Genomic DNA, 126,100 nt, shown 5'->3' with positions numbered 1-126,100 from the left:
AGGCCCAGCGGCCATGGCTCACGGGCCCAGCCGCTCCGCGGCACGTGGGATCCTCCCGGACCGGGGCACGAACCCTTGTCCCCTGCATCGGCAGGCGGACTCTCAACCACTGCGCCACCAGGGAAGCCCCCTGTCTGTAGACTTTTTGATGATGGCCATTCTGACTGCTGTGAGGTGATACCTCATTGCAGTTTTGATTTGCGTTTCTCTAATGATGAGTGATGTTGAGCATTTTTTCATGTGCCTGTTGGATATCCTTTGGCTTCTTTGGAGAAATGTCTATTTAGAACTTCTGCCCATTTTTTAATTGGGTTGTTTATTATTATTTTTGCAATTGAGCTGTATGAGCTCTTGATTTATCAATATTTTGGAAATTAATCCATTGTTGGTTACATCATTTGCAAATGATGATATTTGCAAATATTTCTCACATTCTGTAGGTTGTTTTTTTTTGTTCATGGTTTCCTTTGCTGTGCAAAAGCTTTTAAGTTTAATTAGGTCCCATTTGTTTGTTTTTGTTTTCATTACTCTAGCAGGTGGATCCAAAAAGATACTCTGCTCTTTATGTCCTCTATAAAGTATTCAGTCTTACATTTAGGTCTTTAATCTATTTTGAGTTTATTTTTGTATATGGTGTTAGAGAATGTTGTAATTTCATTCGTTTACATGTAGCTGTCCAGTTTTCCCAGCACCATTTATTGAAGCAGCTGTCTTTTCTCCATTGTATGCTCTTGCCTCCTTTGTCATAGATTAGGTGACCATATGTGTGTGGGTTTATCTCTGGGCTTTCTATCCTGTTCCATTGATCTGTATTTCTGTTTTTGTGCCAGTACCATACTGTCTTGATTACTGTAGCTTGGTAGTATAGTCTGAAGTCAGGGAGCCTGATTCCTCCAGCTCCGTTTTTCTTAAGATTGCTTTGGCTATTCAGGGTCTTTTGTGTCTCCATACAAGCTAAACATTTTTTGTTCTAGTTCTGTGAAAAATGCCATTGGTAATTTGATAGAGACTGCACTGAATCTGTAGATTTCCTTGGACAGTATAGTCATTTTGACAATACTGACAATGTTGACTCTTCCAATCCAAGAACATAGTATATCTTTCCATCTGTTTATGTCGTCTTTGATTTCTTTCATCAGCATCTCACAGTTTTCGGAGTACAGGTCTATTTCCTCCTTAGGTAGGTTTATTCCTAGGTATTTCATTCACTTGGATGCCATGGTAAGTGGGATTGTTTCCTTAATTTCTCCTTCTGATCTTCTGTTTTAAGTGTATAGAAATGCAACAGATTTCTGTGTATTAATTTTGTATCTGCAACTTTACTGAATTCATTGATGAACTCTAGTAGTTTTCTGGTTGCATCTTTAGGATTTTCTATGTGTAGTATCATGTCATCTGCAAACAGTGACAGATTTACTTCTTTTCCAATTTGGATTCCCTTTCTTTCTTTTTCTTCTCTGATTGCCGTGGCTAGGACTTCCAAAACTATGTTGAGAAAAAGTGGTGAGAGTGGACGTCCTTGTCTTGTTCCTGATCTTAGAGGAAATGCTTTCAGCTTTTCACTGTTGACTGTGATGTTTGCTGTGGGTTTGTCATATATGGCCTTTATGATGTTGAGGTAGGTTCCCTCTAAGCCCACTTTCTGGAGAGTTGTTATCATCAATGGGTGTTGAAACTTGTCAAAAGCTTTTTCTGCATCTATTGAAATGATCATATGGTTTTTATTCTTCAGTTTGTTGTGGTGTATCATCCTGAGTTGTGGATAGTGAAAAATCCTGCAGCCTTGGGATAAATCCCACTTGATCATGGTGTATGATCCTTTTAATGTGTTGTTGGATTCCGTTTGCTAGTATTTTGTTGAGTATTTCTGCATCTATGTTCATCAGTGATATTCACCTGTAATTTTCTCTTTTTGTGGTATCTTTGTCTGGTTTTGGTATCAGGGTGATGGTGGCGTCATAGAATGAGTTTGAGAGTGTTCCTTCATCTGCAATTTTTGGAAGAGTTTCTGAAGGATACATGTTAGCTCTTCTCTAAATATCCGATAGAATTTGGCTGTGAAGCCATCTGGGCATGGACTTTTGTTTGGAGTTTTTTAATCAGTTTCAATTTCAGTACTTGTGATTGGTCTGTTCATATTTTCTATTTCTTCCTGATTCAGTCTTCAGAGATTGTACCTAAGAATTTGTCCATTTCTTCTAGGTTGTCCATTTTATTGGCACATAGTTGCCTGTAGTAGTCTCTTATGATCCTTTGTATTTCTGTGGTGTCCATTGTAACTTCTCCCTTTTCATGTCTAATTTTATTGATTTGAGCCCTCTCCCTCTTTTTCTTGATGAGCCTGGCTAAAGGTTTATCAATTTTATCTTCTCAAAGAACCAGCTTTTTAGTTTCATTCATCTTTTCTGTTGTTTTCTTAGTCTCTGTGTCATTTATTTCTAGTCCGATCTTTATGATTTCTTTCCTTCTACTAACGTTAGGTTTTGTTTGTTCTTTCTCTAGGTGCTTTAGGTGTAAGGTTAGGTTGTTTAAGATTTTTCCTCTTTCCTGAGGTAAGGCTGTATTGCTATAAACTTCCCTCTTAGAACCGCGTTTGCTGTGTCTCAGGTTTTGGATCACTGTGTTTTCATTGTCATTTGTCTCCAGGTATTTCTTGATTTCCTCTTTGATTTCTGCAGTGATCCATTGGTAGTTTAGTAATATATTGTTTAGCCTCCATGTGTTTGTGTTCTTTAGTTTTTTTCTTGTAGTAGATTTCTAATGTCATAGTGTTGTGGTCGGAAAAGATGCTTGATATGATTTCAATTTTCTTAAATTTACTGAGGCTCGCTTTGTGGCCCAGCATGTGATCAATCCTGGAGAATGTTCTGTGCGCACTTGAGAAGAAAGTGTGTTCTGCTTTCAGATGGAAGTTCTGTAAACATCAGTTAAGTACATCTGGTCTAATGTGTCATTTAAGGCCTATGTTTCCTTATTTTCTGTCTGGATGATCTGCCCATTGATGAAAGGGGGTGTTAAAGTCCCCCACTGTCATTGTGTTACTGTCAGTTTCTCCTTTTATGGCTGTTAGCATTTGCCTTATATATTAAGGTGCTCCTGTGCTGTGTGCATATATATTTACAGTTGTTATGTCGTCTTCTTGGATTGATCCCTTGATCATTATGTAGTGTCCTTCCTTGTCTCTGGTAACATTCTTTGTTTTAAAGTCTATTTTATCTGATATGAGTATTGCTCCTCCACCTTTCTTTTGATTTCCATTTGCATGCAATGCCTTTTTCCATCCCCTCACTCTCAGTCTGTATGTGTCCCTAGACCTGAAGTGGGTCTCTTGTAGGCAGCATATATACGGTCTTGTTTTTGTATCCATTTAGCCAATCTATTTCTTTTGGTTGAAGCATTTAATCTGTTTACTTTTAAGGTGATAATCAATATATATGTTCTTAGTGCCATTTTGTTAATTGTTGTGGCTTTGTTTTTGGAGGTGTTTTTTCTTCCCTTCCTCTTTTGTTCTCTTGTGATTTGATGACAAACTTTAGTGCTGTGTTTGGATTTCTTTTTCTTTTTTTGAGTGTATCTATTATAGATTTTAGGTTTGCAGTTACCATGAGGTTTTGATATAGCGGTCTGTAGATAAACAGGGTTATTTTAAGTTGCTGGTCTTTCAATTTCAGATGTATTTCCAGTATCCTGTATTTGTGGTCTCCTCTTGTCACGACTGCTAGTTTTGATATATTTGTGTGTGGATGATTTCCTACCTGTACTGTATGTTTGCCTTTACCAGTGAACTTTTCCATTCATAGTTTTCTTGTTTCTAGCTGTGTCCTTTTCTTTTATGCCTAGAGAACTTCCTTCAGCATTTGTTGCAAAGCTGGTCTGGTGGTCCTGAATTCTCCTAGCTTTGGCTTGTCTGTAAATCTTTCGATTTCTCTGTTTAATCTGAATGAGAGCCTTGCTGGTAGAGTATTCTTGGTTTAGGTTCTTCCCTTTCATCACTTTAAATGTATCATGCCACTCCTTTCTGGTATGCAGCGTTTCTGCTGAGAAATCAGCTGATAACTGATAATCTTATAGGAATTCCCTTGTATGTTACTTGTTGCTTTTACCTTGTTGCTTTTAATATTTTTACTTTTGTCTTTAATTTTTGTCAATTTGATGACTATGTGTCTCAACGTGTTTTCCTCCTTGGGCTTATCCTGCCTGGGACTCTCTGCGCTTCCTGGACTTGGATGACTGTTTCCTTTCCCATGTTAGAGAATTTTTCATCTATTATCACTTCAAATATTTTCTCAGGTCCTCTCTCTCTTCTCCTGGGACCCCTAAATGCAAATGTTGGTACATTTAACGTTGTCCCAGAGGTGTCTTAAACTGTCCTCTTTTTCATTCTTTTTTCTTTATTCTGTTCTGCAGCACTGATTTCCACCATTCTGTCTTCCAGCTCACTTATCCATTCTTCTGCCTCAGTTATTTGCTATTGATTCCTTCTAGTGTATTTTTCATTTCAGTTTTTGTACTGTTCGTCTGTTTTTTAGTTCTTCTAGGTCTTTGCCATACATTTCTTGTATCTTCTCCATCTGTGCCTCCATTCTTTTTCCGAGATCTTGCATCATCTTTACTGTCATTTCTTTGACTTCTTTTTCAGGTAGATGGCCTGCTTCATCTAGTTGTTCTTCTGGGGTTTTAGCTTGTTCCTTCAGCTGGGACATATTTCTCTGCCATCTCATTTTGTCTAATTTTCTGTGATGGTGGTTTCTGTTCTGCAGGCTGTAGGGTTGTAGTTCTTGCTTCTGCTGTCTGCCCCATGGTGGAGGAGTTTGTCTAAGGCTTCTGCAGGCTTCCTGGTACCTCCATTTGTATTTAATGTATTATGTTAAGGCTTAAATGTGCCATTTTACTTTTTGTTTTCCGCTTGTCTTTTGTTCTAATTTTTCCTCCCTTCACGCAGTTTAAATTAGAGTTCTTTTGTTAGAGTTCTATTTGGGCATCTGTACAGACTTTTAGTGGATGCTCCAGGCACTGCAGTCTGCACACACGTAACTTCTCAAAATCTACTGGTGACAAGTTTTACCAGTTTGGAAACGTTACTTTCTTTTACCCTCCCATATCTATAATATAGTTATTTTATTTCACTTATATGCATTGGAAACCATAAAACTTATATAATTTTTGCTTCAACCATCAAATATAATTTAGAAAACTTTGAGAGGAGAAAGAAAACCCATTATATTTACCCATATTTTTGCTCTTTCCTTGTTCGTTCTTCCTTTCTGATGTCCCAAGTTTCCATATTTTAGTGCTTCCTTTTTGTTTAGAGAATTTTACTTTAGCCATACTTCTAAGGTAGGTCTCCTGGTGAAAACTTTTCAATTTTACTTCATATGAGAATGTCTTGATTTCCCCCCCCCACCTTTTTTTTTTTTTTTTGCGGTATGTGGGCCTCTCGCTGTTGTGGCCTCTCCCGTTGCGGAGCACAGGCTCTGGACGCGCAGGCTCAGCGGCCATGGCTCACGGGCCCAGCTGCTCTGCAGCATGTGGGATCTTCCTGGACCGGGGCACGAACCCGTGTCCCCTGCATCAGCAGGCGGACCCTCAATCACTGTGCCACCAGGGAAGCCCTCCCCTCCATTTCTGAAGGGTATTCATGGGATATAGAATTCTGGATTGACAGTTCTTTCAGCCCATGAAAAATGTGCCACGTACTTCTGGGGCCCTGTTTCTGAGGAACTTGCTGCCATTCTGATTGTTTTGAACCTGGAGGTAATGTGTCATTTCCCTCTGGCTACTTTTGAGATTCTTTGCTTACGGCTTTAGTTTTGACTATTACGACTTGGTGTGGATTTCTTTGGTTTTATCTCATTTGGGGTTCACTCAGCATTTTGAATCGGAACCTTTATGCTGCTTTGCCAAATTCAGGAAACTGTCAGCCCTTTTCCTAGGAATATTTTTTTCAGCTCCCCCCTCTCGTTCCATGAGTATATTTTATGAAAACCGTGGGGAAGAAAGTCAAAGGAATGAATTTCAGAGGAACTCTAGATATTCCTATATTCTAGATACAGCAAGTAACGAGGTAGGAGAATTCTGGAGCCTGGGGCTTTGGGGCTCCCCCTACCCACACTGCACAGCTGAGCTCCACCAAACTCCCTCCATGCCTCGCTCTTTCCTCAGTGCCTGGATGTCACCGTTAGTGGTTCCCAAACAAGTTTCCGTTCACCCCCTCTCTCAGTAAATGGTGTCACTTAGTTCAGGCCCAAATAATGACAACTAACTATAAGAAGGCATCCTGAGTCCTCTCCTTCTCACACCATGCCCACTCTAGCATTGACCTTCAGTTCCAGAATCTTAGCACAACAAATAAAATAAAACCACAGCTTCCTTGGTCTGACCCCAGAAATTGATTGGAAAAACATGTCCAATTAAAAAAATAGATATCCCTAGGAGATTTGGAAGGACAGACAGGCAAGCCTAGTTTACCCTGGTTCGTATGGAAACGAGCACAGCGCCCCTGCTCGATGCTTTCATCCCCTTGGTGTCCTTGCAGCATTTGTCGCTACGCCCTGGGGCCAACTGACTGGAAAGTGTGTAGCCTTAACTTCCTGCGTGCTCTTCCGTTTGTTATAAAAGCAATTTAAAAACCCCACCGGGGGCTCCCCTGGTGGCGCAGCGGTTGAGGGTCCGCCTGCCGATGCAGGGGACACGGGTTCGTGCCCCGGTCCGGGCCCGTGAGCCGTGGTTGCTGAGCCTGCACGTCCGGAGCCTGTGCTCCATAACGGGAGAGGCCCGCGTACCGCAAAAAAACCCCCAAAACCCTACCAGTAAGCCCTACCACTAAACCTTGAAAGAATTCTTAGTGAAAATGAAAGCTCTCAGTTTCTACTCCACAGGTCACTAATGACACTTCCTTTTCTCCATCTGCTCCGTGCTTCCAGGGAAGGACACACAATGATTCTAACCCTGGGTGAGACCTGAAAATCTCTCCCCACTGCAGTGAACACCGTTTGCACAGATTCAGCCCCAGCAGCACAGAAATGTTTCCACTATCCACTCATCAAGTTACATATACACCAACCTCGACAGTTAACAGACATTTCTTTAAAATTCTCTAATATTTTTCTTAGCCATCCGATGATGCACCATGCAAAGCAGAAAGCCAACCTTTAAAACTGAGTTTCAATATTTTATTAAAATAGCATATTTAACCACTGTTAACCAAGAATATGTTAGCTTCCCACCCCCACCAGGTGCAGCACAACACAGTAGTGATTGATTTCAAATATCCTGCATTGTGATAACCAACAGAAACATTTCAAAGTCAAGTCTGCAACTAAAAACTAGACCTTGGAAAAATCCTGAATTAGAAGAAACATAAAGCCCTCAAACAGAATTTTATCTGCCCGAGAATTAATGCGGTGCGCCCCCCACCTACCTGACAACACTGCTGGGCTGCTTTTTCTCCTCTGTGCATAGTATAACGTCTCGTTTATTAGTACCCACTTTATAAATAAATCGGCATTTAATCACCCCATTTAATGTTCCTTTTCAGCTTCACAAAGAAACCAGTAAATAAAACTGTCGATGACAGTCACGACATAGGCTCTCACGGCAAGGTAAAAAATTTGAAAATACGCAGAGATGCATCAATGCTATTTTACATAAAAAGATTTAAAAAGTGCAAGGCAAAATCTGCAGTTCTTTTAGGGGAGTTTTTAGGCACATCCATTTCTTAAAGCAAGCTTCAGAGTGAATTCCAGTTTGTTCTTCATGATACCTGTTTAAGTCTTTCTTTAAAAAAAAGAAAAATACATCTCCTCAAGTGTGAAACAGGGCATCTCCCGTCCCGAAAGGCGAGGTTTTCAGGTATGGCGCGTCCGTCCTTTTTTTATTCTTGCGGGCTTTGGTTTGGGGATGTACTGATTATTCGCCTGGTACTCGAGTTCTTTCCGGAAGTAGTGAATTGCTTTGTTTAACCCTTCCTCCAGCGGGACCTATTTAAAGAGAGAGCGAGAATGAGGGGCGCGGCCGGGTCCCCCGAAACTGTCTGCGCCTGTGCTGTGCACCCTGACAGGCTACACTTGAAGGAGCTGCAGCCCCAGAGACCCACACTTCCTCCTGCAGGTTGGGACTCTGTTCCAGTTTGAATCAGTCACAAAAGGCACCCTTAAAATAATGCCCACACGCGCCCTTCCTCTCAGAGGAGGAAGATGCGTGGAAGCATCCGTATCCAATCCACATGCCTGATTCTCTGGGTGACACTTACTCTCTGTACTTTCACCCCTGCGGACCCTCATAATTTAGAGCTGCCCTGCAGCAAACAGGAAACGGAAACCGAATCAGCTGCCCATGTCCTCTCTGCGGACATGACCTCTAGACTGAGACCTGTAGGAAAGGAATGCACCAGCCACGCCCAGCCTCGGGGCGGGGGGGAGGAGGAACTGTCTGCCTGGGGGACAGGCAGCCCGAGCCTGGCGAGGCCACACCACCTAGCCTGATGGACTCCAAGGGCAACAGAAAGGAGGGGAGGCCCACCGTTACCCTTCAGCCTCTCACACTCCCACCCTGCTCCACCTGCGTAGGAACTGGGGTGCATGGGCTCGCCCACATCATGGGCATCGTGGCCGGCCCTGCACAGCCATGACACCCTGGCTGAGTGAACAGAGGCAAGGCAGGGCTACCTGGGGCCAAGCCATTCCCTGTTAACAGAGAACAAGGGCCACAGGCTACAAGCACCATGTGGCCCTGGAGAGAACACTGCTGGGGCCACTCCACGTGGCAGCGCCCCCAGGGAACACAGTGCAGGGGTGGAGCCACCCCCCCCCACTTACCACTGGCTCCCACCCCAGCATCAGCTTTGCTTTCTTGATGTCTGGTTTCCTTTTCTGGGGGTCATCCTGGGCTTCAGAGAGAAACTGAATTTCACTCCCGCTGCCTGTGTTGTTGAAAAAAGGTGAGAATCAGGAACCACTGGGATGCGACTCTCCACATAGATCGCAGGCCCGGCCCACCATCGCAGGTATACAGGTGCAGATGGAGTGCTGTGTCCTAAGTCACCTCACCCCCCCCCCCCGGAATGTGCTGCTGGCCCACCAGCGCAGGTACACAGGTGCAGATGGAGTGCTGTGTCCCAAGTCAGCTCCCCGCCCCCGGGGAATGTGCTGCTGGCCACACAGCACTTGGCAAGGGCAGGACACCAGCCTGCGCCACCCCAAGGGGAAGGAGAGGGCAGGCCCAACGCATACCATCCCCCGCAGCAGCACAGCCGCGTGCCCACTGCCACCGGGGGGGGCTGTGACCCTGATGCCCCGACGAGCCCCCCTCCGGTGTTCATGCCCTGCCTTCAGCCCGTCTAACGGGCAGAGTGCCAGGGAGTGACCGTCGGCCAGCCCAGGCTGACACCTTACGAGGCCCTGCCACCTACGCCCTGCCAGAGCCACCCTGCTGGACAAACCTCAAGCAGAAGGACAGAAGCCCGGCTGCTCCAGCTTCCTAGGACCAACAGATCGAAGCCAGCCCAGTAACCACTGGCCAGGCCTGCAGAGGGAGCCCCCAGCCCTGGTCCCAGAATCTGGAGCGAATAAAACAGCTGCCGCCTGAAGCCAGGGGTCTGGGTCGATGTGTTACACAGCCATCCACCCAGGCTCCGGACAAGCTTCCCAACCTCCACGTGAGCACGAGCGCCTGAGGAGTCGCCAAACGCGGATTCTGACCCGGGAGACGCGGGCAGGGTGTGTGACTCTGCATTTCTAACAAGTGCCTGATGGGGATGAAGATGCTGTGGTTTTCATCTCAGCAGGACCATCCCCTGTCCTGGCCGACTGTCCGGGCTGGACAGGGGCAGAAAGGACAACTGCAGAGAATCCAGCCTGCTAGGTGCAGGGTCTAGACAGGCCCCCATCACGCTCGCCTGGCCTAGCCAACCCCACTCCCGTCTGGTTGTGTCTGCACACTGATTTCTTGATCAAACCTGGGAAGCAGACACCCCCCAACCCGAGCCCCAGGAACCTGACCGTGTGACCAAGGGTTCGCCCGTGGACACTGGCAGCCCCCAGCTGGCTGAAGACGCGGACTTCTCAGGGCTTAAGAGCACGCCCTCTCGGGGGCCACACCCAGTGTCCACACTGCCTGCAACACCCCGTGGCCAGGTTGGCCAGAACTGCACATGGGACCTAAAACTCGCCACCGGATTCCACCAGAATCACACAAGCCCCAGTGTCGCTCTCCCACTCCCTGAAATCCTGTGCTCGGCCCAGCTGGCATCCGGAACCAGACAGTGGTCACCTGGGCAGAACTGCCGGCCCCAATCACGTCTCGAGCACAGAGGTCAGACGTACCATTTCTGCTCCACACAGACCTTGTTACAAGGGTGAACAAAGCTGGGCCCCTCCCCGCACCCCTTCACCTTTCCGTCACTTAGAATCACAAAACGGTGAGGCCCTCCTGATCAAGTTCTGCTTTTCATCCAATTCGATTAGCGTGTCTTAATTACCCACCGTCCAGGCGGGGCGTTATTAACCGACAGGGTAAGCGCGGTCGGTCACACGTAGGAAGGCCTCTGTCCTACTTACCAACGAGGTTTTTAATTAGCTCAGCGAATTCCAGGATCGTATGTTCTTCCGGGTTCCCCTAAGGAAGAAAGGTCTCTGGTTAGAGGTGTAAACGCAACGGCGACTCCACGCCCTCCCGCGCCACATGCGCGCCGTCCCCGACGCCGGGGGGCGGGGGCAGGGTCAGCAGACGCCCGCCTGTGTAGCGGCGCATCAGGGCGCTGCGTCCCCTGGCCCAGGCACGGGACGGTTTCCAGACGCAAGGGTACTGTAGGCTCGGTGTCGCTCTACAGGAAAGCCTGGTTCTGCGAGCTCAGCTCTCCCAGGACACTCTTGCCCCTGGGGGCGCCGTGCTCACCCCCTCGGTGATGAAGACGCGTGAGCCTGGACAGGAGTCCCAACAGACGCGAAACGCGCTCGCAGGGGGGCCCTGGGCAGCCGGTGCGAGAGACAGGATGTGGCTCTACGGCGGGCTTACTTTGGGCGCCCCTCCTCCTCTTCCTGCCATGGTACCTTCCAGCAGCCACAGCCCCTCCCCTCCCCGAGCCTGCTCGTCCCGTCCCGTGAGAGCGCACCATGAAGTCTGGCAACCGTACGTCCCACCACTCTTCATCCCCAAGCTCCTGGTTTCGTCTGAGACCAAAGGTAAAAGAGGCAGGAAGGGACCCTAGGCCTAATTATGAGCACCCCGGGGCTACCGGCAGACACGCCCCTGAAACAAGACAGGTTTCTACAGGAGTCAGACACTCCAGCACGGCCCTGTGCAAAGAGGCGAGAACGACGCGGCACTAAAGCGGGGAGTGGCTGCTTGGGGCGACCACTAAGACGCACACTTGGAAGGGCGAGAAGTGAAAACACAGGGTAAGGGCGGTGAAGGCTCAAGATGAAGTGAGGATTCACGAGACACGGCTTATGCTGTTTAACCCCCTGTTCCTTTGAAAATGCATGAAAACAGCGCTGGCTGGGTGCTTGCGGCCGCCGGGACCCATAAATTGGTCAAAGGTCCCACAGGGAGTGACCTCTCCTTTGCTGTTGGTAGGAACTCCCGCCCAACCCAGGAGAAATGAACGTTCCAGAGCGTGCTTCAGACTGCCGGTCATGAAGAAAAGTACAAGGAACGGTTTGCAAGTGAAGTGCTTTCAAGAAATTAGCAGGCACGCCCACACCTGTGAGCTTAGCCCCTCCTAGGGAGGGGAGGTGGCCGAGGAGACCGAGGTGGTGAGAGGGGAGGGGCTCCCCCACTGAGCGGGGCGGGGGGTGGGCTCGGGTCAGCTGCCATCGGCAGAAGTGGGCCGTCTAGAATGACGGGCAGTCTACACTGGACACCTCGCATTTTAAACGGGGTGGAATGAAACCATTCAGGAGACAGTGACCAAAAGGGTCCGAGGGCTCTAGCCCAACCTGATCCCTGGAAGAGCTGGAGAGGAGACTGGGGAAGTCCTGGGGAAGCTGTCACATCACAGGGGAATAGACCAGCTCTGGCGGGGGGGGGGGGGGCGGGTGCCCATGGAGAAGGCAGGACAGTGGGCGGGCACACACAGGATGAGGTTTTACCTCTAAACAGAAGGAAAAACGTTCTGCCAGGGAGAACCGGCCGAAGACAGGACAAACTGCTCTGCAGAGAAACACCTCCTCCAGCGCCAAGAGTGAGCGAGGCCGGATCAGAGATCAGGCCGGTTCTGCTCCCTCCCGGGAGTGTCTGCGCTGCAGGAAGTGCGGGAGGAAGCGGCACGAAGGGGGTCTGGGCGCTCGCAGACGTGACAGTGAGGGAAACTGGCTTAGCCACTCCATCTTCTACAGCCCCGGAAAGCAAGCCTTATCGAGCCCAACTGCACATTCAGTGATGGACAAAGGACACCCAGAACGTCACCTCCAGCCACTGAAGGCTTCACGCATTTCTAGACCTGGCCCTTCCGGTGGGTGGAGCGGGGTTAGTTTATCACGTGGCTCAGCCACGTGTCCCAGATCTTCTTTGTGGACTCGTTTTGCTCTATTCCGTGGATCTTCCTCTAGTGTTGGGCAAGCGACACACAGGCACGTGCCCTAAGCGTGCTGCCGGCGAATGAGCCAGGCAGGAAGCCGCCTGCTGGGGAGGGAGGGGGCAGAGGGAGGGACTCACCAGGTTGACGGGGCTGCTGACGTTGCTGTTCATGAGTGCCACGAGGCCGTTCACCAGGTCGCTGGAAGAGAGGGGAGGCTGCTCAGGTGCCCGCCGAGGCCCGCAGGTGCCGAGCATCGGCCACAAGCCGGCCACCTCCCGGAAGGAAACCAAAACCCCCACGGGAGACTGGACGTCAAAATAAAACCCTGCACCTAGAGGGCGCAGAGGATGCTCCAGTGTTTGCAGATGGGATGATGTGGCGTCTGGGATCTGCCTTCTGTGGGAGGGTGGAGGCAGATGGCTGAGCAGGAGATAGGGCTGAGTTCCCTACTTTGTATATTTCTGAAGTCCTTCGGCAATTAAAAAATGAAAATAAAGTAGGCACACACCCCAAAAAAGATGGCGTTTATGCAAGTTTCTGAGGAAAGTCCATGTTTAACGGGAACGCAGGTAGTCGGCCCGTATGGAAAAGCAGATGGTTTTTTTAAAAATAAGGTCTCCTGCAATGGAAGAACTCCAGCATGTAAGTCTCCTACTGGCAACTCACAGAGAAAGCCAGGCAGCCCTGAGTGTTGAACCAGCTCCCTGGACCTCCGGCCCCTCACCTCCCCCCAGGAACCCCCGCACCCGGATGGGACGGGCGGCGGCATCTGGGTGTTGCAGACGGATGGTGAGCGAGTGGGCCGTGAGGGTGACGGTCAAGAGGCAAATTTTCCGCTTACCAAGGTTTGGTTCTTATTTTCAGAAGCGTTAAAGGGTGGTTCTGTCAAAAAAAAGTGACTTCATAAAAATGACACCTGGCTGCTACGCGAGCGTTTTACTAAAAGTCATAAGTCACTTTCACCAGCTGTGTCTCACGAGGCTGTGAGGGTTCTTTCTGCTCCGGGGATGCAAATGCGGCCGCCTGGAACCCTCTTCCCTCCTCCACCATAACCAGCAAGGAGCAGGTTACTGTGCCAAACTTCCAAAAGAAAACCTCAGGTTTTCCTTTCCTTTTCACTGAGAAACAATCTGGGGGTGGGGGTGGGGTTATTTAGCAAACAAATGATTTTCTGGGTTTTTGCTTACAACCAATGGGCATTTTATAGGAACACGCCTAAAGTCCGCTCTGCTCTCACGGATCAAGCACAGATGCAAAGAACCGCTGACTTAAGATGATTCCTCGCTTCTAGAAACTGGCAAAAATCCCTTCATCACTATAGCCGTTAACGACTACATCCCAACACAACCTCTGACAGCACACGTCTCTGCATATTTGGAAAAGACGTTAAAATGTGCCATTCAGTAGCATCCACAAACATTTTTAATGGGGGGGGTCCATATTAAGCTGGAAGGTGACGGACACTTATGTAATCATCCTGGGGGGGAGGGGCATGCATCTTTCATGCAAAAAAACTGGCAACTTTTAAGGCCAAAAGTGCACAGATCACATCCATTTAACCTGAAGCTCTTTAAAAGTGTCATTCTGACAAAGTGACTTTTTAAGACAACACAGCATGCCTCCGTGATGGGGTGAGGACGTAACCTGGCCACGAGAGCACCAAGCACGGTTATGCCAGGATGTCAGCACACACGCCACCCAGAGACCGCAACGGTCACCCAGAAACGGTGCAACGCTACCGCAGAAACGGTGCAACGCTACCGCAGGGCAACCGTGGATTTTGGAAATGGGTAATTTAGTTCAGTAAGTACAGATCCGAACATTGTGCATTTTTAACTGTGAAGTAAAAGAGCCTCAGTTTCTACAAAATAGCTTGTTTAAAACAGCCCAGCGTTGGCAAGTTAACTCTCTGGGCCAAGCCTCGAACAATGGAGCGCGAAAGCCGGGAAAGCGCCTTCCCTGAGTCTGGTGACGTCGGGGAGCCTCAGCACGTCAGAGCCCACTACCTCGAGATGTGAGACCAGACGGCGCGGCCTCACGGAGAGAGGGTTTGCCCGAAGGGCCCCCAACACCACTTCTAGTGACTCCACTGAGGTCCCTTCCAGGCTGCACCCTGGCACCTGGGTGGGTGACGGGGCGCGTGGACCGTGCAGGCCGGCCAGCGAGGCACGTCCTGTCGGGGATGGAATGCAGCCCACGCATCACTCGATGCTTAAAGGATTTTAATCACCAGCAAAAAGCAAGCACCTGAGAGGCTACTTTAAATGAATTCTGTATCTGATGCCTTTGAAATAGTAAGAACGGGTTGAAACTGATGCCCATTTCACTGCACGGTCTCTGGAATACTCCACGAGGTGGTAAGGCTGGAGGAGGCTGGGGGCCTTGATGAGGCCATTGGAGGAGATTCAACGCGACTAAGACGTCAAGACCCCCCCCACACCTCGAGAAAGGGCGCACACGGGGGCCGGGTGAGGGCAGGCGGGGTGGACACGTGTCACGATGAGAAGATGGTACCCGAGCGCAGGATCCCAGGAGCACGGTCCCCACACAGACATGGGCCGCAATTGCTTCCTTGCAGTGCACGGCTCCCGAGTGAAGCGCTCTGACATGAGAACAGGCCGGCTAGCTCCTGGCTGAATCCCTTCTTAGACTATTTGGGCAACAAAGTGGGCCAGTGACGTGATGGTCCCAGGCTTTTGCCTTGCTGGGCAAGATACTAACCGATGGAGAGAGAAAAACCACTGTTCATTTTAAGACACTTACTCAGCTTTCTTTTGGGCTAAATGTGAAAATCCACAAACACTTGCAGGAAAAAAAAAATTACAGTGGTTGTGTTTAATTTTTTTTTTTCTTTTAAACCAGGCAAAAATTGGTGTGTTGCTCGGGCCGAGGTGGGGTGGGAGCCCCCCAAGACCTGCCACCACTTCGCCCGACAGCATCCCTGGGGTGGCCGCAGGCCCCAGGGACAGCATTTTCTGATGGACAGGCACTCCAGGGTATTTGTACTGAAAAGTGCAAGTATACGGTCCCAAAACACACAACTAGATTTTCCAATGATTCAGGACACCACAGACCTATGCAGAATTCACCACTGTGCCACGTGGGACGTATTCTGGTAGATGTAACTGCTCATATGATAACTCTTCTCTCAGAACCAAACCGCACTTTAAAACTTGCCACCAACCGAACTGGCCGACGACAGACTAGACTGAGGAGGGCTACCAAGAGATCAGTGAATGTGACCCTGTGAGACCGTTCAACCAAGATCTTAAAATACCTTTATCTACATTTAGTTCGGGCACAAAATTTGTCAGCATTAGGCCACCTGACCTTCTTAATGATGACAACCTTGTCCACCCCAGAAGGCACATCTAAAGGGTCTGATTTCGGCATCTGCAGGTGTGCTGCAAGCCTGAGGCCGTCGCCTCACTGGCCTGAACTGGAGGCCCTGGGTGACCCTCGGGGCCGGCAGCTTGGCCGACAAGACACTAGGTGGCAGCAGGAGACCAGCACATCCGACCTCTATTGGCAGAGAACCGGGATAGGGGGGCGCCCACGGGATGAGCAGAACTAACCGTCAACCCAGCTGCTTCACCGGAATGAAAACAGCAAAACGAACAAGTGACCCAGATGGGACTGGACGGCCCTCGCCCGCCTGGGGGTCTTACCTGACGTACTGGAAGGCCCTTGTCTGCGACCCGGATCCGTACACCTGCGGGGAGACCACACGGAGGGTCCCGGAACCGCGGACTGCACGGGAGCCTTCAACCACCAGGGGCGTAGCCTGACCTCAGCCCTGACAACCCCAGGGTCCAGCTGCGCCAGGCCCTCCACCAGGCCCGGGGCCTCACCCAGGGGCACCCTGAGGCGCCCTGTGGACAGAGACGCCCCCGGGCACAGTCATGGGCCAAGAGCACGGCGGGAGAGGCCTCTGCAGGCAGGCCCTGAGCCCGAGGCACCAGAGTGTCTGCAGCTCAGGGAGCAGGGTGACCTGGGCCCCGTGCAGGGTCACGGCTCCCGTGTGTTCCCTCCACGCACCGCCCCCTCCCTCCCTCCCTCCCTCCAAGGGCAGCGGGGACTTCTGACTTCAGGGCAGCCCCCCCACCACGCCCACCCGCCACCCACCGTGAGCGGCTCCCCCTGCAGCGCCTGCAGGATGAAGTTGCTGACCACCCGGCCGTCGTTCATGTGCATTCGGGGTCCGAAAGTGTTGAAGATCCTGGCCACGCGCACCTCCACGCCTTCCTGCAACACAGAAGAGGGTGAGCCCGGCGCCCCACAGGTACCTCTGCTCTTCCTTCCAGACACAGGTGCTTTTCCGTCCTGATGAGATGCTCTGTTCTCTGTAATCAAATCTGGAGGCTGCAAGTTACACCAAACTCACGTGAGCCCCGATTCCCACCACCTTGAGGCCCACAGCATGAAACGTGCTGCAGAAACCTGAGAGACAGTTAAACAGTGCAAGGGGTTAATGATGGGTGTACATTTTCCCCCAGTAAATAAATTCTACTTTCTTAACTAGGACCGTGCTATGCATCTCTTTCACATAATATTTTGTATAAATTTATCACTCAACAGAGATGTAAATGTTAGTGAATGTTTAATAGCTGATTTGAAGAAAAACAAGAGAGCACTTTGTCCTGGGAAAGGAGGGGCAGGTGAGGGTTCCGAAAAGGCTACACTGTACCTACTACATTCCCCAGTCTGTTCTGCTGGAAAACTCATCCGTTCAGTGAAAAACCAAAGGCAATCTGGCACCTGACACAGGCTACGTACAGCTAAACAGCCCGGGAAGACGCCAACGTACATTGTTCACAAAAATGGGCGTTCCAGACCTTCCCAGACTTGCCCTCTTGTACTTTTAATGTTTCTATTGTTATTACAATAAACATCTCTTACTTTTGTAATTGGGGAAAGCATATTTTCAAACATGTAGTCAAGGAAAGTATATTTTATTAAACCCCGAAAGCCTTCTGCAAACTATCCTGCTTAATTATCAATTTCACAGACTGCTTTGTCAGTGATAAAAAGTTAAATGTTTCCATCACACTCTGAATCAGCGGACTCTTACAGCAATCCATCACCCATCAGGCAACAGACGCGCATCTCCGGGTGTCAGAGGGCTGGTGGGGTGGGCTGTGAGCCCCAGGGCTCAGTGGCCAGGCCGTGCCGTCGGTCTCTCCTCACCGGGAGAGCGGGAGCGGGCGGGGCTCACGTACAAGTCAGCCTCAGCACAGGCCCGGTGATGACAGCTTAGCTGCTGCCGGGGTCCTGCTAGTCGGTACAGTTCTTTCCTGACTCTACGTACCGGAGGCGGGGCAGGCTGGGAACCTGAGGGACCCGTAGCTGATGGGGCTGATTTAGCACAGAATTTCTCCACTGTAAGTACGGCGAGTGGACGGCCATGGGCTGCGGCATCCCTAGGGCCCCAGCAGGCCTCCCAGTGGCTGGAGGTGCCAGCCGCCTCCGCCCCCAGCGGCCTCATCTAGGCCTCCACGTGTGCCAGCGTGCAGTGGCTGGCAGGTGTGGACCCAGCGCAGTTAGCTTTCAGAAACTGGAGCTGCCACATTTCTGCCAAGCCCCAGCAATGCACCATCAAGCCTTCCCAAGGGCATTCAGACTCCTAGGCCTACGATGTGAGCTGTAATTCCAGGTCCGGGCATAAACCAACCCTGCTCTCTACTGAACTGACCAGGGAGCATTTCAGCGACGGGGGGTGGGGCAGGGACGAGCAGAGATGCTGCTCTCACTAGAAAACAGCTCTCACTAGAAAACAGCTCCCAAGTGTCCGCCTGCATTTACTTGTCAAGATGAGAAAATCCAAAGTGGGTGAAGGTGGCTTTATTCCAAGAGAGGAAAAGCTCAGCACATTCACAGCGGTCAGGCCATGTGCCGGCAGGGCGCTTGGGGGGCTGTGCTTTGCTCCCTCCCCCGCCCCCAGGAACGCTGGGCTCTGCACACGTGAACTGCAGCACAGAGGGACCTGGCTGTGTGACCTGTCCGCCTGGGTCCGGGGCCTCAGGGGACGGGCAGCTCCTCCCGACTATCAGGTGCGCTGACGCGTGCTTCCCAGGAGCCCCAGCTCTCAAACTCGTTCACACCCTCTCCGCTGTGCCAGGCCTGCCCTGAGGGAGGCGCCCAGGACACGTTCGCCTGCAGGGAGCAGGACACACAGGGCGGGAAGCCCCCAGAGACGGCAGGCCCCCAGGAGAAGGACATGCCATCCCTAAAGGAAGGGGGTCACACAGCCCCGAAGGCTGAACCACACGATTCCCCCCGGCCTCTCATAAACATACCTTCGTGGGGTCCGCTCCCCGCCTGGGGATGAGACCGAGGCCATTACAACAGGCAGAGCTCAGCTGCTGAGTAAGATGCCCGAAGGTGCGGGAAGTGTCCGTTCACGCTGGGTGGCGGCAGAGGGAGGCCACACAGGTTTGGGGACGGGGGATGCCTGCCTGGTAACTGCCCTCAACGGTCCCGCCAGACCCTTAACATTCAGACCAGAGTGGTCACTAGGCCCAGGCCACGCCCAGGCTCAGCGCACGGCCAGCGGGGAGGGGGCACCAGAAACAGGCCTGCACTGGGGGTTCCAGGCCATGGGCTTGATCAGCCCCTTGGGGTGAACCCCGCTCACTGGACATTTGACGTCCTTCAGCCGGTTGCTGAACACTTTGTTAACTAAGGTATAATACGCATCCCAGGCATTTAATTTTAAGCATTCCGATGCCAGAAAATAAAACAAAACCACACCCTCAAGGCCCTGGACTAGACGGTTTCTGAGTTTCCTGTCTTTCTGCTCTGCGGTCTGTGTTTTTAGGAACGGCGGCCTGGTTCGCAGACCCAGCCCCGTGGGGGAGGCTCAGACGCAGGCGGGGCCGTGAGCTCCGAAGCGCACAAGCGCCGCCCGCAGCCTTCTGGACAAGTCTGCACGTTTACAAAACCACCACGTCCAAGGGCATGGACCAGCCCAATGTAACTTCTTCTCTGACAAGTTCAAAGTGTTCCTGAAAGATGCGATGCCCTTTGATCCCGACTGCCAGCTCAATCCACCCCCTGGAAGAAGAGTCCAGGGAGCCCCTCTTTACGTAAGAAACGTGCCCTGCAATGTACCTGTGATAGATTTTCCTGGGAAATCAAATTCTATTTTGAATACATTTTAGGATATTTAATTCACTACAACAAACCCAGAAGAGAATCCTTTAAAATCTTTTATAAAATGTGTCTTCATCCCTGGATTTATCTTGTTTATATTCTCTATCCTTATATATTAGATTTATTCAGAGAAAGATATATCCACATACCATCTACGGTCTTTTCAATAAAATGATGATTTATACTTAAGAGGGGACATGCCTTTATGTATTAAAAAAAAATTAAATTAACTAAAAATACACCAAAGGCATTCTATTCCACCTGGTTCATCATTTTACTGGCCATTATTTTTTCATTTGCCTCCAGATAGCAAAAACTAACACCCAAAGTTTTGAAGCAGGAGAGCTGGAATACTGAACATCAGTTGCTTTGCTGTTTGAACTCCAAAGATGGTCTGATCTGCCCCAGACCGGGCTGTGCCCACAGGGGCCAGCCCAGCGTGGCAGGAGGGGCTCTGACTCACCCCTGCCGCAGCTAATATAAAATCCCAAGTGAAAGAACTGCTCTATTTTTCCCTTCCGTTTATCTCTGAATGGGACCGTGGGTGGTAATATTTTTTCCTTCTTGCTTATCTGTGTTTTCTTATTTTCTATCCTGGCAAAGCAACCTGCAGTACGAGAATCCCGACACCCCTCAACTGTGTGGTGTCTGCCCTGTGGACAGAGAGAGAAGATGCCCATGGCTCCCTCCCCTCAGCACGGCTCGGACAAACGAGGGACAGCAAGCACAGGTACACCGTGTAGACCCAGCCGCGGTCACAGTCTCGGACCACAGCTCTCCCTGGAAGGGAGCACAGCACGTGTAACATGAATAACAAGGCATGCGAGCTTTGAAGCTCACGCTGGGCCTTCTTCAAGGCCACTCAGAACCAGGCGAGACCACAGGGACCTCCACCCAGGCCCAGGCGCCCAGCCCTGCTGTCCTGCATCAGCCCACTGGCCTTGCAGCCACCAGAACCAGAGAGGACGCCGCCAGCCACAGGGCCAGAGGCACGGTCACTCCTGGACCTAAGGGCCAGCCAGCAGGAGTGCATGAGGGACTGTGGGGAGAGCAGGACCCACACCTGCCTCCAAGGCCACAGGGGCAGGCCTTCCACGGTGCATTTCCAGATGCCCGACGGGATTCGTGGGGCAGGTGTGCTGAGCAGAACCCACAGGTTACACAGTGCTGCTGGCCTAGACCCGAGCTTCTCAAAAGGTGCTGAGCCTGTATCCGAAAGCAACCCTCGGACGTGACACTGTGACAGGGAGCAGTCTGTGCACTGTCCCCCGTGAGAAGCCCACTGTCACCCTAACCACCAGGTGACTTTTGCACACAGGTGACATCATCTGCTGGGGTCCCTGGTGGGAAGCCCAGGCAGACGGCCCCCGCAGCAGAGGCCTTCTGCAGCAGGCGACACCCTCCCGACGGCCACAGCCGGCCAGCCGCACACAGGGCTCCTAGAGGATACATTATGGGGAGCACCATCTATGCGTGCCTCTCCCAGACCTGTGTGAGCAGAAATGCCAACGCTGACATTCCCCAGGTGTGGAGGGAGCTGTGATCCTGCGCTCACGAGCTGGACGGCACTTACGGATCCCGGGTCAGCACATGCGCAGTGGAACCCACACCCTGGGTCCTGGCATCCAGTCAGTGCTCAATAAATGTTGGCCACACTGTTACTAAACACCATAGTTATCATGAGCTCATACCTTAGGTAATATGAATACTTACAACATTATTAAGTTATACTGCTCATCACTTAGTAAGAACTAAAAGTTCAATAAAAAATGTCCTACTTGCCCGCCAGCTTTAACTACACAAAAACTCACTAAGAAATACACCCACAGACTGAGAGCAGACAGCCGAGAACCCTACTGATTTCTGTCCCCTCACACACTCGAGTTAGTTTTCTTAGGCACCAACATACACAGAGGCTGTTCTGTGTACCTGGGAGACCATCTCATTCAACTTTTAGGTCAAGATATTCCCGGCTCCAAAATGATATAGTTTGTCTTTTCTAGAACTGATTAAAATAAATGGATACTACAAGCCAACTGCCCAAAGTGGCTTAGAAAACAACCAGTTCTGCTCCTGGCCGAGAGCTAAGGCAGAGAAACCTAAACACCAATACCTACCTCAGCACAGGGTTATTCTGTGGTCGTCATACTGGTATTTCATTAAAAACGTAAGAGAAAAAAGTCTCTGCCAGCTGCCCTCCAAAAAACAAACAAGGCGCTCAGTGCCCCCAGCCCAGCCATGAGCTCTCAGCACTGGGTGCCCAGGCAGGGTCCCCCATCACACAGAACCCGTGGCCAGCTGACCTCCGAGCTGGCCGGCAGGAGGAACCCTCGGCCTGAGAGGGCTGCTCCAGGATATGGACGCTTGCTCGTCTCTGAGTCCCAGAGTGTGGCCACCACGCCTCTGTCAGCAGCCTGTCGTGGAACCACCCCCGTCCACGGTTATTCATTTACACATCCCTCCAAGGGCGTGTCTGTGAGGGTCCCAGAGCCGGTCAAGCACAGTGGATGGCCTGGCTGGGCCCCATCTGGACGTCTGACTGGCCCCTGCACAGCCCTCAGGCAGGCAGGACAGGGCCCTGTGACCGATGGGTCACGTCTCCGGAGCAGACAGTGGGGAGCTCTCAGCTGTCGGCTCCACCTGCCCCAGCGTGGGGGTGAGCGAATCTGTAACCTGGAGAGATCCACAGGCAGGCGCCAAACGGGGGCAACGCCCACCCCCGGGCAGGGCCGGTCACGGCGCTTCATTCCAGCACAGGCCTGTCTACACCGCCAGCCCCGCAGCGGGTTGCATACCTGCTTCATGTAGGCATAGCACATGGTCTCGGCGACGCGCTTGCCTTCGTCGTAGCAGGCTCGGGGTCCTATGGGATTCACGTGGCCCCAGTAATCCTCGGTTTGAGGGTGGACTTCAGGGTCTGCGGGGGGGGGGGGAACAAGAAGGAAGTGCTGTCAGAGTCTCCCTTTGTTCACGTTCATACACTTTACGAACAGTGGATACTGATGGTGCAAAAGGGAGCTTGTGAAAGACCAAGGTGAACATCTCACCTGGAGAGATACCTATCAGAGGAGCACCTTCAGCGCCCCTCGGTCCACCTCTAGTCTAGCAGGACACGCTATTCTGACCGCTCGTATCAGTGATGACAGTCTTTACAGGAAAAAAATTAATTAAAAGAGCAAAGTCTCTCGATTTTAAGTCTCCCCCCTCCTGTAAACTGTTCTTAACTTTTAGATTACTATACAGACTAAATTAAACATCTATGTGAAAAGACATACGGTCCAATTTCACGTTTATAAAATATAGAATTTTATAAAGCATGGATTTATTGAAAACATTTTAAGAGCCTCTCTCTGGAACAGAATGGCTTTCACCTATGCTGTCACCAGAACCACCTGACAGCCTCAGGTGACACACCTGAGGACCTGGTCGGCCCTGGTCCTCTAAGCAGGAGAATGCAATGCAAAGAGCTCTTTCCCCAGCACGCACTGTATACGTCCCAACGCCTGCTTTTTTGGTGTGTAAATCAGTCACACTTTAAGATGTACCAGAGGAATGGACTATCTAAAGACACCTAGTCACAGATTATTATTTTTAAAAATATTATCTTGACTTTTTTTTTGGCTGCGTTGGGTCTTCGTTGCTGTGCGTGGGCTTTCTCTAGTTGCGGCGAGCGGGGGCTACTCTTCCTTGCAGTGCACGGGCTTCTCATTGCAGTGGCTTCTCTTGTTGCAGAGCACGGGCTCTAGGCACACGGGCTTCAGTAGTTGTGGCACGTGAGCTCAGTAGTTGTGGCTCATGGGCTCTAGAGCACAGGCTCAGTAGTTGTGGCTCACGGGCTTAGTTGCTCTGCAGAGTGTGGGATCTTCCCGGACCAGGGCTGGAACCCCCGTCCCCTGCATTGGCAGGCAGATTCCTAACCACTGCACCACCAGGGAAGTTCCTAGTTACAAATTCTTTTTTTTTTTTTTTTTAACACAAGTGCATTTTTGGAATCAATTAATACCTGATTTATCCGGTACAGCAGGAATTTTACACAACTATGCTATAAAATGCATAAATCTTTGCCAAGAAACCTGGATAAGGTTCACCAGCCCCAAGTTACAATTCCTTTCTGCTTATGTCAGAGCTGAAGCTCGTGGGCATGACGGGACGTGAGCCGGGACAGGACAGGACCCAGACTTCTGCAGCTGCCGCTGTGCTTAAAGTTCCCTGAGAAGCAGAACAGCTCAGAGACAAATAGGCCCCGAGAGAAGAAAACCAGTGACGGGACTTCATGTGGATGTGCTGGTGACGCGAGACCTCTTCAGGGATTTCTGCCAAGGGCTGGGCAAGCTGGACTCCCAGAGGGAGACCCTGAACGTGGCAAAGGACCAGAAAGAGAAGGGTGGGCACTCCGGGCGGACAAGCCCGAGGTTCACGACACACAAAACCACCTTGCTACGACAGAAGCGAGGGTGCAGAGGGACACCTCGTCTGGACCCTGTGTCCCCTGTTCAGCATCGGGGAGGCCGGCAGACCAGGCACGGAACCCACAGGAGGTGGGTGCCTGCAGACCGGGGCTGGCGGGGCCTCCGTGAGTTACCCCGACGTCACAAGCCCTGAAGACCGCGAGCTGCCGTCAGAGATGCAATGCTGAGTCGGGGGGGGGGGGGGGGGGGGCGGGGGAAAGACGTCAGGGGCCTGGATGGGTGCCGCCAGCGCTCTGAGGCGGCGACAAGGACGCAGCCCCGACAGCGTCGGCACCGATGCTGCTGGGACATGTGACAATGGGCCACCCAGTGCCACTCGGGGACCCGCTGGGCCTCTGCAGAGGCTGGAAGCAGGGAGCAGGGGGACGGGGAATAAAGGTCCCCCTGCGTGCCCCACTCCCAGAACCGAGGGGGAGCAGGTGGGAGGGGGTGGTGGGTGCTCTGCCTTCCCACGGGGGTGGCAAAGAGCAGAACTGCATCAGTAGAACTGCTGCCTCTATAGGTTTTTTCCAGCTGGTTCCCTTATTATTATTTTTTATTTTTATTTTTTAAAAGGCATCTCTTCCCACATTGCCTTCTCACTTCCTTTCCGCGACAGTAACGCAAGGAGAAAATCGCATCGCAGTAGCATCTGGCTTCTGCCGCGTCAACTAAGCATTTCTCCAGAACCCTGCGCCCAGCAGGCGGGGCTGAGCTGGAAGCCCCATGAGTGGACACGTGGTCCTCAGCCCTCTCCGGACGCTCACTTCCTCAAGGCCTGTGGAGGGCAAAGCAGGCGCCTGCGTTTTCTGGCTCCACCTACTTAAGACTCTTCCAGAACCCATCCTCCTACGGGTGAGGCAACCGGCACACGTCTCCCCAGCGAGCAGGCTCTGAAGCCGACCCCTGAGCTCCCGGCGGGGTTGGGGGACCCTGCTCTCACTGGAGCAAATGCTCCAGCTAAACTGGCAGAGTCCCCAAGGATCTGACTTCTGGGGCACCTGTGGAGCAGACACTTTTGTGGATTGGTAAGTGGCGGGTGCTCTCGGGCAAAGTGACACGACACTGTCCTCAGGGGGTGGTCCTTCAGCAGGAGAGAAAGGCTCGCCCCAGCCGGAGGAGGGAGCCCCTTGCTGCCATCTGCTGGAGAGCAAGAGCCAGCCGGGCCTTCCTGGAAATGGAGTCCAGACTCACTGGTCCCTTCTGCGCCCAAGATGGGATGCAACCATCCAGGGCGCCGGAGCGACACCCACTCACCTCCGTACACCTCCGAGGTGGAGGCCAGGAGCAGACGGGCTCCGACTCGCTTTGCCAGCCCTGCAGAGAGACAGGACACCGTCACCTTCGGGGAACAGGGAAAACACGTGTGCACACGCTCATTTCTGTAGCCAATTTAAGCATTTTTTAGTGTTAACTATATCTGATCACCCGTTCACCTTCAGTTACCCACTCTTATTGCATCTACTTTGGAACCAAAATTAAAATAGTAAGGAAAGCACGAATGGACCTCCAGAAGCACAGTATTTAGCTGGACACTTGTAACTATAAGCAGGGCCAAATGCAGAGTCTGGGTTTATTCTAAGTCATGACTTGAGGAGTTTCATAAAGATTCCTTTGCCCGAACGTACCACCCAGTATTTCGTCAGGTAACTCCGCCCCACCCCCGCAGGGAGAAGGCAAGGCCCCTCGAACCTTAGCGCCCCCCTCACTGTCCCCCTCAATGGCCGGCCTCCTGCCCCCACTCCCCACACGCCCCAGGCATCTCCAACTGCCCCCGAGCCCATCTCCTGTCCGGGCACCTCCGCCCCGCACCCTCCCTCCCTCCTTTGAAGTCCAGCTTCCAGAGCATCTTTTCCAGAGCAACTGGCCACATCCTCGTCCTGCTCTGAACCGTTCCCGGGTTCACACCCCTCCATGCAGAACAGACTAGAGCATCGTCACCTGCAGTGCTCAGGTAAGTCCTCCAGATGCTCTCACAGTCCCAACACAGCAGGCCCTGCCACAGGGAAACCCACTGCCTGCACTCAACCCCCTGCTTCCCAAACAACTCCCCCACGGAGCCTCTGTGCACAGACGCCACAGGGCCGGCCGTGCCACTCGCCAGGCACTGCTCAGGGCAGAGGGCCAACTCGGGCTGTCAGGTGCACCGGAGGGAGAGCTCAGGGCGCACGCCAGCTGTGGGCATCCCGGGGGTGTCGGGGGGCGAGACAGAAGGGTCCCAGCGTGAGTGCATAGGAGCATCTGGCGGGGAGCCCTGAGGATGCACAGCAAGAACAGAGAAGAGTGCTGGTGAAGGTGCAGACGCCACGACGAGCTCGAGGACAACGGCAAAGGGGCTGCAGCTGAAGTGGAATCTGCAGGCTCACGGCACTGCAGGCCCATCTCCCGTGTTCCCACCCCACAGGCGCCGGCCACACGGACCCCGCCAGACCCACTGCTGCACAGAGACAGTGGGAGTCCCGAAGGATCCGGAGATCTTTTTTTTTTTTTTAATTAAACTTCCAATGTGAGAAAAGCGTAGATTCAAATGCAGTTGTTACAAGTAATCCAGACAGATGCCCTTCGCCCGGTTTCCCAACGGTAACAATGCGTAAGAGCAGCACATCATCACAGCCAGGATACTGACAGGGATACAGTCACAGAACACCCCTCACCACGAGGCCCCCTCCTGCGGCGAGGCCGGTGTTTGCACTGAAACTGGACAAGGTTTCACCAAGACGCAGCCACGCTCAGGGCCGGCAGGGGGTGACGCCGCAGAGGGAGGGCCCCCCAGGCTCAGAGGACCCGCTCCAAGTGCGGAAGAGCTAGTGACACTGCACCCAGCTCAGAAAACCGAGTCCCACTGGGTCTCCTTCCAGCCTGGCCATTGTCCCCCTGCAGCCTTTGTCCACGTCGCCCCTGGAAGACCCTTCCCCACACCCCCTTCAGTCCTCCAGGCCGCCTTCACTCGTGCTTCCAGCCCCAGCCCGAGCCTCCGCCCTGGAGCTCTAAGGGCACTTCAGGGCGCCTGCTCTGGGAACCTGTCCGTCCCCCATGGTCGCCAAGCCCCTGAGTGTAATCCTCATCTGAGCGCCCCCAGTGGACGGGACGGGTGGGAGGCAAGTCGTCTTTCTAAAGAACTCCGTGCACACGAGGCTGTTCCCGCACTGCGGCTGGCTCTGTGGAGGAGGGGCTGGGCGGCTGGAGAGGGGGGGCAGGCGCTTGCAGTGCCAAGAACGGGGCATCTCCACCAGGCGCACCTGTGAGCACAATCGGGCTCTGTCCGTCCGCAGGCCGCCGCCGCCTCTGGATCAGAGGAATCACCCTTCCCTTCCTGCACAGCCCGCTGCCCCGAGGGCTTAGTGTAAGAGACGGAGCTCGCATCCCACCGCCCTTCACGTCTGTCTCCCAGCTTCGCTCCAACTAAAACGCAGCGGAACCTGTCGTAAATGTTCCTTATTAAATCCACTTTTTACTTGATATTTAAACAAGTGGTTCCTCTCTTCCACTTTGCACTTAACCCAAACCCCTGGTTTTCTAAACCTGTGGGAACTGAAGCCCACGTGTACACGGCCCAGACTCTGGGCCTCAGGCCAGCTGTCTGTGGACTTGCACGTGCGGCACCTGGGACGGTGCTCACGCCCTCACCTCCCACTTCCAGGGCGAGTCCTGCGGTCAGTCCAGAGCCAAGAGCTCAGTCTCCACCACCCCATGAGGGGCGCTCTCCCCATCCCCCCGGGGGCAGCACCCGAACTGCGTGGGCTCAGTCCACCCGCCCCGTCTCGGATCAGAGCCGCCGAGGCTCACATGCCACGAGTCCCGGGAAGCGCAGGAGGGGAGGGCGGCCGCTCGGGGCCAGGGGATGTCACTACCGCCCCCATGACAAGTTCCGATGGCAAAGCAAGTCACACCGAGGGCCCGGACGGAGACGGGGGGTGGGGGGCGCCGGCCGAAGACCAAGCTCAAACTGGAACACAACAGTCAGTGACCGACGCTGGACCGAGACACCCCGACAGCAGATGCAAGATGAGGGGGCCACAACTCACCCAGCATGTTGAGCGTCCCGATGGTGTTGGTCTTCAGCGTCTTGATGGGGTTGTACATGTAGCTGGGCGGCGAGGCTGGAGACGCCAGGTGGTAGATCTGGTCCACTGTGGGGGCAAAACCACACCTGTTACGTCCACGGAAAACACTGACCGACTGAACTCCTAAGAATCAGACCGTGTAGTCACGTTTCCTTCTTCTTACAAACTAGTTTATGTGTACGATGGGAAGAACTTTAAACAAAAATAGAAAGTCTCATTAATCTGGAACAGAAACGTGCCGGCCCCTGACGTGGCCTGTTCTCCTCTAATCAGAAACGGTCTGATTACCAAGCTGATTGCTTTCTGAGACGATCTGTCCCAGATAAAGCACTCAAATCAGAAGGCAGACTGATTCTTCAGACAGAGTTAAGCATGAATATTTAATAAACAACATTTAAAATTTATAAAACAAAGCTAACACGAAGTGCACAAAAGTCTGGGAGAAGAGGGCCTTTTGCTCTGTTTTTATTTGTCCTGCTATTATAAACAACAGACCCAGAGGTGACAGTCAGAGGGTGGTTTTTAAGGCCACGAATGGTGAAATGTTTGGATTCTGCACGACTCCCCTGGTGCACACGTAACCGCTCTAATGTCATCGCCTGCGACCCTCACTCCCCAGGGTCAGGCGACCCCTGCCCCACAGCAGAGGCCGGCACAGCCGTGTCCCCTGGGGGAGCCGTCCCTGCAGACACAGTGTCTGTGATGCCACCCACTGCGCTACAGTCAAGGAAAACCACCCCCGCTGAGGCCAGCCGGGGGACGGGGTCCGAGACACCACTGCCAGTGGGACCCTCCCTCCCACACGGCTCGGCCCCGACATGAGCGCCTGCAGGGACCCTGCCCCTCCACCCTTTGTCCCCTTGCCCCCGCATCCTCTTCCCAGCCAGGACCACTGCTGTCCTTTGAGGTCAGGGCACCTCAGGAGCCAGGTTTCAGAGATGATGGGTGGAACAGGCAAACTTGGAAAAAAAAAAAAGTCCACATGATGAATTCTGCAGAGACCAGCCCCCAACCAAACACTGCCCAACCTCCCCACATCACACACCCTTGGCCCCCTGAAAGTCTTCTGTCACCCCCGGGGTGGCGTGGGCATCACTGCAGTACCATCCAGGACCCGGGGCTGTTTCCCGACACATCCACCCCAGGGTGAGCAGTGGACGATGCTTTCTCATCCTCAGACTAGGAGAGGCTAGTATTCCAGGCAGGGGGCTTGGTCTCCACTCAACTCACCCCAACGATCACGGTCTTTCAAGCCTTAGGGTGCCTGGGGGACAGAGGACACGTGAGCCACCAGGACCTGGATGGTTCTGTGCACACGGCATCTTTGGGAAGGGGTTCTAGGTGAAGACAGACTCATGGTATAACCTGGTAACTACAGTTTTTCCTACACCAGGACCATACACCACAGGAGGCAAGAATACATGTGCAAGGCTGCAGGTCCCGTCTTCTGGGTGTTTACTGACGTGGCTTCTTGCTTTGCTAAGAGCTTTCCAGCAAACTCCTGATGGGATTTTTATTTTTTTAAGTCTTTTTATTTTAAAAACAATACTCTGCAACATCATCTCCAACAAAATCTCAACAGCCTTTTTTTTGCAGAAACAGAAAAAAATTCATCCTAAAATTCATATGGAATCTCAAGAGTCTAAATAATCAAAACAATTTTGAAAAAAAAAGTTGGACTCCCATTTCCTGATTTCAAAACATAGTACAAAGCTACAGTAACAAAACAGTGTGTTACTGGCATCAAGACATAAAGACCAATGGAACAGAATAGACAGCCCACAAACCCTTCTGTGTATGATCACACAATCTCTGACAAGGGTGCTGAACCCACTCAATGGAGAAAGGACAGTCTCTAGCAAATGATGTTAGGAAAACTAGATATCCACATGCAAAAGAATAAGACTGGACCCTTATCTTACACCACACACAAAAATCAACTCAAAATGGATTAAGTACCTAAGTATAAGACCTAAAGTAATAAAACTCCTAGAAGAAAACATAGTGGGAAAGCTGCATGACACTGAATTTGGCAAAGATTTCTTGGATGTGACACCAAAAGCAAAGGCAACAAACGCAAAAACAGACAAATGAGACTACATCAAACTTAACTTTTCTGCCAAGATCAAAGGGCACAATCAACAAAGCAAAAAGGCAACCTATAGAATGGGAGAAAATACTTGCAAATCACACATGTGATAAGCTAATATCCAGAATATATGAAGAACTCCTACAAATGAACAAAAAATAAATAACAAATTTTAAAATGGCAAAGCACTAAACATACAGTTCTCCAAAGATGATATACAAATGGCCAACAAGCGTATGAAAAAATGCTCAATGTCACTTATCAGAAACATGCAAATCAAAACCACAATGGGTATTACCTCACACCCATCAGATGACTACTTCAAAAAAACAAAACAGGAACAGAACGTAACAAACGTTGTTGTCAAGGATGTGGAGAAGTTGGAACCCTTGTATGCTGCCGGTGGGAATGTAAGTGCTGCAGCCACTGTGGAAGACAATATGACATTTCCTCAAAATGTTAAAAATAGAATTAATATATGATAAGACATTTTGCTTCTGGGTATACAGCCAAAGGAATTAAAAAGCAGAGTCTCAAAGAGATATTTGCACACCCATGTTCACGACAGCATCATTCACGACAGCCAAGACATGGAAGCCGCCCAAGTGTTCACAGGCAGATGGACCAATAAACAACATGAGGTAAATCCAAACAGTGGAATATTATCGTCTTAAAGTGGAAGAAAATTCTGACACGTTACAAGACAGATGAACTTTAAGGACATTACTCCAAGTGAAATAAGCCGGTCACGAGACAAATGCTCTAGGACTCTATTAGGCACACGAGGTCCCTAGAGCCGTCAGGTTCACAGACAGCGAGTACCGACAGTTCGCCGGGGCTGGGGGACGGGCTTACTGTTTGGTGGGTACAGGGTTTCAGTTCTGCAGGATGAAAAAGTTCTGGGGCTCTAGTTCACAACAACGTACTTCACACTGCTGGTTGGTGCACTTAAACATGGTGACGAAGGTAAAAACAGAAAAAGAGGCTTAGGAGCGGTGAAAGCAAACGCAGAAAGGGGATCAGTGCCTTTACCAAAGCGGAGGTGGAGATGAGTAGTTCTGGTGTGTGCATTTGTCCCCACTTTCTACCCCCGACCCTGCCAGCCGGTAGAGGATTCTCCTCAGTCCTCACTCTGCAATCAGAGCCCCCCAGGGAAGCTTCTGAATGAAAGGTGCCCAGACCCCTGGCATCCTGCCGCAGACGCTCCAGGCGGGGAGACCCTGGACCTTTACTTACATGTGTATTATTTATGTATTTTGTAAAACCACGTTTTAAAACTACTGGGTTGATTTAAAAACGGAACCCATGCTGTTCAAAGAATAATCCTTTTTCAAGAAACTAAAAAAACACAAAACCTTTTAAAATGGTTTACAGTCTGTCCATATGGGAATTCATTGAAGGGGTTGATCTAATTAAGAGGAAAATCCTGTGACTGCTTTCTGACCCCCAGAAGTTTTTCGGAGCTGACACACAGATGTAAAAAAACCCAAACAAACAGAAGTTCTATGCAAATTGTAAATTAACAAGATAGTTCTCACAGAATCCCGTCAACCTCAGCTGACAGCTATCTTTTCCAGCTGACAGCTCTGTAGGTAAGGGGCTGGATCAGTTCCCACCCACCTGCTAAAAGGCCCAGGGGCTGCAGGGCGTCCCAGCAGCCAGGGACACCTCGTCACTCCCCACCACTGCCGAGCAAGTGGGGCTGCGCTGGGCTCCAGATGGGCCTGCAGAGCGAGGGCCACGGCGTGGAGCCTGCCCAGCACCCCCCCCCCCCCGGGTTCACAGACCCCCGGCAGGGCTGCAGACGGCGTCAGTCAAGGCGTGTGGGCTGTGACCTCCTGGCACAAAGGATTCACCACTGGTTTCACACTTGAGGCGACAACACATACAGTGGGGAAAAAAAGGAAACGGCATCAAAGACAGAGGAAGAAGGGCAACTTCAGAGAGCGCAGTTCAAACACGAGCAACCTCGCGTGCACCCTCACCCCCGCCAGTGCGATCCGGGTCAGGACCTCACGCGGTCGCCGCTCGCGGCCCAGACCTCGGGGTCCCAATCCCTCCTCCTGACTCAGCGAGGGCTCCACACGCGTCCTTCCTCACGCTTTATCCGCACACGGCCCCGCTCTCTGCAGGACGGCAGCCTAGAGCACGTGCAAATGTAGACTCCCGGGCAGACCCAGGAAACCTGCAACTGGAAACAGCCCCTGCACGGCAAGGCTGACGTGAGAGCAGTGCTCAGTGGGGTCGGCCAGTGTCGAGGGGGGCTGCACACTGGGGGCTTATTTCAGCCGAAGGCCGTTCCATCTGGTGTGTCGTGTTTTCCATCATTTGACAGCTTAGCCCAGCGGCTGTCCCCACCCACCGCAGCTGGAAGGACCAAGACACTCCCTGTAAGACCATTCCTTACATTGATTTAAGCAGCGCCTCTTTCCTACGAGGCTGTCCTGCCTACAACAGTAAGGACAGCAGCTCCAGTGCCCGTCCCAGGAGGACACAGCGCCAGTCCCTGACAGAGTCTTCTGGAAGGAATTACGACGAGGAGAGAGGGGCAACTTCAGAACAAGCGTAGACGATCAGCCACAAGAGGTGCTCGGAAACTACGAAGAAACTTAACAGAGCAGCAGGTGAGCCCTCCAGCCCAGGAGAAGAGCCCTCAGAGCCTGCCAGCTGCAAGCACGAACTGCACCAACAATGAGCGGGACGTTCAAGCATCCCAGCTGCGGGACGAAGGACGGCACGGCCGTTCGTGCTGGCCGTCGGCCGCCAAGTGACCCTCCGGAGGCCCTGTCCCAGTTACAAGGCTGAGTGCAGGAGCCACAGCTGGGAAGAGAGGAACCTCGAGAAATGAGCCTGAAAGAGCGCAAATTAATGAGACTAACCAGTAAAGCAAACACGTGTTCTCCGTTTTCACATAATTTCCTTAAATAGGTTCAAAGCAGCATCCTGGCAGGTCTCGGCGTGTAATTTTTATGTTGGGGAGAGGATGGGCCCAGGGTGGGGTGGCCGCAGCACGCTGGCCCCCGTGAATTCTGATACAGAAGGATCACCAGGATACAGAAAGCAGAAAATCAAGATTCAGAGCAATATAGAAAATGCTACTTTCTCTACCCACAGGGGAGAATTATGAGTACCTAGATGTGTTAACTGGGCCACATAAAGAGACTACAGATGGGGCTTCCCTGGTGGCGCAGTGGCTGAGAGTCCGCCTGCCGATGCAGGGGACGTGGGTTCGTGCCCCGGTCCGGGAAGATCCCACATGCCGCGGAGCGGCTGGGCCCATGAGCCATGGCCGCTGAGCCTGCGCGTCCGGAGCCTGTGCTCCGCAACGGGAGAGGCCGCAACAGTGAGAGGCCCGCGTACCACAAAGAAAAAAAAAAAAAACTGCAGATGAACAAAGAAATGCTAAGAGCAGTTTCCTGAAGGTGAGTTGGGACCTGGGAAGACTGGAGACGGAGGCAAGAGAAAGACCTTTTACGGAATATCTTTTTAATTAAAAAAAAATTGAACCATATAATTATACTGCCTATTAAGCATATGTTTAATCTAAAAAAGATCACATTTAAAGAAATGATTGGATGCTAGTGAGAACAGAGTATTTCTGGGTATTCCTCCTCTAAAATTCTCTTCTTTTTTTTGTTTTCCAAATTTTCTGTAGCATGCATGTATTACTTTTATCATCAGGAAACAATTGTCTTTTGAAATGAGAGAAAAAAATTAAGATTCTCTTCCATGTTATTCTTTTTCAAATACATAAACACGAAACCCAGTTCTTTCATTTAGTTCACAATATTTTTAAATTTCTGAGATTTCTTCTTTGACTTGTGTTATTTAGAAGTATGTTGTTTAATCTCCAAATACTTTGTGGTTTTCCATCTATCTTTCTGTTATTGATTTCTAGTTTAATTCCACTGTGATCTGAAAGTACATTTATATAATTTCTACTCAACTGTTTTCCACTCTAGTAACAAACGTAAAAGGCTGTCAAGGTGTCCTTTCTGGGCCAGAATGTGGTCAGTCTTGGTAGGTGCTCCGTGTAGCTTGAGAAGAATGTGTTCTCTGTTGTTGGACGAACTAGTCTGTACATGTCCATCACATGCCGCTGATCAACGGTGTCGCGAGCATGTCCTCACTGATCTTCTGCCTGCGGGACCCGTCCATTCTGGCGGGCGTGTCGAAGTCCCCAGCTATGACGGTGGTTCATCCCCTCCTCCGTTCATTCCATCAGTTCTGAGCTCTGTGAAGCGCACACACAGGCAGGACCGTGACGTCCTCCTGGAGAACTGACCCTAGTCAGGATGCGCTGGCTTTACCGTGGTAGCTTGCCTCGCTCTGCGCTCTAGTTGGTCTGAAGTGAAGACAGCTGTCTTCTGATCCGTGTCAGCACGCTTCACCTCTCTCCGTCCCTTCCATCTATCTGTATCTTTATATACAGTGTAGGTTTCCTGCAGAAAACAGTTGGGTCCTGTTGTTTTTTAACCTCTATGACGATCTGTTTTTCAACTGGTGTATTTAGAGCATTCATATTTAAAGTGATTATCAATAGACTTGGATTAATATCTACTATATTTCTAGCTATTTTCTACTCATTTCCTTGTTCTTGTCTTCCACTCTTCTGCCCTCTCTCATTTTATCTGAGCATTGCAGATGATTGCGTTTTCTCTCATCTTTTGGCATATCAATTATACCTTTCAAAAAATCCCTTTAGTGGTTTTCCTATAATTTACCATATACGACTGACCTACAGGCAATGAGGTGCCTCATATAACAGAGTATTCCCAACTCCTCCTCTATCTCTGGTGACACTGCTGTCATTCTTTCATTTATCATGAGCAGTAATCACCCAAGAGCTGCTACTATTATTCTGAACTGTTACCTGTTAGATTAAGAAAAGTGGACATTTTAATTTTGCCATCACTTACTCCTCCTCTAAAATTCCTTCTTTCTTTACGCAGATCCGAGTTTCAGACCTGCATCACCTACCTTCTCTAAAGGACTTCTTGGAACACTTCCTGCAAAGCAGGTCTACAGGGGACAGATTCCTCAAAGTCTTTATTTCTCCTTCACACTCGAAGGATAAGTTCACAGGATGGTGAATTCTAGGTTGGCGGGTTTTTTCCTTCAATTACTTAAATATCTCCCTCCACTCTTCTCTGCACGGCTCCTGAAGGTAAGTCTGTGTGATCGCCATCCTTGTTCTTCTGTGGGTGAGGCGTGACCCGTAGCCGTCTCAGCTTCCTTCAAGGTTTTCTGTTCATCAGTAATTCTCTACAAGTTGAATGCATAGATTTTGGGGGCATATCCTGCCTAGTGTTCTCCAAGCTCCCTCGGCCTCTGGTGTAGTCCGTGTCACTAACTTTGGAAGATTCTCAGCCATCCTTACGTCACACGTTTCTCCCGTTCCCGCCTTTCTTCTCCTTTGGGAATCTCCCTGTGTGTGCGTTACACCTTCTGTAATCTGCCCCCACTTCTTGGATATTCTGCTCTAGATTTTTTTTTTTTTTTTTTTTTTCGGTACACGGGCCTCTCGCTGTTGTGGCCTCTCCCGTTGCAGAGCACAGGCTCCGGACGCGCAGGCTCAGCGGCCATGGCTCACGGGCCCAGCCACTCCGCGGCACGTGGGATCTTCCCAGACCGGGGCATGAACCCGTGTCCCCTGCATCGGCAGGCGGACTCTCAACCACTGCGCCACCAGGGAAGCCCCAGGCTCTGGATTTTTATGCTTTTTTCTCTTTGTTCTCGACTTTGGGCAGTTTTCACTGACACACCTTCAAGCTCCCTGTCCTTCTCCTCGGCTGAGACAAGCCCATCGAAGGCCCTCTTCATTTCTCGCACAATGCTTTCTATTTTGGGCATTTCCCTTTGATTCTGAGAGTTTCCACCTCTCAGCTTCCATTACCCACCTATCCCTGCAGTCTGCTTTTCCCACCAGCATCCTTTGCACGTTGACCATAGTTACTGAAACGGCCCTCGTGGTAACTCCAAGTCTCTGCCACGTCCGACCGGGTCTGATGTTTGCTCCGCCTCTGCAGACTGTGTTCGTGCCCTGGAACACGCCTGCAGTTCTTCGCTGAAAGGCACACATGCTGCACCAGGGGTGGGAGATAACGGGCCTCCGGCACGAGGTTCGAGCTCACTGGCTGGACGCAGGCTGCACTTGCTGCCCTGAAGCCCTCGGGGTCAGAGGCTGTACCTCCACCCCGTGCCCCTGCTTGGTGTCCCCAGCTGTCCCCGAGTTTCCCTAGAGACCCCTCCTTACCGGGGCCTGGGCCCATGCTTCCTCTGCTTCTTGTCACCCTCGGGGTCTCCACTGAAGGCCGGGGAGCCCCCCGGTCCCAGGCCCGCGTCTCCTCTTTGTCGGTCAGGCCCTGGGGGAAGTCCCCCTGACAGGCCTTTGGGGGAAAACAGGGTGCTCTGGGCAGATTTCAGGAAGGCTCGTTTCCCCTCCCCCTGCTGGAAAGCTGACCGTCACTGAGAACCTCGTGGGGCTCCTGGAGGTGAAGCTCACTACAGGGCCCCCAACCCCCAGAACCAGGGCCCGGACTCAAGGCCCATCCACGCTGTCCCTGCCCGCGGGCAGCTCCCACCCGCCCGCAGCTGCTTCCACCCCAGTCAGGGTTCTGTGTCCACCACCATCTCCAGCTCCCAGGTGGCCGTTTGCCCCGCGACCTCCGCCCCCTGCTGGGGCCGAGAAGGGCCGCGGGTCATCCGCTTGCTCATCCTCCCCGTTTTGAGGACGGGAGGGACTGTTCCGGGGTCCCGACAGGTCAGAACAGAGACCTGAAGTCCATCCAGCCCCCCGTGAAAACGAAGACGGCTCCTCCCCACTACGCGGTGCTCCGTGCTCCCTTCTGCTCTGAGAGCCCAGTCACTGCCCGCTCTCCTGTGCTTCCCCGGGGCCCCCTCCCCAGACAGACGCCCGCCCGTGTCCACGGAGCCGTCCTGGACCGCAGCTCAGCGATCACCACCGTCCCGATGGCCTGGCGTCCACCCCACAGACTACACACACCCTCTACCCGACCCCGGCTTCTCAGAAACCTCCCAGTGTCCTGAATGGGTGGGTGGGAAGAATAGGTAAATTTACCCCTTCCAGAGCCAGTTCGCAGGATGGGTTCAACATCTGAAACTTAAACGCTGTGGTGGGCAAAATCCAGAGTTCTTTTAAAGCAACATGAAATCCGATTAACTTATCTCAATAATTACTTACGATTCCTTCCAAAGCAACGATGTTCTCCCCCAAACATCTAACCCAGACAACACAGAGGCCTCCGTCGTAAGCCCCGTGACAACAATGCTTCCTGTCTGATCGTTTCATAATTAATTACACGAGGGGGCCCCTGGGGTCACAGTGCCATCTCAGCCCCGACGTGAGTTACCGCGCCCACAGCTAATCTTCCACATCGACCACCACGTCCTGAGCCCAGACAATGGTCACTTTCCCATTGGAAATACGGAAAGAGAATAAACCATGATGGCTACACTTTGAAAATAACAAGAGGAGGAAGCGTGTGCTTAGCGAAGCTCTGCTGGGATGCTGCCAGGTCAGGTGACACCTCTGCTGCCATGTTAAAACCCACACCTGTCAGCCCGGGAAACAAACAGACCAACACAATCCCGCAAAACACTTGCCAAAGCAGAAAGACATTCCTGCTGTGCTGTAAATATCAGATCCACTAAGGCTGCTTCTATTAGGAAAAGGCACCCAGAGAGTAAACACCGGGTGTTTGTACTTTGTTACACGCTCTCACCACGCAAAGCAGGGGGGCGGGGAGTGAGTAATTCATGCCATCGAGCTAAGTTCAGCTGTGACTGGGACCTCAGTGGGTAGGACGGATCACCACCTTTGAAAAGCACAACTGTCCCCGAACCATGGCCCTTCCACGCGAGGGGCTCAGAGTCCGGCGGGCATTGTGGGACAGAGCGAGGAGGCCGGGACAGGCAGGAGCAATCTGGCACTTGGAAGAAGCCCGCGCACTACAGGGGGCGGGGGAGTGAGGGGCAGGGAGAGTGGTGTGTGCGTGTGCGCGCGCGCCCTCTACGTGGAGTCCAGCGCCAGAAGCGGCAGAAGCGGCCTAGAACAGCTGTGGCGTCAGAGCTCAAAGCACACAGCTGAGCTGCCTCTGCGGCTCAGTTTGGTCGTCTACCTAAAAGGCAAAAGCCAGGAGGGGCCGGCGGTTTACTAAACAGGCACCAGAGGAGTTAACATCCTTACGATGAAGAACTGCTTGGATTTCCTCTGGGAATTAGCATGTTAGAAAATATGTACACCAAACCATGGGTTTTCTACCAAATTAACAAACTATTTTTGTTAGTAGTTTTTCAAGGTAGCGCTCAAGGCTACTAACAGACACCACCGAGCAACGAAGGAGACGTCTCAGTGATTAGCACAACTCACGTCTGGGCTCTCTACCAAGGACGTAAAGCTCGAAGATATTTATAATGAAGCACTGGAGCCTGTAAATACGGGGAAATTCACATAAGCTGCGGCGTAGGCACCAGAGCACAGCTCAGTCAGTACACGAGCTCTGCAAGGCTCCTTTCATGCGTGGGGAGGAGGCCCATGATGCGGGGCCGTGGGAAAAGCAGCGCCAGCCACCCCTGCAGTGTGTGTGCGGCCCCACCAGCCCCACCGCTGGGCAGCCGCCTGGCTCCAGGCTGCACGCGCCACGTGCAGGCGGGTGTAGCCTCCCACCTCAGGGCTGCAGCCAGAGCCAGTGAGGATGCACGTGAGGTGCATGTCTTTTGGGGACCACCATGCAACCCACCACCGCCCCCCAAACCTGATTCCTTTAGGGTGGCAGAGTTACCGGAGGGCTCTGAACTCTGACACGGAGCGTTTCGGTATGAGCCCAGCATCCTCCATCAGCCAGCTGCCTGGAGGCTAGAAGTGACTCCCCCCAGCCGGCAGGCATCAGACTGTGAGGCCACCGGGACCGGGGGGCCCTGATCGAGCCCCCCCAACAGCCCTAGAGGCTCGAATGCGGGGCTGCCACGTGACAGCGAATCCAGACTCCCCCGTCCTGGCTGTTCTCCATCACAGGGGCCAGGGCGCCTGGGACGCGGTGAGACCATTTCCAAAACAAGACAGGGCCTCCGCATGGCCGAGGCAGCCGGCGTCCCGGGGCCGCCGCCCCGTCGAGCCTGCCCACCTGCCCGCCTGGCACCAACCGGCACGGGGCGGCCCTCGCTCACCTTCGATGTACAGAGGCTCCACCACGTCGTGGTTGATGAGCTCGAAGTTCTCGTGGCCGATCCAGTGCTCCACGTTCCTCTTCCTGCCCGTGAAGAAGTTGTCCACCACGGTCACCTCGTGCCCGTCCATCATGAGCTTGTCTGTGAGGTGGGAACCCACGAAGCCCGCGCCTCCGGTGACCTGCGTGCGGACAGCAGGGGAGGGTGCGGTGAGCACCCGTGCGAGCGAGGGGTCCCGGTGCGGCCTCCACTGAACACAGGAGGGGGCGGGAAGGGGGACCGGGAAGGTTTCAAAGCGCATCTCTTCTCACTCCAGAGCAGGGAGTCGAACCTTCCGGAACTTCTAAGCAGCCTGCAAATCTAAACTGCCGCCACTAGACAACACAGGAGAATAGTAGTCACGAGTTTCAAAATCTGACGTTATTAAAAGGTCCCTGTTTCACAGTGCATCATGGGATACTGAGCATCACCTACGTGGCTCTAATACTTTTAGAATCACTTTCTAAACAAATGATCAGCAACATGCATCTATCAGTGAACTACCAAAAACAAAGGATGTGATACTGAAGCTGGACTCAAAAACCTCATGAAGGGGAGGGAGGGAGACGCAAGAGGGAAGAGATAGAGGGATATATGTATAGCTGATTCACTTTGTTATAAAGCAGAAACTAACACACCATTGTAAAGCAATTATGCTCCAATAAAGATGTTAAAAACTAAAAAGAAATTTTTTAAAAACTAAAATAAAATGGGGAAATGATGAGTAAAACAGAAAAAAAAACCTCCTGAAGAACTAGTATCTTCCAAATTGTTTATAAGAACAAATTAAGCCATAGACACTGTGTGCAGACCAAGGCCCCGAATGATTAAGTTCCACTCTTTGGTTTCCTAGTGTCGGCAACCCAGCCAAACAGAAGTAAGGCAGCTCGGGGGCGGGGGGGGGGGCCCACGAGGGGAAGATCACCACTCACGTGCTTCTAAAACTTAAACCCACCAAATGTGTAAAGGCAGTTATGACTGGAAAAAATTTAAACTAATAAAAAGACTTTATTCAAATTAAATAGTGTCAGTGGAGGGGTCTAGATAAAGCGTATTTTGTTTTTGGAGGATAGGAGGGAAAAGAAGAAACCCAGAAGACAGACGTGGGATGGGAAACCACATTCTCTGCCTTTCCTGCTCTCCCCTCCCCTCTGCCTTCTGCTCCTTCAAAATTCACATTCACGTCACCCTCCTGTTCCAAACAGAAAGAATTAACAGTAGAGAAAACACCCACTCCTTTTAACCTAAAGAAAAAGCACCTTAACATCTAGGTCTATGGTTTTAAAACATTTAATCTGCCATAAAGTCCTCTGTTCACATAAAATCTGACATGTAATTCCCATGTTTATTGCAGGCAGGAGCAGAGCAGCCTGGGGGAGAAAAGGCAGATTGGGGGAGGGGGTGGGTAAGACCAGCCCAAGAAGAGTCATCCGTCCACCACCACCGAGAGATGTGTGAGCTCGGATGGAAACACAAATACAAACACTTAGAACATGCATGGCTGAGAAGCCCTGATGCCCGACGGTTTCCTATCAGCTGCGTCCATTCTTTATCGGGGCCTCATTTGCTAAACCCCTCTGCTTTAGGGATGCGAACTGACATCTGGGGGGGTGGAGTTTGGGGCCAAGATCCCCAGATCACCAGAATGACGCAATCAGCCCAGTCGTCCTAATTTCATATTCTCTCCGCCACCTGTCGACTCGTCTGGTGTGTGTTTTATCTTAGCGCTCTTACGCTTTACCTGTACACCTGAAGGATGATTTGAAAAAATAATTTTCTGGAAAAATAACTGGATTTCCAATCTGGCTCACCACTGGTGATTACCTCACGGGGCAAGATTCCATTTTATCTCACCTTTGTTTTATTGCGTTTTCCCAGTTTTTAAATCAGAAAAATTACATCTTTTTTTCCTTACAAATTTTATTTTGTATGTCTCAAATTGTGGACGTTATATGAATATTTCTGCAAAAAAAATACATCTTTTCAGAAGAAATTTAACCCCTCTTAATGTAGCTCTATTATCTATATGCAAACGTTTCCTAAAATAAGATGTTCTGTAGCTTGCTAACTTTATCTCTGCACCTAAAATAACTGGTGAGGCCTGGAGCCAGCAGAAACGCAGGGCATTAAATCATACACGATGGCTGCCAACACTTCACTAGTCTCTGGTGACAAAATTGCTGGAAGCACCTAAGCCTTTCTTAAAATAGATTAAAAAAATTTTTTTTTCTTGAATAATTCCTTTCTATCTAAAATACTTAAGATTTATGTAACCTAGCTGGGTGGTTATAAAATGTTTCTCGGGCTTCCCTGGTGGCGCAGTGGTTAAGAAGCTGCCTGCCTATGCAGGGGACACGGGTTCGAGCCCTGGTCTGGGAAGATCCCACATGCCGCAGAGCAACTGAGCCCGTGCACCACAACTACTGAGCCTGCGCTCTAGAGCCCGCGAGCCACAACTACTGAGCCCACGTGCCACAACTACTGAAGCCTGCGCGCCTAGAGCCCAAGCTCCGCAACAAGAGAAGCCACCGCAATGAGAAGCCCGCGCACCGCAATGAACAGTTGCCCCCGCTCGCCGCAACTAGACAAAGCCTGCACACAGCAATGAAGACCCAACGCAGCCAAAAATGAAAAGATAAGCAAATAAATTTTAAAAAATTAAAAAAATAAAACCAAAATAAAATAAAATGTTTCTCCTAATCAATTTCACCCCTTTAGGAAAGCATTTCAAAAAGAAACAAAACGGGCAGAAGCTTAGCACTCAGGCAGCCTCCTCAGGAAAATAACCACTGAACGCAGGCCTTTGAGTAACAGGGAGCGGACGGTGGGAAGAGAACAGACCAGGCCGCGCACAGCTTTGCTTGGCTCTGCAGTCCGTGACCTCTGCCCCGTGTGCTGCTTGTTCTTGTCGGGGCCAACAGGCAGCTGGCGGGTCCAGCTCAGGGCAGCACACAATCTCATGCCGCCCCGTCCATCAGCAAAAAAAAAAAGAAAAAAGGATGTCTTTCAGAACAAAACTCTTCTCTGTGCGAAGGCGTCAACAATTACTGAAGAGGCTTTAAGTTGCAGCAACCATATGCCAGCCTTGGGCCCCAAATGACTCGGGATGTGACTTAACCTATGAGGCGGCAGATGAGTCAGACACTGGGCTCGTGGACTGTGGTTATGCGTGAAGCGAAAAGAATTCGACAGTGCCCAGCATCACAGGAAAACCATCCCACGTGGAAATGACAAGAACTCTAGCAAGGCCGTGCAGGGTTTGTACATCTGCGCACAGCTTCAGATTTTCTGATCACTCTGACGTGTGGCCGCAGGGAGATTAGGAAAATCAGCTTTTCTTTTCACTGATGTATTTCTCAATTCATGCCTAAATACTTTGGGTGATGGAAATCACCCAAAAGATGGGTGTACAACTGGCTTTAGCGTCTACTCAGGGTGAGGCTTAGTAGCCACCCCAAAAGGCAAGAGACTTCCTGTAACTTCTAGAAGAAAAGGGAGATTTTGGGGGGGAAACAGTTTAACAGATTCACAAGTGTTATTCTGGTGTTTGGGACGCACGATCCTACACTGGACATGATGGCCAAGAACAGACACCTCTGGGTCCTAACCACTGATACGCCAAGGTCACAGATATACCAGGAGCGCCACAGACCTGGTGAAACGGGACAACCACAACAGGAGAAAATTAATTCAAAAGCCAATATTTAAGTGTCTGGATTTTGTCCTAAGGGCATACAGCAGATACGGAAACATGTATCCATGAAAATCTGCCAAAATTTAATAAGAACCGTGAGAGTCTGGACACGTGAGCCCCGGCTCACTCTGTCCTTCCACCCTCCACCCAGTGCAGAGCCGGTGAGAGTGTCAGGTGTGGCCAAAAATAGGGGCTCCCAGTGAAAGACGTAGCATCTCCCTAGGAAGGGCAGGGCCCCCGCATTCCACATTTCTCGTCCCCTTCGGCCTGGACTCCTGACCCCCGAGCCTGCTGGTCGAGCGCTCCCTTCCCCCAACCAGCTCCCACCCCCGACTCGGAGCAGAAGCTCCGCCCCAGGCATGGAAGTCTGTAATTGATGAGGCGCTACTGATCTCCCTAAAGGAACTGACTTTACTTGGAAGAGACAGTGGGGAAATTCAAGCATAAGGGAGATCAGGGTGGCAAGCAGTCAGGAGGAGGCTGGCAGCTCTATGATAACAGCTGGTTTAGAAGACGGAACCGGGGAGAGACCCAAGAGCCTTCCCGGGTCAGAACAAACCTCCAAGACTGGGCTCAGATCTCCCTCTGCAAAGGGGCCAGAATTTAATTAGGTAAAAGGGAGGAGCAATTTATAATGCAAAGCCCTGACGAAGGACAGATCACCCCACCGGCCAGTTATCAGAGCCTACCACACAAGGCCGACAGCTCAACAGAGCGATCGGGGAAGGAGACCGTGACAAGGGCCCTGCTGGAGCCACCGCCCTCCAGGTGACCGTGTCCACTCCCGAGGCTGCAGCCTCTGAGCAGCGGCCACCAGGCCTTCGCACTCCAGGGGAAACAGACGTCACCAAAGTAGACCAGCCAGGCCACCGAACAGATAAATAAGCAAACCAAAATAAAACAGGCCTCGGGGAAGGGGGCAGTCAGGATCCAGAGCTGCTGCAATGAACTACCCAGAATGTCTAGTTTTCTACCAAAAATGTCGAGACGTGCAAAGCAACAGTTGCATGTGACTCACGCACAGGAAAGCAACCCGGCAACAAAACTGCCTGCGGGACCCAGGTGACGGATTCGACAGTCTCCAAAGCAGCCACCACAAATACACTCAAAGAGCTGGAGGAAACCAGACTAAGGAAGGAAGAGACAAAAAGAGAAGTTAGAAGACAGACAGATGGGAATTCTACGCTGACAAGCACAGAAACCAAAAAGAAACGTGGGCCAGAGAGATTCGACAATCTTCTGGATCTGGAGAAGCACAAATCGGCCAACTTGACGCTGGACCAAAGGGGCTCATGCTCCGTGAAAAACAGAGAGAAAGGGCTTCCCTGGTGGCACAGTGGTTGAGAGTCCGCCTGCCAATGCAGGGGACACGGGTTTGAGCCCTGGTCCGGGAAGATCCCACATGCTGTGGAGCAACTAAGCCCGTGAGCCACAACTACTGAGCCTGTGCGCCTAGAGCCTGCGAGCCACAACGAAGAGAAGCCACCACAGTGAGAAGCCCACACACTGCAATGAAGAGCAGCCCCCGCTCGCCACAGCTAGAGAAAGCCCGCATGCAGCAACGAAGACCCAACGCAGCCAAAACTAAATAATTAAAAAAAAAAAAAAACAGAAAATGAGGAGAGTGAATAGAGCCTCTGGCAAACATGAGACGCCAATAACCACCCCAACATGTAACGGGAAAAAGGAAGAAAGAGGAACAGAGAAATGCTCAAGGAAATAATGGCTGAAACTCCCCAAGCTGACGAAACACAGTAACCTACACTTCAAGAAGCTCCACTAACTCCACGTAGGAAAATGTAAACACAGGTAGACGCACGCAGACACGTCACACTAAAAATGATGAAAACCAGAGACAAAGATGAAGTCTGAAAGCAGGTGCACTGGGTTGAACACTGTCCTGCAAAATGTATGTCCTTCTGGGAACCTCAGAACGTGACCTTATTTGGAAGCGGGGCTACTGCAGGTGTAATTAGTTCAGGTGAGGTCAGAGTGGATCAGGGTGGACCGTGAGTCCAGCGTGAGACATGGGGAGAGGAGCGCTTGGTGATGGAGGCAAAGGCTGGGGTGATGCCCCACAAGGCAGGGCTTCAGGGACTACTGGCCGCAACAGAGTGCAGAGAAAGGCTGGGAACGACTCCAGACAGAGCACAGCCCTGCCGACAACTTGGATTTACACTTCCAGCGTCCAGAGCTGGGAGCTCCTGTTGTTCTGAGCTACGGGGTTGGTGTAATTATTACAGCAGCCGCAGGAAACCGAACAACAGGAAAAGAGAATGACCCCTGAAGCGCAGGGAACCCCAGTGTGACTCACAGCTGACGTTTCATAACAAATGATGGAGAAGGCAGTAGAGAGACACTACAGCCGAGAATCTACAGACACCAAAGGTAACTTAGAGAGATAAAAAACAGAGAGGTAAGAAGTGAGAGAATTCATTGCTATCAGACCTGCCATACAAGAAATACTGAAGTCTTCAGGCACAAGGCAGACGATACTGGGGGGTGGGGGGAGAATAAAGTAATTGAGTAACTATAAAAGGCAATATCATTGCATTTTTTCCCCTTTTCCTCTTAACTGCTTTAAATTTAAAGACCAAACTACTTAGCACAACAATGTGGACACATTTAAAGCCAAAGAACTATACACTTAACAATGATTAATAAATTTTATGTTATATACATTTTACCACAACAAAAAAGAAAAAGCCGCTTGAACAAAATAATATATATAATTATATTATTTATCCTTTTAAAATACAGAAATATATTTGGCAACAATAGTGCAAAGAAGGTAGGTGAGAGCTAAGTTGTTTGCAGTAAGGAAATGACACCAAAGTTAACTCAAACCCACAGGAACAAATGAAGGTTGATAAAAACGTTATAAAAAGGTTAATGTAACAAATTCCATAAATATATCCTTTCTCTGCTTTATTCACTCAGCTTATTTAAAAGATAAACTTGTATAAAGTAATAATCGTAACAGTGTGTTGGGTTTGTAACATGGATAGAAGTAATACACAGAACTAATGTGGGGGGCATTTCTACACCTCACTGGACCACGGTATAAACCTGGAGCAGAGTCATGAGTTAGGGCATATGTGGTGAGCACTAGAGCAACCAGGAACAAAACAAATTTTTGGAATACAGTTAAAAAAAAAAAACTAAAGGAATTCGAATGTTATACAAGAGAAGATTTACTTAATGCAAAAGAAAACAGTAATGGAGAACAGAGGAACAAAGATGTGAGGCAAACAGAAAACAAAATGAAGTGGCAGAAATAAAAATCAACTATGTCGAAAATAACATTAAATGTGAATGGATTAAACAATTACTCAAAAGGCAGAACACTAGAAAAAATAAGATCCAACCACACACTGTCTAAGGAGGACACTGTCGACTCGAAGATATAACGCGCTGAATGTGAAAATATAAAACACAGCATAGAAACAACAATAAGAAAGACGGAGTGGCTACAATGCTATCAGACAAACTTTAAAACAAAAAATGTTCACAGATAAAGAGGGGGCATTTTATAAGGATAAAAGGGTCGATCCATCAGGTGGATATAACAGTTACAAACATTTATGCACCTACAACAGAGACCCAAAATACATGAAGTGAAGTTGAAAGAATCAGAGGGGGAAACAGAATTCAACAACAAAAACGGCAAACATCAATACCTCATCCTCGATACTGGACAGAGCTATGCAGCAGATTAACAAGCGAATAAAGCACTTGAAAAGCACGATAAGCCACCTGGACCGAACAGACACCTACGGAGCACTCCACTCAGCAGCAGCATGGGACACAGTCCTTTTAGGAGCACATGAAGTATTCTCCAGGAGAGACTATGCCCTAGGCCATAAAACAAGCCTCAACAAATTTAAAAGGATCCAGATCGCACAAGGTATGTTCTCTGATACAAGGGAATGAAATTAGGTATCAGTAACAAAGATATCTGAGAAATTCACAAGTATGTAGGAATGAAATGACACACTCCCAAGTAACTAATGGATCAAAGAATAAATTATAAAGGAAATTAGAAAAGACTTTGAAATGAATGACAATGAAGAAACAGCATTCCCAAAACTTAGGACATGCAGCTAAAGCAGTGAAATTCCTAGAAAGATACAAACTACCAAAAGTAACTCAAGAAGAAACAGAAAACTGCATAGGTTTGTAACAAGAAATTGAATTAAGCCTAAGTGCAGATGGCTTCTCTGGTGAACTTCACCAAACATTTAAAGAAGACTTACAGTAGGACCTTCAAACAACTCAGGGGTCAGGGGTGCCAAACAACCACACGGTGGGAAATCCAAGATAACTTTACAGTCAGTCCTCCACATCTGTGGTTCCACATCTGCAGATTCAACCAACCACAGATCGTGTAGTATGGACTGCAGTGTGTCTTTTTTTTAAATAAATTTATGTATTTATTTATTTTTCTTGGTTGCACTGGGTCTTCGTCACTGTGTGTTGGCTTTCTCTAGTTGTGGCGAGCAGGGGCTACTCTTCATTGCAGTGCACAGGCTTCTCATTGGGTGGCTTCTCTTGTTGTGGAGCACGGGCTCCAGGTGTGTGGGCTTCAGCAGCTGTGGCACGTGGGCTCAGCAGTTGTGTCTTGTGGCCTCTAGAGTGCAGGCTCAGTAGTTGCGGTGCACGGGCTTAGTTGCTCCATGGCATGTGGGATCTTCCCAGACCAGGGCTCGAACCCGTGTCCCCTGCATTGGCAGGTGGACTCTTAACCACTGCACCACCAGGAAAGTCCCTGTAGTGTGTCTTTACTGAAAAAAATCCACATATAAGTGCACTGGCACCGTTCAAACCCATGTTGTTCAAGGGTCAACTGTAATGCCAGATCTTCAAAGTCTTCCCAAAGAGTAGAAGAGGAAAAAACACTGCCCCACTTATCTTACGAGGCCATTATTACTCTGATACAAAAACCAGAAGAAGACCTCATAAGAAAGGTAAATTCTAGACCAGTATCTCTTATAAACATAGGCATAAAAATCCTCAACAAAATATTAGCAAATCAAATCCAGCAATATACAAAAAAGGATTATACACGGTAATCAGCTAGGATTTATCACAGGTATGCAAGGTTGGTTGCAAAATGAACAAACTAGGAAGAGAAGGGAACTTCCTCAACCTGATGAAAGGCATCTCTGAAAACCCACAGTTAACACGCCCTTGATGGTGAAAGGCTGAAACCTTTCCCCTGAGATCAGGAACAAGACAAGGACGTCTGCTCCTCCCACTTTTATTCAACACTGTATCAGAGGTTCCAGCCAAGACAATTAGGCAAGAAGGTGAAATACAAAGCATCCACATTGAAAAGGCAAAACCTAAACCACCTATAATTACAGACAACACGACCTGCATGAAAATCCTACGGAATCCACTGAAAACTATTAGACCCGACCAACAAGTTGAGCAGGTTGCAGGACATTAAGACAAAAATCAATTGTGTTTCTAATTACCAAGAGAATATGCAATATAAAAATGAAACTGGCAAAACTCGATTTATACTAGCATCAAAAAGGATAAGACACTTTAGAATAAATTTAACAAAGAAAAGTACAAAATTTGCATTCTGAAAACTACAAAAAAAAAAGTTAAAAGAAACTACTGAAGACCTAAATAAATGGAAAGACACTCCATGTTCAAGAACCAGAAGACAATACTGTTAAGATGGCAATACTGCTGCCCAAACTGACCTACAGAGTCCATGTGTCTCTGTAAGAACCTCAGCTGGCTTCTTTGGAGAAACTGACGGGCTGGTCTTAACATTCACAAGGAACTGTAATGGGTCCAGAACAGTCAAAATGATCTTGAAGAACCAAGGTGGAGGACCCACAATTCCCAGTTTCAAAACTTACTGCAAAGCTACAGTAATCAAGGCAGTGTGGTCCTGGCACAAGGATAGGCATATAGATCGACAGACAGAACTGAGAGTCCAGAAATAAACATTCACACTTATGGTCAGTTCATTTTTGACAAGGGTGGCAAGACAATTCAACAGGCCACGATTAGTCTTGTCAGCCAACAGTGCTGGACCACTAGGCAGCCGCATGCAAAAGGACGGGAGACCCTTATCCAAATCCACGTATAAAAATGAACACAAAATGGATCAGAGACCTAAATGTAAGATACTAAAGCTGTAAAAGTCTTAGAAAAAAACATGGCAAATCCTTGTGACCCTGGATTAGGCTATAACTCCTTCCTCTTTTTTTTTTAAATAAATTTATTTATTTTTGGCTGTTTTGGGTCTTCATTGCTGCCTGCGGGCTTTCTCTAGTTGTGGCGAGTGGGGGCTACTCTGTTGCGGTGCACGGGCTTCTCATTGCGGTGCCTTCTCTTGTTGTAGAGCACGGGCTCTAGGTGCGTGGGCTTCAGGAGCGGTGGCACGCGGGCTCAGTAGTTATGGCTCACGGACTCCAGAGCACAGGCTCAGTAGTTGTGGTGCACGGGCTTCTCGTTGCGGTGGCTTCTCTTGTTGCGGAGCACGGGCTCTAGGTGCGCGGGCTTCAGTAGCTGTGGCGCACAGGCTTAGTTGCTCCGCGGCATGTGGGTTCTTCCCGGACCAGGGCTCGAACCCATGTCCCCTGCATCGGCAGGTGGATTCTTAACCACTGCACCACCAGGGGAGACCCTAGGCTATGACTTCTTAAATGTGACACCAAAGCACAAGGAACAAAAGAAAAAATAAGCTTCACTGATATTTAACTCTTCAAAGAATACCATCAAGAAAGCAAAAAGACAACCCACAGAATGGGAAAAAATACTTGCAAATCAAGTATCTGATAAGAAACTTAGATCTGGGATAAAGAACTCGATAATGAAAAGAAAAAGAACCCAACTTTAAAATGGGCTAAGTGTCTGAGTAGACATTTCTCCATGGAAGATACAGAAATGGCCAATAAGCCCATGAAAAGATGCTCAACATCGTCAGCCATCAGGAAACTCAAATCAGAACCACAACGAGTGCGCACTTCACACCTACGAGCAGGGCTACGCACAAAGACCTATCATGACAAGTGTTGACAAGGACGTAGAGAAATCGGACTCCTCACACACTGCTGCGTGTCATGGGATGTGAAACGGTGCAGCCAATGTGGGAAACAGTCTGGCAGTCCCTCCAAAGTTTAAAGAGCTGCCACATGGCTCTCAGGATAAACGGACAATAAAGTGTGTCCTATCCATACAACGGAATATTACCTGGTAATGAAAAGATGTGAAGTACAGATAAGTGCTGCAACAGGAATAAATCTTACAAACATGCTAGCTGGTCACAAAAGGCCAAACAGTGCATTACTGCACCTGTATGAACACCCAGAATTGGCTCACGTCCACAGACAGAAAGTCAATTCCTGGTTGCCGAGGGGTGGAGGGGCTGCGGAAATGGGGAGTGACTGCTCACAGGCTCAGGGCTTCTTTGGGGACGAAACGTTCTGAAATCGATGATGGTTGCACAACCCTGTGAATGTACTAAAAACGACTGAATTGTACACTTTAGGGGGTGAGTTGCACAGTACATGAACTATATCTCAACAAAGCTGGCACTCCTACAAAATGCAAAGGGCCGATCTCCTTGGACACACTCTGCTGCACGGCCCGCACATGGGGTTCTTTCACCGGTGAATTTGTGTTCCCGTTTAACAAGCAGACACTAGCCGAGGAAGCCCCCAGTGTATTTATCAAGGTGGCGTGTGAACCAGCAAAGGGTTTAAAAACCACCGCTCCGGAAAGTCTCACATTTCCTCAGAAAGTTACACACAGGGTCACCATACGACCTGGTAATTCCTCTCCTAGGTGTACATATACCCAAAAGGAGAGGAAACCTATGTCCACAAAACCTTGTACCCACCCGTTATGTTCACAACAGCATTATTCACAATAACCTCAAAGGAGAAACAACCAACCCCAAACGCCCAGCAACTGATAACTGGATAACCGAAGTGTGGTACCACCACACAATGGAACATTATTCAGCTCTAAAAAGGAATGAGGTCCAGATTTGTCTACAGCACAGACGAACCTTGGAAACGTTGACGTTTAAGAGAAAGACCACACATTGTATCATTTGAAATGCCCCAAACAGGCAAATCCAGAGACGGAAAGTCGTTCTCGTGGTTGCCAGGAGCTGGGGGGCAGTGGGGTGGGATGGGAAATGACTGCTGATGGCTATGGGGTTTCTTTGGGTGATAAAATGTTCTGGCATTAGGATGTGGAGCTGGTGCAGGACTTTGTGAACGAACCATAAACCACTGTATACGCTGAACTGTATACACTGTACCGGTGACTTTTATGCATTGTGAATTACACTTCCATTTAAAAAGCAAATTCCTCGATTACAAATATGAATCAGATGTGTAAACTTACCAAAATTCTTTTACGGTCCTTCTCTGATAAAAATTTTACAGGCGGGTATTTCTGGGTGAAGCTGTATAACATAAAGAGATTATAAAAGAAAGAGTCAAACATCTCATGTGAATACTTTCTCTACTTGCCACCAAAACAAATGCCGGATTTGAGAACTGTTACTATCTGCTCCCCTCTCTTCTCCGAAAGAGGGCTGCGGCAACCAAGCAAGCACTGGTTAACCCTGAGCTCATGATCAACCTGCTTCTTGTTTACGATCACACAGGTGTGACATGCGATGCTGTCCCTGGACAGGGAAAACGTCAGGGAGTACCAGCCACCGGCAGCCAGGGCTGAACACAAAACACGGGAGATGCCGTGCCCAGGCCTGGGAGGAAGATATCGGCTGTGTGGGGTCACAGACCCAGCCCTGCCGACTGTACCCCCAGGAGGAAAAGAAGGTGTTAGGTAAGACTCTTCCCCTCTTCGGGCGGTTTCACAATTCCAGCCTCCCCTACCCAGCTGGGGGCCCTGGACAAAGCGACTGGGCATCAGCCCTTTCTGCCCACCATGGTCCGTCTGAACCTGTCTGGGGTCTCACCTTATCTTTCAATGCCTCTTGCCCCCATCAAGGTGCCACCAGTCCCCAACCCACACGGATGTTCCAGGACTGGGGCAGCATAAAAGACATATAAAGTTTCAAAAGAGAGTTGATAAATATAGACATGAAATATCCACTCTTAAAGTGCTTCGGTCAGAAACAAAAGGGCTTTTTAAAAAATGTGGAGAAAGTAGCTCTGGAGTTATTACTTTAACTGCAGATGTGCTGGGCGGGGGCCCTGTCTCCATCCGCTCCACACCCGCAGCCAGGACGTGGAACGCATCTCCTCAGTGGCTGAGCTGAACGGCGCAGGACAGGTGCTCAGACAGAAGACCTTGAAGCAGGTGCTTCTCGTCTCCTGACGGAGTGAAGCTCGCTGACAACAGAGCTGGGCGGGTTGGCAGTGCACGTGATCCCCCCGAAGGAGCTTCCAGACTCTCAAAAGGTCAAGTTCGCCATGCAGACGCCAAACACAGGCAGGCAGCTGGGAGACGCCCAGGGGATGGTGAGAATGCCAGCCTTCCCGTGTCAGTTCTGTGACCCCGTCCACACCCCTGGGGCAAGACCCCCAGGCGCTCTGGGCACCTCGGGTTTCCTGCTCCCTCGAGCCAGAGGGCTGCCCGCAAGCCGTCCTGGGACCCGGCCACCACAGCAAGCGCTTGATGAAGCGGGGCCGGGGAGGATGACAAAGCAAGCCCCAGCACTGGCCGGGGCAGCCCTCCCACCTGCCCGGTACACCCCGTTCTCCGAGGGCCCGACACCCCTGCTCCAGCCTCAGTCTGAGCTCCCAGCATCCACGGGCCCAGCTGACTCAGCTCCATCCCACTCTCCCCGCGCTGCCCACCAGCCGCTTCTCCTCCAGGCCGTCCTGACGCCTCCCTTCCCTCACCCACCCACGGAGTGTTCATCCCCTCCAGGCTGAAGGGTTTTAGAGAGAGTCACAGGGAGGGGGGGCCAGGGCTGCACCCTGGGAATGAAGTGGGTGGAGGGAACACAGGACAAGACTTGTGCATCCAGGAAGAGGTGGCCAATTTGTCCACTGAAACCGATTTTCATCCAAGTGGTGAGCTTGGAACAGTGCCTGCATGAAAGCTTAACATGAAACCAGATATGCTATTTACACCAGGCAGGAAGAGCAAACTGTTTTCTTATAGGAAATATCCTTAAAAGAAATAAAACTGAAGCAGACAGAGCCGCCTGACACAGTCACTGGTGCAGGATGACTAAGAAAACTGCTCTAAACAGTGTGTGCTAAGAAGCGCTTGATCTAAGAAACGCAACGCTGGCTGCTTTCGTGCCCCGTTTTTCTCTGACGTGTAACAACCAAGTTTCAGATTCCACGTGGGCGATCATGTTACTGAACGTTTAAAAACGATCTCACGGCCCTCGTTCCTCGCTTTGAGGACTCAGGGCACAAAGCTCTAGGCGGGAGCCAGGGTCCTCCTGGGTGTGCACCCCCAGGCTGTGGTGACAGTCGGGTGACCGAGCTGGCCATGCGAGGGGGTGGTGGCTCAGCCCCGAGCCCCAAGCTGGGTGAACAGGGCAAGGGCGAGGTGTGGGCTTCTCTAAGGCCAGGGCCCCTTTAAAATCCTACCCAGGTGTCGTTCACCCACGTATTCGTGTGTTAGGCACCTTTTCTGGAGCACCTGTTCCAGGCCACGCCCTGCGCTGGGGACAGAGCAGCCATGGGGCAGGGTCGGGAGGCCGCCCACCTGAAGCCTGCATTTCTGAGTGAGAAGCGGCAGGAAGGCAGAACGAAGCGTGAATTCAGTAACGGACCTTTCCTTACCCCCCAGATGGAGCCTACAGTCACTAGTTATCCCATTCCACACTCTAACCTTCCTCTTTGTTAGGAGAGCCTAGGTACTTTTACTTAGAATTTTAATTAGCATTATTACCTGCTATCTATTCAAAGAATGTTTAAAGATGTGGAGATGGAATGAAACAGCATGCAATCCAACTATTAGGAACTGGAGCGTGAGGTCAGGAGGACCGAAAGACCACAGAGTCACAACACTGTCAATCCACTGTACGTCAATAAAAAAAGAAAGAAAGAAAGAAAAGAAATCAAACTTGCCTGTACATTAGAATGACTTGGGGAGATGTGCGAACTCCCAAAGCCCAGCCTGCATGCTAGGCCAATGAGAGCATCATTGCAGGGGTGGGGCCCAGCTGTCAGTACTCTAAAAACAAAACACGGCAGAGTCCACGACCCAGGCTGCTCGGACGGCACCGAGCCCTGTGCCTCCCTGTGTAAATTGGTGCCGACCTGTCAACTGTGTCCTTAGCTCTTGGCGCCCCTCTGCCCCCAAGTGGCGATCATGTATCTCCTCCCAGTGACATTCTCACGCCGCCGGGGTCGGGGTGGCTGTGTGAACATTCCTATCACACAAAGTCAGGAGGACTGAAACTAGACCGAGCTCCTCCAACTTCCACAAGGTCACGTCCGCACCTGACCTTCTGACTCGCCCAGTAACCAGGGCCCAGCTGTCACCTGACTGGCTCGCCCACTGGAGGGACAGAACCCTTCCAGGCTGAGTCACGGCAAAGCAGCCCCGCGGGGCGGGCACTCACCCTCAGTGCCCAGCTTACTGGGAACTCTCACGGTTTCACAGGAATGAGTTACCAGAAAACTATTTCAGATTACAGTCATACGTGTGCGTCTCTCCCGAGTTAAAAGGAACAACAACATCACAGAAGTATCAAAGGGAGTTTGTATAATTCTCATAATTCAAGAGATCCTGTGTGCAAAGCCACTGCCTTAGAAGAGTTACCTAAATGATTCACGTTCTTTTCGTAAGAAAGTTAATGCTATTCTCTAAAGAAAATAATCACTGGTGGGCAGATTTTTTCTTTCTTTTTCAGCCAAGGTAAAACTTGTGGTGGGTTACTTCTTACTGTAAACTATTTATTTTTTAAACAGCTTCAATTAACAGTCCTCAAATTACAGCAGTCCTATGGAAGGCAGGATTTCTGGTTCCCATCCAATGAAATGTTACAGGCAGTGTCATTTCAGCACCGGATAGTGGCAAGAAAGAGAAAAGCACAAATAACAGCCTTCTATTAGTGATGGAATCAGTTAAAAAAACAAGTAACAACGTTTGCTCCAGGTAAGAGTTAAAATTGATAGCTTGGTGACCGCACATAACCATCAGCTGAGGGCAAGAGGAGAGTGAACGAGCACAGTTAGTCTGATGAATTTTCTCCATCCTCCTTTCTCCTTGATCATTTAATGAAAGCACCGAGATCAAAAAAAATTGCTCTCCATTTCTACCTTCTTATTCTAGACTTGATAACGGGCTCACACAAGGCTAAGCACATCGTCCAAACACATCCCAGGGGGAAAAAACATATACAAACTTTAATGAATGAATGTCTTCCTTTTTCTTTTTTAAAGCTCTTAAGACCCAACTGTTACTCCAGACACTTGGGAGTTTTCTCCACACCCTCAAGGGAGAGGTCCCCGTGTCCGAGGCCAAGACACAGATGGAGCCCAGACAGAGCATGAGCAGGACCCAGGACCTTCCTCTGGAAACCGATTCAAGTAAGAGTGTCCACGACCTAATACCATTCTTCCCTCCCAGCCACTTCGCCTGGACTCAGTTCTGGAAGCTTCCCGATGTATTGGCAGTATGGGGACAAAAGCAAACAAATGACTGAATGGGACGGATCACAGGCTCCCCACCCCTAACGTCCCATGGTGCTTCCAAGTGGCCCTGGGTTCCAGGCCCAACAAATGGCATTCCTACTTCGGAATCCTCTGAGATGGTCAGCAGGTGCTAGGAACCATCTGACCGCCTGCTGGAGCCAAAAGAGGGCACGAGTTTGCAGGAACTGAGAAATCCGCAGGGCTTGGGAAAGGAAGGTTTCAACACCCCTAGATCCTTCCTTCTACCAACATTCAGACTATTTGGGAATTTTACTGGCGGGGGGACCAATGACACTGATGTGGACATGTGTCTGCATCGTCACAGGTTGCAGAAATCAAACTGACAGAGGGCCTTAGAGGAAAGGCTTTCCCACAGGATCTGGGGTCGGGCTTCAGGAACACTCCTGAAAAAAATCAATTAACTTTGTGTCTCCACACAACTAGGGCACCTACCAGGCACCGCTGGGGGACCACGGACACCTAAGGGGGCGGGAGGAACCCCCAGCGACTGGCTTGTGGGATCTCAGTTCCCAGGCCAGAGGCTGGGCCCAAGCTCCTGGGGTGGGAGCTCCAAGTCCAAACCCCTGGACTAACAGAACCTCAGACCCCAGGAACATCAATCGGAACGAGGCCTGCCGGAGGATCTCATCTCAGCACCAAGACCCAGCTCTGTCCAACTGCCTGCAAACTCCAGTGCTGGACAGACACCTCAGGCCAAACAACCAGTAAGACAGGAATACAGCCCCACCCATCAAAAAAAAAAAAGAAAAAATGAAGTGACAAAAAAATACGTCACAGACGAAGAAGCAAGGTAAAATCCTACAAGACCAAATAAATGAAGACAAAATAGGCAACCTACCTGAAAAAGAATTCAGAGTAATGATAGTAAAGATGATCCAAAATCTCAGAAACAGAATGAGGAAAATACAAGAAACATTTTACAAGGATCTAGAAGAACTAAAGAGCAAACAAACAGTGATGAACAACACAATAACTGAAATTAAAAATACTCTAGGGCTTCCCTGGTGGCGCAGTGGTTGAGAGTCTGCCTGCCGATGCAGGGGACGGGGGTTCACACCCCGATCTGGGAGGATCCCACATGCCACGGAGCAGCTGGGCCCGTGAGCCATGGCCACTGAGCCTACGCGTCCAGAGCCTGTGCTCCACAGCGGGAGGGGCCACAACAGTGAGAGGCCCGCATACCAGGAAAAAAAAAAATACTCTAGAAGAAATCAATAGCAGAATAACTGAGGCAGAAGAACGGATAAGTGAGCTGGAAGATAAAATAGTGGAAATAACTACCGTAGAGCAGAATAAAGACAAAAGAATGAAAAGAATTCAGGACAGTCTCAGAGACCTCTAGGACAATATTAAACGCACCAACATCCGAATTACAGGGGTCCCAGAAGAAGAAGAGAAAAGGAAAGGGTCTGAGAAAATATCTGAAGAGATTATAGTTGAAAACTTCCCTAACATGGGAAAGGAAATAGTCACCCAAGTCCAGGAAGGACAGAGAGTCCCACACAGGACAAACCCAAAGAGAAACACGCCAAGACACATAGTAATCAAACTATCAACAGTTAAACACAAAGCAAAAATATTAAAAGCAGCAAGGGAAAAGCAATAACATACAAGGGAATCTCCATAAGGTTAACAGCTGATCTTTCAGCAGAAACTCTGCAAGCCAAAAGGGAGGGGCAGGACATATTTAAAGTGATGAAAGGGAAAAACCTACAACCAAGGTTACTCTACCCAGCAAGGATGCCATTCAGATTTTCAAGAGAAACTAAAACCTTTACAGACAAGGAAAAGTTAAGAGACTTCAGCACCACCAAACCAGCTTTACAACAAATGCTAAAGGAACTTCTCTACACAGGAAACAAAAGAGAAGTAAAAGACCTACAAAACCAAAACAATGAAGAAAATGGTAATAGGAACATACATATCAATAATTACCTTTAATGTAAATGGATTAAATGCTCCAACCAAAAGACACAGACTGGCTAAATGGATACAAAAATAAGACCCGTATATATGCTGTTTACAAGAGACCCACTTCAGACCTAGGGACACATACAGACTGAAAGTGAGGGGATGGAAAAAGATATTCCATGCAAATGGAAATCAAAAGAAAGCTGGAGTAGCAATACTCATATCAGACAAAATAGACTTTAAAATAAAGACTATTACAAGAGACAAAGAAGGACACTACATAATGTTCAAGGAATCAATCCAGGAAGATATAACAATTGTAAATATTTATGCACCCAACACAGAAGCACCTCAATACATAAGGCAAATGTTAACAGCCATAAAAGGGGAAATCAACACTAACACAATCATAGTAGGGGACTTTAACACCCCACTTTCACCAATGGACAGATCATCCAAAATGAAAATAAATAAGGAAATACAAGCTTCAATTAATTGATATTTATAGGACATTCCATCCAAAAACAACAGAATACACTTTCTTCTCAAGTGCTCATGAAACATTCCCCAGGACAGACCATATCTTGGGTCACAAATCAAGCCTTGGTAAATTTAAGAAAACTGAAATCGTATCAAGTATCTTTTCTGACCACAATGCTATGAGGCTAGATATCAATTACAGGAAAAAGAACTGTAAAAAATGCAAACACATGGAGGCTAAACATTACGCTACTAAATAACCAAGAAATCACTGAGGAGGAAATCAAAAAAATACCTAGAGACAAATGACAATGAAAACATGATGATGCAAAACCTATGGGATGCAGCAAAAGCAGTTCTAACAGGGAAGTTTATAGCAAACAATCCTACCACAAGAAATAAGAAAAATCTCAAATAAACAACCTAACCTTACACCTAAAGCAATTAAGAAAGAAAAACAAAAAAAAACCAAAAAAGTTAGAAGGAAAGAAATCAAAGATCAGATCAGAAATAAATGAAAAAGAAATGAGGGAAATAGCAAAGATCAATAAAAACTAAAAGCTGGTTCTCTGAGAAGATAAACAAAATTGATAAACCATTAGCCAGACTCATCAAGAAAAAAAGGGAGAAAACTCAAATCAATAGAATTAGAAATGAAAAAGGAGAAGTAACAACTGACACTGCAGAAATACCAAGGATCATGAGAGATTACTACAAGCAACTATATGCTGATAAAATGGACAACCTGGAAGAAATGCACAAATTCTTAGAAAAACACAACCTCCTGAGACAGAACCAGGAAGAAATACAAAATACAAACAGACCAATCACAGCACTGAAACAGAAACTGTGATTAAAAATCTGCCAACAAACAAAAGTCCAGGAACAGATGGCTTCACAGGCGAATTCTATCAAACATTTAGAGAAAAGCTAACACCTATCCTTCTCAAACTCTTCCAAAATATTGCAGAGGGAGGAACACTCCCAAACTCATTCTACGAGGCCACCATCACTCTGATACCCAAACCAGACAAAGATGTCAGAAAGAAAACTACAGGCCAATATCACTGATGAATATAGATGCAAAAATCCTCAACAAAATACTAGCAAACAGAATTTAACAGCACATTAAAAGGATCATACACCATGATCAAGTGGGGTTTATCCCAGGAATGCAAGGATTCTTTAATATACGCAAATCAATGTGTTACACCATATTAACAAATTGAAGGATAAAAACCATATGATCATCTCAACAGATGCAGAAAAAGCTTGACAAAATCCAACACTCATTTATGATAAAACTCTCCAGAAAGTGGGCATAGAGGGAACTTACCTCAACATAATAAAGGCCATATATGACAAACCCACAGCCAACATCATCCTCAATGGTGAAAAACTGAAACCATTTCCTCTAAGATCAGGAACAATGCAAGGCTGTCCACTCTCACCACTCTTATTCAACATAGTTTTGGAAGTTTTAGCCACAGCACTCAGAGAAGAAAAGGAAATAAAAGGAATACAAATCGGAAAAGAAGTAAAACTGTCACTGTTTGCAGATGACATCATACTATACACAGAGAATCCTAAAGATGCTACCAGAAAAGTACTAGAGCTAATCAATGAATTTGGTAAAGTAGCAGGATACAAAATTAATGCACAGAAATCTCTTGCATTCCTATACACTAATGATGAAAAATCTGAAAGAGAAATGAAGGAAGCACTCTTATTTACCACTGCAACAAAAAGAATAAAATATCTAGGAATAAACCTACCTAAGGAGACAAAAGACCTGTATTCAGAAAACTATAAGACACTGGTGAAAGAAATTAAAGATGATACCAACAGAGGGAGAGATATACCATGTTCTTGGATTGGAAGAATCAACATTGTGAGAATGACTCTACTACCCAAAGCAGTCTACAGATTCAATGCAATCCCTATCAAACTACCACTGGCATTTTTCACAGAACTAGAACAAAAAATTTCGCAATTTGTATGGAAACACAAAAGACCCCGAATAGCCAAAGCAATCCTGAGAAAGAAAAATGGAGCTGGAAGAATCAGTCTCCCAGAATTCAGACTATACTACAAAGCTACAGTAATCAAGACAGTATGGTACTGGCACAAAAACAAATACAGCTCAATGGAACAGGACAGAAAGGCCGGAGATAAACTCATGCACATATGGTCACCTTATCTTTGATAAAGGAGGCAAGAGTATATAACAGAGAAAAGACAGACACTTCAACAAATGGTGCTGAGAAAACTGGACAGCTACATGCAAAAGAATGAAATTAGAACAATTCCTAACACCATACACAAAAATAAACTCAAAATGGATTAAAGACCTAAATGTAAGGCCAGACACTATAAAACTCTTAGAGGAAAACATAGGCAGAACACTCTATGACATAAATAACAGCAAGATCTTTTTTGATCCACCTCCTAGAGTAATGTAAATAAAAACAACAATAAACAAATGGGACCTAATGAAACTTAAAAGCTTTTGCACAGGGGCTTCCCTGGTGGCGCAGTGATTGAGAGTCCGCCTGCCGATGCAGGGGACACAGGTTCGTGCCCCGGTCCAGGAAGATCCCACATGCCGCAGAGCGGCTAGGCCCGTGAGCCATGGCTGCTGAGCCTGTGTGTCCGGAGCCTGTGCTCTGCAACGGGAGAGGCCACGACAGTGAGAGGCCCGTGTACTGCAAAAAAAAAAAAAAAAACCCAATCCAAAAATGGGCAGAAGACCTAAATAGACATTTCTCCAAAGAAGACATACAGATTGCCAACACACACATGAAAGGATGCTCAACATCACTAATCATTAGAGAAATGCAAATCAAAAGTACAGTGTGGTATCACCTCACACCTGTCAGAATGGCCATCATCAAAAAATCTACAAATAATAAATGCGGGAGAGAGTGTGGAGAAAAGGGAACCCTCCTGCACTGTTGATGAGAATGTAAATTGATACAGCCACTATAGAGAACAGTATGGAGGTTCCTTAAAAAACTAAAAATAGAACTACCATGTGACCCAGCAATCCCAATACGGAGCACATACCCTGAGAAAACCATCAAAGAGTCACATACCACAATGTTCACTGCAGCACTATTTACAGTAGCCAAGACATGCAAGCAACTGTCCATCAACAGATGAATGGATAAAGATGTGGCACGTATATACGATGGAATATTATTCAGCCATAAAAAGAAACGAAATTGAGTTATTTGTAGTGAGGTGGATGGACCTAGAGTCTGTCACACAGAGTGAAGTAAGTCAGAAAGAGAAAAACAAATACCGTACACTAACACATATATATGGAATCTAAAAAAAAATGGTTCTGATGAATCTAGGGGCAGGACAGGAATAAAGGACAAAGGCAAGGGGAAGGGTAAGCTGGGACGAAGTGAGAGAGTGGCATGGACATATATATACTACCAAATGTGAAACAGATAGCTAGTGGGAAGCAGCCGCATAGCACAGGGAGGTCAGCTCAGTGCTTTGCGACCACCTAGAAGGGATGGGGATGGGGATGGGGATGGTGGCAGGGAGATGCAAGAGGGAGGAGATATGGGGATATACGTATGCATGTAGCTAATTCACTCTGTTATACAGCAAAAACACAACATTGTAAAGCAATTATACTCCAATAAAGATGTTAAAAAAATCATTTAAATATTTTTTTTTTCTGGAGAGAGCCCATAGCTTTCATCAGAAATACTTTTTAATGAGCAAAGGAAAAAAAGATTTAAAAACACTGCATCCGAATTTTATAGTAAAAATTGACGTTCTCGTGGAAAAGTCCCTGTCTTGAAAGTGCCTTGTATCTTTGAAATTACAGAGTTAATTACTCAGGTGAGATGAACTGACATTAGATATTGACCTTCTAAGGTCAGCAAGATATAAGTATTTTCTTAGACAAAAGAAAAAGTACACATACCTTTTTTCCAAATCTCTGATTTTCTCTCTTAGTGGTTCAACGATCTAAAACGAAAATAACCAGTATCAGTTTTCAAGCAGAAACCCAGTCCTCCACCACGTTCACCCACTCTGATGTTCCAGAGGGACAGGACGTGATGTGAAACAGATTTTAATTCCTTCTACGATTCACCTCCAACTTGAGGTTAAGTAAGACCCCGTGACTCACAATCCTAGAATCGAGATACTGAACTGCGTGTTGGAATCTCTCGCTCCAGAGATGCCTAAGCCCTCAGGACATTCACCTTTTTCCTTCCCGACCTCACGGGCAAAGTCAAAGGGGGTTCAGGCTCGTGAAAACAGGTGGTCACCACCCCCACTTCTCTTCAGGTGAGAGAGAGGACGCCCGGGGGCTGCCCCCGGTGTGCCGCCTGCCATCAGCACAGCGCCCGCGTCGCAGGCCGTGCGTCCACTGCATTCGCGGGCCAGGGCCGGGGCTGCACAGGACGGCCGGTATGTGGCTCCAAGTCACCGTGAGCAGCTCCCAGTGCTCCCGCAGCCCAGATTACAACAGTCTGTCTGCACCGACGCTGGACTAAAACACGAGCAATTATTTTAACCAGAAGGTGTGACGTGGGCTAGAGTTGCCGGCTTTCAGTGAGGCAGGCCGCAGCCTCCCCTCCGCTCGTGCGCCCGCCCTGCTCTGTGTGTCCCCGGGTCCTCGCAAACGAGCCGGGCCGTGTTTCCTGCTGGCACCTGCTCAGGTGAGTGGAGGGTGGCCCCTGCCCCCATCCCTGGTGAAGGTCCTCACTGCCGTTCCTCTAAGGAAGCCTGGAAAGGCTCCCCTGAAAAGTCACGTAAGAGCTTAAATCCATCTTGCCTGGAGGGCAGATCTAACACACTGCACCTTAACAAATGGACAAATGCCCACACAGGTGCGGCCACAGCCTAACAAAGTCCTTCTTAAATGAGGGAATGATTTCCTGCGAGACGGTTTCAGAATCACAGGTCAGCATCAAGCAGCCACGATAAAGATACCAGCGCAAGCAAAGGGACTGAAGTGGACCAATGAGCAGGAAAAGGAGGGGCAAAGTCTGGAAAAGAGACTAACCTCTTCAATCCTGCTTTCAATCTTGAGTTCACCATTTTCCTGGATGGACCTGTTGAGTAGAAAACTACAAAACTGAGACCAGGAAGACTTTGTGACTCCCAGGTGTATTTCTGAACAAACCACCGCAACACAGGCCAAAGGGTGCACGTCGCCCCCTCCTCCCCAGGAACCCATCCCGGGCACCAACCCCCCAGGATGGCGGGGGAGGAGGGGGCTGGGGGTAGCCCCTCAGCGCCGTACCCCAGGCTCACCACCACCTGACGGGGCGCTTCTGTTAAACTAAGACCATCTCACTTTCACATTCCACCCAACACGGGATTGTAAATTAGAGGCAGGAAGCGTGTCTATAGGGAGTACAAGTTTCTCTGCTGGGCTTTCCTGGGATTTAATGCAAAATGGAGTTTTTCCAAGTGCAAAGACAGAGCTCCTTTAATGGGGCCTGAGCAGCCCTCCAGCCACACACAGGGGCCTCTGTCAGGAGACACACACCAGCCCCGGCGGGAGGAACTGGGTCAACACGGCCCCAGCCGCCCTGCAAACCCCACTGGACGTGAAGAGCCCGGTGGGGGCAGAGCGACCCTCCCCGGCTGCCCGCAGCTGCGCTGACTTCCCAAGCCTGCTGCCGCCGCAGTGCGACTGCCACTCTTTGACAGTCACACCAAGAAGTACAAAGTGGAGGGGGTTTTTCTTTAAATGTAAAACTGTACTCACGGCACCAAATCTGTTTTTACAATAATGCTTATGACTTTCGCTGATTTTTTTTTTTTTTTTTTTTTTTTAAGAATACTGACACAAGGATTTGACTCTTACAAGTGTCCCTCATGCTCTGCTGAGCAACACAAATAATGCTCACTCAGGCCAGAAGGTCCCCGGGCCCTCCCTCCCCTGGGACGGACAGTGGGCTCAAGCATCCACTGGTCTGCTCCTGGGGGTGAGGGCAGCCTCGGTTTCCCTAAGAGGCTTTGGAAAGGTGCCCCTGAGTGCTTTGCTCAAGCCGCCCAGAAATGCCATTTACATTTCAGGAGCCTGAAAGCTCAGGTCCGCCCTCTTCTGTCTACAAGGCCAGGAAGGCCGGAGGCGGGCACCAAGGAGCCGCCACGGCTGCCTCGAGATTCACCGTCACATCTGAGCTGGACTTGGGTCAGCGTGATAACCAGCTGCGTCCTCCGGAACACCCCAGGACAGAAGACGCGCTGGACGTGTGAACACCAAGCTCAGTTCCGCTTTTACATCGTCCTCAATCAGCCCATGACGTCACGGTGTACATGCAACAATGAAATGTATCCTCTCAACCCAAACGTAACAGCCGAGTTATTAAAAACAATTACCTCATGTTAACCAAGTTGCCCCAAATAGCTGTAAGAGAAAGAGAAAGGAGCAGTCAATATTTAAGTTCACAACATTCAAGGACTCCAACTAATACAATATTAACTTTTAACCAATATCTTAAAGTTGCCTATGAAAACTATAGCTCACGAAGACAATAAAATGCACACTTTCAAAATAATAAGTCCTGGGACTTCCCTGGCGGTCCAGCGGTCAGGACTCCGTGCTTCCACTGCAGGGGGTGCAGGTTCGATCCCTGGTCGGGGCACTAAGACCCTGCATGCTGTAATACATACATACGTACCTACATAAATAAAATAGTAAGTGCGACTAAACATCAGCGAAAAGGTGGCCCTATACACCCCTGACGCTGGCATAACCTTCTGGGGCCTGGAGTGCCACGGTGCACGTGCTTTGATACGCAGTACGTCCCCAGCCTTTGAGGAAGAGCCGGTCACGGGAATCAAAGACCTGCAAGAATCAAAGAGATCCCAGGGCCCAGTCCAACCCCTCCCCTCCAACGTCGATGAGACCGAGACTCAGAGAAGTAGAGGATGGCCTGACCCTGTGGCCGTCCTCTCTCTCAGCCCTCACCCAGCTCCCCTACATCACAGCCTCGTCTGCTGGGCCACCTCCCTGACGGCAGACAGCTGAGTAACCGCGTCTAAACCAGTCCGGCTGCCGCAGTGGATTTCACCAGGGGTGACTTTACAGACACACTAGACCACGACACGCACTTGAAGTTACTGACCAGAGTGTACCTCACAGAGACGCCCACAGAGAACGGTGTCGCTAAGGCTCTGTCCACATGCCGACACGGCCCCACGTGAGCACTCCCCCAGGGATGCGCCCCTCCCGAGGCCAGGAGCACTCGGGTGCTGCCAGACGCTGGGGAAGGCAGGGAGCAAACACACACACACCCTGGAGTCCGGGGCCGGCAGTCCTGGGAGCTTGGGAAGGCCCTGAGGTGAGGGGCGACACTAGGCATGTTCTCACTGCACCTGCTGATACCCAGCAGGGGGGCTGATGAACGTTCACTGCAGAGTTCTCAGTGTCCAAAATCATGCTCCTTGCAAGAGAGCCCCGTTGTGAACAAGGGGCATGATGAAACCATAGAAGCACAGCCCTCTTCCAATACAAGAGGAAACTATGATCGAAAAGATAATAAGTAGAAAGTGGCAAGTAAGCAAGAAATGGGAGAAATTAAAATGGAGCTGTACTATATTCGTTACTCATTATAAAACAAATGTTTATGCCTTTGGACCATGGGATCCTACTTTTGAGGATTATCCTCAGGAAATAAGTATACACACAAGAAAGCGGCCTTCACAAGTCACAGCCTTATTTATAATTAAGAGTAAACCAAAATACATTACAGTTGGGGAACTATTATATAAATTATGATATAGCCATTCACGTGATGAAATCATAAAGTCATTAAATATGACTGTAACAATTATCAAAAAAGATAAGCGATAACAGGTGTTGGTGAGGGTGCGGAGAAAAGGGAACCCTGGTTCACTCACTGTTGGTGGGAATGTAAACTGGTGCAGCCGCTACGGAAAACGGTGCAGAGGTTCCTCAAAAAATTAAAAACAGAACTACCACCCGATCCAGCAATTCCACTCCAGGCTATTTATCCAAAGGCAATGAGAACACTAATTCCGAAGGATACATGTACCTCTATGTTCACTGCGGCACTATTCACAACAGCCAGGATACAGACGTCAGGTGAGCGTCCACTGACGGATGAATGGGTAAAGAAGATACGGTGTATATACACAATGGAATATGATTCAGCCACGAAAAGACGGAGATCTTGCCATGTGCGGCAACGTTGCTGGATCCTCAAGGCATTACACCAAGTGAATGTCAGAGAAAAACAAATACCGTAGGATCTCACTTACACATAGACTCTAAAAACAAACAACAAAAACCCAAGCTCACAGGTACAGAGAACAGATCAGCGGTTGCCAGACGTGGGAGGTGGGAGGTGAGGGATATGTGGTGTGAAATGGGGTTAAAATAAGTCCTGGGGATGTCGTGTACAGCATATGACTGTAGTTAACAGCACTGTCCTAAGTATTTGAAGGAAGCTGCTAAGACAGTGAGTCTTCCAGGATCTCATCACACACGCACACAAATCTGTAACTGTGGCGCTTCCCTGGTGGCGCAGTGGTTGAGAGTCCGCCTGCCGATGCAGGGGACACAGGTTCGTGCCCCGGCCTGGGAAGATCCCACATGCCGCGAAGCGGCTGCGCCCGTGAGCCATGGCCGCTGAGCCTGCGCGTCCGGAGCCTGTGCTCCATAACCCGAGAGGCCGCAGCGGTGAGAGGCCCGCGTACCGCAAAAAAAAAAAAAAAAAAAAAAAATCTAACTGTGTGGTGATGGATGTTAAGTAAACTTATGGTGATCATTTCCCAACACACACACGCACATTGAATCATCACATGTACACCTGAAACTAATAAAACGTTATATATCAATTACATCTCAATAAAAATATGGCAACGAAACCATGCTGCAACCTGATAATGCAGGTGTGACGGCCCCAGACGAGAAAATATATCTGCTACTAAAAATTACACAGAAAAAAAAAAGACTGTCTGAAGACGCCAAAATACTGAGTTCAAATGCTGACTATTTTTTCCTTGTATCTATGTGCTTACCTTGCTTTGTAAAAAGGAGGGGAAAGGTTCTTGAGCCCCTGCTAAGCTGCATGCCCCCTGTCCCCAGTCTCTATCTGGGTCACTGCTCACCTGGGATGCCAGGTGCCCGTGAACCAGGAGGTGCAGACCCTGCGACACTTGTCCTCACTGTGGACCTGAAATGAGTACCTTGTCTCATTCTGGCTTTAGGATTAGCTCCTCATCAAAACAGCCCGGAAGCGTCCCCCTCTCTCTGTGCCAGGGAACTAACTGCGCCTGAGATGACCCAGGCCCTAAGGTGCCTTCCGAGTGGTGACAGCCTTTTGACCGTCTTCCCAAATCATCCCGCGGTTATTAGTTTATTCCGTTTTCTCCTTCTCAACCTCTTCCTGAATCTCTTTAAAATGTCTATTTTGGAGACATTTCTCGGTCCTCCTGCAGTCACCTAGACCACCTGAGAGCAGGTAAGGCTGCCCTCCCCGTCCCGGGAAGTAGACACACAGGTCTCCCGAGTCATCCCCCTGGCCCCAGCAGGGCTCTGCTTCTTCGTCTCCCTCAGGAAGCGCGGGCGGCCCGGGATCTGCCGGGGAAGACGCGCACCTCAGGAGCTTCGCCGCCCTTTACAGACGGATAATGCGGACCGTGGGCGGGAAATGCCCCTTCGCGGCACCTGGACACGTGCCCTCCTCCCCAGCTGCTCTTCCCCGCCCACCCCAGGGCTTCGTGACCCACCCCCCCACCATCGGACCCCCTTGCAGCCCCTGCTCCCGCAGGACTCCGCACCTCCTCACCACTTCAGCTGCCTTTACAGGGTCTCCGGGCACCTCGCCGGGGCACTCCATTCTCGGGACAGCGCCCCCCCCCCCCCCGCAGGGTACGCTGTGGCCCCCCGTGTGGCCATGGTGACCACGGCACACCTCTTTTTAACTGGCGGCTTAGGGCGGGTCTCCCTGCAAGAGCAGGAGTGTCCTTATTCACTCAAAACACCAAGCACGGGCAGGCCAGGCACCAAAACCAGCCAAACGGAGGTCAGGGAATGCTTTTCCTTTCTCACAAACATCACTTGCTTAGTCCTTTTTATCTTCAGAAGCAGAGCCGCCTTCTGGGCTCAGCAGGAGATGGATGCCCTGGGAGGAGAAGGGCAGCAGAGGTCCCTGGGGAGGGAAGACGAGGCTGCAGCTCAGGGTGGGCCTCGGGGGCTGTGTTCCTGACAAGCTCCCCCGAGGATTCTGCCCATGAACTGAAGGCGAGCACCACTGCTTCCCCTTAGGTAGCTGGGCCCTGGTTAGCAGGTGACCAGCATCACTCAGCGTGGTGAAGGCAGCAGGGTTTCAGCACCAGAGGAAGCAGGGGTGTGAGGGGCAGACGGGCAGGGGAGAAGCGAGCTGAAAGCAGAGGACAGGGCGTCAGGATGGGCCGGGAGGTCAGGGCGGGTGTGACACGGGTTTGTCACAGGCTAAGAGCTGGGGGGCGGCTGCGGGAGGGATAACGGCTGGGACAAACGCACTCTCGCCTCCCTCTCCATCCCACAGTGACGTGGAGAGGTATCTAACGGGGGGCAGGAACAGACCCTGAACAGACCCGGCCTGGGTCTCAGGACAAGGACAAGGTGGCTCAGGGACTCGGTGGCGCTGGAATGACGCCAGGGCCCTTGCAGGGGCCTTCCGGGCTCACCATTTCCAAGTCCAAGGTCACACTGTCACTCCCACATCACAGCTGAAGACCAGAGCCAAGAGGAGCACCTGTGACTTGTCAGGTCACCCCACAGCCGTGTGACAGGGCCATGCGGGGGCCTCCTTCCCAGGCCTGCATAGCCCGTCTAGGGCCCGGGCTCATCCCCACTCCCACGGAGACAGGCGCCTTGTTTTCCCCAAACCGGCTGCTAAGCTCATTCCCCCCAGACGCCCGTGGGACACGTGATCAAACCCAAACTGAGCACGGAGACCTCGTGAAACCCTCAGGGCCACGCAGCCCACTGACCGAGAAAGATGCTCCACCTGCGCAGGTAAGAAACGCTTCATCCAGAGGCGGATTCACAATGGAAACCCGTACCGCCCAGGCTCCTGGGCTCATCTGAACCACGCACCGTCTGTGGAGAAAGTTCCAGGACGCTGCAGTGCGGGCGCCTTCCCCTGGCCGCCCCTGCTCCTCTCGGGTCCCGAGACAGGGCTCAGCAGAGGCCAGGCCCAGCCCGTCTGCTGCACTCCGCAGCGTCAGCGTGATGTTCAGAGAGCGAGACCCTCCCTGGTGCCACAGGTGACACATCCCATCAGAGGAGGGGTCCTGGCCCTCCCCACAGTCTGGGCAGCCCGTCAGAACCAGCGTGCATGTGGGCCTCGGTTGCTGGAAACACCGGATCCTGCAGCCCAGGGCCAGCCGGCAGGACCGCGACCACCCGAGGGCAGACAGGTCACCCACGGGGGCTCCAACAACCACGCCGGCCGAGCTGTCCTCAGGGGCAGACTTGCCAGCCGAGTCTCCGGGAAGGGGACCCTCCAGCCCCGCTGTGTGAGTCCCAACCGTCAGGCTAGACGCCACCAGAGAACAGACTCTGCTTTTCAAATTCCCACCCCACAGACCCATGAGGGTGGTGAAACAGCCGCTGCTCTGTGCAAGTCCTGAAGGGGTCGGTCACGCAGCGGAACAACCAGAACCAGAGCACAGGCAGGTGCTTTAATCTCCCATCGACCCAGGATCCGGGCAAAGTTCCTCCCGCCTGGGCAGAAAGGGTGGCTGAGGTCCCAGGGGCCCCCATCCCTGTCACACAGGCTGCCCGCCTTGTGTGATCACAGCATCAAACGCGCCCAGGAAAGAGGAGCCCTGCTCACCTCCCACGAACCCTCACAACTCCGGCCCCCGAGGAACAGATACAGACCCTGCGGTGGCTCAACTGAAGGCCTTCAAAGCAGACAAGGACACGCATCCTAAACCGATCAGAGGGTTCAAATCACAAGATACTATTCTGTTTAAAATTCTCCAGATAAGGCAGGGGGCTGTCAGAGGAGGAAGCTTCCCCGCCTCCAGGTCTCCCTAAAACCATCAGGTGGCTAAGGGTCAGGCAGCATCACACACGAAGGGCAGCAGCCACGGAATGGGGAGCCCTCCTGCCCCCCGACCCGAGGGGAGCTGGCCTGGAACCCTGCCCCCCCGGCCCCCCGACCCGAGGAGAGCTGGCCCGGAACCCTGCCCCGCCAGCCGGACCTGCGTTCATGCCAGCGGTTACACAGAATGGAAGCTGCCCGGATGAGGCGGTCTGGGGAGCCCCGGCAGGCTGGCGACTGGCGTCCTTCCCAGGCCACGCGCAGAGGCCCTGCGCCAGCCCTGCTTCCCTCCCGAGACACCTCCTCCAGGACGGCCTCCAGGACGAGCCCCAGCACAAGCCCTCCAGCTCCCCACCCCGCAGCCTCCAGAGTCCCAGCTGGCGGGTCCCCAAATGCGGCACAGAACACCTAAGTGACTCACACCTCCCCAGAGACTTTCCTAAGAAAGCTGCCCCAACATTTCCATGGGAAAAATCTTATGCCCCAAAGTGGTTAAAAACGCAAGAACCTGTGGGCGTTGTAGGTAACATCAGTCCCTTTAGAAAGTCTTTACATGTAAAAAGGTCACTTATTAACTGAGATGAGAGACTTAGTAGAATCCATTTCTGCTTGTTCACACTAGACACACGTTTAAAACTTCATGCAGGTGTATTTACGCATAAGACAGTCTGAGAAACACAAGGAAGGCCTTTCTAGGCTCTGGTATCACTGCAATTTCCACAGCCCGCAGGGAGAAAGTCTGAAATAAGTTCCCTAAGGTCTGCAGGGGAGCCGAAGTGTTAGGTCCGTCCAGGTCCGTCCAGGTAGGGCAGCACCACACTTGCAAAGTGCAGGCTGACCCATGAGATCCCCAAGCCGGTCAGGCAGTAGAGACCCCAAACTCAACTGTCATCTCGAGGACTCCCGCTGTTGGAGGAGCCCGGAGAGGGGACAGCGCCCAGCCCCCGGGACCCTCGAGGTAGACAGGGCAGAGGCTCATTCAGACCAGAGCTACACAGCGTTTCCCCGGAAGCCCGTCGGAAATGCAGATTCTCAGGCCCCGGCAGGGCTCCCCAATCAGAAACTCAGGGGGTGGGGAGCCACCGGGGTTTAACAAGTGCTCCGGCCGATCTCCCCGCAAGCTGAGAGCCCACCTGTTCCCCTCCCTGCTCAAGGCCTCCGAAGGCTCCGTGTTCTAAGACAACCGTTAAACAACTTCTTTACAAAACAGACTCTCAGACATACAAAATAAACTTAGTTACCAAAGGGGGAAGAGGGGAGGGATAAATTAGGAGTTTGGGATGAACATATACACGCTACTGTATACAAAATCGGTAACCAACAAGGACCTACCACATAGCACAGGGGACTATATTCGATATCTTGTAATAACCTACAATGGAAAAGAATCTGAAAAGGATATATGTATACGTATAACTGAATCACTTTGCTGTACACCTGAAACTAACACAATACTGTAAATCAATTGTACTTCAATATAAAATAAAAACTAAACTAAGAAACCAAACCGATGTCACAAGAGCCCTGCCGCCTCTCCCTCTGTGATGGGCACAGCTCTGGGCGCCCCTCCCCCCAGGTGGCCGGCAGACCCTCGCGCTCCTGCCCCAGCGAGTCCCTCGAGCCCACGGCCCCGGTCCGGCCCCCTCGTCAGGCTCCGGCCAGCGCAGGCCCCGCGTGGCTGCGCTTCCATGTCTGCCCTCCCACGTGACACTCCTACCTTCTCTCCAGGTGACTCGTCCCCGTCCTGCCCCTGCTCCGGATTCCAAGTCTCCACATCACTCCCATCGCCCCCTCCGGTGATCGCGCCCCACGCGTATTACACGTACTGTATTATGTTCATCCCACACAGACAAAGGCAGGAAACGGAAGACGAGGAAGGGAGACGTGCATGCACACACGGAAGTTCCAGCGTGCGGGGTTCTGCGGGGTGCCCCCCTCAAAGCCAGTCCCACGGGACACCCCGCCCGCCCCCCGCCCCCCAGGGCTCCGTCCCCGCAGCAGGGCTCCCCCCGCCCCACCAGGCTCACACCTGCCAGCCCACGCCCGGCAGGCAGGAGTCCAGGGAGGGTGCAGAGCTGCGAGCGACACCCAGCCACAGGCCCGGGGGGCAACACAGGCGGCGCTTAGCCCCGAGTCTGAACATCTGGGGCAGGTGGATCACATCCTGGCTCCTCAGCTGCACGGCTCTCCTCCAACAGCAGCTCCTCTCGCTGAAGGGTTCCCACCCGGGCAGATCTCCAGCCTTGCCTCCTGGCCCCGAGGGCCCCCAGTCCCTGCACCTGTCACCTCCGTCCTGGGCTCCGGGGTCCAAACCCGTGCACCTCTCCACCCGCTGACCCCCGGGCCTCCAGGGCGCCGCGCCCCTCACAGCCCAGGCCCCTCACCTCCCTCCAAACACCTGGACCACGTTCTTAAGAACCACATGGGGAAACGGAAAAATCGTCCTAAGATCTGTTTCCACCCCCAGAACACAGCTGACCCCAGGGTGCGGGGTTTCCACACCACCAACCAGCGCTCCGGCCCCCTGGACGCCAACGAGCTGCCCTGAGCGCAGACCCCGCAGGTGAGGGGCTCAGGCCCACAGGACGGCACACTTCACCACCACCAGGCCCGGGGCCACCTGTGCTTCTCACAACCAACTGGCTGCAAGTCAGGGCTCCACGACCCCCTCCTTGGGTTTGATAATTTGCTAGAAAGACTCACAGGACTCAGAGACAGTCTCCTTACGACAGCCGGTTTATCAGGAAGGACGCAGCTCAGGAACAGACGAATGGATACTCTCAGAGGGACCAGAGCCTCCACGGCCTCTCCAGGCAGCACCCTCCCAGCTCCTCACCCACCGAGGAGCGCGCCACACCTCACTGTCGACGACTTTTTACAAAGCTTCCGGAGGTGGCGGGGTGAGGCTGACAGTGACCTGCCCCGTTCCAAGCCAATCTAGGGCCCACCCTGAGTCACCCCCAAGCAAAAACTCAGGGTGATCAAAAGGGGCATCTTAGGAACAACAGAAGACACCCCTATGGCTCAGGAAACCCCAACGGTTTTAGGAGCTCTGCGCCAGGAACGGGGACCAAGACCACAGATATCTTCCTGGGAACCACTCGAGGCACGAGAAAACAGCTGCAGCTTACCTCACAGAGGACAATTAACACCCCCGATGTGTTAAGAGCTCTTAAAAATGAGGGGAAAGATGACCAAAAACTCAACAGAAAAATGGGCAAAAGCTGAACAGTTCTCGGAAAAAGATACATTAGCATCCTTTAACCCTTGGAAAGATGCTTGACGTCACTCCTAGGAAGAGGATGCACACTAAAGGAGACACCACTTCTGCCTGGTGAGCTGTCCACAAGCTCTGACGGGGGTGTTCTGGGGCATGGCTCGGGGGACCACACGCACAAGCTTACTCGCGGCAGCAGTGTTTCCAAGAGCAGAGTGTCTGAAACAAGGAAAACGCCTTGCTCAGGAGCCTGGCCACGGAGAATGCAGGGCACACACACAGGAGATACACAGAGCAAAGGTGAGCTCCGCACGCCGATACCAGAGCCTTCCAGGGAATACTGTGCAGGAAAGGAAAAGAGGGCGAACCGTCCATGTGATTCACTACCTTCTGGTAACGATGAGTAGCAGGTGTGTATATACACACAGCCTAATGCCTGGATTTGCAGAAAGAAACCAACGATGCATAAAATGGACTAATGACAGTGGGAAGAGGGTGGAGGCCAGGGATTGCAGCAAGACACGTCTGCACATAGCTTTTTATTCAGTTTGACTTCTGAACCATGGAAATGGCTTACACACTTTAACAATCAGAAAGAAAAGAGAAATCCTAAAATAAACGGAGCACAAACAGAAAAATAAACCTGACTTGTATCAGGCATAGAAAAACATGTTTCATGGAGCTTTTCAACACAATAACTGTACACCCTGAGTAAGACAGATTCTAAGGACAAAAAGAACTACAGAGAAATTCTGAATTTTCTTAAGCTTGTCGTTGGTACTGGAAACGAGGCAATGATTCTGAAACCGGCATGGCTGGCAGTAGAGAGCAAATGAGTTTTTCCTGATGTCAGAAACAATATTTTCATAGTGGGAGGGAGGAAATAGCAATATGGGAAGTGGGCAGGGGAGGAAGAACCCCGTTATGATTTAAACTGGGGGCATCGGCATAAACTCAACTGGAAAGAATTCGCACCTGTCCTGGCTCTGTCCACTGCGAACGCTGGAAGCAAGGACACCTCGGTGAGTGCTCAGACCCTGAGTTCTAACCCATACTCTCCACTGAGAGGAAGCAGGGCTCCTTGTAGAAATGGCTGATTCCAGGTTTGGGGCACAGAAAACACAAGATGAGCCTGGAGCATCTGGAGATCAAGGAAGTGCTCAAAGATAGAGCCTCTAGTCCATAGTGACTTTAAAAAAAAAAAAAAGAGGGGCATAAATTGATGGTGGTCCTCAAAATATGTTCACATCCTAATTCCGAGAACCTGGGAAACTGACCTTACTTGGAAAAAGGGTCTTAGCAGGTGTAATCAAGGATCTTGAGACCAAAAGGCCACCTTAGATTATCCAGCTGAGCCCTCGAACCCGTGACCAGTGACCTTATAAGGACGGAGGGACCTGACAGACAGCAGGGAAGGGGCCACCGGACCAGCACCGGGAATGAAGCACCCGCAGCCTGAAGGCGCCTTGAGGGGACCACGGCGGCCCTGCCGACACCTCGACTTCTGACTCCAGCCCCCAGAATCGTGGGAGAATCAATTTCCCTTGTTTTAAAGCCGCCTAGTTCCTAGCAATTTATTACAGCAGCCCCCAGAAAGCTAACAGAGAGAAAGACGGAGGGAGGGAAGGAGGGAAGGAGGGAAGGAGGGAAGGAGGGAAGGAGGGAAGGAGGGAAGGAGGGAAGGAGGGAAGGAGGGAAGGAGGGAAGGAGGGAAGGAGGGAAGGAGGGAAGGAGGGAAGGAGGGAAGGAGGGAAGGAGGGAAGGAGGGAAGGAGGGAAGGAGGGAAGGAGGGAAGGAGGGAAGGAGGGAAGGAGGGAAGGAGGGAAGGAGGGAAGGAGGGAAGGAGGGAAGGAGGGAAGGAGGGAAGGAGGGAAGGAGGGAAGGGGCAGGCCTCGGTCCCTCTGTCCGCAAGAACGCCAGTTAATAAACAGAGGAGGATTTACAGGATTAGGAAGTTGCCGCTTTTGTGATCCCAACATAAAACCGATCCAGGCGAGGACTGGTAATGGATGCTGAGCGCGCTGGCTTGCAAGTCTCCGAGATCCCCTGGCTGGGTCCTGGGAACGTGGATCCCGGCAGTCAAGTGGCCGGCAGCCAGCCCCTCCCGGCATCAAACTCAGCACTGGTAGTGGACAAGCCTGATGTGATGCAAATCGACCAGCGTTATCATAAAAATATTTACCTGAATTTAATCCTGAGGAAACAATCAGGTAAGTCCAGAAGGTTGGACGTTTCTAAAGGACAACCAGCCTGTGCTTTTAAAAGGTAAATGTCATGAAAAAACAAGAGTTAGAGGCATAACAGCGATGTGTAAACCCTGACGGGATCCTAGATTAAAAAAAAAGCAGAAAAGGCTATAAGGACATTTATGGTACCATGGGGGCGGGCGGAGGGAATTCAAATATGGACTGCATATCAGATGATACTATTTATTGTTAAATTTTAGACTATGATAATGGTGATCAGATTACATAGAAAATGCAGATCTTAGGAGACACGTGAAGTATTTAAACACGAAGTATTACGATGTCTACAACTTTCAAATATTTCAACAAAGAAACATATGTAAAAATGAAAAGAATGAGCAAATGAGGGGGAAAAAAGAACTGGCATATGTAGGCCGAGGGTTATTTAGGTGCTTGCTGAATTATTTTTTCAATACGATAGAAATCAGGTGTGGAAATTCTTACAGTAGATGTCGAGGGTCAAAACAATTTCCAGGTTGCCCCTCCCGGCCACCAAGAAGGTGGGGGGAGATTCTAGGCTCCTATTTCTGGGCCTGGGGGGACCCTGGGAACTTGCGGTAACAAGCGTAGTGACCCCTGGGCTCAGGGGAATCTGGAAGCACCACTTACACAAGTTCACCTGTTTTCCCCTTTTTTCCCCTTTTCCCCCAGGAGTCCACTGGCATCACCAGCACCTGTCTGCTTAGTGACTTAACGATCGCCAATTACGCAGGGCTAATCAGACCAAGGGGAAAACTGCTCTCACAGAACTCCCAGCTCAGAGAAGCATGACGTCTGTTATCACACGTGCAGAGCTAACACATGTAAAACATGCTCGCATGTGGTTTTCAGGGGTGATTTAGCATCTTTTTGGTGGAATAACAGGGACAGGATAGGAAAGCACCACAAATACGGTGCCCTCCCAACAAAACCCAGGGCACACCCAAACCTAAATGAGCACTGTTACTGTCACAACTCGCGTTTTCCAGAGCTGAAGGAGTGCCTCTGAAACGTCAGAAAGCAAGCTTCACCTTTGTTCTGCTGTTTCGGGTATAAACCAGGGCGCACAGGGGGATGGGGACAAGCGCTTTCGGGAGGGGAAGAAGAATGAAGCGGGCAGAGGAACCAAGAGACGGGGAGCGGGGGCGGGTCGCGCAGAGGAGGCTGGAGAAGGGCCCTGCCCGCTGCACCCCGCCGGCTCCAGCCCCGCCCGGTCCGTCTCTGCAGAGGGGAGGGCAGAGGGTCTGCGGCACGGGGCCCCGTCAGCCGGGGGACGATCAGGGTACGACTCAGCCCCGCAGCCCTGCCCCGGGTCCCTGGGATGCCCGGGAGAGCCAGCACCGCCGCCCGGAGGATGCTGAACGCTCCACCAACCAGTGAGGCAGCTGAGGTCCATGGGGCAGCCGGGGGGGCCCCCACCTGCCCAGGATCGATCGTGCAAACAGAGCAGACGGCCCAGCGTCCCGGGAAAGCCTCCAAGGAGAAAGGAAGCCACCGGGGGAAGAGACTCTCCAGGGGAAGAAAAGTGAGCAAACAACCACCGTTCAGAGGAGACCCTGACACAAAGACCACACTCTGGTTTTTTAAATTCGGGGAGAAAGAGAACGCTCCTAAACAAAAAATGATAGCAAACATAAATGTTCTCACTAAAAGAGTTAGACGACAAAATTTCCAAAAAGTAGGACCAAAGTCTACAATGACAGAAGAGACGAAAGGAAGAGGAGCAGACCAGGCCACCGCACCCCCGCAGGGTACCGCTCCAAAGGACAGTTCGGAAGGTTCCCAGAACCGCAGAGCGAGGCTCCTGGGCGGCCAGGCTTGGAAGCACCCGGCACGTGCGCACACGTCACCAGCCGGGCGCGCATCCCTGGGCGGGCGGGTACGCAGGTGCCCCGACCCCCCTGCGGCACGGAGGCCTCACTCTGGGAGGGGCTCCACATGCCCAGCACGGCGGTCCTGAAGGAGGCCAGTTATCAACCGCACGTCCACAAATGCACACTCGGGGCACACCCGAGTGCGGAGGGGCCGAGCCGAGGTGTGCCGTGGAGGATGGCGCCAGGGGCAGGAAAAGGGCAGGGCCTGGGATCTCCCGGGAGAAACCAAGTCACAGAGAGACGGGAGCCGGCTTGAGCCTCGGCACCAGGACCCGGAAGGGATGGAGCCTCACCACCCACCTGTCAATTAAATGTGAAGACAAAGACACGGCCAACGCCTGCCAATGCTCCTCCCGTGACCTCCAGCTGAAATGAGGCGGTGGCCGTCGGGGGACAGGATCTCCAGGCCAACGGGGCTGAGGGGCTGAGGCCAGGGGCACGAGGTCCGAAGGCCCCTCCTCAGGGAGCTCGGGAGGCTGCTCAGCGTCTTGGGGGAGAAAGACATGAGCGACAAAGCTTGCAGTCCAACAAGTATAGGGCCTGAGAGTGGAGTCATTAGCTCCGGGAAAAAAAAAAGCGGAGTTCACAGGGCTCAGGTGAACAACATTTAGTCATGCGCGTAAACACTAAGTGCTCAGGTGAACAACATGTAGTCATGCGCGTAAACACTAAGTGCTGAGCTACTTAAAATCACACCGCACCTGCGTGGGTCGGTGGGGGAAAGGAGAATAAACAATCTTCCAAAGAAGAAAGCCACTAGGTAGTATCTAGAATTCTACGCACAAGGACAAACACCAAAATCCTCGGCTCAAAGAAGTGAAGTGCTTGCCTCTGGGTAGAGGAAAACAGTGCCTGGGGACACCAACAAACCCGGCAAAGGCTATTTGACTTTTTAAACTCTAGCCTGTCAAAAACACTAAAAGTAATTCCAGCTGAGTCTCTGCCTAGGGATCTACCTAGCAGGTTGGCATGACTTTCAGACCTCTAGGCTCTTCTGAGGGGCTAACAGCACTGATCTAAGTGCTACAAGGGCTGAAATCCCCATTACCGAAAAGAAAACACATGCATGGAGAAGAACCTCAGTGCAGTGCAAGCTGGCCCACACTCAGCCCCTGGGCCTGAAGAATTATGTGCGAGCAAGGAGGCTGGACCCGCACGGGCACAAGAGCATTTCCAGAAGGCGCTGTGTGTCATCTGGGAGCAGGGGCGTTTTCTCAAACAAAAGGGAAAGATTATTAACAAGGAGAGCAGAGACTGGACGTCACAGGCATCATGGCTCACGGACACCTTCAACGTCCTCGGACGCCGTCAGTCGGGAGCCACAATGTCATGCTTTTCCCTGCGAAGTGCCCGGGACTTACCAACCCGGCTTGTTACCAGCACTGCCTCCACCCTAGTCTAAAACCTCACAGCTAAATTCCCCCGTGTCGGGAGCTGGCACGAGGCCTCCGCCAGGCCTGCCTGCTCCAACCCGCCTGCCAGGGCAGCCTCATAGCTGCTTCGTGTCCATACTCCAGCCACACCGCAGTTCTCCACATTCTGAGGACACGCCCTGCTCTTGGCTGCCACAGGACCTCTGCACATGCTGCTCCTGGGGAACCCACCCCCCCGCCGCCTGCCTAGTCACTCCTACACACACTTCACTTACCAGCACAAGCCCCTGTGCATTCCCTCCCTTCCTTCCTACCTGTTCGTAATTTAACCCTCATTTGGGTGAGCATCTAATTCGTGGCCAACTCAACTCACCTGCTTAGGCCACAGGTTCTAAAGTGGCGTCCCCGGACCACACCAACAGCATCTGAGGTGAAGCTATTAGAAATGCAAATGGCTGGGCCACACCCCAGACCTACTGAATGAGAAACTTGAGGGGGGAGGTGGCAACCTGTGTTCTGAAAACTCTCCAGGTGACTCTGACACACAGAGGAGTCTGAGAAACACTGCCCAGGTGTTTTGCACTCCTTGGGGTCCCCTGGGACTAAGCAGAGACAAGCAGCAATAAGGGCTGGACAGGCAAAGGTACGGGCTCAGGAGAATTTCCTGGTCTACAGAACTGTGAATGACATCCCACAACCCCCTACCTTCAGAAGACCCAAAATCCACAGGGAGCTTCCTGCACACCTGGGTTCTCGCCCCAGCTCCCCGGCAAGCCGGGCTCTGGTCTTGGTCTCCATAGGTTATCATCTGTGTGGTCATCAGTAAATCTGCCCGATTTCTCTTAGCCTTAACAGACTCACCTCTAGAATGGGAATAACGATAGTACCTATTTCCTAGGATTGTTGAAATAGTTACAGGAGACAATGAAACAGGCTCACGCACCTATGGGGAAGCTCGCAGCCAATTTAGATATAATTACTGTCCTAACCACAGTCAGACAACTTCAAGCGGTCTTTCCCCTGGGTTCTCGGCTGTCTCACTCAAGACTGACACACGCTTCAGACTAGCTCTTCCTCCTTCGAAGACTACTCCCAACTAACTGCCCCCAGCTGGGCTGCAGCAGACAGGCTGGGTCTCAATCACCCGTATCGTCCTGGAGCTCAACTGAAATCACTTTGCCGAGCCTCCCTCACCTCGGGAGTCAGATCTTGGTAACTCAACAGGTGAGCAGGTGTTTCGTTTCAGCGTGTATCACTCCCGTGGCTAGGATTCAAACGAGCTCACCTGGTCCAATTTTGGTACTTGGGGAAGTATTAATAACAGCAATGAAAATACATTCCCATCGAAATTTTTTTTTTAAAGGGACAGCTTCTGCCTCTAAGAAGCCACAGGGTCTACCCTCTGCCTGAAAAGTGCCCCTCCTGCCCTAGGTCCGGCAGCCGCGGTGAGTGATGACGGGAGAACCACACGAGAAGCGGCGCCGGGATCCCCAGCGCTGCGCCTCCGTGCTGGGCCGACCGGCACCCGCACCCTCCTTTCCTGGGCGAAGAGACCCCTGGGCATCCGAACACCTAGGCGCCAGGACCCCGGGCGCGGACACCTGGGCGGGGGCACCCCCGGGCGTCCAGAAACCTGGGCGCCAAGACCCCGGGCGCGGGGACCCCCGGGCGTCGGACCCCTGGGCTCGGCCGCGGCCGGCGGGGTCCGGCGACACTGGGCTCCCCTGCAGCCAAACGCGGAGTAATTTTCCGAAGAGCAGGCAGCCGGCGCGGGGTCTCTGCCGGGCGACAGCATTCGCACCCCCTAGTCCAGCCCGGCGACGCGGCACGCCCGGGAACCGCTGCCCGCAGCCCCGCGGGCGGCGGGGCAGCCGGGCCGAGGGTCCGCGCCTCCTGTCCGGTCGGCGGCCGCGCGCGCAGAGCGGGAGGGAGGGAGGGAGAGAGAGAGCAGGCCGCGGGCGGGAAGGAATAGCCGGCGCACTCACAGGCCACGTAGGCGAGCAGCGCGATGCCCAACAGCAGCTTCATCCTCCTGCGGCTGACGGCGGACGCGAGGCGCAGGAGCGCCTGGCTCAGCATCCCGGGCCGCGCGCTGCGGCCGCTGGGCTACTTGAGCGGCTGAGGCGGGGGCGGCCCGAAGGCCCCGCCCCGCGCCCGCTTCCTGCCGGCGGGGCCCGCGCGCATGCGCCACGCCCGCCACGCCCCGCCCCGCAGGCGCAGTGCGGCGGCCCCGGCGGGCGGCGAGTGCGCGTGCGCGGTCCCAAGCGCTACTCGTGGGCCGCCGTGGGCGGCGTGCTTCAGACCCCAATCCGAGCGCTCGGGGCGGACTCGGGGATGGGCAGGTGTTTGGAGTTCTTTACCGCTTCCCTCTGAAAGCTGACTGTTCTCTCGGCTTCTGTAGCTGGAATAGTGGCAGCGACAACGATTAGTCCCCTAAACACCGATGAAGTCCAGACCCCGTGCCTTTTTCCTTCTGATCAGCTGGAACATCTTTCTTTTAAAATTAAGGAGTTTACATGCAGCTCAATATCAAAAAAACAACTCAATCCAAAAATGGGCAGAACACCTAAACAGACATTTCTCCAAAGAAGACGTGCAGATGGCCAACAAACACATGGAAGGATGCTCAACATCACTAATCATTAGAGAAATGCAAATCCAAACTACAGTGAGGTATCACCTCACACCGGTCAGAATGGCCATCAACAAAAAATCTACAAACAATAAATGCTGGAGAGGGTGTGGAGGAAAGGGAACCCTCTTGCACTGTGGGTGGGAATGTAAATTGACACAGCCACTATGGAGAGCAGTATGGAGGTTCCTTAAAAAACTAAAAGTAGAGCTACCATACCACCCAGCAATCCCACTACTGGGCATATACCCTAGGCATATCATATACCATAATTCAAAAAGAGTCATGTACCCCAACGTTCATTGCAGCTCTATTTACAATAGCCAGGACATGGAAGCGACCTAAGTGTCCACCGACAGATGAATGGATAAAGAAGATGTGGCCCGTATAAACAGTGGAATATTACTCAGCCACAAAAAGAAACGAAATTGAGTTATTTGTAGTGAGGTGGATGGACCTAGAGTCTGTCATACAGAGTGAAGTAAGTCAGAAAGAGAAAAACAAATACCGTATGCTAACACATATATACGGAATCTAAGAAAAAAGGTTCCGAAGAACCTAGGGACAGGACAGGAATAAAGATGCAGACGTAGAGCATGGACTTGAGGACACGGGGAGGGGGAAGGGTAAGCTGGGACGAAGTGAGCGAGTGGCATGGACATATATACACTACCAAACGTAAAATAGGTAGCTAGTGCGAAGCAGCCGCCCGGGAGAAACAGAGCGGCCGGCAGCGCCTCTCGCCTCTGGGAATGTCAGGTTCTTTTGCTATACTTAATCGAATACCCTTCTTCAGCCTTGTTGTAAACCTCCAAGAAGAACAACACAACGAGCAATAAGGCAGTAATTGGTTACAGCTTTCGAACCACTCAGCACAAATGCTGTGACTTTGTGATTCTAATGCAACCTTCCCAATCCCAGGTCTGCCCATTAGCTGTGGAGCGTCATTGAGTCACAGGAAACTTGTTAAGCCCCTCCCTGAGGATGGTGCCCACACCTGGACCGGCCACCAGGCAGGACGCCCAGCCCTCCGCCCTCCCCAAACTCCAGCCCCACCCCAGCAGTATCCAAGGAGAATGCCAGGTGACACTACCTTTGGAGGCAGAGAGAGACCCCTGGGTAGACGGCCAGAGCACACCAGCCTGGGACAAATTGCTCTTTGTCTGGGAGTCTTAGTTTCCTCATCATTAACGTCTTGAGTTTGGGTTAAATCTATGATTTCTGCAAAGAAGTGTCTAGAGCAGGGAGTGTCCTGAGCTCCTCGGACCCTATGATTCCATGATTTTTATTTTTTAATTTCATTTATTTATTTTGTGGCCACACCACAAGGCCTGTGAGATCTTAGTTGCCCAACCAGGGATGGAACCTGGGCCCTAGGCAGTGAAACCAAGGAGTCCTAACCACTGGACTGCCAGGAGATTCCCCCATGATTTTGATTTTGGTTTTATTTATTTTTATTTAGGATGATCACTTTAATTTTTTATTTAATCCTGGAGTACAGTGGATTCACAAGGTTGTGTTAGTCTCAGGCATATGGCAAAGTGCTTTACTTGTACGTATTCATGTATCTATTCTTTTTCAGATTCTTTTCCCATATAGGTTATTACAGGGTATTGAGTATAGTTCCCTGTGCTGTACAGTAGGAATTTCATGATTTTTACATAAAAGGTGAGTAGCAGAGATGTGAGAAAAGATTTTGACACTTGCCCTAAGGCAAAATCTGACAGAAGCTCTACGTGGGTTCCAAGCATGTTGGGTTGTAGGTGAGATTTTGTTGGTAGGTAGGTATTAGTTCAAGCAGCCCAGAAAAATGAATGATCTACTTAAAAACGCTTAAAATGGTAAATTTCGTGTTATATTTTACCATAAAGAAAGAGGATCACTCCTACTTTCCATCCTCGCTCTACAGTGATGTGGTCGAACTTCTTCAGCTTGTAACTACATAACAGAAATGTTAATCTTCTGATCTGGTATTCCCTCCTGCTTCACTGAATGTATGCTTACGGTAAAAAGCAATAAAGTCACTCGCCCGCATTTCCTAGAATTTTATATAAAATGATATCCTGTGGTATATTCCCTGCTTTGTCTGGCTGTATTTAGCCGAGTTCTTTCGAGATTAATCCATGAGGTTACCTGGCAGGTCCTCGGCCGTGAAGGAGCGGGTATGAGACATTTCGTGGCGGGCAGAAGGGAGTGATCAGAGAAAAGTTTTGGGGGCCACAGATATGTTCCTTATTTGGACTGTGGTGATGATTTCATGTGTCTATATCTCTCACATTGTCTTTAAATATATGCGGTTTATTGTAGGTCAATTATACCTCAATAAAGCTGCTGAACATTGGGGGGGAGGTAATAAAGTAACACTAACATGTCCACCGAAGTCTCTTCAAAGGCGTCCGTCAAAATCTCCCAAGGGAAAATTTTCTGAATTATTTTATCAAGAGGAGGTGGTCATTTATTTTTGATTTGTGGAAATGAAAGCAATGTTATAACTATAAAGAAACAAGGGCCTTGTATAACAGGCCATAAGACTACAGCACCCCGTACACAGTTTGTGCGGGCTGCTTCTTAGAAGTTTGATTTAATTGGCTTCATGATGGTTATGAAGCTCCACAGAGTGTAAAGGTCTGTGTGCGTCTGATTAAACTGTGGTCCCTTTCATGGAGGTTCCCCCTGCCATCCTTACCACAGCATCTTTTTTTTTTTGAAAATAAGAGACAGGCGTATTATTGTGACTTATGTCCCAAAATACAGTAAGTCACAAGTATGAAGCGTGACTACACGATGGCAGCGGTAACACCCAGGATTTTTATGATCTGCGTACTCCTGTGTCCTCTTCTGCTGAGGAGGAAGATGTGACCCAGCAGGTAAGCGTGTTTTATATAACAGAGACCTCGGCAGCCCCAGGCCAAGGACGGCCATAGCCACACTGCGGGCGTGGCGGGAAGGGCCTGATACTGTATTTAGGACTGGAGGTCAGATGACCCCAGGTACCCGTTCTGGCCTCACCACTGATGAGACGCTGGATGTATTACTTCACCTCCTTGAACCTCCGTCTGTACGATGGGTTGAATAACACACGCACTTCAGGGTTGCTGTCAGGATTCGGGATAATATATGTAAAATAGAACAGCGCCTGTGATAGCTGTTACACCAATGAATAGGCCCTGGCAAAACGCATGCTTTTTCAAAACTTTTAGATTGATGCTAGATTGAGAGTAGCCATAACTGGCCATTAACATTATTGGTTGATTTCAATACATTCCTTCACATCTGGATTTGTTAACTCTTCGAACTTTTCTGATAACTGTCTCCCCATTTTTAGCATTTTCAGAGACAGGAATATCATACAGAAAATGTCACGTGAAGGCCTCTGCTGACAGCTGCCTTCACTAGTGAAGCTGCCTTCACTGATTTTAAAATGTGTTATGTCACTTTATAAGGACCATCACAAAAGTGCGGGTTGTGATGGAGTCGTGGGTGCCCCAGAAAAGTCAGTCGCGTGATGTAGGCTCTGGTCACCCCGTCAGGTTTAGGAAGCCCTCAGGGCGGTGTCACTAAAGACACCGTGCCTCTCTCAGCATTTGAGAGACAGAGGTTTTCACACCACCTGAGGATGCTGACAATTGATGAACGCAGTTTATTGTTGGGAAAGTTGTGTTGCAAATGATGAAAATCAACCCAGTCTGTCCCCAAGAGAAGGATGCTGGAATGGTTCACAGAATCAAAGGAGGACAGTAAAACTGGGGCCTCGCTAACTGTCTCTGATACGCACGCACACACACACACACACACACACACACACACACACGTTCTAATTCTCTCTTGTGCTGAACAGAACTCCCCCTGAAGGTGGGTCATGTGGTCCCAGCAGTTCCAGGATTAAAGGACAGGCTCAACCAGCGGCAGCCTGCTGAGCTGCTTTTGTGTGGCCTACAAGTGGAGACCGGTTTCACATTTGAAGGGGTTAAAAAAAATCAATACTCCCAATCCACAGGAAAGCAAGGGGCAGAAGAATTAGAACATGTAAAACAAAATGTCTCATCAATCAGAATTTCTGCACAAATATGCAATAGGCTGCCAGGTAAGTTTCCTAATAACTCATTGGTTAGCTAAGCAAGGACAACTATTTACCAAGGATGAGTTAATTAAATCATATTTTATTGCAGCAGCTAAAGAAATGTGTCCAGAGAAAATAAACATATTCAAAGCTATTCACCTGTTGGTGAGAAATGATTCCTCACAGAGCTGGGGACGTTGGAGGTAACATCACTAGCTAATTTGTCAAAAAGACAAATGATTTCAAGTGGTTTTCTTTTGCTCTTAAGGAATCAACACATGTTACTGGTATGGCTCAGCTGTCGTTTATTAGGAAAATCAATGGTGAGTTTGGGGTAAATGAAGAATCGGCTTCTGTGAATCGTCTGTGTGGAAGAGCCAGGGGTGAGAATATTTCCAAAGAAGTTGAGAAAACACTGACTCAGTAGAACCCAAACGGGAATCTGTTAAGATGTGTTACATCTGATGGTGGTGTAAACGTGTGGAGCAGAAAAAACAGCTCAGTTGGACAAATTCAAAAAGCTTGTGAAAATGTAACGTGTTTAAAGCCTATGGTTACGCACTGTAGTATTCATTAGTAGGTACTTGGTGGAAAATTTTGGAACATGTGTGTGCTATTGAAGCAATGGTGTCAGCAGAGGACTTCAATCACTCTGTTGATCTTAAGCATGATCGGTTTCATGAATTTTTGTCTGAAGTAGAAGCTAAACATCCCGAATGGCCCTACTAAACAGTAGTTCAGTGGCTTGGCAGTGGCGAAGTTCTACTGCAATGTTTTGAGCTCAGGGCTAAGATTGAATTTCTGAACAAAAAACCCTACACTTAATCCCTATTATCGAACATTGACTATCAGCAGAAAATTAACTTCTGCTGTAGACTTGATTGTGTTATTAATGAATTCATCGTAAAATTAGAAGGCAAAACAACACTTAATGACAAGCAAACCACGGTAAAGCCATTCCAGTAACCAGTAATGTTTAAATCACACGTACCATCAAGCTGTTTTGTACACTTCTCATGCTGTCAGAAGTTAAAATAAGAAATGAGAAATGAGATCTCTGTTCTCATGTGAATTTGCAGTTCATATATATATTTGAACTCAAATCACACTTTTAGCACTGTTTATCAGACCTCCCAGAGAGGATAGAGAGAAATGGGTGGAAGTAGTGCTTAAAGAAATCATGTCTCCCTGAAGCTCACCCCTCAGGAGTCACCTTATATTTAAGGCAGTACAAAGATTCATAAAATGGGATGCAATCCCAGTTTATTTTGAACACTATTTAAGCTTGAAAGGGCCTGAAAGTATCCTAGTTTGGGATGCTTATAGAGGTCACCTGAGGAATCATTTATTTAAAGAAAAAAGAAGAGACCCCCAGCAGACTGATATTAGCGTAAAGGCAAGACCTGCCCTTGCAGCTACTAAACGTCGCTGCACACAGGCTTTTTACAGATCAGTTAAGAAAGGAATAGCGTAATTATTCAAATTACAGAGATCATGTACAGGATGAACGAAAAAACAAGCAACTATCTTAGTTAATGATGAGAACGGATACTTGTGAAGGGGGCTGATTTTTCCGCTGGCAGTGTATATACCGTTCAGAAACTTCTAGATCTCAGTTGAGTCAAGAACCGAAAGTTATGGGCTCTGGGAAATTGTTTTAGAGGCTCAGAATTGACGCTGGTGGTGATAGAGACAGGTGTGTCGAATACCACATGAAGAGTTTGGATAGAACTGAAGAAATGAAAGGCTGGAAAAGTTGTTATCTCTAAAGTTATGTATTATTGAATGTGTTTTATAACACGTATTACAGCTAAATTAATAAGTTAACTATTACGAGTAGACATTTGATCAAATCTACATTTACATCCCTAAAAGTTTCTATACTCAAGTTGCCTACAGGATAAACAAAAGATACTGGGTAAATATGAAGAGAATTGAGCACAGGACCTGGTTCTTAGCCAGTGGCAATAAACGTTTCTTTGTTTTGAATAGAAATCTTGCATCCTCAGACCCACGTACACCCTGGTCTTTGAAGAAGAGAAGAAGAAACAGCAGCTCCTGCTTTTTCAGGTGGGCATTACAGTGGCTGCCCCCGGAGCCGTGGTCTTTGACCCTGTGAGCGATGCTTAGTTACTGTTGGCAGATCAGGAGTGGGGAATTGGGACTTGCAAAACCAGCGTGAAGCCAGGGGCCTGTGAGATGCACCTCCCCCCGCACCGCAGACGTCCAGGGAAAGAACCGGAGGAAAAAACAAGAACACAAAGCAAAGAAGAGGGTTTTGGCCTCTTGATTTCTGCCTTCTTGTTCCCAGGGCCTGTTCCCTGCAGGGCCTTCCCTCCAAGCAGAGACCTGGCCTGGATCTGAGGTCAGGGGCACGAGGCCGGGGGCCTGGGGGAGCCCTGACCCTGTGTGCCCCTCTCCATCTGACCGCACAAGGACCAGACTGGCACTCATGGTCTTCGTCCAGTCTCTTCTCACCGTGGCCTTAACTGGTGCACAAGGGAGTGGACCATACTATCACCGTTTTACATTTGGAACTTGCTGAGGAGGCGACAACACTGTGAACATACTCAGGGGGTGCAGCCCCCCTCCCCCATGCCTACAAGTCCGTTATTGAAGGAACACGGAGCTGGGGCTGGGACTGGGTTTCCTGGGAGTCAGCGTGGGCTGTGAAGCGGTCTGTTCACTCAAGACAACAGGGAGCACCAAACACCCTAGGGATTGGGCAGGGCTGAGAGCCCCAGAGCATAGCTGGGGCCACCCCACCAAGCCAGACAAGGATCCAGCGGATGGTCCCAGCCACAGGGGATAAGTGGGGAAGCTGGTGACAGGGCCAGGAGGGGCCAGAGAGGGCCAGAATGTGAGCGTGTGTCAGGAGACGTAAGATCGAGTTCTGGGGTGCTTGCCTCGTTCCCTGCTGGTGTCTGAGGTTGGCTTTCATGGGCAAGCAGGGTCCCTGGAGACTGTGGGCAGAGGCAGACAAAGGGGCCAAGGACCTTGAAGGTTATGGTAGATCTCAGCTTGTTACTGAGTCCAACCTCGTCCTGCTCACCACACAACACGCTGATACGTCAAGAGACAAGCTATTGGGGCATTGAATGATGACTTTATTCAGAAAGCCAGTGGACTGAGAAGATGGTGGACTAGCGTCCCGAAGAACCATCTTCTCTGAGTTAGAATTCAGGCTTCTTTTATATCAAAAGGGGAGGGGTGTAGCTGGCTGTTGCAGACTTCTTGGTGTTGGAATCCTTTGTTCTTGCAGCTGTCCATGTAGGTCAGGTCACGATGTTCCTGTAAACCTCCAGCAGGACAAATGTTATTCTCTGTTCTGCAACTTTTTATCTCTCTATGAATGGAAAAGTGTTGTAGCTTTTTAAAGTCAGAGCCTTGAGAATGGGCTATGCTGTATATTTCAGGCTACAGGCAACGTTCTTAACTTGTAGCAAAAGCAATAGAATACAAAGGTTAAAGTAAAAGAAACAGATCCAACATGAGGTCAGATTTGTTCTTCCCTGTTACAATGTGACAGCTTTTCTGGTCGGCACCTCCCTGGTCCACCTGGCTGACTGCCCGGGAGCATCTGAACAGAGGGTTTCACTGGCAATCAGCTAAGACCAGGTTGAGAAGTAGATCACCCTGCTGCGACTAGTAATTTCTGAAGTGCTTAATTCCAGGCTTCTGTAGAACTTGAAGGATCTGCAAGGAGAAAATACAAGGACCTGTGCGTTGAGCTATTTTTGGTGAGCAGTGGAGGAGAGAGAGAAAGAAGCTGCCTTCCGTTACTCCTTAAGGATCTCCCTCTGCATCCTTTTGCTTCACGGAAGCATAAATTGTGATTCGTATATCTGACCAGTAATGTCGTCTCTCTGCTAGGGCCACATTTCTGATGAGCAAGGTGATAAATTCCAGTTGTTAATGGGGGTGCCAGCTGGAGTGTGAATGCCCAGTGAATACTTACGGACCAACTGACTCCGGCGAAGTGGGTGATACAGGCAAATTACGTTTTCAATTCGTTATTTTGTGAAGTTTGCATTAGCCGTTAAAGAGGTTGATTTCTCTGGGGTGTGTTGAGTAATTAACTTCCCATCAGCGAAGAAAAAAGTAGCTGTCAGATGTACAACATGACGATTCACCAAGTCTGCTTTTGACAATGGTTATTATCAGGCAACTGAGAGGCAGACGCCTTGCCTTTTAAATAGGCCCCTTATCTACTATAAATCTGTTCATTATTAGAAGTCCAATTAATTTTTAATCACTCTAACTACACGGTTACATAGTGATACCAGATGATTTTAAGAGTGAAACCTCAAAAGCCTTGCAAAAAAAAAAAAAAAAAGTTAATAGCCCGTCTTCGGTTCTTCCTTTCCCAGGAGGAGAAGCGAAACCTATTTGAAATGGAAAGATTTCTGTAGCTGTTTGGAAAAGATGTTGGAAAAGATGGTGCATTACCTAGCCACTTATTCAGTACCTAAACTGCAAATCAGTATCATATATCACCCTTTATTTGGGGGGGGGGGACAGCCTTGTAAACTATGCTTGGCCAAGTGGATTTGCATAATATCTGCCTCTCTTCTTTCCTTTAGCCAAATACCAATTATGTTTGGAGTGGGCTGCTGAAAACGTGCTTCAGGACGTCACTTCGGCTCACCTAGACACAATTTTGCTTTTTAAATTAAAAACAATCTTTAAAAAAGAAAAGCTGTTGGGAAATTGACTGCGCACAGGGCAATACTTTCAATACTTTCCTCAGGATACGTAGAAACAATACTGCCGTTTTCTTTAGTGATCGCCTCAGTGTTTTAAAGCAAGATAGAGCACTTTGATGAGCAGAGGTGGCACACCTGTTGGTGGACTGTTTAAAGTGGCGGAGGAATGGTCCCCACTTGCCCACGATCGTGCAGAAACTGGCATCAGAATCACCTTCCTGCTGCGTCCTACTTAATCAGTCCTGGTCACCGAGGGATGATGCAGAGAAAACAGCCTCCTCTCCAGGAAAACCTCAGCTCCTTGGACAGGGTGAGCTGGAAAAAGCACAAAACCTCAACAAGGGGAAATGAATTCATGGAAACCAGGCATTTGAGAGCCGGAGGGGGTCATCCTGAGTCATCCAAGAGAAGGGATTAACCTGGAAGGACCGATCGTAAAAGGATTCTTCAAGAGATGAGTTTTGAGTTGGAATTTTAAAAAAATTACAGGACATAGTATGACTGAAAGGACAGGGGGAAGGAGGAGGCACTTTACCTTTTTTTTTTTTTTTTGGCCGCGCAGCGTGGCTTGTGGGATCCCAGCCCCCCAACCAGGGATTAAACCCTGGCCCTCGATAGTGAAAGCATGGAGTCCTAAGCGCTGGATCGCCAGGGAATTCCCCAGAGGCACTTTCGAATGTAATACAAAGCTATGCAGAGCTGGAACGTACGCTGACTCTTCTTTCCCTAGGATCTCTGCTAAAAAAAATTGCAAATAATTTTAGACCTTTAAATCAAAACCTTTAAAAGAATTCCAGTCAGGAGTCATCCATCATCTCCCAGGAGGAACCGTTTGCATGCTCTGTCAGCTTCCCTCTCTGTTTTCCTACACAGATGCTGCAAGCACGGGCGTGTTCCATGATGCTGATGGCTTGTTCCTACCTGTTTGTATTTTGGGGGACACAGGGATACCTGGTCCCCTAGTTTTGCTGTAAATGTTTTCTATGGGTTTCTCATTTTGATATCTAGTTGCTCTGTGTCTATGATCACCGTCCTTCTCCCACCCTCACCCCATTTAAGGAACTAGCTCACCACCCCCCTCAGGGGGCAAGTAAGGGCACCTGTTACTTGTTTTCTCTCCCTGGTGCTGCCGCTCCAGTCCCAGTAAAGCCTTGCCTGCGTTACTCACCTGGCCTCAATTTCTCTTGATTAAAGGGTCAAGGACCCAGGTTGGTAACACTTTGCTTTGTAGTGAGTGTTGAAATTGAGCAACTTTGTTCTTTTAAAAGATTATTTTGGCTATACTGGATCCATTGCCATTCCATAAGAATTTTAGAATCAGTTTATCAATTCTACAAGAAGTCAGCCAAGATTCTGACAGGACTTGCATTTAACCTGTAAATCAGTTTTAGGAATACTGCCGTCTTAACAAGTCTTTGGATCCAAGAACAGGGGATGTTTCCCCAATTATTTAGATAACGTTACTTAATTTGTTTCATAGTTTTTAGCATATACGTTTGTACTTCTTTTTAAAAATTTATTTCTAAGTATTCTTTCTGTTATTCTCTTTGATGCTATTGTAAATGAAAGGTTTTTCTTTTCAATTTCATTTTTGGATTGTCCTGAAAGTTTTTCAGAAATGCTTTTTGTTATTGCAAATTTCAAACGTGTGCAAAAGTTCATCAAAAGCTTCAGCAATAGAGGCCACAGCAGTGAGAGGCCCGCGTACCGCAAAAAAAAAAAAAAAAGGTTTTAAAAAAAAAAAAAAGCTTCAGCAATGATCAAGTCATGGTTGATCTTTCATTTTTATCCCACACACTCTTTCCACCCTTAATTTCAGAGCATATTCTAGACATGGTAGCGTTTCATTTATAAATATTTCAGACTGTATCTTTAAAAGGTAAAGATCTTTGAAAAATCACTACAATATTATTATAACACTTAAAATATTAACATTAATCTCTATATCATCATACATCTAAGCAGTTAATTCTCTCTTTTTCTCTCTAAGAGCACCTTCATCCTTATATATGTATTTTTTTCTGTTTCACTACATAATTAACTGAAAACTGCTTAAGGAAAAGTATTGTGTGATTAAATGTCTGTTGAAAGAATGCTTCACAGAGTTTTCGTTCACTTTTGAAATTTGCTTAGAATTTACCAACCAACCCATCAATCAACGGACTCAGGAGTAAAAAGAGTGAAAGAAGACAACGACCTGAGGCCACATCTATTTTAACCCCACACATTTTGTTAGAAATTCCATCAGATTAACTGCCCAAAATATACAGGGAAACCACCAGGCTGTTTAGGGAGGGGGGGTGGCCTATATGATTTTAAATTAAAGAAATACTTTTCCCCCTAAGTTGTGCTATAAGATGATTTAGCCCAGGAGAAAATATAGCTGCATCTTGGTACAATTTCTATAGATTTGGATCATACATTACTTCTCAGGTCTTCTGAAGTCAAGCACTTTCATAAGTGACTTGTTTTTGTTTTGAGAATGAATCAGAATCGCGCATTACAAGGTTGTTTGTAAGTTTCCATTTCCTCCACTTTGTGCCTCGTTCCTGCATCCTACACAATCAAATTATGTCTAGACAAAATATTAAATTATGTCTGACTCGGCTTCCTTTGGCCCGAGTTCTGTCTAAGGTTTGAGTGCATTGTGGTGGCGAGATTACACGGAAGATTGTATAAACTCAATCCAGAGGTGTGGATCCCTTCTAAACATTTTCATGGGAGCGTCAAAACTGTAGTGATGATCTGAGGGTCCCGTTGGTGATGCTGCTGCTGAGATATTAACAGATCTTCCTGCAAACCTCCAATCTTACTAACGCTGGGAACATTTCTTGGCTACCAAGTATATATCATCTTTGAAGTATGAGAAAAGAACTGATTTCACCATTCCTCTGGGAGTCAAAATTTGGGGTGTTCTTATGTTTCTCTTGTATAGAAAACTCAGGAAGAATTTCGACCTGAGGTGAGGGGGCGTCAGTTCACAGTGGGGAGAGGAGATTCTGCCTTCCTAGGGATGGGTCACATTATTCTTCATGAAGCGCCTACTGTGAACCCCCCGGGACTTGCAGAATACAGAAGAGGACAGAACTCAGCAATTCTGTGCTTTCTGTTCGTCTCTGTAATTATTTTTACTTGATTGCTCAGTTGTCCCTTGCAGCTCCTCGGCTTACTGGTTGTGCCGTAACTCGCGCTAGCCTCATGTTGTATTTACTGTGACAGTCTGTATGTCAAAACCCCAACGGTTTCTGCGAGAAAATCCCCAGTTGACAGGCGCGTACTTTCCTTTTCTTCCAGCTTTTCTGTGGCATAATTGACATCACATGTGGGTTCATCAACCGAGGGGCGGGAATTCGGAGCACTGCAGACTCCCTCTGTGGTCTCCCCACCTCAGCCAGGCGGCCCAGGACCCGGAAGGATGGTGGACAGGCCGCTCCCCCCACTGGTCCCCACCCCAGAGTGAGTTCCAGGCCCACCGGGTAAAGGAGAGGAGGTGAGCAGAGGGCAGAGGCCAAGGAAGGAAGAAGGAATCAGAGCCGCTGGGCAGACGGGCTGGTGAGCTCTCTCGGCCCTTCCCTCTCGGTGGAGAGGGCTAAGCGCCCCAAATCCAACCCCACAAGCAGGGTCCCCTTGGTCCTTTCTGTCCCTGGGAGGCCCTCTCCCCGATGGTACGAGACTCTAAGAGGAAAGTGTGGACTTGGACACAGAAGGCCTGGGGTCCAATCCTGACCCACTGTTTGGAGCAGCCTGGCCTCGGGCAACGTACTGCACATTCCCGAGCTTCAGTGACAGCTCCACAAGGGGCTGCGGAGAAGATTACGGGGCCCAGTGCCCAGCGCCCTGGTGCAGGCCCAGGGGCTTCTCAGGACAGCAAAAAGCAGCAGGAGTCTCTGCCCGACGTCTAGACCCCCTGAGCTCTGTGGATCAGACACACAGACAACAATTTGTGACCCTCGGACTGCCTGGCACACAAGGGGACCCCCACGGTCGGTGCTGAAGGGACACAGCTGTCAAACCAGCCGCGAAGGCAATGTGACCAGCCAGCCGTGCGCCCGTGCTGGGACTGCAGCCGCTGCGGTCGCTCTGTGCCAGCACGGCTGGTGCATCGAGCCTCTGCCCCGGGCACGGCAGCTGCGGCTTCTGTTTGTACGAGGAGCACAGAGAACACGCTCACTGACAGTGTCGTGGACTGAATTGTGTCCCCCGTCACACTCAGATGTGGAAGCCCTAGCCCCCGGCACCTCAGAAGGTGACTGTATTTGGTTATAAGGCCTCTAAGGGGCGATTAAGTTAAAATGAGGTCATTAGTGACTACGGTTAACGATACTATATTTTATACCTGGAAGTTGCTAACAGAGTAGATTTTTCTTTTAAGGATTTACATTTTTTTTAATTTTTATTTTTTAAAATTAATGTATTAATTAATTAATTAATTTTGGGCCGCGTTGGGTCTTCGTTGCGGTGCGCGGGCTTTTCACTGAGGTGGCTTCTCTGGTCGCGGAGCACGGGCTCTAGGCATGTGGGCTTCAGTAGTTGTGGTTCACGGGCTCAGTAGTTGTGGCTCGTGGGCTCTAGAGCGCAGGCTCAGTAGCTGTGGCGCACGGGCTTAGTTGCTCCGCGGCATGTGCGATCTTCCCGGACCAGGGCTCGAACCCATGTCCCCTGCATTGGCAGGTGGATTCTCAACCACTGCGCCACCAGGGAAGCTCCATTTCTTGCTCTGGATCTGGCAACAGTAACACCCTAACCTGCTAATTCCATCTCCAAAGTCTGCAAAGTGTCCTAAACTGCCCAGTCACCGAATTACCCCGATCACGTCATGTGTTCAAATACAGGGAAAAGCTAAATACAATATTTTGTTCACTCTTCTCAAAATAGCAGCAGAATAAGCCCACTCCCCCAGATAAGTGCCTTTAATAATGCCTTAAAGAGACTACAGGATTAAACATTTAGCTGCTACTCTCTGGCCAACTCTTAAAACAAAACACACACACACTCTGCGGGATTTCATTTCCTCCCATTTCCCCACGTCTGACTCTATCCCACAGCAAGCATCAGGTGGGTGATGTCAGATGGATGAATAGTTCCAGGCAGTTATGGGGGCGGCAGCGATGAGTGAGGCTGGAGCTGGGCACAGTGGTTGAGCTCTTCCAAGAAAATCAGCATAAAATATAAGGCAGTGAGTTGCTCGGCAACCAGAGAAGATCACAGGAGCGTCTGACAGCTTTTCCTGCTCAGAAATTGTTGCGCAGCTGGGGCGACTGGCGCCGAGCCCCTCGGGGGTCTCCTGGGGTCATGCTTGCCTCCCACCCTGGTCTGGGGAGATTTTCCCAAGTTCAATGTGTGCAGCATTTCAGAACTGGTTCCAACAACTAGAGGGATTTAAGACAACCTGAAATCAGCAGAGTAAATCAGCATTCTTCATAAATGGAGTCGCTTAGCTAAGCCCCACGTCACCAAACTGAGACCTCATTACAGTTTCCACTCTCCCAGAAATGGAATCTTAACCCTGTGGGTCAGGAACCGCCTGACCAGCACTGGTCAGCTGCCTGGTAGACTCCTGCCGTCCTTCCCCTACAGGAAAGTGACCCTGTAATCACCAACCCTCTGTGTGCAGGGTCACTTCCTTGTCCCTGCTCCCTTCTGACGATGAAAGTCCTTCATCCGTCCGTCTCCTCGAGGCTCCTCTCTATCTGCAGATGGGACGCTGCCCAATTCATGAACCGTTGAATAAAGCCAATAAGATCATTAACACTTAGTTGAATTTTTAACACTCAGTATAGACAGACATGTAGACAGGTAGAGAGGATGGATGGATGGATGGAGGGAGAGATGATAGACCGATAGACAGACAGACAGGACGGACTGTACGTGTAAACCTTCAGATCACCATGGGCTGGGGAGGAGAAAGGAAGGGAGTGGAAGACATTAGAGAAGCATGAGGAGGAGGTGGGAAAACGACTGGGTGTGAAGCAGGTCCTGTGAACTGCTGAGCTGCCGTGGGATTTAGTAAAAACACTGAGGTCTACTTCAATCGTCAGACGTTACGTTTTACTCAACAACGTAGCTTTCTCTAGTTAATAGTAAATATCTCGATTCCACAAGACATACAGACTTGGAGGACCGATAGAATAAACATCCATCCTGAGATTATGAAACAAAACGGCACAAAGACAGTGGGCTCTGGATCCCACCGCGTTGCGCTCCTCTGAGCTGCGTGGCGCTCCTCCCCCGGCCCCCCTGAGCTCCACTGGCCGCTCTCTGAAATCCAGTGTTTATAACTGCGCACCCTTACTCCTCGGTACTTTTCTACGTGTCCATATACAATGTAGAGTGTTGTCCTCCATGTTTTCAGGCTTTGGCATGAATAATATACTTCATGCCTTCTTCTGCAACATTTCATCTTATTTCAGCATGTAATTGGGATTCACTCCTGCTTCTTCTGTCTCGCTGTAGCTCATTATTTTCACGGATGTGCATCACACAAGATGAGTGAACCACAGTTATTTATTCTCCTGCTGATGGCAACTGGGGTCGTTTCCACATTTTAAGCTCTTGTAAACACTGTTGACATAAACATTCCTCCATATAGTTCTGTTAGCATATGCGTGAACATTTCTCCAGGGTAGGAAAGCAGGACTGGAATTTCTGGGTCGAACAACAACATGATTTTTCGATTCTCTCCTTGTGATAATTCTCTCGATTGATCTGTATATCAAGCAAAAAAAGATTGTTATGGAACAGAGATAAAAAATGTCTAATTCAACAGTTCATTTAATTCATCATAGAGACTACCCATCCTTGTTTCCATGTGAAGAACTGTGAGATTGGAAATCCTTTGACTTATAAAGTCTACTAGGACTCGATTGAACTATACTGTGTTTTTTGGGATACAAGGTAAAACATGGAATCCTCCTATGCTCTTTTATTGTCTGACACGTCAAAGCCAATCATTTTATTCCCGGCCAAGCTGTCATTCAAGTATAAAGTTTACGTGACAAACTCAGAATTCACGCACCAGCCTTCATGCACTGGAGGCCAGAGCTAGGACCCTGCAGTTCACTGCTGGGTGACTGAGTTCAACTTACATTAACTTTCAAGTCACTTTGTCTGTAAAAGTAAGAAATGCTTAATTTAGTGCCGAATGATCAGAGACCTGACATACAATAACTTCCCTGACAGAAAAAAAATAAATAAGGAAAAAAGAAACAGGAGAATTAAGTCCAATGATGATAACACTTCTCTAAGTATCTAACTCCCAGTCTTTTTTTTTTTTTTTCTGGCGGGGTTTGATCGTCATTGCTGCGCGTGGGCTTTCTCTAGTTGCAGCGAGCGGGCTTCTCATTTTGGTGGCCTCTCTTGTTGCAGAGCACAGGCTCTAAGCGCACGGGCTTCCATAGTTGTGACACATGGGCTCAGTAGTTGTGGCTCACGGGATCTAGAGCACAGGCTCAGTAGCTGTGGTGCACAGGCTTAGTTGCTCCGCAGCATGTGGGATCTTCCTGGACCAGGGCTCGAACCCGTGTCCCCTGCATTGGCAGGCGGATTCTTAACCACTGCGCCACCAGGGAAGCCCGCTGCTGCTGTTTCTAACCAAAGCCCCAGTGTCCTTTGGAAGCATCTGCAAGTATCTTTTCTTTCCATACGAAATCGTTTTTATCCAAGGAGACTCCCCCCAACACAATCACTGGATTCCAAACAAATGAATGTACCCCTCGCTGTAACACTCCTCCATGGGATCTGCACTTCTCTGTTTTCTCCTCTTATCTCATGTACTTTTCTTGTCTTTTTTAGGTTTAACGTATGTTTTGAATCTTGTAGTCCATTTTGATCTCTTCTATATAAAAGAAGGTGTTTTATAATTCTTAATAACTAATACATTGAGTCAAATAAGATGAGATGGGGCTTCCCTGGTGGCGCAGTGGTTGAGAGTCCGCCTGCTGATGCAGGGGACGCGGGTTCGTGCCCCGGTCCGGGAAGATCCCATGTGCCGCAGAGCGGCTGGGCCCGTGAGCCATGGCCGCTGAGCCTGCGCGTCCGGAGCCTGTGCTCCGCAACGGGAGAGGCCACAACAGTGAGAGGCCCGCGTACCGCCCTCCAAAAATAAATAAATAAATAATAAGATGAGATGTTAAAAGATTTCTGAGGCAAGCTCTACTCTTCCAGGTTTCTATCTACCTTTGTACTCTCCAGTTTTTACAAACCAGTGACATCTGTGCTAAGATGTTACCAGTGCAACTAACCCTGAACATTGAGCAAAGTGTATCGAACTGAAGATGTGCTCGGCATTTACTGGAGACTCATGCCAGGCCTTTCAAAAATTTATTTGCCCGTCTTTTCCGTTAGAGCTGCAAAAAGAGGAACCCAGACCATCCATTAGGCTGGTAATACGAGCTACGCGCCGAGCTCTCCATACGGACCCATATTAGCTGCTAACAGCGGGGAGCTCTGAGGAAGATGAGGTCATCACAGAGCACTCCGCTCAACGCGTCCCTCTGATTTATGGCTATGCCGACCTTGATGCGGATAACGGTACAGCTTCCATCTCCGAGACTGCCTTCAAGGGGTCCAGAGTGCTTGGCTAATGTCTTCTTATCGATCTTCATGTCTCTGAGGCAGGGTTTTGAAGGCACCAGAGGGAAAGGTGAATAGCCGAGCCAAGCTATTCAAAGTCAGTGGGAAACCCAGCTCGAGCCCCATGGCCCAGCCTCGACAGGCTCCTCCCCAGCCGTGGTCCTGACTGTCTTCGCTTCTTCCTCGTGCAAGAAGAGGCTTTGCAAAATGAGGAGCTCAGACCCGTTACACAGAGCAGGGCTGCTCTATGCCTTCGGTTTGTTCAGTCCCCAAACCCATTTTATTATTATTATTTTAATAAATTTATTTATTTATTTTATTTTTGGCTGCGTTGGGTCTTCGTTGCTGCGTGGGTTTTCTCTAGTTGCGGCGAGCGGGGGCTACTCTTCATTGCGGTGCGCGAGCTTCTCATTGCGGTGGCTTCTCTTGTTGCGGAGCACGGGCTCTAGGCGCGTGGGCTTCAGTAGTTGTGGCACGCGGGCTCAGTAGTTGTGGCTCATGGGCTTAGCTGCTCCACGGCATATGGGATCTTCCTGGACCAGGGCTCGAACCCGTGTTCCCTGCATTGGCAGGTGGAGTCTCAGCCGCCGGACCACCAGGGAAGCCCCCCCAAACCCATTTTAAATGGCTCTTCCTTCCTTTGGAGGGTTATCCTGGTGAAGGATTTCTCTACAGGGGAAAAAGATTTCCCACTATCCAGACTGCTTTCTTTTATCTACAACACAACGGACAACGGCAGACACTGAAGTGCATGAGAAATTTTTATAAAAAAGAAGAAAAAGAGGACAGGAAGTTTTTTTTAAAATCCCAAAGGAAATACTTCCTTCACTTTAATCAGCTTAAAATATATAAATATTTGCCCTCTCTGAACAAATTAGAAGCAAAAAAGCCTAAAGCGTTTAGCTTTCTGACCTGATAAACGGTTGGTTTTCCTGAGACTGGAACACAGCTCATAAGGGTCTCCAGGTGCGGCTGCGTGGAGGAGCGAAGCAGGGGCGGGTCGGGACAGACGCTTCCACACGTCAGCTGCCGTGCTGCCAGGACCTGGCTTCTGGGAGGCTGGGTAGCCTTGACCCGAGAGGTCCGTGCAGCCTCCAGGAAGCAAAAAGCCCTGCATCACACTCAGCTGCCAGCATCAGGACCAGAAATGCTTTGCTGCGGAGGGGATGGGGGTGGGGGGCATCCTGGGCTCTGAGAATATTTAGCAGCATCTGTGGTGTCTCCTCACAGACTCCACAAGACCCCCTCCTGGGTCTGCCGGGCAAGCGTGTCTCCAGACGTTGCTGGATGTCCCCTGATGGAGGAGCGCTGTCCTTTATCAACCACTCTGAAGCGTCAAGAACTAAACGTCCCAAGAGTTGGCTGTTGTCAAATATCACCAAGAACACTGTCGCTCCGTGTGAGCTGACCCAGCACATCAGGAGAACCTCAAGATGCCACCAGAACCACAAGATTCGCCCTTCCCTGCAGCTCTCTGCACACGCACCCAGAAGCAGCTGCTCTGACACCCTTTCCAGGGAAAGCTGGATGCCTTTCAAATGAAAACACTTGCTTCACTACCAAAGGCTTGAAGGCTGAAGAACATGGTCCCCTAATTCCAGGTGGAGGGAAGGAAAACTTTGCTTTCTTCCCTTCTTGCCTCTTCGGCTGGTCTAATAATTAAATTGACAAGACAGATTAACAGGAGAAAAACAGGAGCTCATAAAAAATAGGAGATTCGAAGAAGTCACCAAAGTGGGTAGCTTTAATACCTTCAGACAAAGAAACAATACATCTGTGAAGAATCGACCAGACAAAAGGGATTTGGGGTTGGTGTAGTAATTAAAGAGGAATAACAAGCTCTGTCTGCACAACCTTCTCAGCCCCAAAAGCCTCATCTCTGGTGATAAGAATGTCTTTCTACCTTCTTGCGCAGGGAGAGCACCTTCACACGGGAGATTTGTTTTCTGTTTTCAGGGGGACAAAGTGGGTCAGAGTGTCCTTCTTATACCAGCTGTTTCTTAAGTAAGTTTAATTTAAAAAATAACAAATATGCCAAAATGGCATATTTTGGAGTGGCATAGTCTGTTCCCCTACACAGGTGTTATTAAGAATTCACTGAAAAGTTACACTGAGCAATCAGTTTTAAGATGAGTCGCTTTGCCCTTAAAAATGCATTAGTATTGGACTTCCCTGGCGGCACAGTGGTTAAGAATCCGCCTGCCAATGCAGGGGACACGGGTTCAAGCCCTGGTCCAGGAAGATCCCACATGCCACAGAGCAACTAAGCCCGTGCGCCACAACTACTGAGCCTCCGCTCTAGAGCCCGTGAGCCACAACTACTGAGCCCGTGTGCCACAACTACTGAAGCCCATGCGCCTAGAGCCTGTGCTCTGCAACAAGAGGAGCCACCGCAATGAGAAGCCCGCGCACCGCAACGAAGAGTAGCCCCCGCTCGCTGCAACTAGAGAAAGCCAGCACGCAGCAACGAAGACCCAATACAGCCATAAATAAATAAATAAATAAAATAAATTTATTTTAAAAAATGTATTAGGATTGTAGGACAGCTTAGTGATGAGCCAAGCAAATTGACACATTATAATCAGGCTACCACACCGCATAATTACCTGTTGATGACTAAATTATAGATCTCCAGTCCAAGAGCAGACAAATTTCTTTGCATTTTAATTTCTGACTGTTGGATTTTTTTAAAAACATAAGTAATCGATCATTAAGAGCTTTTTCAAAGTGACTGGACTTATTGTCTTACAAGCAGTGCTATTGTCATTAATTTGACTGTTACAAGTGTTAATTAATTAATTAATTTACCATTTCCTTTTCTTTGAAATGCTCAGCTTGGACAAAATGCAGCCCCAATGAATTGAGTCTGGTGGCTGCAGACAGATCTATCATTTATAGCAAAAACAACAAACGCAGTATTTTTGGAGGGAAGTTGCCCAGCAGGACCCTGCTGGTAGAAACATCTTGATGCTGCATTAGTAAGAATATACAACCATACACAGTAGATCAAACATAGCCCTGCAGGAAACAATGGGACTGCAGGAAACATTTTTTAAACAGGATCAAAGAAAAGCTACAGGAGGCCAGGAGGTGAAGCCCAGAGCCTTAAAAGGAAACCTACAGTAAGTGAAGTAACAGCTATGTGCCTGCCAGCACAAGGGCATTTCACCTGAAATCAGGAATTAACCAGCAGAGAAGGCTGCAGTGTGTATGCTTAATGGATTACAAGGAGAGACTCAGAGACCAGATTAGGTGTTTGTGTGCTGCTTGACAATTATTGGTCGGGCATTTGTTCTGAGACTTGCTGGCATTGTAACAGAAACAGGGTAGTACCGTAGAACGGACACACCATAGCCCTCACCAGCCTTTTAACTAATAATTGCTACAGAGTCTGCTTTCCAAAAAAGTGCACTCATGGATTGGAAGGGTCAGTATTGTTCAAATGTCTATTCTCCCAAATTGATCTAGAGATACAACATTACCCCAATGAATCTCCCAGCAGGCTGTTTCCTTTCTGATTTGGATGTATAGATGTGTGCGTGTGTGTAGTTGTGTGTGTGTGTGTGTGTGTGTGTGTAGGGGTGGATTTGGGAAGAGATTAGCCAGAGGACCTGACCTGTCTGGGTTTGATGAGGAAAAGTCTCCACTCTGCATTCTGGCTTCAAAGCAATCGCAAGAGCATCATCGGGGGCTTCCTGACTGCAGGAAGAGGCACGTCAAGGATGCTGCCAGCAAAGGTCAGAGAAGCTGATGGTAAAGGCATCAGCCTAAGCACTAGAAGTAGTGTCTGGTGAAGGACTGGAATTCCGCCACCTCCGCCCACGGGAACTCCTGCAGGGCTGCTGTGCCCACCACGTTGGCACCCGGGGAAAGATCTGCAAACCGTGGCCGTCCCACCAGCAGCTCTGCCCCCCAGAGTGGGGACCCTGCTGCACTTCCCCTTCCAAACCTCACTCATGTCTCATCCTCTGATTGTAACCCAGAGCCACACAGGCACGGAAATGTCCCCGACCTCGGATGGGAGGGGTGGATGGGGTCAAATGACCACCAGCAATCCCACCAGGCACTTGTACGGTTTTACCAGATACATTTATAGGGTCAGAATCTGGGCGCGTGGCCCCTTCTCCTAAATCATGTTACCACCCCGATTGCTCCCCAAGTTCATCCAGTCCCCACAGCCAGTATCCACTTGGGAGAAATTGCCTTGAACACAATTACTGAAAATGTGACCACAGTTCCTGTTAATTAACACCTCTTTCTTGTCATTTGAATAGAAATAGATTTCAGCAAAGTGATGGGCATCTATTCAAATGAGTCACTAAAAGCCTGCTGTCAGCTGCTCACAAGGGTGAATGTAAATCACCCCCCTCACCCCCCGCCCCCCCCCCCCCCCCCCCCCCCCCCCCCCCGCTCATAGTGATTTATGATGGAGGAAACCAGTGCGCCTCACGTGCTATTTTCTTTCCAAGTGAGATGCGTGGGGGCTTACCCTCAGGACCGGTTACCATGCGTATCGTTTTGCCCTCTCTCCCTTCCGCAGCCTGAATTCTTCCCCCTCCCGGGTTAGCAGAGCCTAGTTTTCCTCTGAGACGGGTAAATTTGACTGATCCAAGGCACACTTGCACTCTCTCTTCGGAAATTGGTCCAGGCGACCCAATGAGCCTTGAGGGAATTGAGGGAGGTCAATGGATGCTTCGCGGAAAGGTTTCCCTCGGTCATTAGAGAGGCCCGGGGAGGACAGCTTCTCTCCTCCCAGCAGACGTCATCCTGTCTGGATGTGGTGCCCGGACAGCCATCATCATGGTGAAGCCGCGTGGGAAGTGGCGTTGGGACAACAGCCAGGATGAGGGCAGCACAGAGAGGACAAGGCACCTGAGAACAGGACGGAGCCGCCGTGCCTGCCCTTTCTGTGGACTCGCGGGGACGGTGGACGCTCGATGTCTTTTGCCTTCCACCGATGGACCTGGGATTATTTGCATCCCAAACCATCTTACCTGATAACAACTGCTCTTATTAGAATGCTTAGTTATGACCCTGGGTCTCCGTCGAAGTGAAATTTCACGATGCGAGCAGCAGGTCACATTAAAATCTAGACTTGCTGCCTCCATAGCCTCTTTTCCGTTCCTTTATTAAGTAATAGTGATAACCGATATTTCCATTCTGCTAGGACTAGTTGCTAACTTTAATCCATCCTCAGTGGATCTGAATAAAGACTGGTAACGAAATCAGGAAATCAGCCACTTTGGGTCCATCCATAAGGAATCTCATGAGTGGCGGGGCACGTTTACGTTGACTGGGTTACAAGGATTTTCCCACGGCAGTCTGGAAAGCCTGCTACCCTTTGAGCACTTGGACACATTTTATTAGTTTTTATTGCTTCCATTGATTTTTTCTTTGCTTTTATGCTTCTGCAATTACAGGCTGCTTCAGTGATAACTATGTGAGATTTTTGCTTGAAAAAAGAAAAGAGTAGGCGATTTATTAAGGTAGCTGCTACTGGCAGTTCTTCTCCCCCTTCGGATACAGCATGTGATGTTTTGCATATGTACGCGCTTAACCAACATATGCATGTGTGAGGGAAAGACAAGCCCAGCCCTCTGGGTAGAGACAGGTTGTGGATTCTCCAGCCCCATCTCTGTGAGTTGGGGTTCAGCTCTGGGCTTGGCCCCTGGCCTTGACACTTACCGACTGTGAGATCTGGGAAGGGGACTGAATGTTGTCAGCAAGCTGGAGTTTCCTCATCTGTACAGTGAGGATAGTAGCAAATATTAAACAAGCTAATACCTGCTCCCTGCCCCTAAACACACACACACACACACACACACACACACACACACACACACACACACACACTAATGATGCTATCATAATCTCAGGTTCAAGAAACCCCATATTCCAACCTCAGCTACCTTGGGTTGCTTGTCCCCCCCGTCGGGGAGTAGAGCAGAGGAGCGGGGTCTCTGCAGACCACAGGGCTGTGCTTCCAATCCCTCCCGCTCACAACTCCCTCTCCCCTCCCACAGGCCCCTGCACTGACAATCAGGGGGAAGCCGACCTCGGGGACCACGCCGGTCACACTCCAGTGGGTCACACTGCCAACACCCACACCGGAAGAAACACACTTCGGTTGTGCTAGCCTGGCTGGGAAGAGCAACCTCACAGGGTCAAGATAGAGATGCTGTAACCTGTCGCCCGGGAGCCCCATGTCAAGACCTGTCTAACGTGATGACATGGAAATACTTCCACCTGAAGTGAATTTAGAGACCAACAAGCTCCTAACCCACCAATTGCTAACGTCATCATCTAGTCAAGTCTGGAGATCGAAGGGCCGTCTATTCTCTGCCGATCTTACTCCTACACGGAACTATGAACCCTTCTTTTCCTTCATGTCCTCTCCCGCGTCTCTCGGACAGCTGGTGTGGAGCCACCTCCGAGCTGTGGATTAAACTCAGAGTTTCTAGAGTATTGCGCTTCAAAACGCCTTGCTTTGGAATTTGGCTGGCAGTGACTTAGGGACGGCTGGCATCTGTACACTATTAATTGTTTCCATTAAAGAACTAGGTGTATGTTTCCATTTAGTCTGGCTCTCAGTGTCCTTCAATAGAGTTTTGCAATGTTCTGCACGTACTGTACCTCTTGTACGTCTAAGTGCGTTGATGGGCAGACACTGGAGACGGCCCGTCCCACACTCTCTCCCTTGTAGCACGTTTCCTGTAAAGAGGGAAAGGCTGAACACCGTATTTTTCACGCTCACGTAGTCGGGGCTCTGCAGGTGACTTGAATTCGACGGCGCAGAAGCGACTTGCTTTCGGGGGCACGTCACACCTCCGAGACCACAGGGCGGTCCTCAGGGCAGCTGCTCTACTAAAAGCAGCAGAAGATAACAATATCAGTTGATTGTCTACAGGTGGCCCTTAAGTAAGGCAACTGTGACTGCGGGATTGGTGTGTTTGTTTTATTTGTGTGCAGGCGAGTTAAAGGTCTGTAATGTGCTTTTAGTTCCGTGATTACCTTCATGATTTTGGACACACTGAGATCTCTGCCTCTGACTCACAGCGTCAGATGGCATCTCCACTTCCGTCTCTGATGAAAATAACAGCATACCTTTACCCTTCCTCACACGTTCTGTCCCGCGTGTACACAGCATTGCAGTCAGGTAAAATGCACTGCTCCGATAGGTAGACAAAGTGGCTTCATCTTAAATACTGAGCGTATTTTATTCTGCAGTCTCTATTCTATTCAGTAAGAAAACGATACTAATAACATAAAACTTCCAAAGCACAATATTCCAACCCTGTGATTCCCAAAGAATCTTAAATATGTCCATTCTGGGGGCCTTAGGCTGATCCAATTTAAAAGACTCTCTGTGGGGCATGGTTGCCAGATTCAGCAAATAAAATACAAGACATGCTTGGGCTTCCCTGGTGGCGCAGTGGTTGAGAGCCCGCCTGCCGATGCAGGGGACACGGGTTCGTGCCCCGGTCCGGGAAGATCCCACATGCCGCGGAGCGGCTGGGCCCGTGAGCCATGACCGCTGAGCCTGCGCATCCGGAGCCTGTGCTCCGCAACGGGAGAGGCCACAACAGTGAGAGGCCCGCGTACCGCAAAAAAAAAAAAAAAAAAACATACAAGCCATGCTTATTTGAATGGGACAGGGAATTCCCCGGCGGTCCAGTGGTTAGGACTCAGCACTCTCACTGCCATGGCCCCGGGTTCAATCCCTGGTTAAGGAACTAAGATCCCATAAGCTGTGCAGTGTGGCCAAAAAAAGAAGAAAAAAAAGAATGGGACATACCTACAGTAAGAAAAAGAAAAAACATTGCTTACCTGAAATTTAAATTTAACGGAGCTTCCTGTGTTTCATCTAGCAGCTCTTCTCTGGGGTAACAGAAGGTAGAAGTTTAACTCATCAGGAGCCTTCCCCTCTTGTCTTTGGGGGGCGTGTGGGCACTGGGGAGCCTTAAATTACATCTGTGGGGTCCGTAGGACTGTTGCTGGGTGGTGAGCAAATCAGAATTTTAATGACATTGGAGACAAATTTAGCTTCTTAAACAGAAGTGTTGTTTTGTGGTGGTTGTTTTGTGTCAGGAAGGAAAGAATATTTTTAAACAAATTTAGTATAATTCATCCTCAATGGAGAAGTCATTCTGAGCGTGACAAAGCAGGAAGGCATATCTTATTTTCCACGTTTTGCAGGATAAACAGAAGGAATGCCGGCTCCCGGTTTCTGCGCTACACAGAGAGGGCTGGGGCCTGTCAATGTCACTTCAGCTCGAAATTCTGCGACTTCCCTACCGTTTGCTGCAAAATGAATCTCTTCAGTTTTTAAGGCAAATGCCTGTAAAATTAGAACAGCACGCTTTCAGTTGTAACTAAGTGCTTTAACATTTAAATAAAAATGCATTTAACTCCATATACCCATCTGTTGTAGATAAAAACTCTTCAGAATACCAAACATGTATTTCCTAGATAACAGTGCTCTTCCCTTGCGATGTCTGTCTTGGTCTGCTGCTGGCATAACAAACTACCCCAATGCCAAGTGGCCTCAAACAATCACCACAACCTGTATTTTGCTCTTGAAACTCCAGTTCGAGAAGGAATTATGGGAGGAGGGAGGGTCTTGACTCCTTTCGACTTAGCAGCTGGGTAGCGTTAGAGCCTGAGATGCCAGATAGGGCTCCACGTGGCCGGAGGCTCTCAGGAATCGGGGGATGGGCTCTCAGGGTGAGGGGTGTGGGCAGCCAGAAGGGAGCCCTATCCCTTTCCATGACCTAATCTCTGAAATCCCATGGGGTCATTTCTGCCACATCCTATTCATCAAAGCCGCCACAAAGGCCCACCCGGGATGCGATGCGGGGAGGGCACCTGGTGATGGAGGAGTGTCATCTAAAGAGACTTCGCCCGCCTGTTCCTGATGTGCACAGTGTAGGTCCACACGGATACCAATCCCACTAACTGAGTGAATGAAGACTGAACATTCATCAATAAGAAAACAACAACCCAGTAAAAAGTTGGGAAAAGATTTGGACAGACACTTTGCCAAAGACGTAGAAGAGGCGGAGATAAGCCCATAAAAAGATTCTAAGTATCCTTAGTCATTGGGAAATGCAAGTTGAAACCACCATGAGACGGCACTACGTCCCTTGAGAGCGGGGCGTGTAAGGAGACCCAGTGCTGCCGAGGATGTGGGGTAGCTGGTGCTCTCGTGTGTTCTGGCGCGGCGGGAACGTGGTGAAAGCACGCCGGAGAAGGGTGCGGCTGTTTCTCAACATGTTAAACATACACATGACCCAGCCTCCACCCTTAGGTATTTAACCAAAGAGGCGGAAAAATCGGATTGAACGCACGTCGGAAGGAGTTATGTTTTTACTGAGCATTGGCCTCAAACCTGCAATTGCTTGTGTAATCGTTTCTAGCAGCTACTGACAACGGCACTCAAGCTTGTGAGCGGTCAGCTCACAGCCAGGACACTGGGTGGCCTCGTCCAAAGGCCCCTGGTATCCTGTATTTTATTGGGGACTTCAGTATGTCATCTTTGGTTATATCTTTTTTTTTTTTTTTTTTTGCGGTACGCGGGACTCTCACTGCCGTGGCCTCTCCCGTTGCGGAGCACAGGCTCCGGACGCGCAGGCTCAGTGGCCATGGCTCACGGGCCCAGCCGCTCCGCGGCACGTGGGATCTTCCTGGACCAGGGAACAAACCCGTGTCCCCTGCATCGGCAGGCGGACTCTCAACCACTGCGCCACCAGGGAAGCCCATCTTCGGTTATATCTTACCAATGTCACTCAGCTTTGAGCCTTATCCACATCCCTATTCCTGGCTCTGTCCTATTTTGCCCTTTTCCATCTCTGGCACAGGAGCTGTCCCTGGAAAAGTCCTTCCTGACCACCCGTCCCTCCCAATCTTCCTGTCTGCCACACACCTTTATTCCTAACCTCCACACACTTTGTGGGATCTTCCCAGACCAGGGCTTGAACCCGTGTCCCCTGCATTGGCAGGCAGATTCTTAACCACTGCGCCACCAGGGAAGCCCCTGATAAAATGTCTCTTGTCAGCACCTGGGCTGGCTAAAAGCACCCTAAGTTCATGAGTGTTTCTCATTTACGACTCGGGAACCAGAACTGTCCAAGTGAAGCATGACATCGTAGGCATAACCTCAGGATAAAATGAACAGCTGGGCTTCTTTATTTTATCTGCTAAAGGGTTAAACATTTCCAAGTTGGCAGTCAGCAGGTGGGCTGCTTCTCACTGTAACTTTCCTCCCAGAAGATTAATGCTAGAGCCACTTATCTGTGAAGATACCTTTGAAGGGAAACAAATGAAAAAGTGGAAACACCAGTCCAATCTAATCTTATGAATCCAATCTGATGGAGAAATAACATGGGGAAAGCTGGGGGATGGATACACACTGCACAGACGCGCAAATCATCTGAAACTGTGCTGTTGGGTTGGCCCATAAGAAAAGGGGGGACAAATCTAACTATATTCTTATCGGCTGAGATAATAAATGATATTTATCTTTCTGTGTATGGCCAACTCAAAGGGTTGCAAGACTCCTGCACACTTTCCATTCTCTCCTGGGCTTTGAAAAATAACTGTTCCTATGACCCGATCAGTACACCTATAAGGTGAGGGTTTCCCCATTCAACTGCCACTCAGAAGAGTTCCTGAAACACGCTAGATGAACCCATGCCTGAGTCCCATCCCTCCTGCCCTTGCTTTCTTGCCCTCTGGGAGCTAGATATTCCAGGAGGTTGTCCTGCAGGTCACTTCTGGGCCAGAGCTCTGAACATGCGGGTTCTAGGCTAGACTCTGACTTTCACTGGAAGGTGATCTTGCACGAGGCACCGTTTTCTTCTTCTGTATAATTGGGATCTGTATAATCTGGTTCTCAGCAAGCGGCGGGGGGCTGGGGGTGGATTTTGCCTCCCGGGAGCCATTTGGCAACGTCTGAGTTTGAAGACATTTGGGGTTGTCACAGCTCTATGGGGAGGGTGCCACTGCATCTGGTGGGCAGAGACCAGGAAGCCGCTGGACACCCCACAAGCCGGGACAGCCCCTCACAACGGAGAAGTATCCAGCCCCCACGGCTAATCGTGCTGAAACGACCTGGGTAAGAGTCCATGATCATTATTAAAATAGCGTAGCCAGAGGGAAGGGTGAACAGCTGTTATGTAGATACGTAAATCCTGCTTGATTTAATTGACACAGAGCTCTCCAAGTGTGGATGTTCGGGTCTCCGTCTTGCACATGAAGCCTCTGGGGCTCAGAGAGGCTAAGTGACAGTCCTGTCACTAGAAACTGTTGCAGACTCGGAGCTCTTTTCATTCACTTGAGGGAAGAAGGGTTTGAAGCACCCCTGTGTTGGGGGCTTTGTAGCGTCACAGGCTTCCCGGAGGCATCTCAGAGGCTCTGGGTCTGATGTCCTCATTTCCCAGACGAAGAAACTGAGGCTCGGAGGTTGACCCCGTCCCGCGGAGCCGGGGCCCAGCGCTCTGACCACACCCTGTGCAGGGGGATGGGCTGGGGACCGGGGCCCAGCAGGCAGAGCGGGTGCTTGGTCACCGGCCAGCAGATTCCCAGGTTTTTATTGTTAACCTGGAGGTAATCATACTGACCACACATTTTTGTGAGGTTTAAATGAGAGAACGTACGAGGAATGCTGAGCACAGGGTCTCCCTCCGGGGGAGAACCGCCGACCACAGGACATTGAATTGGGCCCACCCACTTCATCACGTCTCTTTCCTTCCCCAAACCGTGTTAGCGGAACCTCCTGCCTTTTTTTCCCCACAAATCCTAGTAGGACAGTCCCTTGGGTGCCCCCCCCCCCGAAAGGGCCATAGAGGTGGAGTCCCTCCCTTCCGGCATCTCCCCACGTACCTGGGCAGCTGCCTGGGGCCTTTGGGGACGACAGGAAGTGCTGGGGGAGGGGGGACTCCTCCTCTTGAGTTTGGCGGGGTGGGGCTGGAAGGCCAGGGTGCTGGAGGGTCATCGCAGCAATGCCGAAACTTATGAGCTGCCCCAGAAGTGGGCTGGGGAGGCGGACCGCAGGCCAGGGGCTGGAATCTTCAAGGAACCAGACCCGGCGACCTTGGTGGTGCTCAAACCCTAAGGGGCCCTAAGGGTCGGACGACGGAGTTTATTGCACGAGCTGCAAAGCTTCTTCTTGGGGGCGGGGTCCCTGATGGGCAGGAAGGGGGACCCAGACTGGAAAGGGACAAGGAGGGGCAACTAGGGTGGCCGCCTCCTTCTAGCCCAAGGCAGGGCGGGGCGAGAACAAAGGCAGCTACCTGAGCTGAGGGGGCGGGGCCAGGACAGGTCACTTCCGGGGGGAGGGGTGCAGATTCAGGTCAGGCAAGAAGGTGACCGCATCATCCCCACAGATACTTATTTTGTTTTGTTTTACTTTTAGTTTTTATTTTATATTGGAGTATAGTTGATTAACAATGTTGTGTTCGTTTCAGGTCTACAGAAGAGTGATTCAGTTATAGACACACATGCATCTATTCTTTTTCAAATTCTTTTCCCATTTAGATTATTACAGCGTATTGAGCAGAGTCCCCTGTGCCCTACAGTAGGCTCTCGTTGTTTATCTATTTTATATATGGTTGTGTGTATATGTCAATCCAAACTCCTAATTTATCCCCCCGCCAACTTTCCCCTTTGGTAACCATGAGTTCGTTCTCTAAGTCCCCACAGGTATTTCTGATCTTCACAAAATGATAAGCATGAAGTTTAAGAACATTTTCAGTTGGATTCATGTGGCATTTATACTAAATGAATGTTTGACTCCTTTATTTCTTGCATACCTTACACTGTATGGTATTATATACTCTACTGTACTAAGATGTTTTTATCATTTGGGTATTGAGACATTTAAACTCTGGAAGTGTTGCAATTGGGTAAATTGCATGTGTGTCATTGCTGGTCTTATGCAGGCCACTTGAGCGTTGATTAAATAGCAAAGCCAGATGCAGATACTCAAGGTTTCTGTTTAGTTTCTTACTGTCGGACCGGCACTGCTGCCCCCTGCTGCTATGTGGGAAAACTGCAGCTACATCTCAGCATGAAACACTTCTGGGCACCTTCTTGGTCTGGGCTGCCCGGCCCGTCTGTCAAACTTGCTACAACTCAATGAAATGACCATGAAGACTAGTAAGCATCGTGTGTTCCTGCAGCTGGTAAAAGCAGGTGATTACTTATTAACTGACAACTCTAAGACAGTGAATTTCCCTCCAAATCCCACTGTCCCACTGCACAACTACAGGTGTGGGCAGAAAGATAAACATACAGATATTCCCAGTGTCTGTGGCATTTGAATTTGAGGTTGATTAGTGTGTATATTAAAGAAATGTCCACTTTCAGGGCTTAAAATGAGTGCGCAAATAGCTCTGAGGCAACATCAACAAACACATCAGTGGTTTTCAAAGGGGGTCCCTCACCAGCAGCACCAGTATCACCTGGGAGCTTGTTGCAAACGTGGATTCTCACAACCTAGTGTCCGTCGACGGATGAATGGATAAGGAAGATGTGATAGATAGATATATATATACACACACAATTTTTTCAGCCATAAAAAAGAATGAAATAATGCCATTTGTAGCAACATGGATGGACCTAGAGATTGTCATACTAAGTGAAATAAGTCAGAAAGAGAAAGACGAATACCATATGATATCACTTTGTGGAATCTAAAAAAATGACACAGATGAACTTATTTACAAAACAGAAACAGACTCACAGACATAGAAAACAAACTTATGGTTACCAAAGGGGAAGGGGATGGGGGAGGAGGGATAAATGGGGAGTTTGGGATTAACAGATGCACACTACTATGTATAAAATAAACAACAAGGTCCTGCTCTATAGCACAGGGAACTATATTCAATATCCTGTGATAAACCATAATGGAAAAGAATATGAAAAAGGATATATATATATATATGTATAACCGAATCACTTTGCTGTACACCAGAACTTAACACAGCATTGTAAATTAACTATACTTCAATTTAAAAAAAATGCAGACTCTTAAGGGCCACCCCTGACCCACGGGATCAGGTACTCTGTTGGGGGTGTTCGGGGGGGGGGCAGCAATCCGAGTATTAGCAAAGCCTCCAGGTGACACCGATGAATCAGTGTGCGGGACCCTGGTTAGAACCTCGACTCTCCAAGTGTGGTTCACAGGATCGCCATCACCCGGGCACCTGTGGGAACAGCACACTCTGGAGACCCGTCCCCAGATCTCCCGAATCAGAATCTGCAGTTTAACAGGATCCTCGGCTCTTTCAAGTTTGAAAGAACCACTTTTTTTTTTATGACAAAGATGGCAAATGTCCTTTGCCCAGCAGACAGCCATTCCTGTCCTCCTCTGCTAATAAGACCCCAATTTTGTGTTGGGCAGGGCATATGAGGGTGTCTTGGACATTTCAAGAAGAAACTTAAAATTATTTCCGTTGCAAAATTTCTCTGCAAATTGCGGTTGCTGGCAAAAGCTTCTCTGGATGAAATGGGTGATGCACACACAACACACAGGTTGGAAGAAGGGAAAATGAACCACTTCTTCCTCCTGCATCCCTGGGCTGGGAGGACAGCTCTGTTTTTTGGCAACGAGCCAGACACGGGGCCTCAGCCCCCCTTTCTCCCCAGCTCTCCTGAAAACATATGACATGACTGCAGTAGGAGGAAATTGTGCTATGTGAACAAGGTTTTAGCGACAGAGATTAAATCCAGACTTGGTGTCTCAAGAACTGTTTACCTCTCGGCATTAACGCAGCTCGTATAACCCCCCAGCTACTTCACACTGGTGCTGTGAGCTCCGTGTAAGATGATTTACGCAGGGCAAGTTTGCAGACAGCTGCTATGGTCTGAATGTTTGTGTCCCCCTAAATCCTTATGTTGAAATCCTGCCCCCAGGGTGATGGTGTTGGAGGTGGGGCCTTTGTGAGATGATTAGGTCATGAGGGTGGAGCCCTCATGAAGGGGATTAGTGCCTTCATAAGAAGAGACACAGAGAGCTCCTGGTGCCTTCCACCCTGTAAGGACACGGGGAGAAGACGGCAACCCGGAAGAGGCCCTCGCAGACCAACTGGCACCCGGATCTCAGATGTCCAGACTCCAGAACTGGGAGCAATACTTCTGTCGTTTGTGAGCACCAGCCTGTGGGATTCTGTTACAGCAGCCTGAATGGGGACTAAATCCTGCAAAGCAGCAATTAAACAAAATGAATTATAACTGCTACCGTTTTTACATTGACTTTCTTTTTTAATTTTCGGCTGCGTTGGGTCTTTTCTGCTGTGCACAGGCTTTCTCTAGTTGTGGTGAGCGGGGGCTACTCTTCGTTGAGGTGCATGGGCTTCTCATTGTAGTGGCTTCTCTTGTTGCGGAGCACGGGCTCTAGGCGCACGGGCTTCAGTAGTTGTGGCTCATGGGCTCAGTAGTTGTGGCTCACAGGCTGTAAAGCACAGGCTCAGTAGTTGTGGAGCACAGGCTTAGTTGCTCTGCAGCATGTGGGATCTTCCCGGACCAGGGCTTGAACCTGTGTCCCCTGCATTGACAGGTGGATTCTTAACCACTGCACCACCAGGGAAGCCCCTACATTGACTTTCTTTTTGTTTTTTTTGCCGTATGCGGGCCTCTCACTGTTGTGGCCTCTCCCGTTGCAGAGAACAGGCTCCGGACGCGCAGGCTCAGTGGCCATGGCTCACGGGCCTAGCTGCTCCGCGGCATGTGGGATCTTCCCGGACCGGGGCACGAACCTGTGTCCCCTGCATCAGCAGGCGGACTCCCAACCACTGTGCCACCAGGGAAGCCCTACATTGACTTTTTAAAAATGCAATTTTGAAATTTTACACCAATTAATTTTCTATAATAGGGAGCATCCATCAGTGACGTTTATCAACTAGGGGCTCACATTTTAACTCTTTGACCTCAGGTCTCCTTGGTTTATTCTCTTACTGTCCCTTCAGGAGAAGAAGATGTGTCTGGGTCTTCGAATGTGTATGGAGTGCACACGTCTTTTACTTCCTAGTGGTTGTCTAGCCCCTGGCTGGAAAGAACAACTGGTAGAATCACGGTTTCCAGCAGGAAATATTACTTCAATGCAACCATGATTGACTGTGTCTCTCCTCCATGATGGGCACCATCACAGGCCCTGGGGATAGAAAGATGGATAAGATATGATAGCTTCCCTCAAAAAGCTCATAGACAGACGGGGGGGTGTCATAGATATTTACCAACAATATATCTTAGCTGCAGAGAAAGAGCCCTTGCCAGTGCTGGTCTTAGCTGATCCTCTCAGCATCTCCCATGGCTGTCCCCTCTCTTCTGCAGATTCTGTTCCAGACAGAACTCTGGGGAGATGGTGGGGCAGCTTGGTGGCTCAGGGCAGCTCAGGCGAAGACGTGCAACCAGCATCCGCAGGAGAACTAGGTGCTGAGAATCTCCCACCTGCCCCAGTACCTGTGCCTGGGCCAGGGGCGCCTCGGTCTTCGTCTGGAGGGAGCAGAGAGAAGGCAGAACAGTGCCGGGGAGGGTGGGAGCTGTCAGGGCAGGCAGAGCCGGAGGGGGCACTGGGGGCGTCTGCAAGGCCCTGTGAGGTGCTGAGAGGTCGGGGTCAGGCACAGCAACGCTCCAAACCCTGAAAGGAAACTCCCTCCCAACAGAGGTCTCCATGGGGAAAACTGCCAGGGGAGCCCAGTTAGAGGAAGCAGGGGTCCTGGTGACAAAGCAGAGGGAAGGTCAGACTGCGGTGGGCCGGGGGAGGCGGGGACGCAGAAGAGGCAGCGCTGGGAAAGCACAGGCCCTCCGTCTCCGCCAATCAGCAGAAGCTGGAGAGGCTGGTTCCCTGCCCCGCCACAGGATCCGGAGACTCTCTACTAAGACAACAACAAAAGCAACCGAGATGAAGCATGGCTGAGCCCCTCCAAAGTTGTTCTAAGAAATGGAGGAGAGAAAAAGACCGTCCTTTCAGAGGCCACAGAACCTCCTCCTGGGGAGCTGCAACCGCAGACGTTTAGGGACCGAGTGCTACCTGAAGCCTGGGATTCGTGTCCAAGGATCCTGCAGAGCGAGCAGGCTTACCTGCGACCCGAGTCGGTCGTGGACGACAGGAGGGGTGAGGCTGGGAGATGGGCGGGTTTCCACCCTCGCTGGTAAATTCTGGCCGCTGCCCCGCACCCCTGCTCCGCGGCCCCGCCCCTGCCCCCGCCGTGCGCACCTGTGCATGACGGACTCCGTCTTCAGCCCTATTTCCCCTTATTCCACAGAATCCAGCAGTTTTCTTCCACTGAAGACCTCAAATCCTGCCCACACACTCACCACCCCGAATCTTTGTTTTCGCCCAGAGGTTCCCCCAGAACTCTGCTTGTATAGTTACTTCCCAGCCCCTCGCGCCCCCGAAGTTCCGGGCGTCAGTGGCCAAACACACGTCTCCTCCTCAGATCGACCCCTCACGCCCCATTTCCCCGAAGCATCTCAACCTTCACCTCTTGCCCAAGCCAGGCACTGAGCCACGTTCCGGGTCTGCCTCTACTTCGACAAACCAGATCGTGGCACCCTCTGTCACCTGAGGAGCAGCCCCTCCCCTCCGCCTCCCTCCACGTTGCCCCCTGACCTGACAGTGGTCTTTACATCGAGCGTCTGGCCCGAGTGGTGCCCTGGGAACCTCTGCCCTGGTCCTGGAAGACACGGAGCCGGAGCTGGTCCACAGCAGACTGACTCTCCTTCCCTGCCAGCGCCCACCTGCTCCCCTCATCCCCTCCTGGCCTCTCCCCCGCCACCGACCCCCAGCACAGTGGAAGGCTTTGAACCCCACTTCCTTGCTTTCACCCTCTGTTGCACATACACCTCCACCCCTCGCCCCCTTCTAAAACATCTTGCCTCTTTGATGGCAAACGCCATGAACTTTCATCTTTGTTTCCTCAGCCTCGCATGTGTGATACTTGCTCAATATTTCTAAACGTTTTTGAAAACAATCAACAGGCTTGTGTCCATATTCAGAAAATATCACTTTGACTTACAGGTATGCCTCTGTCGGCCTCCGTCACCGATTAGCAACTACTTTCAAAGTAAGATTCTTAAATTTCAGATGCAAATCAGGACCCACTACACAGTAGCCCTATTGCTTTCGTAGATTGTCTGTGTCATTTGGAAATGAGGACAAGACAGAAGTTGTCTATCAGACGCACTATTGGAAGCTTTCTAATTTTCTTATGAAAAGGATCCATCAGTTGAGAAGCTGAAATAGTGGAGGACTTTTTATGGGCAACGAATGAGAGATTGTATAATTGGCTCCGGATTTATGGCCATATTATAATTGATATGACAGTAAACACACCAAAGGGATAGATGTTTGAAGCAGCAGCGGTCGTGAAACCAAAAGCACGAGATGGATATGTTTAATCTCAAGCTGATTATGTCACAGACTCTGTTTAGAGATGATCTATTACCAGACCTCAGACGGCAAACAGTCAGAGAAACGCGCCTTATACTTTCAAAGGCGCTTGAGAAACTGACTCAGGTTGGACCACACGACAAAAATTCCTCCGATTACGCACACTGTTTGCCAGTTTAGACGTTTAAATACTGTTACTTTGATGGGGATACAAATATAGGGGCAGATCTGAATTCAGACTAAATCAGGGAAGTGAAAGTGTCTGCATAAATCACAAACTAAGTTATCAGTGGTTCTTTCTTCATTCTGCACGTCACGTACAGGGTTTCCAGCCAGCCTGGATTTATGAAAACTCCCAGGCTGTGTGCAAAATAAGGGAGAAAGAAAGAGTAGCCCTCACACCACCCCTTGCTGACACGTCCTGTGGCTCATCTCCCGCCAGCATCCAGGGGTCAAAGTCCTGGCAACGGGCACTGCTGGCTGGCCTGACAGCCAGAAAGTACCTTCCCAACCTTCACCTCGGGGCCTGGTGAATGTGGCGACCCAGGGTCAACGTTGCTGCTGGAGACGTCTGCCGCCCAAGGAGCAGCGTGGGAATTGCGTAAACACGTCTGAGCAGCTGTTCCTGAGACACAACAGCTCTGCTCCCAAGGAGCCAGCAGAGGCCAGGCAGTGTGGTCTGTGTTTCCCCGGAGCCTGGGGCAGCTCTACAGATGTCCCAGCAGCCCAGGTGCCATTTGTACCATCAGGATCACGGCGTGCAGTCTGCTTTCCCACCTGGGTGCACAGAGGACGCTGATGGTGCTGGCGGCCCCCAGGTGTGGTCCTTCCCAGGTATTCTGGAGGCTTCTTACTGTAAGCACCTGGGGTTCTCCACGGAGGGGCTCCTTTGCCAGGCCCTGCGTGCTCGGAATGTTCCAGAACACCGAGGAGTCGACACCAGCAGGAGCAGCCAGTGGCCAAGCTGACGAGAACCAAGGGCGAAATGTGGGTTCCCCGGGCCCTCAAGAGGCACGAGGCTGAGGCCTACTCCATGCCGTCTGACGGGCCAGCAGGAGGGACCCCAGGTGTCCGCAGAGGGACCCGCTCGTGAGCTCACACTCTATGGGCTCCCTTCAAACGGGCTTCATTTTCAGACCTGTTTAAAGATTTTCACATACAAATTCACAAATCAGAAAAAATTCTGTCAAACCACATCTTCATTTTTTTTCTTGAAAATATGGTGTCTGCAATACTAAGTTTAAGCACTCCTAGACAGGTTGTATTTAAACATAAATGCTCGTAATCTTAATACCTGATTCCCCCAAAGAACTGCAGCTTTTCTAGGTGCCCCCTCCGCTCAGTTATGAGGGTGATGTGGTCCTTTTAGCTGCCGAATAACCTCAAGGACCTCCCGGCCCCCTTCTCTCTGCTATTTACCTAGTGGATTCTGACCCGCTGAGCGATGTCAATTAGATCCCAGGAGGAAGGCTGGCTGAGAATCCCTGTCCTGCTTCGGGGCCAGGAGAGGGGAGGGACGGAAAGAACAGAATAGAGCGGAGAGTTCTCACACCAGGGCTCACCCCCTCCTGAGCGTGTGTTTCCCTGATTCTGTCAAAACTTCACTCCAGGGAGGAAATAGTTGCGATCTTCATGTAATTTCCATGGTCAGTGGCCTCCAGGAAGTTGCTGTCGTTACCAAGGCTCTTTGGATCTTTGCACTGGTTTACGTAGACAGAGCTGCTGGGTCATTTCTGTCCTGTTTCGCTTCTTGACGGCCGCTTCAACCCAAATCCTGGATCCCGTGAAACGGGTCCTTGCCTTTGGAGACGCTTCGCTGTCACAGCCTTCAGTAGGAGCTGCTCCCAGCATCCCGTCCCGTCTGTCCCGTCTCCCGGCTGCAGGTTCTAGACTCCTGTAGGATCTCCTCAATGCCCTTCTGCCCAGCGGGGCTGCCTGTCCACAGCCCACAGCCAGCGCAGAAGTGGGCCCTTCGGTTCCTTCCGCTTCGCTAACGAGGGAGAAACTCAAGAGGCGTATGTGCTGGCGAGCCAGGACGGCAGGAGTTCTTTTTCAGCTGTTCCTGTCTATCAATCCACCCCGACCCCCGGCACCTTGCCTTTGTGCAGTCATTTTATCCAACTGTCCTTCCCCACGTTTTACTTGGAGTGTGTGTGAGAGACAGAGAGACAGAGAGAGCGAGGGAGCTTCGCTCACCATTTCGTTTCAGAACCGTGGCTTCTACGCTTCAACATAAACCCTACGTTGCTTGTTTACGTCTTCCATTTCCACCCCCGGACTCGTGGCCTGCACAGCCCTATCTCTCATCATTGCTTCCTTTCCCTTTTCATCTGTAAGTGTACTTTTCAGGCTGTCCGTGTGGATGGACAGAAAGAGCAGAGGGGCCAGCACTGCAGGCGCAGGAAGGGTGGGTGGCCCCGGGTGTGGCCCCTGGTCCTCTGGTCCCTCTGCGCCAAGCAGGTGGAAGGAAACCTCGGCCTTTGCCACGGCGTGTCCCGAGGTGCCCGTGGACACCACGCATGCTGCGTGGTCGTGGGGCTCTGCCGGGCCGGGCAGTGCAGACGGTGGAGCAGCTTCGGGAGCCCCCCCGTGAATGACCCCATTGGGTGGGTGCAAACCGGCTAAGCAAACAGACCACAGCTCCCTCCCCGAACTTGAAAGTGACTTATGACCTGGGTTTGTAGGTATTGAGCGAATTGGCCAGCTGTGAGCAAGGAGGAAAGGCCCCCTCGCCCCCGGCCGGGCTGCACCCAAGCCTGCCCGGGGGAGCGGAACCCTCACTTTCATCCTGAAGGCAGCCGCCGCGGCTCCGCGTCCCGGACAGAGAAAGCCGCGGGAGGTGCTGCCCTCTGGAGTCCACACGAGGTAAGGCAGCCAAACCCGACCACCTAGATCGGAGTTTTTGTTGCCCCTTCCCTCGGGGCCAGCGTTGCCTTCTCCTTCCTTATTCACCTTGTAATCCTGCGCTGGGTGGCAGGAACTGCAGGAAGGGATTAAAGGACCTCAGAGGACCTCTGTCCTCAGCCCTCTGGTTGGATGATATTTATGCACGCGTCTGCCCCGCGAGTGACCTGCCCGCCCAGAAATCCTCTAACTGCAAGTAGAGAATAAATATTCTTATGTCAGTTACACTGTGCTCTACAGAGACCCATCGAATTAATGACTAAAAAGGGATGAGTTTCTCTGTGAAATGGATTTTAAGAAGGATAATTGCTGGGTCATTGGTTGTGTGCATTTAAACTGCTAGTGTATTTTTTCTCTATTTTTATTTTTTTCAATTAAATTAAATTAATTTATTTTTTACACAGCACATTCTTATTAGTTATCTATTTAATACATATTAGTGTATATATGTCAATCCCAATCTCCCGAAATGCTAGTATATTTTGACAAACTGAATTCCGAAGAGGTTGTGCTATTTACCTGTCAGTGTACAAGACTGTCTACTCCCCTTCATCCTTGAAAGCACCGTGTGTCATCAAATATATTTTGATTTTGACTTGGATGTGTGAAAAATCATCTCTTGTAACAGTTCATGAATTTTACTTTATTTTTTAAAATTATAGTTGATTTACAGTATTAGATTAGTTTCAGGTGTACAACAACATTAGTTTCAGGTGTTCAATATTTTTATAGATTATACTGCATTTACAGCTATAAAGTATTGGCTGTATTCCCTGTGCTGTACAATATATCCTTGTAGTATTTTACGTATAGTGGTTTGTGCCTCTTAATCCCCTCCCCCTATCTTGCCCCTGCCACCCCAGCTGGTAACCACTAGTTTGTTCCCCATATTTGTGAATAGTTCATGCATTTTTTTTTTTTTTTTTTTCCCCCGGTACGCGGGCCTCTCACTGCTGTGGTCTCTCCCGTTGCGGAGCACAGGCTCCGGACGCGCAGGCTCAGCGGCCATGGCTCACGGGCCCAGCCGCTTCGCGGCATGTGGGATTTTCGCGGACCGGGTCACGAACCCGTGTCCCCTGCATCGGCAGGCGGAGTCTCAACCGCTGCGCCACCAGGGAAGCCCAGTTCATGCATTTTAAATTGTGGAGTTGAAATTGCTTTTGATCTAAGAAGACTAATTTAAAGTCAATTATTCATTTGTTTATCTACTCAGGGTGATATCCTATCATGTTTTTTCACTTGACTTTTAGTAGGTTCTGATTTTATCTCTCTCTCTTTTTTTTTGGTCTTGAAGGCATTTTAAAAGGATGTGGTTCCATTTACCAAGGTTTTCCCTTATGGCTTTTGGCCTTGGTGGACTTGCCAATCTAGATAAAGGGGTAGTCAGAACACCTGGCACCTAGTTAAGGACAAAAAGTAATTTGCTGAATGAAGTTTACTGTGATAGCCCTGATTTATCATCGTCCGGGGATTGGCAAGGATGCTTTCAGCGTCAAGACGTAGCTGCAGCTGCTGAAACTAGAGGATGCTCTGTCCCCTCCCACACAGGAAAGGGGGCGCGGCTCTTCGGGCTCCCGCCCCACCTCCCGGGACCTGCCCTCTACCCCCTGGTGCTTCAGCTCAGGCATCCTGCTTTCCTGGCCCCAAGGCAGCAGCCTCAGTTACGGGGTCACATTCAAGCACGACGGTCCAGGGGGAAAGGGGGCTGCCTCCCCCATGGTACTTTCTTAAGGCCCGGGACTGACTGACCGTCACCTCTCATCGTCTACTGTGTGCTGCAAACACTGGCCGGCGGGGGCCTTGCTCGGCTGAGTATGGAACGGACCGCAGCCCTTCAAAGCAGGGGAACCTAAAAGCGATTACAGGGTAGCTCTCAGGCTGGCCAGAGGCCACCTCCTAAGTCAGAAGGACCAATGGCGTGGTGGCACCAGGTCCTGATTGGCAGGAAAAGACTCAGAATGTGTTCAACAGAGAAGGTCAATCCGGAGGGACCGGGCGCCGGGCAGGGGCCCCGGGGAGGCGCTGGCCGAGGCCAGGCGGGGTGGGCCGGAGGACACACCTGCTTCTGGCTCTTCCTACACAGTTAACCCCGCTCTTCCCGCGTAAACAGCTTTCTGTCGCTGAAAACTTTGTGAAAACAGACTCATGAGAATCACCTGGAAAACTGAGACAAGCGTTCAGAACAATGGCTGCATACAGGCCAAAACCATGTAAAAATCAAGTGCGCTTCTGTCTACTGAAATAATGATTCTGAATACGTAATGGAAACGCTCCATTGACAATAACAACAAACATAGAAAAACGAAAGAACGCACTGTCAGATGCCGTGAAGATCCCGGCTGGAGCCCGTCGCGCTGTGCAGGGAGACAGCAGGTCGGGGGTCGTGCGTGTGCCACACGCTCTTACTCTGTTAACCAAGTTTTAGTAGATTTTTCTTGAATAAATAATTTCCTCCTTAGCCACATGCCCTGATGACAGTTTCCAGAGGTTTTAAATGCTTTTTGTTTTGGACAGTTTTTACCAGTTACGCTTTATTACTAGGGAGTGGGTCTGTGGAGCGCCTCCTGTGCTGCCCGCGCCCCCGTGGAAGCTTCTCGGTTACCACTTAGAAGCCCCGGAAGATGCACACACAGGAGTCTAAGACTCATTCCCACCTCCCTGGGGATCGCAGGCCTGAGACTCAACCTGACACCAAGGCCTTTGCCCTGAGAAGCTGGAAGGGCTGGGGCTGCTGTTTACTGAAATGGGAAAGCTTGCCGTGGAGGCAGGTTTGGGTGCCGTCTCAGGAGTTTGATTTGGGAAATGCTACGTTTGAGATCCTACCAGACGTTCAAGTGAGATAGAAGAGGCCACTTAGAAATGGAATCCTAGCGCTTAGGATAGAGGCTTTTGGTAGAAGTTTAAATTTGGGAGAGAACCACTTAGAGATAAGACTAGTCGAGGTGACTCGTAAAACCCACGCACCCGTGTAAGTCCCACGGCAACTTCTTTCTCGCTTAAAAATGTCCTTATTTAGATAGTAAGTTATATGGTTATAAAGTGTTTCAGTCAATCAGAGACGCTGACAATTATTTATGACATCACGTATTTTGATGAAATGATTCAATAATATCTACTCTATAATATATTGAGATAAAAATTATTTTGAGAAAGTTTACAAAGTTATGTATTGGTTCATGCATATTCCTTGATGGTAAAATGAGATTGAACCTTGATAAAGTAGCCATTTATTGGTATATGAAAGATCTATAAAATGTATAAAGAAACGTAGTTACTAAATTTAACTAAGAATAGATAGTTAATTTGAAAGTCTTGAAGAATGTGGGCTCATTGGACAAAAAAAAATTTAACATTTAACGTAAAGTTAATGCAATTGCTCGAGTATCTTTGAGGAGTAGCCATATGTAAGGCTTTGAATGTTGATGATTTAAGATACAGTGTAGCATTTCATTCAAGTATTTCTCCCACCTCTGCTTCGGTTTGCTTACAGTTTTCTTGCTGTAAGGTAGCGCTTGAAATACGTATGTTATTTCACATCTTTAACACCTTTGCCCTCCTGCTACAACATAAACGCCACGGGAACACAGACTGTTCAGTTTTCCACTATACGCTCAGCGGCTTCAACAGTGCCTGGCCCACGGTCCACACGTGATGCTTGTGTGTTGAATGAATGGAGAAATGATTTGATGCGACAAGATATTGCATGAGATACAGAGTATGGAATGGAGCGGGTGTGGTTGGGGAAAGTGGAGGACCTTGCTGTATCCTGAGGCCTGGCCAGGCCACTGTGCCCACTAGTGTGACGCGGGGTCCACGTGGGGCAGGGTGGGCTGGAGAGGGGTCGGGGTGGGGGGCAGCCTGGGGAGCAGATCAAGGACCTTCATGTTAATTAGGAGTTAATTTCCCCTTCCGGAGACGGAAGCTGGATGCCTCATACCCACCTTCACTCCTTCAATTTTGGTTTCTTAGTTCCTTGAACTAAGTTCTTTGAACGTACTTATAGCGGCTGCCTTGAAGGTTTTGTCTGTTAAGTTAAAACACATAGTCACCCTCAAGGCAGTTTCTGCTTTTTTCCTGGCATCACAAAAAACTCTGTTGTTTTTTTTTCAATGCTTGAATTTTTTCCTGAAACTGGACGTCTTAGATAGTACAGTCTAACCACGCTGGAGACTTGGCGCCGTACTCCCCCGCCCCCTGGGCTTGTCATTGCCGTTTGCTTGTTTATTTATTTAGCAGCTCACTGGACTGCTTCAGTGACGTCTGTCCCCCGTTACCTGCATTTGCTGCTGGGAAGGCACAGGACCCACACAGCCTTGGGTGCGTCCACAGTCACCCTGGGTGACACCGATTTCTTCAGCAGGGCTCTCTTTGTCCCAGTCCTTGACTGCGTTCAGCTGGAAAACTCCACTAGTCACGGGCTGATTGTCCTATTGTTTTCAGCAATGCCTTCAGGCATTAACTGTTGCACACGCTAAACCAATCAAATGAGGCTCTTTTAAAGGAACAATTCTTGAGGGCAGTGACTCAGGTGATCTCCTCCTAGCCATCTTTTCCCCACGATCTCTTGGGCAAACTAGCTCAATTACCTTCACCAGGACCCCACTCTTTTATTTTTGGCCGCCCAGCATGTGGGATCCTAGTTCCCTGACCAGGGGGATCGTACCCACTACCCCTGCAGTGGAAGCAAGGATCCTTAACCACTGGACCACCAGGCAAGTCCCATATTTAATCCTCTCTTATACGTATGTATAGATGATATTGTTTCATTGGGCATTAATCTGTTTATAAATTATATTTCACGTTACACATCTTTTGGCAACTTGCTTTTTTAAAGCTCAATACGCTTTAGAAATGTGTCCACTTATTCACTGGAGATATGGTTCAAGTTCATGTATTTTATAAATATGCCCGAATGTAGCAACTTCCAGTGATGGGCGTTGAAACTGTTCCCAAGTTTTTATTATTACAGAGTTGCCCTGAACTTGCCAGGTCTGCCTCCCTGTATGCGTGTCAGAGGACTGTTAGAAGTCGGAGTCCTGGGATGTAGAATCCCGTGCCTGGATGAAGATGAATATCTTTACATCATTTATTGGCACTTGGGCTTCCTCTTCTGCATTACTTCATCTTTTGGCCCATTATTCTCTGGGGATTTCTATTATTTTCCTCATTAACTTGCAGGAATGCCTTACGTATTCTGGACCCGAATCTTTTGTCAGGAATGTGCATTACAAATACATCTTTTCAATCTGTGCCTTATCCTTCAGCTTGTTTTGGTGTCTTTCTTTGAACAGATGTTTCTAATTTCAATGTACTCAGACTTATGTCTTCCTTTATGGTTCATGCTTTTTGTTTTTGCTGTTTGAGACAAGTCATTTCACTTTGGTTTTCTCTTTTTTATATTTCGTCAATATCATTGCTGGTAGCAGAGGGAGTGGACCAAAACATGAATTTATTACTCCATCTGGACCCTCTAAATAACTCTTCAAGACATTTATGAAGGTCCAGAGGGACATGGGACAGTGGCTGAGGTAGAGTGAAGGTCATACCAGAGTGCTTTAAAAAAATAAGAAGCAGAAACTTACCAAAAAGCAGTGGAAAGGAATTTAGAGAAGTAGGACGTGGTTAATTTAAAGCCAGTGGGGGCTTCCCTGGTGGTGCAGCGGTTAAGAATCCACCTGCCAATGCAGGGGACATGGGCTCAAGCCCTGGTCCGGGAAGATCCCACATGTTGCGGAGCAACTAAGCCCATGAGCCACGACTACTGAGCCTGTGCTCTAGAGACTGTGAGCCACAACTACTGAGCCCACGTGCCGCAACTACTGAAGCCTGCATGCCTAGAGCTAGTGCTCTGAAACAAGAGAAGCCACTGCAATGAGAAG

General features: G+C 49.8%; 1 protein-coding gene and 1 long non-coding RNA gene across 22 annotated transcripts; one reads left to right on the top strand and one right to left on the bottom strand.

Moving 5' to 3' along the window:
- Positions 1–7,158: 7,158 nt before the first annotated feature.
- UXS1 (UDP-glucuronate decarboxylase 1) lies at positions 7,159–81,097 on the bottom strand. Of its 21 annotated transcripts, XM_073790941.1 has the most exons (17): positions 80,940–81,049; positions 77,882–78,068; positions 64,579–64,606; positions 63,251–63,299; positions 62,162–62,205; positions 51,575–51,635; positions 39,460–39,640; positions 28,143–28,247; positions 25,375–25,434; positions 22,465–22,586; positions 16,643–16,879; positions 16,186–16,229; positions 12,849–12,986; positions 12,655–12,715; positions 10,557–10,614; positions 8,817–8,920; positions 7,159–7,979 (listed from the first exon to the last, which is right to left on the bottom strand). In XM_073790941.1, exons 3-17 carry the CDS (start codon positions 64,581–64,583, stop codon positions 7,848–7,850), a joined length of 1,401 nt encoding a protein of 466 aa, XP_073647042.1. In that variant the 5' UTR covers positions 64,584–64,606; positions 77,882–78,068; positions 80,940–81,049; the 3' UTR covers positions 7,159–7,847. The 21 variants fall into 21 exon arrangements, 19 of the variants coding, with proteins under 19 accessions (XP_073647042.1, XP_073647037.1, XP_073647040.1 ...); XM_073790936.1 differs by lacking the exon at positions 77,882–78,068 and having other exon boundaries at positions 63,251–63,314; positions 80,940–81,096; XM_073790939.1 differs by lacking the exon at positions 77,882–78,068 and having other exon boundaries at positions 16,643–16,762; positions 63,251–63,314; positions 80,940–81,096.
- LOC141276295 (uncharacterized) lies at positions 23,861–28,163 on the top strand. The gene is made up of 3 exons (XR_012325569.1): positions 23,861–25,763; positions 25,976–26,071; positions 26,522–28,163. It is a non-coding gene; the product is annotated as an uncharacterized lncRNA (long non-coding RNA).
- Positions 81,098–126,100: the final 45,003 nt, after the last annotated feature.

This window comes from Tursiops truncatus, chromosome 14 (assembly GCF_011762595.2).
Source record: "Tursiops truncatus isolate mTurTru1 chromosome 14, mTurTru1.mat.Y, whole genome shotgun sequence".
Lineage (NCBI taxonomy): Eukaryota > Metazoa > Chordata > Mammalia > Artiodactyla > Delphinidae > Tursiops > Tursiops truncatus.
Note: the sequence above shows the minus strand (reverse complement) of the source record. Positions and strands in the feature narration are given on the sequence as shown.

Bases quoted from the DNA above. Each gene is read 5' to 3' on its own strand.
- UXS1 (XM_073790936.1), bottom strand. From the start codon at position 81,033: ATGCTGAGCCAGGCGCTCCTGCGCCTCGCGTCCGCCGTCAGCCGCAGG. The intron at 12,987-16,185 runs GTAAGACCCCCA...TAATTGCCGAAG, and splicing joins AGGGCCTTCCAGTACGTCAG to GACTTCAGAAATATACAAAG. The intron at 8,921-10,556 runs GTAAGTAGGACA...TCAACAACACAG, and splicing joins GCTAATTAAAAACCTCGTTG to GCAGCGGGAGTGAAATTCAG.